Source organism: Hyperolius riggenbachi, chromosome 2 (genome assembly GCF_040937935.1).
Source record: "Hyperolius riggenbachi isolate aHypRig1 chromosome 2, aHypRig1.pri, whole genome shotgun sequence".
Classification (NCBI taxonomy): Eukaryota; Metazoa; Chordata; class Amphibia; order Anura; family Hyperoliidae; genus Hyperolius; species Hyperolius riggenbachi.
Window position 1 is genome coordinate 294,482,160 of NC_090647.1, and position 144,179 is coordinate 294,626,338.

General features: G+C 45.6%; 1 protein-coding gene across 2 annotated transcripts; it reads right to left on the bottom strand.

Moving 5' to 3' along the window:
• Positions 1-48,856: 48,856 nt before the first annotated feature.
• LOC137544353 (glutathione S-transferase 3, mitochondrial-like) lies at positions 48,857-97,264 on the bottom strand. 2 transcript variants are annotated; one of them, XM_068265423.1, is made up of 4 exons: positions 97,085-97,264; positions 58,987-59,109; positions 54,811-54,883; positions 48,857-49,066 (listed from the first exon to the last, which is right to left on the bottom strand). In XM_068265423.1, exons 1-4 carry the CDS (start codon positions 97,202-97,204, stop codon positions 48,966-48,968), a joined length of 417 nt encoding a protein of 138 aa, XP_068121524.1. In that variant the 5' UTR covers positions 97,205-97,264; the 3' UTR covers positions 48,857-48,965. The 2 variants fall into 2 exon arrangements, with proteins under 2 accessions (XP_068121524.1, XP_068121523.1); XM_068265422.1 differs by lacking the exon at positions 97,085-97,264 and adding an exon at positions 67,522-67,768.
• Positions 97,265-144,179: the final 46,915 nt, after the last annotated feature.

Consider the following 144,179-nt stretch of genomic DNA (forward strand, 5'->3'; position numbering starts at 1 on the left):
GCCTTGGTGCGGTCGCAACTTTATCATCCCTATTGCTACGCAACTGCCTCTCACTCAGTGACTAACTGTGCCACGTTTAAGATCCCTTCGATTAACAGTCTAAGAATGGCTGCAGTTTCCATTTTTGTACAGGGGGAGCATGAGAACGCAGAACATATCTTCCCAGGTAGTAAGAGATCTGTATACTAAGTTTGGTCGAAATCAGTCAAGGCAATATCGAATGATTGCGACACACACATATACACATGCACACACACACACACACACACACACACACACACACACACACACACACACACACACACACACACACACACACACACACACACACACACACACACACACACACACACACACACACACACACACACACACGCGCACAGAAAGACTCAAAAACCAGATTTTATACTTATATTTATATAAATAAGGCTGTATAGGGTTAGGTGTTTTCTGTGAAATTATTCTGTTGTAATTTTCTCAGTTTAAGAGTCCTTTGGTTAATCCAATAGGCCAAAAGTGAAACAAACCATTTGGCAGATAGGATTGTAAGCCCGCCCACCACTTCACGGTAGACTCTTTTAGGACGGGTCCTACTCTACACTACGCTGGCCTACTCTAACCGGTGCTATTCACCTTGATAACCTATTCTGTTGTTGGATGTGTGTGTGCGGTATGTGGGGCCTCATCTAATTCTGAATCTCCTGCTCTGATTGGTGCTGCTCACCAATGTACCCTGTTCTAGTGTTGGATGCATGTGTGAAATAAGGGCCCTTTTCCACTCCTGCCTGCGCTTCTGCCCGCCAACGCACTGGGGTGTGTATGCCCAAGCAGCAACTTCCACTAGCCATGTTTGCGCCGTTTACCCATCAGGAACTGAGCGTGAATGTGGCGAGAATCGCGCAACCCGACGTCTGCATGCGGGGAAAAAAGCACACACAGTAGTGAGAAATGAGCATTGCGTTTTACATATAAATTGCTGTGCTCGGCAAAATAGCTGTGATCCTCTTTTTGAAGCGCATCGCAGCCAGTGGCAAAGGAGCCTAAATCTAATCTAATCCTACAATAATCTGTGTGGTTAGCCCTATGCTGTGGTCCACTGATTATCAGTTTTTGTATGTCTTTCTAAATTATGTCAGTCTGTGTATGAGTGTGCATCCAGCAGTGCATCACTTCAGTTTGATAGATTTTCATTAGATTTCAGGGTAAAAATCTATTGAATATCCATGGGCAGTGTGAGGAAGGAATTAAACCCTTTCGGATCAGATTAGACCAGAGAGGAATCTATCTTTTTGCCACATCAAGTAGCAATCTATAAATGTATGGGCATCTTTAGTTAGTGTATGTTCATCTATGGAAACAGCTGTCAGTGTATGTCAGTCAGCAGTGTTGCTTGCACCATTTCACAGAACCATTTCACAGAACCTCTTTGCACCCTTTGTTTCCAGGTGAGTTCGCTTCTTAACCTGTTTAAAAGAAAAAGAAAAACAAAGTCAGAGCCAGATCATCAACAAATCAACTTATGTAGGTGCCTAGAGCCTGGTGGGTATCCAGGGGCCTGTCTTGCACCTTTTCTGAGCCTGAGTCCCCCCCAATTTACCCTACGGAAGAAGTTAGGTGGCTGGCAGGAGGAGCCAAATTTGGTATATTGCAACCCTTTTCCTGTTAAACCACCGCTTCTGAAGCGCCACCCCCCTGTCCACTCCAGGCGACCGGGTACTACTTGTCTGTGCTCCGTAAAACAGGTAGCCCCTCTTTCCCACATTTTACAGTCGTGCTTATGCAATCAGACGGGACAAGCAGCGAAGAGTATACTGCATGACCACTGTGATACAGGGATCTGGAAATACTGGAGCCCTTAGGCTCCAGCTCTTGCTATTTATGCATCTCTGGGTATTGTGATGTCATAGTGGGCTTGAGGGCAACACCCACATTGTCAAAGGGGGTCTTATGATTTCAGAAGCCCCGCCCATACTGCCATATTAGGTAATGTGGTTATATTGCCATATTACTGGCAGGGTTAATGCATGCTCTTTGCAGCATGCAGTTTGCTGCATGCTCTTTTGAATAAGAGCAATAAAGATTAACAGGAAATGCATTTGGTTGGCTTTGTTCTAAGCTGCACACAATTTGCTTGCAATTTGCAGGCATTAACTATTTCTGCTTGTAGCCTAATCATAATTTGAGGCCTCTGATATTAACAGTGTATTTATGGGAGCAATTGAAATATTCCCCTTGTAAAGCAAAAGGTGAAATGTATTTGGCTTTTGTAGGCTCCACCCACTTTCCTGAATATTAATGAGTCACCCAGTGATCAACTGTTCCAAGCTTAAGAACCCTGCCATTAACAGTATAAGAATATTGCAGTTTACATTTTCCAATTTGTGATTTTGGTTGTTGTTAGGTCCACCCACTCTTTGTAATGGTGACACACAGTCACTCAGTGACCATGTTTGTGAGCTTTGGAGCAGTGATGATCGTAATCAGCAAAATTACGATTTCACAAAATTTCGCATACAAAAAATATTTTTTTGACTTGTACCCACTATTTTGTTTAACATGTAGCAATTTTGGTAGCAATAGCATTTATCTAGATTTTGCTATTAACCTCTAAATTCGGCACAAAATTATGCAAAATTTCATGAAAAATTACGTGAAATTATGAAATACAACTATTACATACGAAAACAATTACGATTTTCCTTGAAATTTCGCATTACGATTGCGATTCGAAAATACGAATTTCGATGTGAAGTTTCTCATATGCGAAATTTCGGCCCATCACTACTTTGGAGTCCTTTGGCATCAATAATGTGAGAATGGAAACAGTTTATCATTCAAACAAATGTGATTGGCAGTTTATGTCTCCACCCCCTTTTCTGAATTTGAACCCTAGACACCCAATGACCAGCTGTAGCAGGATAGAGGCCTCTGCCATTAACAGGGAAAGAAGGCAGCAGTTAAAATATCCCCCTTTAAAATCAATAGGTGACTTTTGATTGGCTGTTGTAGGCTCCACCCACTTTCCTGAATATTTTTTTTCCATCAACAGTGGCGTCGCTAAGGAGCTGTGGGCCCCAGTGCAAGTCTCAATGGCCTCGGTGCGGTAGCAACTTTATCATCCCTATTGCTACGCAACTGCCTATCACTCAGTGACCAACTGTGCCATGTTTAAGATCCCTTCGATTAACAGTCTAAGAATGGCTGCAGTTTCCATTTTTGTACAGGGGGAGCATGAGAGCGCAGAATATATCTTCCAAGGTAGTAAGAGATCTGTATACTAAGTTTGGTTGAAATTAGTCAAGGCAATTTCGAATGATTGCGACACACACACACACACACACATATATATATATATATATATATATATATATATATATATATATATATATATATATATATATATATATATACACACACATGCACACACACACACACACGCACAGAAAGACTCAAAAACCAGATTTTATACTTATATTTCTATAAATAAGGCTGTATAGGGTTAGGTGTTTTCTGTGAAATTATTCTGTTGTAATTTTCTCAGTTTAAGAGTCCTTTGGTTAATCCAATAGGCCAAAAGTGAAACAAACCATTTGGCAGATAGGATTGTAAGCCCGCCCACCACTTCACGGTAGACTCTTTTAGGACGGGTCCTACTCTACACTACGCTGGCCTACTCTAACCGGTGCTATTCACCTTAATAACCTATTCTGTTGTTGGATGTGTGTGTGCGGTATGTGGGGCCTCATCTAATTCTGAATCTCCTGCTCTGATTGGTGCTGCTCACCAATGTACCCTGTTCTAGTGTTGGATGCATGTGTGAAATAAGGGCCCTTTTCCACTCCTGCCTGCGCTTCTGCCCGCCAACGCGCTGGGGTGTGTATGCCCAAGCAGCAACTTCCACTAGCCATGTTTGCGCCGTTTACCCATCAGGAACTGAGCGTGAATGTGGCGAGAATCGCGCAACCCGACGTCTGCATGCGGGGAAAAAAGCACACACAGTAGTGAGAAATGAGCATTGCGTTTTACATATAAATTGCTGTGCTCGGCAAAATAGCTGTGATCCTCTTTTTGAAGCGCATCGCAGCCAGTGGCAAAGGAGCCTAAATCTAATCTAATCCTACAATAATCTGTGTGGTTAGCCCTATGCTGTGGTCCACTGATTATCAGTTTTTGTATGTCTTTCTAAATTATGTCAGTCTGTGTATGAGTGTGTATCCAGTAGTGCATCACTTCAGTTTGATAGATTTTCATTAGATTTCAGGGTAAAAATCTATTGAATATCCATGGGCAGTGTGAGGAAGGAATTAAACCCTTTCAGATCAGATTAGACCAGAGAGGAATCTATCTTTTTGCCACATCAAGTAGCAATCTATAAATGTATGGGCATCTTTAGTTAGTGTATGTTCATCTATGGAAACAGCTGTCAGTGTATGTCAGTCAGCAGTGTTGCTTGCACCATTTCACAGAACCATTTCACAGAACCTCTTTGCACCCTTTGTTTCCAGGTGAGTTCGCTTCTTAACCTGTTTAAAAGAAAAAGAAAAACAAAGTCAGAGCCAGATCATCAACAAATCAACTTATGTAGGTGCCTAGGGCCTGGTGGGTATCCAGGGGCCTGTCTTGCACCTTTTCTGAGCCTGAGTCCCCCCCCAACTTACCCTACGGAAGAAGTTAGGTGGCTGGCAGGAGGAGCCAAATTTGGTATATTGCAACCCTTTTCCTGTTAAACCACCGCTTCTGAAGCGCCACCCCCCTGTCCACTCCAGGCGACCGGGTACTACTTGTCTGTCCTCCGTAAAACAGGTAGCCCCTCTTTCCCACATTTTACAGTCGTACTTATGCAATCAGACGGGACAAGCAGCGAAGAGTATACTGCATGACCACTGTGATACAGGGATCTGGAAATACTGGAGCCCTTAGGCTCCAGCTCTTGCTATTTATGCATCTCTGGGTATTGTGATGTCATAGTGGGCTTGAGGGCAACACCCACATTGTCAAAGGGGGTCTTATGATTTCAGAAGCCCCGCCCATACTGCCATATTAGGTAATGTGGTTATATTGCCATATTACTGGCAGGGTTAATGCATGCTCTTTGCAGCATGCAGTTTGCTGCATGCTCTTTTGAATAAGAGCAATAAAGATTAACAGGAAATGCATTTGGTTGGCTTTGTTCTAAGCTGCACACAATTTGCTTGCAATTTGCAGGCATTAACTATTTCTGCTTGTAGCCTAATAATAATTTGAGGCCTCTGATATTAACAGCGTATTTATGGGAGCAATTGAAATATTCCCCTTGTAAAGCAAAAGGTGAAATGTATTTGGCTTTTGTAGGCTCCACCCACTTTCCTGAATATTAATGAGTCACCCAGTGATCAACTGTTCCAAGCTTAAGAACCCTGCCATTAACAGTAAAAGAATATTGCAGTTTACATTTTCCAATTTGTGATTTTGGTTGTTGTTAGGTCCACCCACTCTTTGTAATGGTGACACACAGTCACTCAGTGACCATGTTTGTGAGCTTTGGAGCAGTGATGATCGTAATCAGCAAAATTACGATTTCACAAAATTTCGCATACAAAAAATATTTTTTTGACTTGTACCCACTATTTTGTTTAACATGTAGCAATTTTGGTAGCAATAGCATTTATCTAGATTTTGCTATTAACCTCTAAATTCGGCACAAAATTATGCAAAATTTCATGAAAAATTACGTGAAATTATGAAATACAACTATTACATACGAAAACAATTACGATTTTCCCTGAAATTTCGCATTACGATTGCGATTCGAAAATACGAATTTCGATGTGAAGTTTCTCATATGCGAAATTTCGGCCCATCACTACTTTGGAGCCCTTTGGCATCAATAATGTGAGAATGGAAACAGTTTATCATTCAAACAAATGTGATTGGCAGTTTGTGTCTCCCCTCCCTTTTCTGAATTTGAACCCTAGACACCCAATGACCAGCTGTAGCAGGATAGAGGCCTCTGCCATTAACAGGGAAAGAAGGCAGCAGTTAAAATATCCCCCTTTAAAATCAATAGGTGACTTTTGATTGGCTGTTGTAGGCTCCACCCACTTTCCTGAATATTTTTTTTCCATCAACAGTGGCGTCGCTAAGGAGCTGTGGGCCCAAGTGCAAGTCTCAATGGCCTCGGTGCAGTCGCAACTTTATCATCCCTATTGCTACGCAACTGCCTCTCACTCAGTGACCAACTGTGCCATGTTTAAGATCCCTTCGATTAACAGTCTAAGAATGGCTGCAGTTTCCATTTTTGTACAGGGGGAGCATGAGAACGCAGAACATATCTTCCCAGGTAGTAAGAGATCTGTATACTAAGTTTGGTTGAAATCAGTCAAGGCAATTTCGAAAGATTGCGACATATATATATATATATATATATATATATATATATATATATATATATATATATATATATATATATATATATATATATATATATATATATATATATATATACACATGCACACACACACACACATGCACAGAAAGACTCAAAAACCAGATTTTATACTTATATTTCTATAAATAAGGCTGTATAGGGTTAGGTGTTTTCTGTGAAATTATTCTGTTGTAATTTTCTCAGTTTAAGAGTCCTTTGGTTAATCCAATAGGCCAAAAGTGAAACAAACCATTTGGCAGATAGGATTGTAAGCCCGCCCACCACTTCACGGTAGACTCTTTTAGGACGGGTCCTACTCTACACTACGCTGGCCTACTCTAACCGGTGCTATTCACCTTAATAACCTATTCTGTTGTTGGATGTGTGTGTGCGGTATGTGGGGCCTCATCTAATTCTGAATCTCCTGCTCTGATTGGTGCTGCTCACCAATGTACCCTGTTCTAGTGTTGGATGCATGTGTGAAATAAGGGCCCTTTTCCACTCCTGCCTGCGCTTCTGCCCGCCAACGCGCTGGGGTGTGTATGCCCAAGCAGCAACTTCCACCAGCCATGTTTGCGCCGTTTACCCATCAGGAACTGAGCGTGAATGTGGCGAGAATCGCGCAACCCGACGTCTGCATGCGGGGAAAAAAGCACACACAGTAGTGAGAAATGAGCATTGCGTTTTACATATGAATTGCTGTGCTCTAGCGATCGGCAAAATAGCTGTGATCCTGTTTTTGAAGCGCATCGCAGCCAGTGGCAAAGGAGCCTAAATCTAATCTAATCCTACAATAATCTGTGTGGTTAGCCCTATGCTGTGGTCCACTGATTATCAGTTTTTGTATGTCTTTCTAAATTATGTCAGTCTGTGTATGAGTGTGCATCCAGCAGTGCATCACTTCAGTTTGATAGATTTTCATTAGATTTCAGGGTAAAAATCTATTGAATATCCATGGGCAGTGTGAGGAAGGATTTAAACCCTTTCGGATCAGATTAGACCAGAGAGGAATCTATCTTTTTGCCACATCAAGTAGCAATCTATAAATGTATGGGCATCTTTAGTTAGTGTATGTCCATCTATGGAAACAGCTGTCAGTGTATGTCAGTCAGCAGTGTTGCTTGCACCATTTCACAGAACCATTTCACAGAACCTCTTTGCACCCTTTGTTTCCAGGTGAGTTCGCTTCTTAACCTGTTTAAAAGAAAAAGAAAAACAAAGTCAGAGCCAGATCATCAACAAATCAACTTATGTAGGTGCCTAGGGCCTGGTGGGTATCCAGGGGCCTGTCTTGCACCTTTTCTGAGCCTGAGTCCCCCCCAACTTACCCTACGGAAGAAGTTAGGTGGCTGGCAGGAGGAGCCAAATTTGGTATATTGCAACCCTTTTCCTGTTAAACCACCGCTTCTGAAGCGCCACCCCCCTGTCCACTCCAGGCGACCGGGTACTACTTGTCTGTCCTCCGTAAAACAGGTAGCCCCTCTTTCCCACATTTTACAGTCGTGCTTATGCAATCAGACGGGACAAGCAGCGAAGAGTATACTGCATGACCACTGTGATACAGGGATCTGGAAATACTGGAGCCCTTAGGCTCCAGCTCTTGCTATTTATGCATCTCTGGGTATTGTGATGTCATAGTGGGCTTGAGGGCAAGACCCACATTGTCAAAGGGGGTCTTATGATTTCAGAAGCCCCGCCCATACTGCCATATTAGGTAATGTGGTTATATTGCCATATTACTGGCAGGGTTAATGCATGCTCTTTGCAGCATGCAGTTTGCTGCATGCTCTTTTGAATAAGAGCAATAAAGATCAACAGGCAATGCATTTGGTTGGCTTTGTTCTAAGCTGCACACAATTTGCTTGCAATTTGCAGGCATTAACCATTTCTGCTAGAATATTGCAGTTTACATTTTCCAATTTGTGATTTTGGTTGTTGTTAGGTCCACCCACTCTTTGCAGAGGCGTCGCTAGCCCTGTTTTAGGGGGGCACGTGCCCCCAATCTTTCCTGGGGTGCCACGGATCTCCGCCCGGCCGCCCCCTCTGTCAAGACTCAGCGGCTCCCTCCAGCCGCCGCGTCACTGACAGTCTCAGACCTCAGGATCAGGCGGCGAGCCGGCGACCAATCGTGCGGGTGCTAGGACCCAGCGCCCGCACTGATATGCGGAAGTGACATCACTTCCGCATATCGAGCGGGTGGTCGGGTCGCCGCTGATCCTGAGGTCTGCTGAGAGGTAGGGGGGGAGCGGCGGCGGCGGCTAGAGGGGGGCCTCCCTTTCACTCACTCACTCACTCACCAAAGGGGCTCCCTGGCACGCACTCACTCCCTAAAGGGGCTCCCTGGCACGCACTCACTCCCTAAAGGGGCTCCCTGTCACTCACTCACTGCCTAAAGGGGCTCCCTGTCACTCACTCACTCCCTAAAGGGGCTCCCTGTCACTCACTCACTCCCTAAAGGGGCTCCCTGTCACTCACTCACTCCCTAAAGGGGCTACCTGTCACTCACTCACTCCCTAAAGGGGCTCCCTGTCACTCACTCACTCCCTAAAGGGGCTCCCCTGGCACTCACTCACTCCCTAAAGGGGCTCCCTGGCACTCACTCACTCCCTAAAGGGGCTCCCTGGCACGCACTCACTCCCTAAAGGGGCTCCCTGTCACTCACTCACTCCCTAAAGGGGCTCCCTGTCACTCACTCACTCCCTAAAGGGGCTCCCTGGCACGCACTCACTCCCTAAAGGGGCTCCCTGGCACGCACTCACTCCCTAAAGGGGCTCCCTGTCACTCACTCCCTAAAGGGGCTCCCTGGCACGCACCCACTCCCTAAAGGGGCTCCCTGGCACGCACCCACTCCCTAAAGGGGCTCCCTGGCACGCACTCACTCCCTAAAGGGGCTCCCTGTCACTCACTCACTCCCTCAAGGGGCTCCCTGTCACTCACTCCCTAAAGGGGCTCCCTGTCACTCACTCACTCCCTAAAGGGGCTCCCTGTCACTCACTCCCTAAAGGGGCTCCCTGTCACTCACTCACTCCCTAAAGGGGCTCCCTGTCACTCACTCCCTAAAGGGGCTCCCTGGCACGCACTCACTCCCTAAAGGGGCTCCCTGGCACGCACTCACTCCCTAAAGGGGCTCCCTGGCACGCACTCACTTCCTAAAGGGGCTCCCTGGCACTCACTCACTTCCTAAAGGGGCTCCCTGGCACTCACTCACTCCCTAAAGGGCCTCCCTGTCACTCACTCACTCCCTAAAGGGCCTCCCTGTCACTCACTCACTCCCTAAAGGGGCTCCCTGTCACTGACTCACTGCCTAAAGGGGCTCCCTGTCACTCACTCACTGCCTAAAGGGGCTTCCTGTCACTCACTCACTGCCTAAAGGGGCTCCCTGGCACTCACTCACTGCCTAAAGGGGCTTCCTGTCACTCACTCACTGCCTAAAGGGGCTCCCTGGCACTCACTCACTACCTAAAGGTGCTCCCTGTCACTCACTATCGGGGTCCCTGTCACTCACTACCTAACTGAAGGCGCCTGTCACTCACTAGCTAACCTGGGGGTCCCTGTCACTCACTACCTAACTTGGGGGGGCTACCATATTAAGGGGGCATTCTGCCTATTTATGTGAAATGCTGTCTATTTATGTGCCTCATGACTGCTGAATGTGTCTTGTTGGGAGCCTTATGGTTTGTTGGGGGCCTCATGATTGCTGAATTTGTCTTGTTGGGGGCCTCATGATTTGTTGGGGGCCTCATGATTGCTGAATTTGTCTTGTTGGGGGCCTCATGATTGCTGAATTTGTCTTGTTGGGGGCCTCATGATTTGTTGGAGGCCTCATGATTGCTGAATTTGTCTTGTTGGGGGCCTCCTGATTTGTTGGGGGCCTCATGATTGCTGAATATGTCTTGTTGGGGGTCACATGATTGCTAACTGCGAGACTATGGGAAAAGCTGAATCCTTATCATATGAGACAATAGCATTAAACCTACTTTTTTAGCGTTTTAAAACAGAAAATAAAACTGGGAGGTTCTAAAAAATTGAATACATTTTTCAGGAGTAGGATGGATGAAATTGTTTATCTTCACAGTTTATTTTCAACTTGGATTTTCCATAATGTTCATGTATGAGTTAAAACGTTTGTACAGTATTTAGTTTAAATTGCTGTTGCCACTTTGCGATAGATACCGGTAAGTGACTTTTGGGTTGCAGTTTGGGCACTCGGCCTCCAAAAGGTTCGCCACCACTGTCCTAATCTGATGTCCTACCATTGCTAGGTTCATGTAAATTTGTCTCCACCCGTTACCACACCTATATTCTGGTCCATGGCCCACCCATTTTTTGGTGCGGCGCGATAAGCACGCCGCACAACGTGATCGTCATATTTTTGGCACGCTAGCTGCAGTGTGCTGAATTCTGCTGCCTACAGTATGTACAGTATACACTGTTCTCTAGTGCTTGCACTGTGTGCTGATTTACCTCCAGTGTGTACAGTGTAAGGTGTTACTCTGTGCCTTTACTGATTGTAAACCAGTTATATTGTATGCTGATCCCTGCTACTTTCAGTATGTACAGTATTAGCTGTAAAGCCTGGTACACACATACAATTTTGATTAGCCAATTTTAGCTCTGTTCATAAAATTCATTGTCTGTTGGCCCACTTACTGCACGGGGGTGGGAAATTGGGGGTCAGTGATTGACCAATCAAAATTGTATGTGCGTATACATCTTTGATCTATGCCTATACTGATTGTAAATGATCGAAATAAAGGACAGGGGGCTCCGTCCAATATTTCGATGGGCAGGCCCGTTATCCGTAGCTTACACCGCTGCTAAGTTCATGTACATTTGGCCCCACCCATGGCCACGCCCACTCACCGCATGGCCACGCCCATTTTTTGCCGCGGCGCGCGCCGCATATACCTCCCCTCCTAGTGCCCACAGGTGCCACTGATCTCCAAGGACCCTAGAAATGCCCCTGACTCTTTGTAATGGTGACACACAGTCACTCAGTGACCATGTTTCTGAGCTTTGGAGCAGTGATGATCGTAATCAGCAAAATTACGATTTCACAAAATTTCGCATACAAAAAATATTTTTTTGACTTGTACCCACTATTTTGTTTAACATGTAGCAATTTTGGTAACAATAGCATTTATCTAGATTTTGCTATTAACCTCTAAATTCGGCACAAAATTATGCAAAATTTCATGAAAAATTATGTGAAACTATGAAATACAACTATTACATACGAAAACAATTACGATTTTCCCTGAAATTTCGCATTACGATTGCGATCGAAAATACGAATTTCGATGTGAAGTTTCTCATATGCGAAATTTCGGCCCATCACTACTTTGGAGCCCTTTGGCATCAATAATGTGAGAATGGAAACAGTTTATCATTCAAACAAATGTGATTGGCAGTTTGTGTCTCCACCCCCTTTTCTAAATTTGAACCCTAGACACCCAATGACCAGCTGTAGCAGGATAGAGGCCTCTGCCATTAACAGGGAAAGAAGGCAGCAGTTAAAATATCCCCCTTTAAAATCAATAGGTGACTTTTGATTGGCTGTTGTAGGCTCCACCCACTTTCCTGAATATTTTTTTCCCATCAACAGTGGCGTCGCTAAGGAGCTGTGGGCCCCAGTGCAAGTCTCAATGGCCTCGGTGCGGTCGCAACTTTATCATCCCTATTGCTACGCAACTGCCTATCACTCAGTGACCAACTGTGCCACGTTTAAGATCCCTTCGATTAACTGTCTAAGAATGGCTGCAGTTTCCATTTTTGTACAGGGGGAGCATGAGAACGCAGAACATATCTTCCCAGGTAGTAAGAGAACTGTATACTAAGTTTAGTTGAAATCAGTCAAGGCAATATCGAATGATTGCGACACACACATATACACATGCACACACACACACACACGCGCGCACAGAAAGACTCAAACACCAGATTTTATACTTATATTTATATAAATAAGGCTGTATAGGGTTAGGTGTTTTCTGTGAAATTATTCTGTTGTAATTTTCTCAGTTTAAGAGTCCTTTGGTTAATCCAATAGGCCAAAAGTGAAACAAACCATTTGGCAGATAGGATTGTAAGCCCGCCCACCACTTCACGGTAGACTCTTTTAGGACGGGTCCTACTCTACACTACGCTGGCCTACTCTAACCGGTGCTATTCACCTTAATAACCTATTCTGTTGTTGGATGTGTGTGTGCGGTATGTGGGGCCTCATCTAATTCTGAATCTCCTGCTCTGATTGGTGCTGCTCACCAATGTACCCTGTTCTAGTGTTGGATGCATGTGTGAAATAAGGGCCCTTTTCCACTCCTGCCTGCGCTTCTGCCCGCCAACGCGCTGGGGTGTGTATGCCCAAGCAGCAACTTCCACTAGCCATGTTTGCGCCGTTTACCCATCTGGAACTGAGCGTGAATGTGGCGAGAATCGCGCAACCCGATGTCTGCATGCGGGGAAAAAAGCACACACAGTAGTGAGAAATGAGCATTGCGTTTTACATATAAATTGCTGTGCTCTAGCGATCGGCAAAATAGCTGTGATCCTCTTTTTGAAGCGCATCGCAGCCAGTGGCAAAGGAGCCTAAATCTAATCTAATCCTACAATAATCTGTGTGGTTAGCCCTATGCTGTGGTCCACTGATTATCAGTTTTTGTATGTCTTTCTAAATTATGTCAGTCTGTGTATGAGTGTGCATCCAGCAGTGCATCACTTCAGTTTGATAGATTTTCATTAGATTTCAGGGTAAAAATCTATTGAATATCCATGGGCAGTGTGAGGAAGGATTTAAACCCTTTCGGATCAGATTAGACCAGAGAGGAATCTATCTTTTTGCCACATCAAGTAGCAATCTATAAATGTATGGGCATCTTTAGTTAGTGTATGTCCATCTATGGAAACAGCTGTCAGTGTATGTCAGTCAGCAGTGTTGCTTGCACCATTTCACAGAACCATTTCACAGAACCTCTTTGCACCCTTTGTTTCCAGGTGAGTTCGCTTCTTAACCTGTTTAAAAGAAAAAGAAAAACAAAGTCAGAGCCAGATCATCAACAAATCAACTTATGTAGGTGCCTAGGGCCTGGTGGGTATCCAGGGGCCTGTCTTGCACCTTTTCTGAGCCTGAGTCCCCCCCAACTTACCCTACGGAAGAAGTTAGGTGGCTGGCAGGAGGAGCCAAATTTGGTATATTGCAACCCTTTTCCTGTTAAACCACCGCTTCTGAAGCGCCACCCCCCTGTCCACTCCAGGCGACCGGGTACTACTTGTCTGTCCTCCGTAAAACAGGTAGCCCCTCTTTCTCACATTTTACAGTCGTGCTTATGCAATCAGACGGGACAAGCAGCGAAGAGTATACTGCATGACCACTGTGATACAGGGATCTGGAAATACTGGAGCCCTTAGGCTCCAGCTCTTGCTATTTGTGCATCTCTGGGTACTGTGATGTCATAGTGGGCTTGAGGGCAACACCCACATTGTCAAAGGGGGTCTTATGATTTCAGAAGCCCCGCCCATACTGCCATATTAGGTAATGTGGTTATATTGCCATATTACTGGCAGGGTTAATGCATGCTCTTTGCAGCATGCAGTTTGCTGCATGCTCTTTTGAATAAGAGCAATAAAGATTAACAGGAAATGCATTTGGTTGGCTTTGTTCTAAGCTGCACACAATTTGCTTGCAATTTGCAGGGATTAACCATTTCTGCTTGTAGCCTAATAATAATTTGAGGCCTCTGATATTAACAGCGTATTTATGGGAGCAATTGAAATATTCCCCTTGTAAAGCAAAAGGTGAAATTTATTTGGCTTTTGTAGGCTCCACCCACTTTCCTGAATATTAATGAGTCACCCAGTGATCAACTGTTCCAAGTTTAAGAACCCTGCCATTAACAGTATAAGAATATTGCAGTTTACATTTTCCAATTTGTGATTTTGGTTGTTGTTAGGTCCACCCACTCTTTGTAATGGTGACACACAGTCACTCAGTGACCATGTTTGTGAGCTTTGGAGCAGTGATGATCGTAATCAGCAAAATTACGATTTCACAAAATTTCGCATACAAAAAATATTTTTTTGACTTTTACTCACTATTTTGTTTAACATGTAGCAATTTTGGTAGCAATAGCATTTATCTAGATTTTGCTATTAACCTCTAAATTCGGCACAAAATTATGCAAAATTTCATGAAAAATTATGTGAAACTATGAAATACAACTATTACATACGAAAACAATTACGATTTTCCCTGAAATTTTGCATTACGATTGCGATTCGAAAATACGAATTTCGATGTGAAGTTTCTCATATGCGAAATTTCGTCCCATCACTACTTTGGAGCCCTTTGGCAACAATAATGTGAGAATGGAAACAGTTTATCATTCAAACAAATGTGATTGGCAGTTTGTGTCTCCACCCCCTTTTCTAAATTTGAACCCTAGACACCCAATGACCAGCTGTAGCAGGAAAGAGGCCTCTGCCATTAACAGGGAAAGAAGGCAGCAGTTAAAATATCCCCCTTTAAAATCAATAGGTGACTTTTGATTGGCTGTTGTAGGCTCCACCCACTTTCCTGAATATTTTTTTCCCATCAACAGTGGCGTCGCTAAGGAGCTGTGGGCCCCAGTGCAAGTCTCAATGGCCTCGGTGCGGTCGCAACTTTATCATCCCTATTGCTACGCAACTGCCTATCACTCAGTGACCAACTGTGCCACGTTTAAGATCCCTTCGATTAACTGTCTAAGAATGGCTGCAGTTTCCATTTTTGTACAGGGGGAGCATGAGAACGCAGAACATATCTTCCCAGGTAGTAAGAGATCTGTATACTAAGTTTAGTTGAAATCAGTCAAGGCAATATCGAATGATTGCGACACACACATATACACATGCGCACACACACACACACACACACACACACACACACACACACACACACACACACACACGCGCGCACAGAAAGACTCAAAAACCAGATTTTATACTTATATTTATATAAATAAGGCTGTATAGGGTTAGGTGTTTTCTGTGAAATTATTCTGTTGTAATTTTCTCAGTTTAAGAGTCCTTTGGTTAATCCAATAGGCCAAAAGTGAAACAAACCATTTGGCAGATAGGATTGTAAGCCCGCCCACCACTTCACGGTAGACTCTTTTAGGTCGGGTCCTACTCTACACTACGCTGGCCTACTCTAACCGGTGCTATTCACCTTAATAACCTATTCTGTTGTTGGATGTGTGTGTGCGGTATGTGGGGCCTCATCTAATTCTGAATCTCCTGCTCTGATTGGTGCTGCTCACCAATGTACCCTGTTCTAGTGTTGGATGCATGTGTGAAATAAGGGCCCTTTTCCACTCCTGCCTGCGCTTCTGCCCGCCAACGCGCTGGGGTGTGTATGCCCAAGCAGCAACTTCCACTAGCCATGTTTGCGCCGTTTACCCATCAGGAACTGAGCGTGAATGTGGCGAGAATCGCGCAACCCGACGTCTGCATGCGGGGAAAAAAGCACACACAGTAGTGAGAAATGAGCATTGCGTTTTACATATGAATTGCTGTGCTCTAGCGATCGGCAAAATAGCTTTGATCCTCTTTTTGAAGCGCATCGCAGCCAGTGGCAAAGGAGCCTAAATCTAATCTAATCCTACAGTAATCTGTGTGGTTAGCCCTATGCTGTGGTCCACTGATTATCAGTTTTTGTATGTCTTTCTAAATTATGTCAGTCTGTGTATGAGTGTGCATCCAGCAGTGCATCACTTCAGTTTGATAGATTTTCATTAGATTTCAGGGTAAAAATCTATTGAATATCCATGGGCAGTGTGGGGAAGGATTTAAACCCTTTCGGATCAGATTAGACCAGGGAGGAATCTATCTTTTTGCCACATCAAGTAGCAATCTATAAATGTATGGGCATCTTTAGTTAGTGTATGTCCATCTATGGAAACAGCTGTCAGTGTATGTCAGTCAGCAGTGTTGCTTGCACCATTTCACAGAACCATTTCACAGAACCTCTTTGCACCCTTTGTTTCCAGGTGAGTTCGCTTCTTAACCTGTTTAAAAGAAAAAGAAAAACAAAGTCAGAGCCAGATCATCAACAAATCAACTTATGTAGGTGCCTAGGGCCTGGTGGGTATCCAGGGGCCTGTCTTGCACCTTTTCTGAGCCTGAGTCCCCCCCAACTTACCCTACGGAAGAAGTTAGGTGGCTGGCAGGAGGAGCCAAATTTGGTATATTGCAACCCTTTTCCTGTTAAACCACCGCTTCTGAAGCGCCACCCCCCTGTCCACTCCAGGCGACCGGGTACTACTTGTCTGTCCTCCGTAAAACAGGTAGCCCCTCTTTCTCACATTTTACAGTCGTGCTTATGCAATCAGACGGGACAAGCAGCGAAGAGTATACTGCATGACCACTGTGACACAGGGATCTGGAAATACTGGAGCCCTTAGGCTCCAGCTCTTGCTATTTATGCATCTCTGGGTATTGTGATGTCATAGTGGGCTTGAGGGCAACACCCACATTGTCAAAGGGGATCTTATGATTTCAGAAGCCCCGCCCATACTGCCATATTAGGTAATGTGGTTATATTGCCATATTACTGGCAGGGTTAATGCATGCTCTTTGCAGCATGCAGTTTGCTGCATGCTCTTTTGAATAAGAGCAATAAAGATTAACAGGAAATGCATTTGGTTGGCTTTGTTCTAAGCTGCACACAATTTGCTTGCAATTTGCAGGCATTAACCATTTCTGCTTGTAGCCTAATAATAATAATTTGAGGCCTCTGATATTAACAGCGTATTTATGGGAGCAATTGAAATATTCCCCTTGTAAAGCAAAAGGTGAAATTTATTTGGCTTTTGTAGGCTCCACCCACTTTCCTGAATATTAATGAGTCACCCAGTGATCAACTGTTCCAAGTTTAAGAACCCTGCCATTAACAGTATAAGAATATTGCAGTTTACATTTTCCAATTTGTGATTTTGGTTGTTGTTAGGTCCACCCACTCTTTGTAATGGTGACACACAGTCACTCAGTGACCATGTTTGTGAGCTTTGGAGCAGTGATGATCGTAATCAGCAAAATTACGATTTCACAAAATTTTGCATACATTTTTGCAATTACGCCTATACATAATTACGATTTGCAAACTAAATTGATTTCGTAGTCATTCATAATTTTGCATAAAGTTTGCGTCATTTTCATGAAATTTTGCGTAATTTTGTGCCGACTTTGGAGGTTAATAGCAAAGCTCCCATACATTCTACTGACACCAAAATTGCTACCTATGTTAAAGGGAATAGTGCTTACAAGGGGAAAAAAAGAATTTTCCACAAAGACTGTATAGTTTTTGAGAAAATCTTTTTTTTTTGGTTTTTGAACTTAGAAAAATGACAGTTTAAAAACCATTTTTCTTTGCATTTTTAAAATCAGTTTTCTCAAAAACTAAAAGGTCTTTTTGAAAAAATATTTTTTTGACTCGTACCCACTATTTTGTTTAACATGTAGCAATTTTGATAGCAATAGCATTTATCTAGATTTTGCTATTAACCTCTAAATTCGGCACAAAATTATGCAAAATTTCATGAAAAATTACGTGAAATTATGAAATACAACTATTACATACGAAATAAATTATGATTTTTCCTGAAATTTCACATTACAATTACGATGCAAAAATACGAATTTCGATGCGAAATTTTGCATATGCGAAATTTCGTCCCATCACTACTTTGGAGCCATTTGGCATCAATAATGTGAGAATGGAAGCAGTTTATCATTCAAACAAATGTGATTGGCTGTTTTTGTCTCTGCCCCTTTTCTGAATTTGAACCCCAGACACCCAATGACCAGCTGTAACAGGTTAGAGGCCTCTGCCATTAACAGGGTAAGAAGGCAGCAGTTAAAATATCCCCCTTTAAAATCAATAGGTGACTTTTGATTGGCTGTTATAGGCTCTGTGGTGATATATTGGGGTGCTGATAATGTTTAGGATAATAACAGAACATATTTCTGTCCTTTTTCTGTCTACTGGGTAAAACCTCAGATGTGTATTGTGCTTGGGAGTAATTGGTCACCTGGCCAGAGTAAACTGAAGGCTAATGTGAGTCTGCATGTAAATGTACATTACCTCTGCCCTCATTGTTCAGCAGGGGAAACTGTGTCTACTGCTAATTAGCTGCCAATTGAGGAAGAATAGGCTGGTCGGCATGGCTTTTGAACTCTGGAGTCAGCCATTGTCCCATTATACAAAGCGTCTTGCTTTGTATAATGGGACAATGGCTGACTCCAGAGTTCAAAAGCCATGCCGACCAGCCTATTCTTCCTCAATTGGCAGCTAATTAGCAGTAGACACAGTTTCCCCTGCTGAACAATGAGGGCAGAGGTACCAGAGTCTTGGGGAAAGGGGAAGCTGACACTGGAAGGTTTGAAATTTACATGACAGCCGGCTGGAAGGGGTTTTGAAATCTCTGCAGACTTTAAAAACTGAGACAGGAAAGCTTTGATGCTAGGAAATAATGTTGAGGAAGCCTTAATTAAGTTTTCACCTGGAGTTGAAAAGCCTCACTTCACAATCTTTTGATGTATAGACTTTTACCTGGGGAAATTGGATGTTAAGGAAGTCTTTTGTCGGGTGTGTGCGAAAATGCACTCTTACATGGAAGTTAGATCTCTGGAAATTGAATTATGTCTGAGATTTAATTAAACTAGTTCCCCTGTCCAAATGGGCTTGCAGCCTCAGGGCCAATATTCCAGCATAAAAGGCAGGGGGCAGATACCTAAAATCAGTCTACTCCTGACGGTAGCTGAAGCCGGACTCCCGGTCCATGCTAAGTGGGCTCCTGGTCGAACCAGAACTGTGTCTGTCCACAAAACCCAAGTCCAAGGTTCTTCTATCTTGATTCCTGTGTATGTTGGGTAAGGAAATAGCCTTGTGTGTATCTTGTAACTTTTACTTTGTAACTTTTTTAACTTTGTTTTTTGTACATCTTCTGTATATATTATTTTCTGCATTGTTCCAATTTATTTCTGGAATATTAAATTGTTATTTAATAAGCTTGACTTCTGCTGTACTAAACTAACACTCATAGCCTAGAAGAGACTGAAGTGTAACTAAGTTCATGCCTGATTGTATGATTGAACGACACTGCCGTATAAGATTGTAATTGCATTGTGTGTGGGGTGTTTGTCATACGTTGGCCTAAAGCGCGCAGCTGACCCAACGTACGAAAACGCCAGTGCGAGTAGCTCGACAGCAGAGTGGCTAACAGTATCGTTCGGAACGACTGTTAGTGGTTTTGCTTCACTACAGTGTAAGATTGCAATTGTGCGTGTGCGTGCGTTGCGTTCCCGTATTCGGCCTAAAGCGCAAAGCTTACCCGAATACGAAAACGCGGATTGCATGAGCACTCGACCGCAGAGTGGGCGTTTCTAGCAACAGCTAGTGGTGGCAGTGAGAAGTGTTCTGAAGGGTCACAGCCTTGTTTGTAGCTTGAATAAGGCTGTTCCCCTCTTGATCTGGTCAAACCCGCCGTCGGGATCCGTATACGCAGGCGTGCCGCGGGCCGGTTCCTGACAGACTCCACCCACTTTCCTGAATATTTTTTTCCCATCGGTCACTTGGTGACTGGGATTCGAATTCAGAAAAGGGGGTAGAGCCACAAACAGCCACAATAAGATTTGTTTGATTGATTTCAGTGGGAAAATTTAAACTGGTTCCATTGTCACATTATTGATTGAATTACCGTGTGTCAAGGTTAGAAAAAGTGACTAGACCCAACGACAACCAAATGCATACCCGAGAAAGGCAGGGTCTTCAGCTAGTATATAATACCAATAACAAAGGGAGCAGTATTTTTAGGGAACTGTTAGTCCTTCATTGTCCACCAACAAAGCATTCTGAGCACAGAGCAATAACTACCACATTAATACAGACAAACAGTACAAACCTTAGTGACCGCTGACAGTAATAACATTTATGAGAGATACAGTGACACAGCCTCAGCGGCTTCTCAAGCCACGACTTGAGAAGCCGATTGTCCGAAGTCGCTGCCAGCCATCTTACTACAAGAAACCCCACCTGATGATATGGAATATAACCCATGTCTGTCGTGAATGTACTGTAGATGTTTTATATTTCACTGTATGACAGAAATCCTCTTTATCTTATTCTTTATATACATTTCATGTTACATACTGTAGCATCTTTATTCGAGATGACAAACAAATGAAAGTACAAGTTGCTGAGGCTGCATTTCCACTTGTGCGGTGCGAATCGCCGCGGTAAAAATTCGCATGCGGATGCGAAATTCGCATGCGGGTCCATGCGAATTTTCATGCAAATTCGCACGCGAATTCGCATGGATGACGATGTATGCGAATTTAACCATGGCACTGCTGGTGTCGAATTCGCATGAAAATTCGCATGAAAATTCGCATACCCAAACCTCATGCGAATTTCCTATTAAATACATTGTATGCGATTCGCATAGCGGTATGCGGTATGCGAATTCTGATGGCTCTGCCATGCGAATTTTTTCTGCACAGAAAAACGCAAAGGAATCCTGACAAGTGGAAACAGTCCGATTCACTTGTATTGCTATGCGAATTTGCATGCGAAAAACGCATGCGAATTCGCGATAGTGGAAATGAGCCCTGAGTGATGGATATATTGGTACAGGACAGAAGCAGGAAGTGATGGGAGGATTCCGGGACCAGATGTCAGACTGTTAAAGGAACCATGCTATTACCAAATTCCAAATAAAAAGCACATGACGTACTATTCTTTGTAACTTTTCATATGCCAGAGGGACTTACTTACCGTATATACCCCCCGCGGCCGCTGCTGCTATTACCTTGTTAGACAACGGCCGCTTCCTAATCCGCGTTCCTCTTCTTTCTCAGAGTGTATCACAGCAGCGCACCCGGCGCTGCTGCTGTGACGATGCAGGGGGCAGGAAAGAGCGCGGCTCCCTATAGCGGCGATCTGTATCGCCGTTACCAAGGGAACCGCTCTTTCCTGCCCCCTGCATCGTCACAGCAGCAGCGCCGGGCGCGCTGCTGTGATACACTCTGAGAAAGAAGAGGAACGCGGATTAGGAAGCGGCCGCTGTCTAACAAGGTAATAGCAGCAGCGGCGGCCGCGGGGGGAGCACTACCCACCTATGCTGGGCACTATACTAGCTAAACTGGGTACTATACTAGCTAAACTGGGCACTATACTGGCTAAACTGGGCAATATACTAGCTAAACTGGGCACTATACTGGCTAAACTGGGCACTTTACTAGCCATACTGGGGCACTATACTAGCTAAACTGGGCACTTTACTAGCCATACTGGGGCACTATACTAGCTAAACTGGGCACTATACTAGCTAAACTGGGCACTATACTGGCTAAACTGGGCACTATACTGGCTAAACTGGGCACTATACTGGCTAAACTGGGCACTATACTAACTAAACTGGGCACTTTACTAGCCATACTGGGACACTATACTAGCTAAACTGGGCACTATACTAGCTAAACTGAGGCACTACCTACCCATACTGGGCACTATACTGGCTATACTGGGCACTTTACTAGCTATACTGGGCACTATACTAGCTATACTGGACACTACCTACCTATACTGGGCACTATACTAGCTATATTGGGACACACTGGGGGGCTGCACCAATCCAGCATTTCCTACCCCGGGGTCAATCATTTTTCCCTGTTTTTTCAGGGAAAAGTTGGGGGGTCGGCTTATATGCGGGTCGGCTTATATGCGAGTATATACGGTACCTATATATGTTAGATAATTATGTATAAGCCCTTTGACCTAACAGCTGATTGGCCAACACCTGATTTGATGGTGGCTGCTATTAGAGAGAAGAGCTAATGTTATGCATTGGTGAGGAGAGGTTAGTGCTATGCCCACTAATGATACAATCTTTATTTACCAATTTTACTACCATTACCACATTCACTACCATTTTTATGTAATATGATGGACTATCTTAAGGATCCATTCAAAGTATATTCACTCAGTCTACCCTTCTACATAGATTTGGGAAGATTGTACACTCAAGATTGTATGATTAGTGGGCAGCATTATAGGCATTGGTGAGAAGCGGTAGTTTTAGGCATTGGAAAGGAAAGGTTAGTGTTAGGCATCAGAGAGGTGAGGGTAATTTTAGGCAGAGGAAAGGTTAGTGTCTGGATGGTAGATGCCATGCAATTTTCTGTCAGATTGACAAATTAAATGATAATTTACAACATATCCGATCAGGTTTCCGATTGAAAACCTTTTGTAATCAATTTTGTGCAGTAGCTATTAGAAAATCAATCAGAACCTGATCAGACCTGTTGAAAAATTATGTTTGACCTGTCGGTCTAACAGGATATTGCATAGTGTGTACCAGGCTTCAGGCATTGGTGAGGAGAGGTTATTGTACTCCTCCTCTACTGTTGCTTTCCTAAACCTTTCTATTTGAGTAATCTCTGTCTCTTAACACTGTAGATTTCTCTCTCTACAGACACAGGCAGCTCATTGCATTTCCTCTCACAAACAACCCATAAAGTCTGCAACAAACTGGCTGACTGGCGTCTGCTGGCCAGATAGAGGCAGGACATTGCTCTAGCTGGGAGTTAGCAATTATTTGTGTTTATTGCAGTTGGCATTCAGTTTAGAGGTGGTGGGGGTGAGTTCCCTGGAGGTGAGAGGTCCAGGACTTGCCCACACTTCCCTCTGGGTATCGCATGGTGGTTTGGGGGCCCCAGCTAGTGAGAGAGACTGGGGCCCCTGGCTGTCATGCGGACCAGTGTTTGTGATTTTGGAACCCATAAAGTCTGTCAAGAAGTTCTTTACCTTTTACACCAGAGTGGTGGGCTAGTTGCTGATTGTTTGCAAGGATTGCTCTCAGGAGACAGAGAACTCTTGTGATTGGCCTGAACATGCACCAGATGAAAATTACTTTTTTTGTGCAAAAAAAAAAAAAAGAATTTAACATTGCCTTTCACGGCTTTAGGTATTCCAGATCAGAATCATGAAATCTAGCCTGGAAAATAACTAAATTATACCACTCATCACTACTTAAAGGACAACTGAAGTGAGATGGATATGGAGGCTGCCATATTTATTTCCTTTTACACAATACCATTGCTGGGAAGCCCTGCTGATTTATTTGTCTACTGTAGTGTGTGAATAGCACCAGAAACAAGCATACAGCTAATCTTGCCAGGTCTGACAATTATGTCAGAACCACCTGATCTGCATGTGCTTGTTATGGGTCTATTTATGGTTAAAGGTTTTAGAGGCAGAAGATTAACAGGATAGCCAGGCAACTGGTATTGGGAAATAAATATGTCAGCCTCCATATTCCTCTTGGTACAGCTGTCCTTTACCTTAGGTTAACCTGCTTGCAGAAAAGGGGCTTGATTCACTAAAGGTGCGTACACACACACTATTGCCAGCAACGACGGGTCCGCCGGACCCTCCCACTAGGCGGACGTTCAGCCCACAGTAGCACGTGTGTACGCGCTGTTGGTGGACTGATAAAGCTGTTTCTGAACGATCCGCTGAGCGTATCGTTCAGAAACAGCCTTATCAGTCTGCCTGACAGACTGTACACACGCACTACTGTCGCTGGAATGCCCGCCCAGCGGGAGGGTCTGACGAACCCGTTGTTCATAGTCGTAGTGCGTGTGTACACACGTTAAGACAAATAGCATGCCTTGTCAAAGTTAACATGCCTTATCAGAGTTGCATAGCGAGCGATACAAACTTGTGGCAATGACAAGAGCTCCACTCGTCCTGCCCTGAGCCCCTGCGGGTTCGTTCAGTCACACCCCTAGTCACGCCCCTGACACACTCCTAGTCATGCATATCATAAAGGTTTCATAGGAAAAATATGTTGTTTTATAATGTAAACCACACTGGCCCCTTCAATCCTGGTTAATTTTCCTTCATATTAACATTTGAAAATAAGAAATATATCAATTTAAAGGATAGGAGTCAGGGGCGTAACTAGACATCACTGGGCCCCCCTGGAAACTTTGGATGGGGCCCCCCCACGAAACTTTGGATGAGGCCCCCCATCCCCCTCGCTTTCTGCATTGGAAAACTGAGCACCAATGTGTTTTCCCCATGCAGATAAAAACACTTAGACTTAAAGAAAACGTCAGGCAATCTATGCCTATGCAACCCCTAGATCTATTTACCCGGGGCGTCCTCCAGCCCCTTGCAGCCAACAAGTCCTTCGTCGCAGCTCTGCTCCCAGTACATAAATACACACACAGCCTTATTATGTTACTACATGAGAGCACATGCTATATGGAGGAACAACAATGACATACTGAACATAAGATACAGTATATACTGTAGCTTTGGCAAAACTTTCAGAATGTCACTGATTGATACTGTTATTACAACAACTTGGACTCAGTATGAGACAAAAAGCTCTCAATGAAGCAGCAACAGTAAAGGTGGCCATACACTGGTCGATTTGCCATCAGATAGACCAACAGATAGATCCCTCTCTGATCGAATCTGATCAGAGAGGGATCGTATGGCTGCCTTTACTGCAAACAGATTGTGAATCGATTTCAGCATGAAACCGATCACAATCTGTGGAGCTGCCGCCGCCACCTATACATTACGTGCTCCGGCCAGCGCGAGTCCCCGCTCTCTCCGCGGTCTCTTCTCCACTGGGTTCCGGGTTTCGGACCAGCTGGCTGCTTCCTGTCCGGGGAAGTTTAAACAGTAGAGGGCGCTCTACCATTTAAACTTCCTGCCGGGACAGGAAGTAGCCAGCCAATCTGAAACCCGGAACCCAGGGGAGAAGAGACCGCGGAGAGAGCGGGGACTCGCGCCGGCCGGATCAGGTAATGTATTGCCGCTAGCATCGGTCGTCGGGCATACGAACGCCGCTATCGACGCTCTCCCGACCCGCCGGCGATCATGGGAAATCTTCCGAACGGACGGAACGACGGGAATCGTCGGGAACGATCGATTTCGGACAGAAAATTATCGTCGGTCAGCGTGTGCGTGACAATTTCACAGCCGATTCGATCACAGTGATCGAATCGGTTGTATATCGGCGGGAAAATCGGTAAGTGTATGGGCCCCTTAAGACATCAATCTCCACTCCACTGTGTTGTAAAAGTAATCAGAGCCATAAGGTCATTAGCCTGTGTGTGATAAGGATCTAGGAATCCTTTTGGAGTGATTGCTGAAAAGGGAAAGTCTACAACTTTTTTTCAAAATGTGACTCCTTTGTTTGTAAGGTTGTACATGAAGTCATCAGAACTTTGCAGCAATGAGAGACAGATGTTTTTTATGAACCCTAGAGAGCAGGGACAGTGTACAAATTCCAAAGTGTGTATGAGTCCTTATCTGTGTTGTGGACACATGCAGTCAATATAACAATGGTGCGAGAGTAGAATACATTTTTTCTCTCCATGCCCTTAGCTGTCAGTCTCTCAAACTTTTGAGTCTCTCAAACTTTTCATGGCGTGGGCATGTATAGCTGCCAATGGAACTGGTTATCTTATATTTATTGATGATGTGACTGCTGACAAAAGCAGCAGGATGAATTCAGAAGTGTTTTGAGCAATATTATCCGCTCATATTAAGTCAAATACTTCACAACTCATTGGACGGCACTTCACAGTGCAGATGGATGATGACTCAAAGAATACTGTAGAAGCAACCAAAGAGTTTTTGAAGGGAAAGAAGTGGAATGTTATGCAATGGCCAAGTCAATCATCTGACCTGAATCCGATGGAGCATGCATTTCACTTGCTGAAGCCAAAACTGAAGGGAAAATGCCCCAAGAACAAGCAGGAACTCAAGACAGTTGCAGTGGAGGCCTGGCAGAGCAATACCAGGGATGAAACCCAGTGTCTGGTCATGTCTATACGTTCCAGTCATCAGGCTGTAATTAAATGCAAAGGATTTGCAACCAAGTATTAAAAAGTGAAAGTTTGATTTATGATTATTTTTCCAGCCCATTTCTTTTGGTCCCTTAACAGGTGGGAGGCACATATGCAAACTGTTGTAATTCCTACACTGTTCACCTGATTTGGATGTAAATACCCTCAAATTAAAGCTGACAGTCTGCAGTTAAAGCACATTGGCCCATATGCAATTGTTTTTTTCTCCTGAGTTATCTCCTTGGAGATAATTTTATTAAACTTTTATCCTCCTGTGACATACACATTTTTGTCAAAGATACTGGTTTACCGGGAGTTCCTTTTTTTCTTCCAGTTTTCACTCATTTGAGTTTGCCTGCCTCATCTCACTAATCTATGACATATGATTATGCTATGTTTATGATAGGTTTAATTTCCGGGTGGTGCGACCTGCTTACACAATTGTGTTTTGCATTGTCCCTGCTACCTTGGGCGATTGTCTCACACCCCCTGTTCTTTTTTTGAGTAATTTATGTGGCATGTCTGGGTTTTCCCAGTTATGCATAGTTTGCATCATTATATATATTTTTTTATTTATTTGGTATTTTGGTGCTTGATGCAGAGTTTGCCTTTAAGTCGCGCTCGTTCCACTCCTATGACCGTCCGCCCCCTTCCTGTCGATGGGAGCTGTGTCACTTTGAACTACTTGGTTAGCACATCTGTGCTTCCTGTGTTGGGATTTTGGAGCGCATTTGCGCTCCGGTGACTCACCGCCCACACGCCACACCTGCGTGGCTTTGGTAGGCATGTGGTGGGCGGGCGGAGGCTTGTTGCGAGTGCGGCTAAGTTTAAATACGCCATTATGGCGCTATTGTACTGATTTCTACACTGTCTGCCTTTGCAAAGGCCGCAAGTTGCGGCAAAACATGTCAGGCTTATGGGCAGCTTCAAGTTTCCTCTAGGCACCCCTGCATGAGCCGCTCTGGACTATCATGGACAATACACATCGCCTCAACGTATCTACTATCTGAACAGGAGGGGTAACTATGGAACAGCATTTAATCGAGGCCGGCTTCTGACTGCAAGTAGAGACTTTGTATGCATGCTTTTCCACAACAAGCTTCAATGCCCTGCCACTGGGGGTTATTATAGCATTGGCTGCTAGATCTAGGATTTGGCTATCACACATATATGAGCTTATATGAACTGCTCTCCTTTGTCATTCATCGTTTGTGCCAAAATCTACTATAATCTGCTGTGCTACGGACAGGTTGGCCATCATTACCCTGCGATTGGGGGACTATACATGTCATTCATCTTAAAGTGACACAGCTGATCTTGGGCTTGTTGACCATCGCTTGCATGTACTGCTTGTTTACCTCGACATCACGTATACTACCTGGGGACTATAACATCCATCAGGACGGCATCTCAGGTTCATGAACACGGATGTACATGACTAGTCATTACTGCTTGCTGTGCTGACCCTCATATTGAATTGCTGAGACCATTGATCAATAAGCCATCCTTCCTATTGCTGATCTGCTCCATGAATATCCCCTGCTAGGATCATCCCGTTTAGTTCCAGAGTAGGACTTTTTTGTGGATGGGGACTGCAGCCCCACCACTTCATGTTGCTTGTTGCCGTTTGGTGTGTTTTTTGGAGGTTTTTGGTTGGGATTTTTGTTTTTGATTGATTACTATTTTTGTAGGTTTGTAGATGTACCATATGTTATTTTTTTTATTACATATTTATTAATAAAAGCAATTTTTTGCAATTTCTCATGCACCCAAGAGCCAATTCTCTTCTACTTGATAATACATTTTATTATTTTGTTTATAATAACTTAAGCATTTTACAACTGAATTAGTACCCAAAGTTTGATTAAAAAGTACTATCAAAATTATTTGAGTATTTTCTTGTTGAAATATCACCTAGGAGAAAACTAGGAGGAAAAGTGAATTGCATATGGGCCTTGTCGTAGTGTTGGGCGAACATCTAGATGTTCGGGTTCGGGCCGAACAGGCCGAACATGTCCGCGATGTTCGGGTGTTCGACCCGAACTCCGAACATAATGGAAGTCAATGGGGACCCGAACTTTTGTGCTTTGTAAAGCCTCCTTACATGCTACATACCCCAAATTTACAGGGTATGTGCACCTTGGGAGTGGGTACAAGAGGAAAAAAAAATTTAGCAAAAAGAGCTTATAGTTTTTGAGAAAATCGATTTTAAAGTTTCAAAGGGAAAACTGTCTTTTAAATGCGGGAAATGTCTGTTTTCTTTGCACAGGTAACATGCTTTTTGTCGGCATGCAGTCATAAATGTAATACATATAAGAGGTTCCAGGAAAAGGGACCGGTAATGCTAACCCAGCAGCAGCACACGTGATGGAACAGGAGGAGGGTGGCGCAGGAGGAGAAGGCCACGCTTTGAGACACAACAACCCAGGCCTTGCATGAGGACAAGAAGCGTGCGGATAGCATGCTTTGTACCACCATGCAGTCATAAATGTAATAAAGATAAGTGGTTCAATAAACAGGGACCACGCGGCAACGCTAACCCAGCAGCAGCACACGTGATGGAACAGGAGGAGGCGCAGGAGGAGAAGGCCACGCTTTGTGAGACACAACAACCCAGGCCTTGCATGAGGACAAAAAGCGTGCGGAGAGCATGCTTTGTACCGCCATGTAGTCATAAATGTAATAAAGATAAGAGGTTCAATAAACAGGGACCACGCGGCAACGCTAACCCAGCAGCAGCAGCAGCAGCAGCACACGTGATGGAACAGGAGGAGGCGCAGGAGGAGAAGGCCACGCTTTGTGAGACACAACAACCCAGGCCTTGCATGAGGACAAAAAGCGTGCGGATAGCATGCTTTGTACCGCCATGTAGTCATAAATGTAATAAAGATAAGAGGTTCCATAAACAGGGACCGGCAACGCTAACCCAGCAGCAGCAGCAGCAGCAGCACACGTGATGGAACAGGAGGAGGCGCAGGAGGAGAAGGCCACGCTTTGTGAGACACAACAACCCAGGCCTTGCATGAGGACAAAAAGCGTGCGGATAGCATGCTTTGTACCGCCATGTAGTCATAAATGTAATAAAGATAAGAGGTTCCATAAACAGGGACCACGCGGCAACGGTAACCCAGCAGCAGCAGCAGCAGCAGCAGCACACGTGATGGAACAGGAGGAGGCGCAGGAGGAGAAGGCCACGCTTTGTGAGACACAACAACCCAGGCCTTGCATGAGGACAAAAAGCGTGCGGATATAGCAGCAATGCTTTTTGCCGCCATGCAGTCATAAATGTAATACAGATGAGAGGTTCAATAAACAGGGACCGGAAACGCTAAACCATCCCAGATGTTCATCGGTCATGTTACTTGGTTGGGGTCCAGGAGTGTTGCGTAGTCGTTTCCAATCCAGGATTGATTCATTTTAATTTGAGTCAGACGGTCTGCATTTTCTGTGGAGAGGCGGATACGCCGATCTGTGATGATGCCTCCGGCAGCACTGAAACAGCGTTCCGACATAACGCTGGCTGCCGGGCAAGCCAGCACCTCTATTGCGTACATTGCCAGTTCGTGCCAGGTGTCTAGCTTCATGCCCGGTTTCAGGTCCAGCGGTGCCAGCCACAAATCCGTCTGTTCCTTTATTCCCCTCCAAATTTCCTCCCCTGTGTGCTGCTTATCCCCAAGGCAGATCAGCTTCAGCAACGCTTGCTGACGCATGCCAACAGCTGTGCTGCACTGCTTCCACGATCCTACTGCTGCTGGTGCTGGGTTAGCATTTCCGGATGAGGTACAGCTTTGAGATGCGTTGGAGGAGAAGGAGTCAGAGAGGTAGGTGCTGCTGTTGTTATCCAGCTGTTTGCGGCGTGGGCAACACCCGCGCCGTAGCAGGTGAGGAATCGCTGCCAGGCTCCACAAGGTTCACCCAGTGCGCGGTAAGGGAGATGTATCGACCCTGGCCGAACGCACTCGTCCAGGTGTCAGTGGTGAGGTGAACCTTGCAGGCAACGGCATTCTTCAAGCTTCGGGTTATTTAGCTGACCACGTGCTCATGCAACTCAGGCACTGCAGAGCGCGCAAAGTGGTAGCGGCTGGGAACAACGTAACGTGGGATGGCCACTGACATCATGCCCTTGAAGCTGTTTGTCTCCACCACTCGATATGGCAGCATTTCGCAGGCCAGAAGCTTGGCTATGCTGGCTGGCTGTTACTGCCACGGCCCGGGGGTCATTTGCTGGCAATTTCCTCTTGTGCTCAAACATCTCAGAGACAGACAACTCAACCGTAGCGCTGCACACCGAAGGGCTGTTGGTTGTTGTGTTTGATGAACACTGGGAGACCTCAAGAGCACTAGTCCGGAAAGTGACAGTGTCAGCATCGTCTGATGTTTGTGAATGTTGTGAACCACGCAATGGCTGGGCTACTGCTGCTGCTGAGGCGGGTCTGGTGGTGAGTCTGGTGAACCCAAGGGAGGCAGTGTTGCTGGTGGTACCCTGTCCTGCCGCGTTTGCCCACAGAGTGGGATGTTTGGATAGAATGTGGCGGCTCATGCTGGTGGTGGAGAGGTTGTTAATACTTTTCCCCCTGCTCAGGCGGGTCTTGCACACCTTGCAAATCGCCATGGTAACATCCTCAGTGCAGTCTTCAAAGAAAGCCCAGACTTTAACTGGCTGAGGACTCGGACCTCGTGCGTGATGTGCTGGTGCTGCTTAACCCACTGCTGGACGCTTGAGAGGTCATCCAAGTAATTATCTGGTCCTGTTCTTTTGGATCTGTGAGGGTTGTTGTCCTGGACAACATGGGCAGTATTGAGTGGGTTTTCTTGGGTGCTCCCCTGTGGCCTGTACGTGAACCGTCAGGGGAAACACCTCTTCCCTTGCCCCTCCCTCTTTCACCGGATTTCTTCCTCATTTCACTTATCCTTAAAGTACACGCTGACTGGCAGCAGTACAGTGGCAGTACAGAAATGCTATACAGTGGTGGGTGAGCGGTGTACCACTATTGTCAGCAGTGACACAGAGCACAATGCTATACAGTGGCGGGTGAGCGGTGTACTACTGTTCCCAGCAGACACAGAGTGGAAGTAAACACAATGCTATATAGTGTGGCTGAGCCGTGTACACAGAGTGGCATTAAACACAATGCTATATAGTCTGCTATATAGTCACCCCGAACAGGGTGATGTTCTGCAGAACCCGAACAGTGGCAAACACTGTTCGCCCAACACTACTGGGAGGGAACGCAGATTTTAGTACCTAAACACACGATACAACATGTTTTCCGGGGTCGGACTCTGAGGCACATACAGATGGTCCCGATCATCATCCTCATCATACAACTCTTCTCCTGAGTCTGACCCACCCACCACCTCTGCCACCCCAACATCCCCAGACACAGACCCCTCATCGTCCTCAACATTAACTTGGGATGCTGGCCTGAGCCAGACCTCCTCCTCCACATCAGGCCCCATCATCTCCTCAATGGCAGCCCTCATTAATCGCTCTGGCGACGGACTGATGGACACAACGTTCTCCTCCGGGGAGGGCTGCTGCTGACCACTGGCTGCTGGGGTGGATGTTATAGCTTGCGTGGGGCGTTGGCTGTTGCTGTTGTTGGGAGTGCTGCTCACAGCGGAGGTCTCTGGGGAACTCATGTTGAGCTCATATAGTGGTTGACGGTGAGTGGAGTATTACTGATCCCAGCAATATACACACTGACTGGCAGAGTACGCAATGCTATATAGTGTGGCTGAGCGGTGTACACAGAGTGGCAGTAAACACAATGCTATATAGTCTGGCTGAGCGAGCGGTGTACTACTGTTCCCAGCAGAATCAGAGTGGCAGTAAACAATGGTATATAGTCTGGCTGAGCGGTGTACACAGAGTGTCAGTAAACAATGGTATATAGTCTGGCTGAGCGAGCGGTGTACTACTGTTCCCAGCAGAATCAGAGTGGCAGTAAACAATGGTATATAGTCTGGCTGAGCGGTGTACACAGAGTGTCAGTAAACAATGGTATATAGTCTGGCTGAGCGAGCGGTGTACTACTGTTCCCAGCAGAATCAGAGTGGCAGTAAACAATGGTATATAGTCTGGCTGAGCGGTGTACACAGAGTTTCAGTAAACAATGGTATATAGTCTGGCTGAGCGGTGTACACAGAGTGTCAGTAAACAATGGTATATAGTCTGGCTGAGCGGTGTACACAGAGTGGCAGTAAACACAATGCTATATAGTCTGGCTGAGCGAGCGGTGTACTACTGTTCCCAGCAGAATCAGAGTGGCAGTAAACAATGGTATATAGTCTGGCTGAGCGGTGTACACACAATGCTATATAGTCTGCTATATAGTGTCAGTAAACAATGGTATATAGTCTGGCTGAGCGAGCGGTGTACTACTGTTCCCAGCAGAATCAGAGTGGCAGTAAACAATGGTATATAGTCTGGCTGAGCGGTGTACACAGAGTGTCAGTAAACAATGGTATATAGTCTGGCTGAGCGAGCGGTGTACTACTGTTCCCAGCAGAATCAGAGTGGCAGTAAACAATGGTATATAGTCTGGCTGAGCGGTGTACACAGAGTGTCAGTAAACAATGGTATATAGTCTGGCTGAGCGAGCGGTGTACTACTGTTCCCAGCAGAATCAGAGTGGCAGTAAACAATGGTATATAGTCTGGCTGAGCGGTGTACACAGAGTGTCAGTAAACAATGGTATATAGTCTGGCTGAGCGGTGTACACACAATGCTATATAGTCTGCTATATAGTGTCAGTAAACAATGGTATATAGTCTGGCTGAGCGAGCGGTGTACTACTGTTCCCAGCAGAATCAGAGTGGCAGTAAACAATGGTATATAGTCTGGCTGAGCGGTGTACACAGAGTTTCAGTAAACAATGGTATATAGTCTGGCTGAGCGGTGTACACAGAGTGTCAGTAAACAATGGTATATAGTCTGGCTGAGCGGTGTACACAGAGTGGCAGTAAACACAATGCTATATAGTCTGGCTGAGCGAGCGGTGTACTACTGTTCCCAGCAGAATCAGAGTGGCAGTAAACAATGGTATATAGTCTGGCTGAGCGGTGTACACAGAGTGTCAGTAAACAATGGTATATAGTCTGGCTGAGCGGTGTACACAGAGTGTCAGTAAACAATGGTATATAGTCTGGCTGAGCGGTGTACACAGAGTGGCAGTAAACACAATGCTATATACTCTGGCTGAGCGAGCGGTGTACTACTGTTCCCAGCAGACACAGAACAGTGAACAGAATGCTATATAGTGTGGCTGAGCGAGCGGTGTACCACTATTCCCAGCAGACACAGAACAGTGAACAGAATGCTATATAGTGTGGCTGAGCGGGCGGTGTACCACTATTCCCAGCAGACACAGAACAGTGAACAGAATGCTATATAGTGTGGATGAGCGAGCGGTGTACCACTATTCCCAGCAGACACAGAACAGTAAACAGAATGCTATATAGTGTGGCTGAGCGAGCGGTGTACCACTATTCCCAGCAGACACAGAACAGTGAACAGAATGCTATATAGTGTGGCTGAGCGAGCGGTGTACCACTATTCCCAGCAGACACAGAACAGTGCACAGAATGCTATATAGTGTGGCTGAGCGAGCGGTGTACCACTATTCCCAGCAGACACAGAACAGTAAACAGAATGCTATATAGTGTGGCTGAGCGAGCGGTGTACCACTATTCCCAGCAGACACAGAACAGTAAACAGAATGCTATATAGTGTGGCTGAGCGAGCGGTGTACCACTATTCCAAGCAGACACAGAACAGTGAACAGAATGCTATATAGTGTGGCTGAGCGAGCGGTGTACCACTATTCCCAGCAGACACAGAGTGGCAGTAAACAGAATGCTATATAGTGTGGCTGAGCGAGGTACACAGAGTGGCAGTAAACAGAATGCTATATAGTGTGGCTGAGCAAGCGGTGTACTACTATTCCCAGCAGACACAGAGTGGCAGTAAACAGAATGCTATATAGTGTGGCTGAGCGAGGTACACAGAGTGGCAGTAAACAGAATGCTATATAGTGTGGCTGAGCAAGCGGTGTACTACTGTTCCCAGCAGTGACACAATGACAGGGGGGACCCTGGCTAGCGTGGCTGGAGCGCGAACTACCCTGCCTGCCTACCCAAAGCTAAACCCACAGACAAATGGCGGAGATATGACGTGGTTCGGGTATTTATTTACCCGAACCACGTGACCGTTCGGCCAATCAGAGCGCGTTCGGGTCCGAACCACGTGACCCGTTCGGCCAATCACAGCGCTAGCCGAACGTTCGGGGAACGTTCGGCCATGCGCTCTTAGTTCGGCCATATGGCCGAACGGTTTGGCCGAGCACCGTCAGGTGTTCGGCCGAACTCGAACATCACCCGAACAGGGTGATGTTCTGCAGAACCCGAACAGTGGCGAACACTGTTCGCCCAACACTAGCCTTGTGTTCATTTCATTTCAAATCCATTGTGGTTGTGTATAGAGCCAAAAATGTTAGAATTGTGTCGATGTCCCAATATTTATGGACCTGACTGTATACAGTGCTGCCCATAATTATTCATACCCCTGGCAAATTTTTATTCAAAAAGCAAGTAATTTTTTGACGCGAAATGACATAGGTGTCTCCTAAAAAATAGTAAGACAATGTTCAAGGGGCATTATTGTGGAAAAAACATTTTTCAGCTTTTATTTACATTTGAGCAAAAAGTGTCCAGTCCAAAATTATTCATACCATTCTCAATAATCAATAGAAAAGCATTTATTGGCTATTACAGCAATCAAACAGACCAGCAGACCAGCTTTTTGCATGTCTCCACAGGTATTTTTTGCCGATTCATCTTTAGCAATGAGCTCCAAATCTTTCAGATTGGAGGGTCTTCTTACCATCACCCTGATCTTTGGCTCCCTCCTCAGATTCTCAATTGGATTCATGTCAGAACTCTAGCTGTTGTTGTCTGCTAACGATTTCTTCACCACTTTTAATGTGTTTTTTGGGTCATTGTCATGCTGAAATGTCCACTGGTGCCCAAGGCCAAGTTTCTCTGCCTGATGCTGTCATTGAGAATCCTCATGTATTGCTCTTTTTTTCATGGTGCTGTTTACTGTGATTAGGTTTCCTGGTCTATTGGCTGAAAAATACTCCCAAAGCATTAGGTTCCCACCACCATGTTTGACAGTGGGGAAGGTGTTCTTTGGTTTGAAGGCTTCTTTTTTTTTTTTTTTACACCAAATGAAAGAAACATCGTTGTGACCAAACAATTCAATTTTTGTTTCATCTGACCATAACACAGAAGACCAGAAGTCTTCTTCTTTGTCCAAATGAACATTTGCAAAGTCCAAGTTAGCTTTTGTGTGCCTTATCTGGAAAAGTGGTGTCTTCCTTGGTCTGCATCCGTAGAATCCAGCAGTGTGCAGTGTCCGTTGGATTGTCTGCTTTGAGACATTGCCCCCAGCAGGGCCCAGATTCACCAGGATGGCCTTGGTGGTGATCCTTGGATTATTTTTCACTTCTCTTACTATCCTCCTGGTCAGCACAGGTGTCACTTTTGGCTTCCGACCACGTCCTCTGAGATTTTCCGCAGTGCGAAACCTCTTTTTTTTTTTAATGATACTTTGCACTGTAGCCACTGGAACTTTAAAACATTTAGAAATGGCCTTGTAGCCCTTTCCTGACTTGTAAGCAGCCACAATGCACATGTCCTCATTGAGCTCCTTCGTCTTAAGGTGCGTACACACGCACTACTTCCGCCAATGATGGGTCCTTCAGACCGTTCCACTGGGCGGACGTTCAGCCGACAGTAGCGATCCGCTGAGCGGATCATTCAGAAACAGCCTTATCAGTCTGCCGACAGCGCATACACACTGCTACTGTCGGCTGAATGTCCGCCCAGCGGGAGGGTCTGAAGGACCGTTCGTTGGCGGAAGTAGTGAGTGTGTACGCACCTTTAGCCATGACTGTCCACAAACCAACTGCAGAGATCTGCTGTTTTTCACCTGTTGAGTTGATTAAAACAGCAGTTCCCAATTAATCAGGGTAATTAGAATGCTTTAGAACAACTTGGACTATTTGGAATGGTATAGAACTCTGGATTTTCCCACAGACTGTGACAGTTTGTGAAGGGTATGGATCATTTTGGAGTGGACGCTTTTTGCTCAAATGTAAAGAAAAGCTGAGAAATGTTTTTTTTCCACAATAATGCCTCTCGTACATCGTCTTATTATCTTTTGGGAGACACCTATGTCATTTCTCGTCACAAAATGACTTGCTGCTTGGACAAAAGTACATTTAAGTCAAAATTTGCAAGGGGTATGAATAATTATGGGCAGCACTGTATGTGTACAAGTCCAAAATGTAATTGAGGTGAATCACAGTAGTTTGCATTTGATTCTGGAGGTAAAATGGAGGAAATTTCACCTCAGAAGGAGATGAGGTCTAGGGAGAAGGAAAATGCCTTTTAAATCTCCAGCAAGCAAGAAAATACAGAACATTTTCACAGTATTTTTTTACTAGTTTTGGTAAATTTTAAATTACGAAATGCTGACAAATTATTTTAAAGAGAAAATAAATGAAAATGTATCACCTATGAGGAAACTGCATTTGGGGCCCAGTGTTTGCAAAAGTAGCATAGTAAGCCCAGAAAAACTTTACATCTGCGAGCCTAAGATAAGAGTCAAGCAAACAGACCAGGGTCTCCTATCCTCCCTCTAATGTAAGGAGGCAGAAGACACCACCCAATAAGCGAACAAAAATGTTTCTCAAACAGCATTCTTAATTTTAGACTTTTGGCTCACTTAAACTGGTTATTTACATGTACAACAGTGAGAAAACCAACCTTAAGCTAGGCATGTATGGTATTATCAGATTAGTGATAGATCAGGTTAAATGAGCAATATCTACCCAATACTGATACAGGGCATGAAAAGACTGCCATGGCTGCCTGTCACATGCGCAGGTATACAGGCAGATGTCAGCGGCCGGTCCCTGTACATCTCTTATTCTCCCTACTGTTTAGTGTGGTTTGCCTTCTAAAAACAGAAGATATTTGCGATAATTCAGCTTTAAGGCTGCTTTCACAGTGGGACGTTACAGGCGCACGTTAGAGCAGCCTGTAACGCACCCCAACGAAAAATCAATGGGCTGTTCACAGTGCCCACGTTGCGTTACATTGTAACGCAGCATGTCTACATAACGTACTGCATGCAGTACTTTACACGCGGCTAAGCCACGTTAGACTGTTTGCACATGCTCAGTAGGGTTTTTTTTTTTTTTCATTTTATGGGCGGAGAGGAGGCGGGGAGAGGCCGCCACATAGCCAGGCACATGGCTACTTATTATTCACTGCACTTGCAGTGTTTACATCCTGGAGCGGCCGCGGATTGGCTGGCGGGACCACATGATGCGGAGAGCTCCGCTCACGTGGTCTCCGCAGTGCCTCCGACAGAGCAGGCGCACCAAGAGCTGCTTGTAACGTGGCTCTTGGTAGCATCCTGCTCCAACACCACCAGGCGTTGCGTTAGGGGCACGTTATGTGCCCTATAACGTCCCCTAAACGCAACATCCTGGTGTGTAAGTAGCCTAAGTGAACATCTGTGATTACCCACAATGCACAGCTACTGAATATGCAAATTATCTCTTAATCCCCTGACCAGGCTTACATCCAAAAATCGATCTAAAAAAATGATACTGTTTGTGAGAGCATTTTGCAATTACAAGTGGGTCTCAGGCCTAAGAGGCACACGGGTTTTTAGTGTCCAATAAATATTATATTGAAAACCCAATCCTCATTTGAGGTAAGACTATTATTTACTGTAACTTATGGTTTATAAACCTTCATATCACAGAGGTTCCTCCTTCCATATGAAATGTGACTTGTAAAAGTGGCGTTTAGGAGAACAAGAAAACTGGGACCTGAATCTTGGATTCTCTCTTCATCCCTTAATGGAGAGATTTCATCACTTCCAATTTCTCATGACAATGATTTATGGTGTAGGAAGTGAGGATAAAGGCACCCATACAATCATAATATAGTATGAATAAACATTAGATTTGATAAAAACATAAATTTTACAAAAATTAAGACCCACATGATTATTGTCCAGTCATCTTATGGATTAAGCCTTGATTGAAAAAAAGAGGCTGGATAGCATACTGGTAAGTGTTGCTTTTGATGTAAGATATGAGCCTTTGACAAGAGTTTAAATGCTGGCTCAAGCCAGTACATAAAACAGTAAGGAGTCTTTGGACAAGGCTCCCAAATAAACATTGTGGAGCGGGCCCGAAGTGCCTGCAGCCCTGAAGCTCTTGAAATCTGCCAGGAGAAAAAGGTAATATAAATGTTCTATGTCTTGTCTTGTCTATCACCACTGAACACAATGGGATCATGCAAGGGGCCCACAGGTACGAGTGCATGAACAGGCACGTGACCCTATTACTAAATGGAACAGGAGAAAGCTGGCAGTAGCGCAATAAACATTAAATCAGATTCCCCCTGGAGCCTGAACTACTTTGAAGTGGTGCAAGGTAGCAGAACAGGAAAACAAGTAATATACACTAAGGCCTCTTTCACAGTGGGATGTTGCGTTTGATGCAACGTCAAGGTCGCATAACATGCCCCTAATGCAACGCATTGAAAGACTATGACTTGGACGTTATAGTACATTCTTTAGCCCTGCGTTTTGTGCTCCGTTGAAAACGGCGCATGCGTTACATGAAAAAAACATTACTGAGCATGTGCAACACACACAACACAGCAGATTTATTGCTAAACGCACAGCATGCAGCACTTTCTAAATATTGCTACACGTTACACACAACGCAACGTGTGCACTGTGAATGTTGCACAGATTTAATATCGCTGTGCGTTAGTCCACGTTAAAACATTTTCTAACGTGCGACTTTAACGTCGCACTGTGAAAGAGGCCTTAAACTGTTTCATTTTTATTGATAAAGTTTTATTTTTAAATGCGTGGAAAGGTTCCAAAAACTCTTTTGGAGATATATTTCCTTACATCTTTCCTAGAGACAGGCAGCCACTGGAGTAAGGGTGGGGGAAGGTTTACATTTCTGCATTAGGTAGAGGGAAAAGCAGAACGGGGGGAAAAAAAAGAGTAAGGAACTTACTAGTTCTAGCCAGTTTTCATTTCTGTCCCTCTTTTCTTGCCTTTGCACACAATTGGGCTCTATTCACAAAACTTCTCATAAATGACTTATTTATCACCCATGTGATAAAAATAACCTTTCAGCATTACAAGAAAATAATCTGTAAGCTGATTAACTTTATATCAATATTACTTTTCTTACCTTAATTATATTTTTGCTCTTTGGGAGCTTAAAAATGTAACGTAGATAAGGTGAAAACAGAGGGAAACAGGTGAAAAAGCTTTGTGAATCATGCCCAATGAGCTCATATTCAAGCTGTTGGGCGTTGAATAGACACAATGGTCGAATAATGTACTTAAATTCTGCAGGGTGAGAGCGTATGTAAACAGTGTATGGAAAAATGCTTGCAACCTCACCTGAATCAGAGATGAATGAGAACAATTTAGCATTTAGTGAAATCATCCTGCAGTATGCGGGGGGTTTGGGCTGTGTGCATTAAATTTTGTTTGCCCATCACAATTTAATCATACTGGAAAAAAAGCATGAGATGGTGACAGGTTACTGTAACAGCAGTCATACAGCTTCAGGCTTCTGCATGAACCTCCACTTAAAAGTTATTTTAAGAAATCCATGTGGTCTGGGTTCTCATTGCAGATGTTTTCATCTACAGCAAAGTCCGTTTTCCGGAATTCAGGCAACTGAAAGGCTCAACTTGGGCATGCCTGTGGGATAACGGGGTGTACAGTATGGGGGTATTTGTGGGTGTTTTGGAGGCATTTTAAATACTTACCAGGCATCCAGCGATGTCTGGCAATCTTCCTGTACCTCCCTGCGGGCAACTAGTGGCTTTCCGACGCGGTGCACAGAAGCCAGCTGCGGGTCATGTGACTTGCGTGCACAGAGGATGCCAGAAAGCTGTTAGGAGTCCACAAAGAGGTATGTGGAGACTGCCAGACATTGCTGGAGGCTCGGGGGTGAGTATTTGCTGGGGGAGGCATCAGGCGATTCCAGGAGATGCTGGATACTGGGGACTTTGCAATAGCTACATTCATGCTACATTATTTTACTAAACATGCACTAACCCACACTATTAACTGCAATAATCCAAGTGAGGTTAAGCCAACTGATAGCAGACTGTGTTCAATAAGATTTCTTCAGGATCACGGAAATGTTCCTCTAATGTTTCACAGCTCAGATTTAGTAAATCAGGCCTAAAGGTGGCCATACACTGGTCGATTTGCCATCAGATTCGACCAAGAGATAGATCCCTCTCTGATCGAATCTGATCAGAGAGGGATCGTATGGCTGCCTTTACTGCAAACAGATTGTGAACCGATTTCAGCCTGAAACCGATCACAATCTGTTGTGGTGGTGGTGCTGCTGCCGCCGCCGCTCCCCCCCGCCGCATACATTACCTGCTCCGCCGGCGCGACTCCCGGGTCTCTCTCCGCTCTTCTCCGCTCTGGTCTCCGGCCCCGGCATGCTTCACTTCTTCCTGCCCGGCAGGAAGTTTAAACAGTAGAGCGCCCTCTACTGTTTAACCACTTCCCGACCGCCGTATGTACAATTGGCGGCCGGGAAGTGCACCCCGCAAGGACCGCCGTATTGACAATTGGCGGCGGTCCTTGTAGGGGCATGGGCGGAGCGATCGCGTCATCAGTGACGCGATCCTCCGCCTCCGCCTGGCGCCGCTCACCCGCCGCAACATCCCGCCGGCCATACGGAAGCGCCGGCGGGATGTTAACCCCGCGATCGCCGCATACAAAGTGTATAATACACTTTGTAATGTTTACAAAGTGTATTATACAGGCTGCCTCCTGCCCTGGTGGTCCCAGTGTCCGAGGGACCACCAGGGCAGGCTGCAGCCACCCTAGTCTGCACCAAGCACACTGATTTCCCCCCCCCCCCCTGCCCCAGATCGCCCACAGCACCCATCAGACCCCCCCCTGCCCACCCCCCAGACCCCTGTTTGCACCCAATCACCCCCCTAATCACCCATCAATCACTCCCTGTCACTATCTGTCAACGCTATTTTTTTTTTTATCCCCCACCCTGCTCCCTGCCCCCTCCTGATCACCCCCCACCCCTCAGATTCTCCCCAGACCCCCCCCCCAGACCACCCCCCCTGTTTACTGTATGCATCTATCCCCCTGATCACCTGTCAATCACCTGTCAATCACCTGTCAATCACCTGTCAATCACCCATCAATCACCCATCAATCACCCCCTGTCACTGCCACCCATCAGCCAGCCCCTAACCTGCCCCTTGCGGGCAATCTGATCACCCCCCCACACCAATAGATCGCCCGCAGATCCGACATCAGATCACCTCCCAAATCCATTGTTTACATCTATTCTCTCCTCTAAACACACACTAATTACCCATCAATCACCCATCAATCACCCCCTATCACCACCTGTCACTTTTACCTATCAGATCAGACCCTAATCTGCCCCTTGCGGGCACCCAATCACCCGCCCACACGCTCAGATTGCCCTCTGACCCCCCCTTATCAATTCACCAGTGCATTAATTACATCTGTTCTTCCCTGTAATAACCCACTGATCACCTGTCAATCACCTGCCAATCACCTATCACCCATCAATCACCCCCTGTCACTGCCACCCATCAATCAGCCCCTAACCTGCCCCTTGCGGGCAATCTGATCACCCACCCACACCATTAGATCGCCCGCAAACCCGCCGTCAGATTACCTCCCAAATGTATTGTTTACATCTGTTATCTTCTCTAAACACCCACTAATTACCCATCAATCACCCATCAATCACCCCCTATCACCACCTGTCACTGTTACCTATCAGATCAGACCCTAATCTGCCCCTTGCGGGCACCCAATCACCCGCCCACACGCTCAGATTGCCCTCAGACCCCCCCCTTATCAATTCGCCAGTGCATTAATTACATCTGTCCTTCCCTGTAATAACCCACTGACCACCTGTCAATCACCTGCCAATCACCTATCACCCATCAATCACCCCGTCACTGCCACCCAACAATCAGCCCCTAACCTGCCCCTTGCGGGCAATCTGATCACCCACCCACACCAATAGATCGCCCGCAGATCCGACATCAGATCACCACCCAAGCGCAGCGTTTACATCTATTCTCTCCTCTAAACACCCACTAATTACCCATCAATCACCCCCTATCACCACCTGTCACTGTTACCCATCAGATCAGACCCTAATCTGCCCCTTGCGGGCACCCAATCGCCCGCCTACACGCTCAGATTGCCCTCAGACCCCCCCTTATCAATTCGCCAGTGCAATATTTACATCTGTTCTCCCCTGTAATAACCCACTGATTACCTGTCAATCACCTATCAATCACCCATCAATCACCCCCTGTCACTGCCACCCATCAATCACCCCCTGTCACTTCCACCCATCAATCACCCGCTGTCACTGCCACCCATCAATCAGCCCCTAACCTGCCCCTTGCGGGCAAACTGATCACCCACCCACACCAATAGATCGCCCGCAGATCCGACATCAGATCACCACCCAAGCGCAGTGTTTCCATCTATTCTCTACCCTAAACACCCACTAATTACCCATCAATCACCCCCTGTCACTGCTACCTATCAGATTAGACCCCTATCTGCCCCTAGGGCACTCAATCACCCGCCCACACCCTCAGAATGCCCTCAGACCCCAGCCCTGATCACCTCGCCAGTGCATTGCTTGCATCTATTCCCCCCTCTAATCACACCTTGAGACACCCATCAATCACCTCCTGTCACCCCCTAGCACACCTACCCATCAGATCAGGCCCCAATTTGCCCCGTGTGGGCTCCTGATCACTCGGCCAATCCCTCAGATCCCCCTCAGACCCCCTTCCGATCACCTCCCCAGTGCATTGATTGCATCTATTTTCCCCTCTAACCACCCCCTGAGACACCCATCAATCACCTCCTGTCACCCCCCTAGCACTCCTATCCATCAGATCAGGCCCAATACAACCTGTCATCTAAAAGGCCACCCTGCTTATGACCGGTTCCACAAAATTCGCCCCCTCATAGACCACCTGTCATCAAAATTTGCAGATGCTTATACCCCTGAACAGTCATTTTGAGACATTTGGTTTCCAGACTACTCACGGTTTTGGGCCTGTAAAATGCCAGGGCGGTATAGGAACCCCACAAGTGACCCTATTTTAGAAAAAAAGACACCCCAAGGTATTCTGTTAGGTGTATGACGAGTTCATAGAAGATTTTATTTTTGTCAAAAGTTAGCGGAAATTAATTTTTATTGGTTTTTTTTCACAAAGTGTCATTTTTCACTAACTTGTGACAAAAAATAAAATCTTCTATGAACTCGCCATACACCTAACGGAATACCTTGGGGTGTCTTCTTTCTAAAATGGGGTCACTTGTGGGGTTCCTATACTGCCCTGGCATTTTAGGGGCCCTAAACCGCGAGGAGTAGTCTAGAAAACAAATGCTTCAAAATGACCTGTGAATAGGACGTTGGGCCCCTTAGCGCACCTAGGCTGCAAAAAATTGTCACACATGTGGTACCGCTGTACTCAGGAAAAGTAGTATAATGTGTTTTGGGGTGTATTTTTACACATACCCATGCTGGATGGGAGAAATTTCTATGTAAATGGACAATTGTGTGTAAAAAAATCAAACAATTGTCATTTACAGAGATATTTCTCCCACTTAGCATGGGTATGTGTAAAAATACACCCCAAAACGCATTATACTACTTCTCCTGAGTACGGCGGTACCACATGTGTGACACTTTTTTACACCCTAAGTACGCTAAGGGGCCCAAAGTCCAATGAGTACCTTTAGGATTTCACAGGTCATTTTGCGACATTTGGTTTCAAGACTACTCCTCACGGTTTAGGGCCCCTAAAATGCCAGGGCAGTATAGGAACCCCACAAATGACCCCATTCTAGAAAGAAGACACCCAAAGGTATTCCGTACGGAGTATGGTGAGTTCATAGAAGATTTTATTTTTTGTCACAAGTTAGCGGAAAATGACACTTTGTGAAAAAAAACTATTAAAATCAATTTCCGCTAACTTGTGACAAAAAAATAAAAACTTCTATGAACTCACCATACTCCTAACGGAATACCTTGGGGTGTCTTCTTTCTAAAATGGGGTCATTAGTGGGGTTCCTATACTGCCCTGGCATTTTAGGGGCCCTAAACCGTGAGGAGTAGTCTTGAAACAAAAATGACCTGTGAAATCCTAAAGGTACTCATTGCACTTTGGGCCCCTTAGTGCAGTTAGGGTGCAAAAAAGTGCCACACATGTGGTATCGCCGTACTCGGGAGAAGTAGTATAATGTGTTTTGGGGTGTATTTTTACACATACCCATGCTGGGTGGGAGAAATACCTCTGTAAATGACAATCTTTTGATTTTTTTACACACAATTGTCCATTTACAGAGGTATTTCTCCCACCCAGCATGGGTATGTGTAAAAATACACCCCAAAACACATTGTACTACTTCTCCTGAGTACGGCGATACCACATGTGTGGCACTTTTTTGCACCCTAACTGCGCTAAAGGGCCCAAAGTCCAATGAGTACCTTTAGAATTTCACAGGTCATTTTGAGAAATTTCGTTTCAAGACTACTCCTCACGGTTTAGGGCCCCTAAAATGCCAGGGCAGTATAGGAACCCCACAAATGACCCCATTTTAGAAAGAAGACACCCCAAGGTATTCCGTTAGGAGTATGGTGAGTTCATAGAAGATTTTATTTTTTGTCAAAAGTTAGTGGAAAATGACACTTTGTGAAAAAACACAATTAAAATCAATTTCCGCTAACTTTTGACAAAAAAATAAAATCTTCTATGAACTCACTATACTCCTAACGGAATACCTTGGGGTGTCTTCTTTCTAAAATGGGGTCATTTGTGGGGTTCCTATACTGCCCTGGCATTTTAGGGGCCCTAAACCGTGAGGAGTAGTCTTGAAACGAAATTTCTCAAAATGACCTGTGAAATTCTAAAGGTACTCATTGGACTTTGGGCCCTTTAGCGCAGTTAGGGTGCAAAAAAGTGCCACACATGTGGTATCGCCGTACTCAGGAGAAGTAGTATAATGTGTTTTGTGGTGTATTTTTACACATACCCATGCTGAGTGGGAGAAAGATCTCTGTAAATGGACAATTGTGTGTAAAAAAAATTAACAAATTGTCATTTACAGAGATATTTCTCCCACCCAGCATGGGTATGTGTAAAAATACACCCCAAAACACATTATACTACTTCTCCTGAGTACGGCAATACCACATGTGTGGCACTTTTTTGCACCCTAACTGCGCTAAGGGGTCCAAAGTCCAATGAGCACCTTCAGGCTTTACAGGGGTGCTTACAATTTAGCACCCCCAAAATGTCAGGACAGTAAACACACCCCACAAATGACCCCATTTTGGAAAGTAGACACTTCAAGGTATTCAGAGAGGAGCATGGTGAGTCCGTGGCAGATTTCATTTTTTTTTGTCGCAAGTTAGAAGAAATGGAAACTTTTTTTTTTTTTTTTTTTTTTTTCACAAAGTGTCATTTTCCGCTTACTTGTGACAAAAAATAATATCTTCTATGAACTCACTATGCCTCTCAGTGAATACTTTGGGATGTCTTCTTTCCAAAATGGGGTCATTTGGGGGGTATTTATACTATCCTGGAATTCTAGCCCCTCATGAAACATGACAGAGGGTCAGAAAAGTCAGAGATGCTTGAAAATGGGAAAATTCACTTTTTGCACCATAGTTTGTAAACGCTATAACTTTTACCCAAACCAATAAATATACACTGAATGGGTTTTTTTTTATCAAAAACATGTTTGTCCACATTTTTCGCGCTGCATGTATACAGAAATTTTACTTTATTTGAAAACTGTCAGCACAGAAAGTTAAAAAAATCATTTTTTTGCCAAAATTCATGTCTTTTTTGCTGAATATAATAAAAAGTAAAAATCGCAGGAGCAATCAAATAGCACTAAAAGAAAGCTTTATTAGTGACAAGAAAAGGAGCCAAAATTCATTTAGGTGGTAGGTTGTATGAGCGAGCAATAAACCGTGAAAGCTGCAGTGGTCTGAATGGAAAAAAAGTGGCCGGTCCTTAAGGGGTAGAAAGCCCTAGGTCCTCAAGTGGTTAAACTTCCTGCCGGGCAGGAATAAGTGAAGGCATGCCGGAGACCAGAGCGGAGAAGAGCGGAGACGAGCGGGGGCAGTCGCGCCGGCGGAGCAGGTAATGTATGCGGGCTCTATTGCGTCGGTCGTCGGGCACTCGAACGCCGCTAGCGATGCGCTCTTTACCCGCGGGCGATCGACGGTAATTTTCCGCACGGCGCGATCGACGGGATCGGACGAAATGAATCGAAATTCGGCGTGTAGCGCTAACGATTGGCAGCAGATTCGATCCCAGTGATCGAATCTGCTGTCGAAACGGTGGTAAATCGGGCCAGTGTATGGCCAGCTTAAGTGTCCATGGGGTTTCCAGTCTTTCCTAAGCCCTCTTTTGCATGGGAGGTTGAAGGCAGTGAATAAGGATTAGCTAGCGAGTATGATATTCAGAAACTGAACTTGCGTGTTGGTGGATGCAGTCTGAAGCATAAGCTGTTAACTTATCTATGTCGCTGCCTTATGCTGATGCATTGCATGGTTCTCTCCATCTTCCCGACACATCAGCCTTTACAGTCAAACTTCTGGTTTTGGAAGCAGAAGTGTCAGGAAGATGGAGAGCAGCATACAGCTCACTGGCAAAAGGCAGCTTTAGACAAAACTGAATTTCGTAGTCATTGGATCATCCTTAGCAGTCTACAAGTATCTCTCGTGCAATGGCCAGGTGCTTGTTATAGAGTCACATCTGAGCATGGCTGTACTTTTTTACTGCTGGATAACACTCCCACATGACAAAAGATCAAACGTGTGATGTTACAAACGTTGCCATTTGGCTGCATGATATTATGCCCAAATTGCACTTGTGCCTGGCAGCCAGGAGGCAAAACTACCTGACCAGCAAACAATTCAACCTCCCATGTGAAAGAGGCGCACTCTATCCAAAGCTACAACAAAGATTTTAATTGAAGCTGGGCTTACAACCTGTTTCTCTACAGCTGGGAGGATAAGCTTGTCAGGAATATAGAGGAGATCCATGCCGACTGGCAATGAAACTATGCAATCCAGTGGCTAAAGCACTTAATTTACCTTTATTTCCATGGTATACTGAGCATAAAGAAATTAACCCCCTTGGCGGTATGAAAAATACCGCCTGGGGGCAGCGCAGCAGTTTTTTTTTAAAGTTTTTTTTTTTTTTAAATCATGTAGCGAGCCCAGGGCTCGCTACATGATAGCCGCTGCTCAGCGGCATCCCCCCAGCCCCGCCGATCGCCTCCGGCGATAGGCGATCAGGAAATCCCGTTCAAAGAACGGGATTTCCTGGAGGACTTTCCCCGTCGCCATGGCGACGGGGTGGGATGACGTCGCCGACGTCAGCGACGTCATTGGGAGACCCGATCCACCTCTTGGCGCTGCCTGGCACTGATTGGCCAGGCAGCGCAGGGGTCTGGGGGGGGGGGCCGCGCGCCGCACCGGATAGCGGCGATCGGGCGCGCGGCGGCGGCGATCGGGGTGCTGGCGCAGCTAGCAAAGTGCTAGCTGCGTCCAGCAAAAAAAAAATTATGAAAATCGGCCCAGCAGGGCCTGAGCGGCACCCTCCGGCGGCTTACCCAGTGTCCAGCACGGGGTTACCGCTAAGGAGGTTAAAGAGACTCTGTTACAAAAATTTCATTTGGTTTTCTTCCATTCTACAAGTTCCAAAATCTATTCTAATGTGCTCTGGCTTACTGCAGCACGTTCTACTATCACCATCTCTGTAATAAATCAACTTATCTCTCTCCTGTCAGACTTGTCGGCCTGTGTCTGGAAGGCTGCCAAGTTCTTCAGTGTTGTGGTTCTGTGATGCATCTTCCCCCTCCAGGCCCCTCTCTGCACACTGCCTGTGTGTTATTTAGATTAGTGCAGCTTCTCTCTGCTCTATTATCTTTTACAAGCTGGATAAATCCTCCTCTGAGCTGGCTGGGCTTTCACATACTGAGGAATTACATACAGACAGAGCTGTCTGCACTCTGCATGAAGAAACAGCCTGACACTTCAGTGGAAGATAGCTGCAGGGGGAAAGAAACACACAAATGATCTCTTGAGATTAAAAAGGAAGGCTGTATACAGCCTGCTTGTGTATGGATGTATTTTCTATGTGCGGACATACTGTACATCAACCTACTTCCTGTTTTGGTGGCCATTTTGTTTGTTTATAAACAAACTTTTTAAAACTGTTTTTAACCACTTTTAATGCGGCGGGGAGCAGCGAAATTGTGTCGGAGGGTAATAGGAGATGTCCCCTAACGCACTGTTATGTTTACTTTTGTGCGATTTTAACAATACAGATTCTCTTTAACAAAGATTATTGACAACTATTTTATTTATTTATTTTTTTCAAAAAACATTGATAAGGCAAATTGGAAATACATTTCTGTCAATTTTAGAAGTAAATGCAGACAATGTGTTTGTGATCAGACAACATCGAGTAGTTGTAGGGCTGCAACAAGAGACAAAATAACGACACCGAACAGACCAATGTACCCATAAGCACCTTTCAGTCTCTTTTCTGGATCTAAAATAATTAAAAAAAATAATAATAATGAATACCATGAGCAAACGTACAAGCACAAACATCTCTGCATAGCTGCGTGTAGATTTCAAGTAATGTCATTGGATTGGACACAGAATAAGAAATCCACTAAGGGCTCGTTTCCACTGTTGCGACGCGATTTCGGCCGCATTCCGACGCTTGTAAAAACGCATGCGGATGCGTTTCCACATGCGTTTTTACCCGCGATTTCGCCTGCGATTTCGCATGGCAGGGTGCCATGCGAAATTAACCATGACACTGCCAGGGCTAAATAAAATTGAAAAAGGTGCGAAATCGCACGCGAAATCGCGGGTAAAAACGCATGTAACAAACGCATGCGTTTTTACTATTAAATACATTAGCGGCGATTCGCACGGATTCCCGACGCAGGCGAAATCGTTGGCTCTTTTGTGCGTTTTTTTCACGCTGAAAAAAACGCACCTCAACAACGCTACAGTGGAAACAGGCCCATCCACTTGTATTACATGTGCGGATCTGCATGCGTTGGACGCATGCAGATTCGCGATAGTGGAAACGAGCCCTAATAGTTTATACCTTTAATATTCCTCAAACACTCTCTCTAGACAGTTGCCTTATTCACTCTGATTAGTAGAGTAGAGAGGTCAGTGAGATGCTAAGAATTCTGGCTTATACAAATTGAATTCAGGTTATACTTTGCTTAGAATTGCGCTAATTAAATGCACTTTCAGACCATTCCAAAGCTTGGTACACACTTATTATTGGACAATATTGATATATTATTATTGGACAATATTGACCAATTTTACCACCTCCATTTACCACCATGTAGTATGAGCATCAACATATAATGAATACTATGAGCAGATTGTGCAGGTAAACCCTCATACTACATGGAGGTGGTAAAACTGGTCAGTGATTGGTCAATCATAATTTAAAGCGTGTACCATGCTTTAGGCCCCTTTTCCATGGGAGGCTGCAGGAGGTGGAAGGCGGTGAATTCACTGCCTATCAGCTACTCTTCTGCACTGGCCAGGTGCTTGGTAGTGATTGGCACGGGTGTTCAAAAACAACAATCCAATCTGGACTCAACCCTTCTTAAAAAAATATCAAGCTCTTCATTTTCATTTAAAAGCGGTGATACAGCAACAAGAAAGCACAACGTTTTGGGCTACATACCCTTTGTCAAGTGCTCCATTTGACAAAGGGCATGTAACCTGAAATTTTGTGCTTTGTTGTTGCTGTATCACCGTTTTTAAATGAAAATAAAAAGCTGAAATTCTTTCAGAGGGGTTGAGCCCATCTTGGATTGAGTGTGTATGGACGTTATTGTATTGGAGGCTTGATGGACCTCCTACCTTGGTCTGTGACTCCTCCTGACATATTGGGTATAGCCTGAGGCCCATTGTTTGTGTGTTCAAAAACAAAACAAAAACAACTGAGAAACAGTAAGATATTCGAATGAGGTTTTACTGTAGGAAATTTAAAGGGGTCATTAGTCTTACTTCTATTTCAACTTAAAGGACAACTGTAGCGAGAGGGATATGGAGGCTGCCATATTTATTTCCTTTAAAAACAATACCAGTTGCCTGGCAGCCCTGCTGGTCTATTTGGCTGCAGTAGTGTCAGAGTCACACACCTGAAACAAGCATGCAGCTAATCTTGTCAGATCTGACAATGTCAGAAACACCTGATATTGTGCATGCTTGTTCAGGGTCTATGGCTAAAAGTATTAGAGGCACAGGATTAGCAGGATAGCCAGGCAACTGGTATTTTTTAAAAGGAAATAATCATGGCAGCCTCCATATCCCTCTTATTACAGTTGTCCTTTGAAAGAGTGTGAATTCATGAACTGCAACAGTGACAGTCTGATGCCTTTTTTTTAAAATAAAGCTATAAATCTAAAAATAATATACTCTTTTCTATATTACTAATGTTCTATTTATCATTCGTAGGTGTATGACTGATAAAGTAATACGTTTATTTTATATAAATAAATTGTACGTTTATTTTTACTTCAGGTTCACTTTAAATACAGAGACATGAATTATACAGGTTTCGTGGCAGTTCGTGCACAAATCATGTGTACGTAAGCCCCACAACGTTTATAATTTAGATGTGCAAGCATTTAAAGGGACTCCGAGCTGAAATTAAAATCAAAATTTGAACTCACCTGGGGCTTTCTGCAGCCCAGTGTAGGTCGGGAGGTCCCACGACATCCATCCGGCTCTTCTCCCAGGGCCTGGCCAGAAATGGCTGCCCGGCGGCTCCCGGCGACACTGGGACCGAGTGTCGGGCTCCTCTTCCTTTGTCACCATGCCGGCCGCCTCGTGTCATTCCGTGACAGTACGGCGCATGCGCGATTAAACCGTGCGTGCGCCGTACTGTCACGCCGGCCGCCGTAATGACACAAGGTGGCCGGCGTGGTGACGACTGTCGTCACCTTTCAGGCAGAGGAGCCCGACACTCGGTCCCAGTGTCGCCGGTAGCCGCCAGGCAGCCATTTCTGGCCAGGCCCTGGGAGAAGAGCCGGATGGACGTCGTGGGCCCTCCCGACCTACACTGGGCTGCAGAAAGCCCCAGGTAAGTTCAAATTTTGATTTTAATTTGAGCTCGGAGACCTTTTAAAGGAATCATTTTGGGAACCTTGATGACCATCCCTAGTTGGTATAACTAGAGAATAAAAAAGAAATCATTTCTCAGGGGTTTTTTTTTGCATGAACTAATCGTATGCACATGTAATCCTTATAATGATCCTTTGTTCAATCCCACTCGCCAAACCTAAGCAGCAGATTGATTCCTCGTTTTCCAAAGACTTTTATCCCACATGTGTACGCAGCTTTACTGTATGTGGCCAGCATTACGGCTACAGCTCTGTACAACCTCATCAGTTTGTCTAGTTCCTGCCTGCTCCATATGTAATATAGCAGCTACACCCTACCCAGTGTCTTAATAAAAATTACTGTGCCCCATCTGCAATAAAAAAACAAAAACACTTCTCACTGCTTTTTTTATGTTACAAACACACTGGGCAGGGCATGAGAAGGACTAAACACATGTTATTTTATTACACACTAAAATAAAATAACAGTATGAAGTGGTTTCTGACAGCAGGCTGGGCTTTACAAACAGACTGAGAGGTTGTGGGAAGGGTTTCATACCTTATCACACACTGAGCAGGAAGAAATTGAACATGATAATAATGAGACTGGTGAGCTAGAACTGAGCTAAGCACCAACATCTAATCCTGTTTTATAGGACAGCATGCAATCGCAAACAGTGCGATTTTGCTGCTATTGCATTTTGTGATTTTTACTGGATGCTGTGAACACAAGGTGAAAGGCAGAAGAAATTCAGCAGGCAGGATGTTTGGGATCAGGCAAAATCGCACTGCACAAGTATCAAAGAGTTCCTGCAATTTTTTATTATTTGCTAATGTTCTTGTGATTTTCAACTTGCACGCATACAAAATGCAGCAAATTGCGTGTTGTACAAAACAACCCTTAGGCACATCGCACTGGAATTCACAATTAACGTCTTCTAGTGAGGTATGCATAACAAAGCACAGTACTTTGTTGCCGGTCATTTGTAACATAAGCGTAAGCCTGTTTCCATAAGGATATTACATGTCGCATGGCCTACTTCACAGAGACAGAATGATCTACAGTATGTGCTTGCACTGATGAGGAGCAACAACTCACAAACAGCTTGTGTGCATGTTGGATTAGTATGGCTCTGTAAAGTAATAGGCCATAGAGACACTGCACAACAGCGGCTCTGGATGTATGGCTCGCTTTTAGGGGCATAAAGGGATTATTTGCATACTCAGTAGTGATGCAGCACGAGACCTCTCTTGCTCACATAAAGCTGAATGGATTGTAAATACGTTCTGGTTTAAGAAGGCAAATTTATATTAATGGAGTCATCAGCCAAACCAATTCCCCCCCGCCCCCCTCGGTGTACTTACTGGGGGCTTTCTCCAGCCCATTGCAGATGACACGTCCCACGCCACAGCTCCGCTTTCAGCCGTTTGGCCCGGGGTCTCGCCGGTGAAGAGGGCGACATCCTCTAGTGCGCATGTGCGAGCGCTGCTATCAATTAAGTCCACGTTGTCCGCAGTGTACTGCGCACGTTGTCCGCGGTGTAGAGAAGACCTCGAGGTCGCCCCTTGCACCGGCAGGGACCCCGAGCCGAATGGCTGAGAGCAGAGCTGCGGCGTGGGACGTGTCGTCTGCAATGGGCTGGAGGAAGCCCCGGTAAGTAGAGCGGGGGGGGGGGACTTGGTTTGGCCGATGACTCCTTTAAGTATAGCTTTTTTTAGTAGAGGGGCTTTTTGGTCCCTTTGCGTTACTTATAATATCCTTAACATGAAACCACAATTGTTGCACTGCCAATGCAGTGTGATGCTACAGGCCGTCAATCTCCCATTGCTCCCACCCAAGTCAAACATGTCTGATCAATAAATTGCACAAATACTATAAAAAAAAAAAAAAAATCATTTGAATCAGCCAGAAATCGATCAGAGAAGTCAATGCATGTATGGCCAGCTTGAGCCCTCTTGTGCTCTGGCATATTATCTCAGTGTTACTGGTTTCCAATTAGGCCTGGTTCACATTAGCGTTCCCTGTCCGGATCCGCCTGATCGGATCCGGACCGTATACTGTACAAACGGAAGGTACGTTCCGCATAGCAATGCAAAGTCTATGCGGACGTTCACATGTGTACGTTCCGTACAGAACGGAGCCGGATCGGATCCGGACTCCGGACACTTTTCCAACATGCGCTATTTTTTGGGTCCAGATCATCCGGCCCACGCACCCGGACCGGAGCCTGACTGCACCATCCGGAAATAAAAACCTATGGGGAACGGAAAGCACAGAACACACAGGATACAAACACCTGACGTTCTACCCCACTTCCTATAATACGCATTCTAGCAGCCATTTCGGATGGGGACACATGGGCAGCAGTGGAGCAGCAGTGACTAACGTGCTGGAGCTGTTTGGCAGTATGTCGGAGGTGGAGGTGAGGCCTAAACAGCGGAGGACGTGATTCTATAGGTGCACCAGGTGCACCTTCTGCTGACCCTGCTGACCCCGACAATTTTAATAGTAATTTCGCTGTTTTTACCACACGGATCCAGATGGCAGCCTGATACATTCCTGATGCAAACGGACCGGATCCGGATCGGAACTGTACGGTTCCGATCCGGATCAGGTCCTGATCTGATTCGGATCCGGTCCGTTTGCATGCCAAAACGCAAGTGTGAACGGGGCCTTAGACTATTAGATGAAACACTCACCATTTGTACTTTACAGTATAATACTTTCAGCCACCAGCTGACATAACTGCATCACTTGTGTGATATAGCCTTGAGATGTTTATTTTATTTTTGTCTTTGACCTGCGTTTATGAAGAACTGTACTCTAAACACATTAAATGCAATAATTTGAGAAAGATCTTGTGGAGCAATGTTAATGTGTTTGAATTCCATCTGCTTTGCGTTCTCTTTGTTCAAATGCAACCAAACCTATTCTGCTGCTTTTGTTGCCCTTTCCTGACTGTTTTGAGCTCAGTGGTTGGCTGTGAGAATGAGGCAAAACACTATTCAAATGCAAACCTGGTACTATTTAAACGTGCAAAACAAAACGCAAATTGCCATGTATACACACGTGTGTGTGTGTGTGTGTGTGTGTGTGTGTGTGTGTGTGTGTGTGTGTGTGTGTGTATGTTCGCAAGATACATACCTCCTGTGTAATATCCATGAGCATAAGAAAACCGACTGGTCACCCAGATTGCTCCCAAAACAGATGAAGAAAGCTGCGCAAAGAAAAAAAGTAATGGGTTATACTATATGTCTACATGCTTTAAAATAGGCATATTAATTTATAAGCTATTTATTCAGTGTTTAGTAGAAGCAGTAGTGTTGTACTGTGTTAGCCATCAGTAAAAGCAAGGAGTTTTGAATCAGGATGATACCATTTATTGGCTAACTTAGAGATGAGTAAACAGTGAGCTTTAAGCTTATAAAAAGCCTTCGTCGGACTGGTTCCTGATTTTTCAGATTTTTTCAACAGTCTTTTTCAGTTTTGGTCAGGAACCAGTCCAACGAAGGCTTTTTATAAGCCGAAAGCTCACTGTTTACTCATCTCTAAGTTAGCCAATAAATGGTATCATCCTGATTCAAAACGCCTTGCTTATTCAGTGTTCAGCAATTGTAAAATCTTTCCTCTTTCTGATCAGGGTTGCCAATCAAATGTCTTATTTTTCCTGGACAAGATGGTAAAAAAATCCAGACACCCAAATAATAGTACAGACTGGGGCAGTCATTAATGGGTCTCGTAAGGGACTTTCTGGGTGGAGCTAAATAGTGGAAGTGGTCCCTTTTTTCTCCCCTAGGCAATGCCTGCAGATCATGGTGCAAATAATTTTTGATCTAAAAACATACTGCTAAGCTAATTGGCCATAGACTATGACATATGACTGTGATAGGGATTAGTTTGTGAGCTCTTCTGCGGGACAGTCAGTGACATGACTATGTAAAGCCTATCTAATGGCTAAGCAATGAAGTTGTTTCTGCAAAGCAGAGAAAGAAGTCTTACCCTCCTTGCCCCTTGCAAAATACCTTTGTCCAGTCTTATGATGGGCATACACGGCACGTTTTATATTATCAATCGAGCCGCTGATGGCTCGATTGATAATATTCAACCTGTCCGATACCCCGCCGGATTGATACCGGCGGGGAGAACAATGAGAAGAAATGAGTGGCTGATTAGCCGGGGACGAGCGGGAATCGATCCGCGCGCACGAGCGGTGACGCGACGGCATCGAGCTGGTGGCTCGATACTGGCGCATAAACTGTCCGTGTATGCCCAGCATAAGTGACTATGGAATCCCCCCACAGTACAGAGCTTCCTCTGCCAAAATGCAAACCATACAATCAAAATCCAAGCGTTAAAATCCTGTGGTATCTTTTCAAGTCTTGCGGAAGACCTCTTGGCACACATCCGATATGAATGGTAGCCCGGGTAAGGAAAGATTTTTATTGGTTTACAAATATTGACAAGGGTGAAGGCCTAGCCAGAAACTCTAAGGTGCTTTTGCCAGAGTTCCCACCCAAATGAGTGTTGTGGCATTATGGATAGACGCCAGGTGGATTTCAGAACACTCCAGATGATTTGGATTGAGTCATTTGAAATTAATAACAAATATTTTCAGGTATTTTTTTAAGGGTTCAATCACACTATGGGCTTGATTCACTAAACTGTGATAACTCAAATATCACACCTTATCAAAGTTAACACACCTTATCAGAGTAGCATAGCGAGCACAACGAACCCGCAGCGGCTCAGGGCAGGACAAGTGCCATTGCCAAGTAGCAGGCATAAGTTAATTGCGCTCGCTATGCTACTCTGATAAGGCATGCTAACTTTGATAAGGTGAGATATCTTTGATAAGGTGTGATATTTGAGTTATCACGGTTTAGTGAATCAAGCCCTATGTGTGTTGCAGTGAGTTATGACGCACTGCACAGTGTACGATAAACATGGTAACATGAAAGTCCACAGACTATCATTTTAACATTCACAGTACAACAGTGTGATGCTGAGAAGTTCACTTCAATGTGTTGGGAGTGATTAAAATGCACTGTAGCGCATAGTAATGCACGCAAAGTGTGTTTCAGCACATGGATCATGCAGACAAACCCCATGAATCAGCGGTTTTCCTTTCCCTCTACGTCTCATCACAGTGGTTTAACGATGCAGTAAAACGCATAGAAACGCGCGAAGAAAAGTGCTAAAACACACTGACAAATGCTTGCATTTTTACATGCATTTTAATGCATTTCAAAACACAGTTACTAGTGTGAAAAGGCAATTTCCAGTTGTCGTTTTTTCTTGCTACAAATTATTTGTAGGAATGAGTAAAATATACTATTGTACCTCTATATTTGCATCCCTGGAAGGAGATGGACATCTAGCTACCCCATATTAAATAGAACCCGAGGTGGGTTCTAAGAATCCTAATTGCACACAGAGGTTGGGTCTGCATATAATACCCAGCCTCTGTTGCTATACTGCTCCCCCTAGGCTCCCTGTGCGCTCTGCTGTGACCCCATAAATCATACGCTGTCATTCTTGCCGCTCCCCCGCCTCCTCGATGTCGCCGCTCTCCGCCCGCGTCCCTTCCCGCTGATTGGAGGGAAGGGACGCAGGCGGGGAGCGGCGACATAGAGGAGGCGGAGGAGCGGTGAGAATGACAGTACAGACATTAAGAGCTGGGTGTGACACGCTGCGTGTCGCTTAGCATGGCGTATGGTTTATGGGGGCAAGCAGAGCGCAGGGGGGCCTGTAGGGGGAAACTGTAAGGCTGGGTATTATATGCAGACCCAGCCTCTGTGTGCAATTAGGATTCTTAGAACCCACCTTGAGTTCTATTTAAGGACAAATGAAGTGATAAGCCTCCATATCCCTTTCACTTCAGTTGTCCTTAATGCTGGGAATACACAGTACGTTTTTGCCCTCGATTGAGCCATTCAGACATGTCCGATCACCCGCCCGATCGATTCCGCGCTCGATTTTGCATAGGGAACAATTGGAAAAGATAAAAAAAATGAATAGAAGATAAGAGAATCGCGCGCAAAATCGAGCGGGGGAATCGATCGGGCGGCAGAATCGAGCCGCAAAAAGCACTGTGTATTCCCAGCATTAAAGAGACTCTGTAACAAAATTTTCACCCTTATTTCTTCTATCCTATAAGTTCCTATACCTGTTCTAATGTGTTCTGTCTTAATGCAGGCTTTCCTAGTTGCACAGTGGCTGTATTATCTCTGTTATCTAATCTAATCTTTTCCTTTGTCAGCTTTGTCAGCTCAGGCAGGAATGTGCTGCTCTGCTGTGATAGGATAGAAGTTATACACACCCTCTCCAGGCCCCCTGCAGGCTCTGTATGAGTCACAGACTGAGCTTCTCTCAGCCTATCACATGCTGGTTAGCAGCCATGTCTTTTGTTTGTAAACACTGCCTAAAACTGGCAATTACAAGCCAGGTTTGCAGCAGGGAGTGGCAGAAACAGCACAGAGGGGCCCAGGAGAACATAATGAAAAGAATGGTATGCTTTTTATTGTAAGAATTTTAGAGTACAGATTCTCTTTAAGCCTTGTACACACGCTTAACTCAAGTCAGATGAGGCAGCCGATAATGACCGCCTCAGCCAAAAATCAGGGGTGTGTTTTTTGCCTAGTACACACCATACAATTTTCTGTTAGATTTTTCTATAATTAGATTATTTTCTGTAAAGTACTGGTAGAGACTGGTCATTATCTCTGGTGCATTGTCTTCTGGTTATCTCCTGCTGAGTAGAACAATGCCTAATTGCTCGGCAGATATATGGTTAGATAGATAATTTCCAACATGTTGGAAATTATCTGTCAGGAAAATCTAACAGAAAATTGTATGGTGCATTGCATAATGCTGGGAATACACGGTTCGTTTTGTAGCTGATTAGATGGTTCGATAGATAATTTCCAACATGTCCGATCTCCCTTTCGTTTGTGTTGCCGCTTGATTTCTGATAGAAGTGAATGGAAAATATAAGAAAAAGGAGAGGAAGATAAGAATCGAGAGTGAAATTGAGCGACAAAAATGATAGAGAGCAAAAACGCACGGCAGAAACGGATCCCAGCATAAGGCAGCCCCCTACGTGCAAGTGATTTGCCAAGCGGATTTACTCCCCCAGGACTGGCCAACTGGGGGAGGGGGGGGGGCTACAATTTATTTTAAAATTTAAAAGAAAAAAGGTTCATAAAAATAGAAAACAGCATTATTATTCTTACCTAGGGTCTCCACTTTAAGAAAAATGTATTGATTCTCTGGTTAGTTCATTATTAGAGGCGCAACACATGCATAGGTAGCTTTACTTACTGGAAACGCAAGTCCTGCAATGAGTTGAAAGATCAGCCAAGCAGGATACAATTCCAGCGTGTTCTGATGTGCTCTCTGGATACAATTGAAGACATTCTCTTTATCTGAGTACATGGCGGGATACTGTAATCACAGGAAAGGAAACAACAAACTTACTACAATAAGACAAAAAAAGAAAACAAACATCAGTAAAGGTGCCCATACATCTAGCGAACCGCCGACCTGCTGCAGTGTCGGGGACTCCTTGTGGCTGCACTGCCATCCATGTACACATGGGCCAATATAGGCACTGACAGCGCACCTAGCACCAGCCATTTTTCCTGTGTTGGCCTATGTCCAACATTAGACCTATGCTGTAAAAGGCTTGGAAAGGGTTAAATTGAAACTGACTGCTCACATTTTTTTAATATGCCTCCAAGTAACCAGAAGAACTTACAAAGGAGCGGTCAGAAAAAATGATAACATTGTTCTTTCAAATCCAACTCCAGGCACAAATGTTTTTTTAAAATCTGGTGTAGGAACTATGTGGCAAAACTTCTTTTCATTTGTGTATAAAATGCCATATCATTGTTAATGTCATTTTTACCAAGCATTTCTTGCAGCAAAAACTCCCATATCTGCAGTCCCTTCAGACAGCTCTTTCTGTTGCCATTGGCAGTTAAGGCCGGTTTTACATGTTTTTTGCATTGCAATGCTCATGTAGCATCCCACACGATGTGCGTTGCCTCAAGACTACCATTACAACAAGTAGCATGCGTTAATATTGGCGCTTGTGGTAACGCGCCAATATTAGGAAGTGTGAAAGTCTCTTATTTTGCGGCCCCTTTTCGGCAAAATAGGGTAATGCAAAGCATGAATTACCTGCAAGAGTAAAATAGCCATAAGCAGCATGATAATACAGCAGAGTCCGCGGAATCCAGCACCAGCGAGGATCTCCTGATGTATGATGTGCTTGCCGGTTGCCTGGCTGAAAAAGCACAAACTCTCCCCTCTGAATACTCCAGCAATGTCTAGTCTAGTCTTCCTCCTAACGTCTTTCTGACTTCTTCCGCGCATGCAAGCTGGAGTGTCACCTGCCCCGCATCAGGTCATATGACACCCTGACTTCCATACACTGACACTGGTAGCCACTAGGAGCCCGCTAGGAGGAAGATAAAGGCTGATGGACATTGCTGGAGGCTCAGAAAGTATTTGAAACTCTCCAAAACTGCCCTCAAACAGCCCAAATTAAAGTCCCCGTTGTCATTCAGGCATGCTGGATAGTTGAGACTTCCAGCTGCTTATGGAGTTCTGGATAACAGGGATTCTGCTGTACTGAGAAAAAAAAGCATTCATCCTCACAATGCCTGCTGTTAACCCATTCATCTGGACTGCTTCAGGTCATGTTTACTGTAATTAGCTCTGACAATTCCCCCCCCCCCTTCCCCACAAAGGGAGATCTTAGTGGGGCCCTTACAACCATTGCAAGTATGGTGTATGGAGCTTGCCAGCATACTTTCCATGTAATTAGAGGTTTTGCTAGCCTGGAGTATTGCAACACAGGTCCATAATCAATTATGCAATAGGTATGCATTATTGATCAGATGCCTTTTTAACCTTTAATTACAAACCGTTAGGGCTTGTTCACATCTAGGGCATTTTGCAGTTTTTTTAAGCGCCGGCTATTTTCAAAATTGCTCTAAAGTGCTTGCGCAATGATTCCCTATGAGAGAGTTCACAGCTGAGTGGTTCGTTTCCGATCCACTCAGCAAAGTGCTGCCTGTACCATTTTTAGGGCGATTTTGCTACAATAAAAAGGTATAGGAAAAACGCAAAACGCTCACAAAATTGCTTTGTGCAGCGATTGCGTTCACGCTTTTAAGAATAAATACATTGTATTTATTATTTCAAAGAGTTCACTTCCTGACTTGCATCAGGAAGTGAAAAAATAAATCGCTCTGAAAAATCACTCACAAAATCGCAAAACGCGGCCATCTGCGATTTTGATTTTAGATGTGAATAAAGCCTAAAGGCTCGTACACACGTCTGACTGAAGGCAACGACGGGTCCATTGTCACCTCCCACTGGGCAGGTTTTCAGCAGACAGTACAGAAACAGCCTTATCAGTCCGCTGACAGACTGTACACACGCTGTACTGTCTGCTGAAAACTCGCCCAGCGGGAGGCGACGACGGACCCGTCGTTGCCTTCAGTCAGACGTGTGTATGAGCCTTAAGAGTTCTTTCACACTAAATCCATTGTGCTCCGTCGCAACATACAATATCATTGCATACCAACCCTTGCGTGAATGCTGCCGGCAACTGGTCATGTGCACTGTAGCTCTACCACCCCTTGCACACGCTCCAGCATCATTTCATAACTTGTCCGACACTTTTCTCCACATAGGGTGATGCCATGCTGGACTACATCCGACAACGGCGCCCCTAGTAACTAGAACAAATGCGCTCACCTACCCATGTTCCCATGTAGCGCTGTCACTACCAGCACTGATGACATGTGGTACATAACTTTCATGATCCAGATACATGGACTGGATTTAAAAAAAAAAAAAAAAAAAAAAATCACATCTGCTATTACCTGGCAATAGTTTATAGCCCTTACCTGAGTTATTGCAGGCCATAATTAAGAGGTGAGCTATGCACATGCACCGAAAATGTGTAACAAATCTAGGATAGCTTACATGTATTACTGAAATGTGCACTGCTTTTGTCTGATGTGACCCATGCAAGAGTGGCGAAACGTTGCCACCTAGTAGCATTTGGAAAAATAAAATCCAGGACACATTTGCTCAATTGCTTACTGAAGAGCTTTCTCACCAAAAATGGCTGTAAATTTATTGATTTGGTAGCCATAGTATTGGCAAGCACTGTACAGACACACTACCTGGCTATAACTGAGCAACCTGTCTTTTTCTAGAAGAGAGGAGGTGAACGATAAGTGACAGAATAAAGTGGGGCCCCATAGAAGAGAGTAAAATGTGAGACAAAAGCACTTGTTTGTTATTCTGGCCTCTTTTCCATGGACAGCTGAACAGCTCATTTGTCAAGCAGTTCCAGCGCTGAGCTACCGGCCACAAGTGCAGCGTTTGGTAACCAAAATGATCCAGATCAGTAATGTCCAACAATGAAAATCTAGTATGAGTTTGGTGCTCAAATTTTCCACTGATCGCCAGCTTTGCAGAACTTCAGAAATTCAGGCCTAATAAACCATCAAAAGAGGGAATGTAATGACACTGGTTTTATAAAGGGGTTCATAATAAAAGTTAAGGACCTCGACTCAAGTCTAGAACACTTCTAACAGATTCCAGTTTTCTGTTTAAAGGACCTCTGTCGCGAAAATCTTATTAAAATACGTGTAAAGATATACAAATAAGAAGTATGTTTCTTCCAGAGTAAAATGAGCCATAAATTACTTCTCTCCTATGTTGCTGTCACTTACAGTAGGTAGTAGAAATCTGACATTACCGACAGATTTTGGACTAGCCCATCTTTTCATGGGGGGGGGGGGGGGGAGGGGGTTCTCTTTATTTTTAAAAGCACTTAGGGCTGGTGCACACCAGAGCGGTTCTGAAGCGTTTTCAGGGGGGAAACTGCTTGGCTAATGAAAGTGAATGGGATGGTGCACACCAGAGCGGTTCGTTTTTTCCACATACGCAAACTCGGGGGCTGCAGCATTTTTTAGATTTCTGAGGCGTTTCTGCCTCAATGTTAATGTATAGGAAAAGCTCAAACTGCTCTGAAAAACGCTAGATCAGAGCGGTTTTCCAGGCGTTTTTGTTACATTAGCTGTTCAGTAACAGCTTCACTGTAACAATATTTGTAATCTGCTACACAAAAACACTCCAGAAAACGCTAGGTAGAATCGCTCTTAAATCTGCTTCAAAAACCTCTAGCGTTTTGCAGATCTGCTAGAGGTTTTTGGTGTGCACTGGGCCTTAGTGAATGGCAGTTGCTCCGTCCAACTGCCAAAGAAGTGTACGGTGAGCAGGGAGGCAGGCCAGCATCTTTGTATAAATCTTTTTCCGGGAATATCTTTATAAAGAATAAAGGCCATGCTGAGAATCCCCCATGAAGAGATGGACTAGCCCAAAACCTGTCGGTAATGTCAGCTTTCTACTACCTACTGGAAGTGACAGCAACATAGGAGAAAAGTAATGTGTGGCTCATTTTACTCTGGAAGAAATGTACTTCTTATTTGTATGGGTTTTACATTTTAAGATTTTTGTGACAGTTCCTCTTAAAAATTCAGTTTCACAGTGCAATCACTGTGTGTTACCAGGGGTACTCGGATACCCCTTTTCAAAATCCAAATTGATCCAGATACCCAGATCCGAATCAGATATCCGAATCTGAACTTTTTGGTATCCGAGTAAACTCGGATATCTGAACCCAATATCCGTCCGGTTTCGGATATCCGGATAGAAAACCGGAAGTAACTTATAAATGGCTTAAAATCTCTCTCTCAGGTGATTTTGGCTTCTGCTCGGATATCTGAACTAAGTATCCGCGCGGATTTTGGATTTCAGATGGGAAATCCGAGTTTGCTCAGATAGTCTATTCGGATTTTAAAAAATATCCAAATTGCTATTCAAAGTTCGGATAGTGGAAAGAGTTTGGATTATCTGGGTAGTTCGGATATCCGAAATCTTGCTGAGCACTACTGTGTGTTACTACCAGGGAACACAGAAAGCACAATACAAATTCTTTGCAACATCAAGCATACCTTTAAGTAAAAATAAACTTATAAGATAATAATTGTATGTGTAGTACTAAGGCTACTTTCACAATGACATGCTTTGTTTCATGGGACAATATAATCGCATAGCATCTGTGATGAAAGCATATTGTAATGGTAGGTTCACACTGGCACGTTAGCAGTGCAGCAGACTCAGAATAAGGCAAGGCACGCTGCGTGTTTCTGAACTATGAGCAAAAAAGTTAGATGATAATTACCTCAGTAGGGGCTCCCTTGGTCTCCCAGTCCCTACGCCCCTCCAGCACTGCACTGGGACCCTCTAAACAAACTTCAATATTAAAATTGAATATTGCTCATGGCTCTGTGTACGAGAGTGGCCATACTGCGCAGAGGTAAAGTACAGCTTGCGCCTGCACAGTAACATGGAGCCACTCATGCATGCCTTTTTATTTTCCCCATGTACAAGCATCCAGAGTCTTCCCCTACTGACTTAAAGGAAACCTGTAGGGGAAAAATGTGCCCAATTTGGGTACTTATTAACTCAATAGAGGGAAGCTTCAGGATCCTCAGAGGCTCCCCCTATCCTCCTCGCCAAGCAATTCCATAGACAAGGGCTTGTTGACGGCTTGCACATGCGCAGTAACACGGACCTAATTGGACTTGTTGGAAAAAGCTGCGTCCGATCAGGTCTACACATGTGCAAACCACCTGCGCCGTAGCACAGACCCATTCAGTCTCTGCTTTTTCTGCTGAAGCCCGAGTGGGTGTGTGCTACTGCACAGGCATAGTGCGAATGTTCTTCGGGAGTCTCAGTGCTGCAACAGCCTGATGGAGGAGGTAAATGTTATTTTGTGTTTCTTTTATCCTCTCTGGTTTACTTTAACGCCTTGCGTACCAGCAGTCTTTGGCCAGAGACTGCTTGTACCAAAAAACACAGATTACCGACGAATTGCCGCACGGACCTGCCGCTCACCCATCGCCGCAGGACCCTCGTCCTGCGTCGCTATGACGGCAGAGCTCTGTGAGACGGTCAGGAGCACCCGATCATATATGTGAGCCAATGAAATCAGCTCCTGAGACAGCCTCAGACAGCTCTGCTTTCATACCGACAGCAGGGCGAGTGAGCTGCGGCGGGGAGAGATGTGATCAGGGAGCACAACGATAGCAGCGACAGCGCGTGGCGCTGCTGAGTGAAATCTACACCCTGGCAGGAATAACAGCTCCCAAACAGGGAGTAGATTTCAATCACAGCCATCCAAAAGCAGTTAAAGAGAAACCGGTACTGAGTAAAAAAATTTAAAATAAACACATGAGGTAACTTCAAATGAACATTACATAGTTACCTCGCCATCAGTTCCTCTCAGAAGCTCACCATTTTCTTCTGACAATAATCCCTTCCAGTTCTGACAACATTTTATCAGATCTGAAATATATCAGTTGCTGTCAGTACAATATCAGTTGCTGTCAGTAAAATATCAGTTGCTGTCAGTTATAGCTGAGAGGAAAACTGATGTACCAGGTAATGTCCATGTTTCCCTATGGCTCAAGTGGGCGATGTTACAGTTTAACTGTGTGCTGACCGGAAAGCTGTTATGGGTAATGGCCATTTTCAAAATGGAGGACGGAAAATTCCCTTGATCACAGGACAAACAGGACGCGGGACAGGAGAAAGACACTGAGGAGTAGACTACATGGGAGGTAAGTATGACTTGTGTATGCTTATTTTGACTTTTAATTTTCAGTTCAGGTTTACTTTAAGTATGTATTTTTGTTTGTTTGTTTGTTTTTTAATAAAGTTACAGGTTGACTTTAAATAAGGCTTGATTTTCACTAGAGACGTGTCTCACTCTTGCACAAACTTGATACATTTTATTTACATGGTTTAAAGTCATCATTGTCCTTGTGTGGTTCCGAATATTTATTACAAGTGCCATTATTTACTGAGTTTGCGCTTCCTGGGTTTCTGGATAGACTGGTTATGCTAGCAGAAGATACAGTGCTTTTAACTTAGTAACCATGACTTGCACTTTCGGAAAAGGCTGTAATTCTGGACAAGATAAAAGTTCAGTGACCCTGAGCTTTGGTTTGGCAAGCTATAAACCTATGACTGTATGCTTCTTTTGCTGAACTATAAAGCTAATTACACGTGAGAACTGTCACCGATCAAAAAAATCACTTGACAACTGGGTTATACTGAGTTCTGTCGCATACACTATGCTGGGGGCTTTTAAATATACTGTCATGTACAGTGAAAATACTATTTTTCTTTTACGTCCCTGACTGTATTTGTTAAATCAACACATCAGTAAAGCAGGTGCACTGGTGATTAATCTGTTTGATCTAAAGGTGTGTACGCGCGCACAATTTCTGTCGCCTGTAGGGATCAGTTCCATGAGCAACAGGTGAAGGCTGAATTCTATACAGACACATTGATAGCCTGCAGACTAGCGACGCAATCTATTGCTATGGGGGAGGGGGGAACAGATAAACTTTTTAGATATGGTGAGTAATATCTACCTGATAATGATCATTTACCAATTATCCCATAATATATTACAGTAGAATGATATCAGCAGAGATCCTTCTTCCCACTTTAAGTTCAGACGTACAAATCTAGGCACTTGTCCAAAAGCAAACACACTGTATGCTGCATTTTCTGTGCCTGTATTCGTATTTTCAATAGCTGCCGCAAAACACCGGTAAAATTGCACTCGTTTTAAATCTTGAAAAATCACAATCACATCGATGCACTTTGCAATGCTAATCAAGATTCACAGGAGAAATGTTGAAAATTACTTTGATGCACATTTTCAGTACTGATCCCAATTTTCAGTGGAAATGTTGAAAATCGGCATAGCACCAATGTACGTTTGCAATGCTGATCGCACTTTTCAGTGGAAATGTTGAAAATTGTGATCGCATCGATGCACGTTTACGATGGTGACCATGATTTTAAGTGAAAATGTTGAAAATAGCGATTGCATTAATGCACGTTTGCAATACTGATCACCATTTGCAGTGGCAATGTTGAAAAATGTGAGTGCATCCATGGCGTACATTTGAATTAGCCGCTTTTTCATGCAGCGCTTTAATCGCCGTGTTCACATCCATGCATGTTTGCAATGCTGATTGCGCTTTTCAGTGGAAATGTTCAACATTGCGATCACATCAACGCACGTTTACAATGCTGACCGTGATTTTCAGAGGAAGTGTTGAAAGTCGTGATCGCATCAATGCACGTTTGCATTGCTGATCACGATTTTCAGTGGAAAAGTGCCCTTCAGATTCCTACTGATAGGTTAACAAATGTAGTAAAATGGTACATCGATCTCGACTATCTAATCATTTTCTAACTGGGGATTGATTAACCGCTGGCTAAACTTGGTTGTTATTATGGACATATGTGAGGCTACAGTCACATCTGAAGGAAAACAACAACTTGAACTCCATGAAGATGCGAGTACGAAGTTCTTCAGTTCCTGAACTGGTTGCAGCTGGCCACTGACACGCCCCAAATTCATACATTGAAAGACTCTCGCTTGCTGAATATAATACAGTACACTGCCTGCAGAAGCAAAAAGAAGGGGGCCCCAAGCTCCACATCAGCATTGTTGTGAACACTGAAGTACAATAACATTATATTGCGATGTGTATGTAAACAATATTACTGCTAAGCAATGCATACGTAGGCGTTCACAGCTGATCACTACAACCACTAATCATCATATAAATAAGCTGCACAGCGCTCTATTATAACTGCATCAGCTACAGAGATCTGTGGGCCACAGTTTGAATTATCTCGGATTTATGATGTCTACTGAAAAATCTCTAATTACAATACCTTGATTCCATACTTCTTCCTTGCTTTTCCCACATTTATTCCTAGATACATAATCATGACATAGCTGTAAATGAAGGCGAGGATCACATAGGCAAAATTCTGCGGAAGTATGTCGTCGATGCTGTCTGCAGTCATTGTAGAACCCTCGCTCTTGTCTCCAGATTCTGCAGATCAAGTAAACAGCTCTTCCCTTCTGATCGCCTCTATGCTTTGTGTAACTGCAGAATGCACTGGTGGTTATTAGCTGTGCTACAACTATTGTCAGGGAGGGAGGAGCCTTGAGGTATATAGTATCATGGTTCATCTACACAGAATATAGGTGCTGCTGCACCACTAGGGCAGAGGGCAGCTCCATCTTCCAAGTTTCCATGAAGCAGGATTATACAAATTCTATATGGATATTTATTTACCTTGAACATAGACCGATCAAATTGTGCTCGCCTCAATATAGGTGGCAAATGTGGCCAGTATTAGGCCTCTTGCACACAGCAAGTGATTCCGATTCAGATTCCACTTTTTAATCAGTTTTTACATCCGATTCCGATTCCGATTTGCAGTTTGCTCCCTGCACACTGCAAATCGGAATCTGAATCGGATGTAAAAACTGATTAAAAAGCGGAATCTGAATCGGAATCACTTGCAGTGTGCAAGAGGCCTTAGGAAGGGTAACAGTAAATTCGGGCGCCTGAGGCAAGTGGACAAATCGGGCGCCGCCATTCACTACCATAATAAATATCGTTTAATGGGCGCCCGATAGGAAAAAAGGGCGCCGGAGAAAAATAACGTTTTATAAGCGGCGCCCGGAGACTTTTACTGTTTTATAACTGCTTCTCATGATTACACATTATTTTATGATTTATAATTTTTTAAACATTATTTTTAAACGAAAAACAGTACAATCTTTTTTAAAACATTATTTTTAAACGAAAAACAGCACAATATTTTTTTCACACGTTATTAATGCTTATCACAGGGGGGTCTTAGGTTTAGGCACCACCAGGGGGGTCTTAGGTTTAGGCACCAACAGGGGGGTCTTAGGTTTAGGCACCAACAGGGGGGTCTTAGGTTTAGGCACCAACAGGGGGGGTCTTAGGTTTAGGCACCAACAGGGGGGTCTTAGGTTTAGGCACCAACAGGGGGGTCTTAGGTTTAGGCACCAACAGGGGAGTCTTAGGTTTAGGCACCATCAGGGGAGTCTTAGGTTTAGGCACCACCAGGGGGGTCTTAGGTTTAGGCACCAACACGGGGGTTAGGGGTAGGTACAGGGAGGGTTACTTACTATTTTTTTTAAACGTTATTATACGTTTCACTTTTTAAACGGAAGATTAACGTTTTCACAATTGCCAATTTCATGCACATTATTTAATGATTTATAACTTTATAAAACATTATTTTTAAACGAAATATAGTACATTATATTTTTAAACGTTATCCATGTTTATCGTTTAAAACCCCGCGCCCTTTTTTCCCAGCGCCCCTTTTTAACGTACGCATTAGGAAGACCCTCTGCATAGTTTATGAAGCCAAATGAGCCTCCAGTATTAGCTAGCCCCCCTTCCCAGCACAGATAATCAGATGCAGGGGCGGACTGACAACTCATGGGGCCCCCAGGCAATAGGAGATTATGGGGCCCCCATACCAATGTTTCCCACCTTTCACATTATATTTTTACAGACTAAGATATAATAATTTACTGGTACACAGCAGAGTTGGATACCACTCGGCACTCAGCAGATTCTTTCTAGAGGGATAAGGGGAGAGTCAGTCTGCGCTTGCAGCAATTGTGTTACACACATCCCAGCATTTCACCTATGTAAAGGCTTTTCTGAAACAGCTTGGTGGCGTGCAACCGGCAGGATGGAGGCAGAAGTGAGTTGTGTGAATTATTGGTACGCTAAGATAGACCGGGCACTGTCACTTTAAATGCTTTAATTTTGTCTTGCAGCCATATATACATTCAATGGTATTGTATGAATATCACATCATTTCTTCCTGTAACATATCTGTCACAAACCTTGAGTGATGGTGATGCTGGGGTGTTGGGGACGTGGATGACCAGGGGAAAAACCGGACGGCACAACAGCCGTTTCACGCCTGAGTCGGCGCTTGCTCACGTGTGTGTCCTGTAGGAATGACGGCGCCGCGCGGCTTCCTGAAGACAGAGAGAAAGCCGCGCCCTCTGCGCACGTCATTGGGTGTTGGGAGATGACGTCAGTGGGTTCGGGGGTGAGGGGGCGGAGATAGCCTGCGTGGTGAAGTAAACAAATCGTGCTATTGGCTGCCTTTTGCTCTTGCATCTAATACGAGGGGAAGGCATCAGGCGCACATATACGTGCCGCTAGATGTCAATCCCCAAATTGTGATACGAAAATAAAGTGCATTTGTGCATTGAACATTTAAACCATTGTTCATGTGTTTCTCCTATAGACGTGCATATTGAACTTATCAACATATTACAAAGTGCAGTTTGTGCATTATCTAAAAATTGTGTATGAACCTAGATGTTAGGCATGAGGCAGTGACAGAGCTGCTGTCCTAAATGACGTTGTTTCAATTACCTTACGCCTCCGCTGCTTGGGGTATGTAATTTTGAACCTTTGTTCCCATTACATAATTGTACCTCTGAATGACACCCCACTTATCTAAAAAGAGAACCCACATAAACCCCATTAAAAAAGACTGGGGGGTAAAGCTGTTTTCAAAGAGCTTATTGGAGTTATTACTCCAATCCTCTGGACTGCCCTTCAAAACATTTCCTCCCACCATCCATCCCCGCCTCTCCATTCACGAGTACCTAGGAGAAGAAAGGGGGGGGGGAGAGTTTTATCCCCGGGGAGGGCAAAGAGGAGGACACCGATCAGAGAGCCAAAAGAATATGTACTGACACATAATGCATTTATGTTTGATGGAAGGTGGTACCACCAGACCTCTGGAACAGCCATGGGGACCTCTGTGGCATGTACCTATGCTGGTCTGTTTCTGGGAGCCTGGGAGGAAGACTATGTGAGAACCCAAAAAAACCCATTTAGGGGCCACATAAAAACATGGGCCCGATATGTGGATGACGTGTTGGTGGTCTGGCAGGGAAGCACAGAGGAATTTGAGTCTTTTGTAGAGCTCCTCAATGACAACCGGGTGAACATGCGATTCACTTTTGAAACAAGCAGTAGGTCCATTAATTTTTTGGACCTAAAAATTAAACCTGACGGCACTAAACTTGTTTGTGAGGGCTTTAGAAAGGACACTGCAGTTAATTCGCTGTTGCACCGGAACAGCTTCCACCCAGAACATGTAAAAACCTCGCTCCCATACGGCCAGTATCTGCGTCTCAGACGAAATAACTCCAGTCGGGACACTTTTGAGACGCAATCTTGCGAACTCACTGCACGTCTGGAAGCGAGAAATTATGATAGACCCCTCCTTGAAAGAGCATGTGAAAAAGCTAGGAGTAAAGACAGAACCTCACTCCTGTCCAGAAACACAAAAAGTAAAAATGGAGCCAAAGGCCCATTTACATTTACATTTGACTATACCCCAATGTCTAAGAAACTGACAGAAATTATCAAAAGAAATTGGGCCATAGTTACAAGAGATCCCGAACTTCAGAGGGTCTTCCCGGATCCCCCCAGGGTGGCTTTCAGGAGGGCCCCCACCCTGGGAGATACTTTAACTAGAAGTGAATATCGCTCACCGGCGGTGACAAATTGGCTCACAGCCGCACGCCCAAAAGGCAACCATAGATGTGGCAATTGCAAGTATTGCCCATACATGTGGGTGGGCACAAATTACCAAATGGGAAGTACCCAATGGGAGGTACGAGCCTTCATCACGTGCCAGACAAAATTTATCTCTTACGTTATCTTCTGCCCATGTCGTTTCTTCTATATAGGAAAGACTACTCGACCCCTAAAAGAAAGGGTGAAAGAACATTTTAAATCCATTAAGTCAGGAAAGGGAAGCCCAAGACTCATTGAACACGTGAGAGAGACCCATAGCGGGAATGCTAGATGTTTAAGGTTTGCAGGGCTATTACATGTCTCCCAATCACGTCGAGGAGGGGATCGGGACAGGGAATTGATCCGACGGGAGTCCCGTCTAATCTTACGCACAGAAGCTCTGGGACCATTAGGTCTTAACCTCCTTGGCGGTATGAAAAATACCGCCAGGAGGGAGCGCAGCAGTTTTTTTTTAAAAATTTTTTTTTTTTATCATGTAGCGAGCCGAGGGCTCGCTACATGATAGCCGCTGCTGAGCGGCATCCCCCCGCCCGCTTCGATCGCCTTCGGCGATCTCCGATCAGGAAATCCCGTTCATAGAACGGGATTTCCTGGAGGGCTTCCCCCGTCGCCATGGCGACGGGGCGGGATGACGTCACCGACGTCACTGACGTCGGGACGTCATTGGGAGTCCCGGGCCACCCCTCGGCGCTGCCTGGCACTGATTGGCCAGGCAGCGCTGGGGTCTGGAGGGGGGGGGGGGGCCCGCGCCGCAGCAGATAGCGGCGATCGGGCAGGGGCCGGCGGCGATCAGAGTGCTGGCGCAGCTAGCAAAGTGCTAGCTGCGTCCAGCAAAGCAAAAATTATGAAAATCGGCCCAGCAGGGCCTGAGCGGCACCCTCCGGCGGCTTACCCCGTGTCACACACGGGGTTACCGCCAAGGAGGTTAATGACAGATTGGAACTTTCCTGTTTCTTGGATCCCTAGTCTGGGGCCCCTCCCCTTCCCCCATTTTCCTCCTCTTTTTCTCAGGTTCTCCCCTCCAATTTTCGTCTTACACATACAGAGCGGTGCCTCCTTTCCCCTTTAAGAATGTCCTCCTTTGGTAAATTGGTGTAATATACACCCATAGATCACCAATAGGTGACCTAATATAGGTCCATCTCTACGGATAAACAGGGAATGCGAAATACAGTAGGTACATATCTGCAAATTCCCGGCAAAGAATTATAAAATCTTAAAAATTTCATAGCAATGTTTAGATACAACTTTAGAGGACCTTAGATGCCTGCAATGGAGATGTGGGGACCCTGAGATAGGTACATCCCCCAGAGCATGATATGCATTCAGCAGAAATAACCAATAGGAGGACTTTGCCCCCCTCTCTATGTGTCGTTTCTTTCTCCTTACTCCTTTCTTTTCTCTTTTTTCCTCCTTCCCCTTGGGATATACGCAACCCACAATCTCCTCGCTTTGTGGCCTCAACCCAAATGGCGAATCTTTGGTTTTCTGGGTCTCAGACACTTTCTCTTTTGGACTTGTTTGGGCCCCTTCTTTTGGCTCTCTGATCGGTGTCCTCCTCTTTGCCCTCCCCGGGGATAAAACTCTCCCCCCCCCCCCCCTTTCTTCTCCTAGGTACTCGTGAATGGAGAGGCGGGGATGGATGGTGGGAGGAAATGTTTTGAAGGGCAGTCCAGAGGATTGGAGTAATAACTCCAATAAGCTCTTTGAAAACAGCTTTACCCCCCAGTCTTTTTTAATGGGGTTTATGTGGGTTCTCTTTTTAGATAAGTGGGGTGTCATTCAGAGGTACAATTATGTAATGGGAACAAAGGTTCAAAATTACATACCCCAAGCAGCGGAGGCGTAAGGTAATTGAAACAACGTCATTTAGGACAGCAGCTCTGTCACTGCCTCATGCCTAACATCTAGGTTTATACACAATTTTTAGATAATGCACAAACTGCACTTTGTAATATGTTGATAAGTTCAATATGCACGTCTATAGGAGAAACACATGAACAATGGTTTAAATGTTCAATGCACAAATGCACTTTATTTTCGTATCACAATTTGGGGATTGACATCTAGCGGCACGTATATGTGCGCCTGATGCCTTCCCCTCGTATTAGATGCAAGAGCAAAAGGCAGCCAATAGCACGATTTGTTTACTTCACCACGCAGGCTATCTCCGCCCCCTCACCCCCGAACCCACTGACGTCATCTCCCAACACCCAATGACGTGCGCAGAGGGCGCGGCTTTCTCTCTGTCTTCAGGAAGCCGCGCGGCGCCGTCATTCCTACAGGACACACACGTGAGCAAGCGCCGACTCAGGCGTGAAACGGCTGTTGTGCCGTCCGGTTTTTCCCCTGGTCATCCACGTCCCCAACACCCCAGCATCACCATCACTCAAGGTTTGTGACAGATATGTTACAGGAAGAAATGATGTGATATTCATACAATACCATTGAATGTATATATGGCTGCAAGACAAAATTAAAGCATTTAAAGTGACAGTGCCCGGTCTATCTTAGCGTACCAATAAAAATTTACTGACAACAGTAAATATGTTATATTGTGATATTTTATACTGATTAAAAACCCCTGCGCCGCGCATAGAACCCCAGACTAGTGGCACACAGATCAGCGGTCCCTCCGGTGGCTGTACAGTGGTAAGTCTCCGCCCGCTGTCAGCCGCTGCGCGACACTTTACAGATTCTGGAGGGGAGAGCCAGGAAGGGGGGCCCCAAGGTGAGGGAAGGGGGGGGAACTTCCCCCCTTCTCCGCCGCTATGCAAATCGCCCTCCTTCACTGGCTGTCTCCCCTCCTGCTCAGGGTTCTCTGGCGGGCGGCGGGCCCCCCCCTGACCACGGGCCCTCGGTCCGTGCCCGAGTGCCCTAATAGTCAGTCCGCCCCTGAAGATGTTTCCTCAGTATTAGGTAGCCCCTGCCCTCTCCTCAGTAAAGTCATATTTGTCCCCAGTATTAGGTAGCCCCGGTCCCCCTCCCCAGTATAGCTAGATGTGCCCCAGTATTAGGCAGACTCCCCCCAGTATAGCCAGATGTCCCCCCTTGCATTAGGCAGTCCACCAGTATAGCCAGATGCATGGCCGGATTTGTACTCTTTACCGCCCAAGGCCACTGTTACTATCCGCCCCCCTTCAGTATAGGTAGCGAGATTACCCCTACCCCCTTCCCTCCAGTATAGGTAGGCAGATGACCCCTCCCTCCTTCCCCCTAGTATAGGTAGCCTGATGACCCCCCCCCCCCCCCCCACACACACACACACAGTATAGATAGCCAGATGACCTCCTTTCCCTCCAGTATAGGTAGCCAGGTGACTCCCTTAATTCCTCCTCCCCCCCCCCCCCTTTCAGTATAGGTAGCCAGCTCGCCTTCACACCACAGCAGCTATCAGTGTCACTTCTCCGCTTGTCTCCAGTGCAGAAGCTTCCGCTTCCCTTCCGTCTCCAATGCTGCCCAAGTCCATATCTGCCAGCCACAATGCAGACATGCACAGAGAGCAAGGTGGCTGCTGCACAGGCATCTAGCAGCAGAGTACCACAGTCAGGCGCTCGCCTGATCTCCCTGCATTGCAGCATTTGCAAGCTTGCAAATGCTGCACCAGTTTAGCCTGTTGCTTTGGTGCCCTTGCTCCTGTGGTGCCCTAGGCCATTGCATGGCCAGATGGCCTCCTTGTATTAGGTATCCCCCCAATTTAGCCAGATGTGCCCCCAATATTAGGCAGCCCCCTCCCCAGTAATAGTCAGATGTGCACCTGTATTATGTAGCCCACTCTCCCCAGTATAGCCAGATGTGCCCCTTGAATTAGGTAGTCCCCTCCACAGTATAGCCAGATGTGCCCCCTGAATTATTAAGGGTTAGGTAGCAACTTGCATGTGTGGCACTGCCACTCCCCCTCCCCCAGGATTCACTGTGCACCTATGAGTGCACCCCCCTCTGCTCAGTAACATACAGTTAACTGTTTCCAGGCTCCAGCAGCATGCAATGAACAGGATCAGGGGCAAACGCAGGATTTTTAAGGGGGGGGTTCCTGAAAGGTCCAGAAGCACGTATGTCCCGAGTGCTTCCGAATACAGGTGGCTCCATACTGCCCATGCACAAAAGTGCGCTGGCGTGTTACGGAGCTGCCTATCTTTGGAAGTACTCAAGGACACAAGTGTTTCTGAGGGCTTCTGGTAGCAGCAAATGTGAACGGGGTACAGTGCTGGAACAACTCCCCGAGAGAGGAACGGGAGATAGACTTAGTTTGGACAATTCAGTGGAATATGCTACATAGTTTCACATAGCGCAAGCGATACCCATATGATGCAGGGATATATGCATCTGCGGAAGATGGCGGCGCTATATAAATACTAAATAATAATAATTTGCCTCACCAGGATTGCACTTTTATTTAGCTTTCCTGTATGACAAGAAGACACAGCCAGCTCTAGGGGAAGAGGGAAACAAAGGTGAATGAGGGAGGGCTGGTGCACTCCAAGAGTGCTTCTGAGCGTTTTTCAAATCAACAGTGATTTGAAAAGCGCTTGGCTAATGTTACCCTATGTGGATGTTCCCACAGCAGCGTTGTGATTTTTTCAAAATCGCAGGTATACTGCATGTAGCATGTTTTTGAGCAATTCATTCAAAAATCGCTATGAAAATCACTTCACAAAATCACACTCACAAATTGCTAGCGATTGCTATTGTCATTTTGGCGTTGCACTAGCCCAGAGAGAGGAGTGGAGAAATTGAGAATAGCCTGAGATGGAGCAGAGAACTTATCTGTATTGCAGTCCCACATCAGACAGGCTACTTCCCTGTAATCGGACTCCTGTCCCTGTCAGTCTCTCACACAAGTCAGAAAGAAGCCCTCCTGGAGTCTAGGGACTGTCAAAAACTTTTCAGCTTGTTAAACACCTTACCCACACATGCAGTCATTATAACAATGGGGAGAGACCAGACAGATGTTTGCCCACAGACCCTGAGTCCAGGCAAGCTCTGCATCATGCTGTGCATATTTACCAGCTTGCCTGCACTCTAATTTCATCATGTCTGACACTTCTGTGCTGTGGAGAGTCCAGGACTCCATAATCAACATTCTCTCACTGCAGGCTGCATCTTCTTGTGAGGGTTGTGAGGGAAGCTCGGCTGCCTCTCTCATTCTATTAGCTGGAGGGAGGCACCAGAAGTAAGAAGGGAGGGAGAATGAGGCTGTTTATATTATGCGGGCTTCCCTGGCTGAATACACAGCTCAGTGCAGGGGGGTGGTTCCAGACACCCGGAATAGCCCCCTGAGTTCGCCAGTGCGGATAGGAGCTGGAGGGTCTGAAAAAAACTGTCAGCCTGAGTCTATGTAGGCATTAACCTTCCTGGCGGTAAGCCCGAGCTGAGCTCGGGCTATGTCGCCGGAAGGCACCGCTCAGGCCCCGCTGGGCCGATTTGCATAATTTTTTTTTGCTGCACGCAGCTAGCACTTTGCTGCCCCCTGGCGATTTTTTAGCAAACCGCCAGGAGGGTTAAAGGGAACCTTAACTGAGAGGGATATGGATGTTTCCTTTTAAACAATACCAGTTGGCTGGCAGCCCAACTGATCTCTTTGGATGAAGTAGTGGCTGAAACACACACCTGAAACAAGCATGCAGCTAATCCAGTCTGACTTCAGTCAGAGCACCTGACCTTCAAGCTTATTGAGGGGCTGTGGCTAAAAGCATTAGGGTGCGTTTCCACTAACGCGAATTCGCATGCGTTCCCCGCATGCAAATTCGCATAACCAATAAAAGTGAATGAGCCTGTGTCCACTTGTCAGGAAAACGGAGCATTTTCTTGTGCAGGAAAAATCTGCTCAGCAGAGCCATCCGAATTCTGACACCGCACACACGCATGCGATTCGCATACAATGTATTTAATAGGGAATTCGCATGGTGTTTTTTAATGCGAATTTTCATGCGAATTCGCATACGATTTCGCATGGAATCAATGAAAAAGCACACAGGCACTGCCATGGTTAAATTCGCACACAGCGTCATCCATGCGAAATCGTATGCGAATTCGCAGTAAAATTCGCATACAACCGCATGCGATTTCGCTCCTGCATGCGAATTCGTCCGCGGGGAATTTGCGGCAATTCCGCAACGCACTAGTGGAAACGTACCCTTAGAGACACAGGATAAGCAGGAGAGTCAGGCAACTGGTATTATTTTAAAAGGAAAAATCCATATCCTTCTCAGTTTAGGTTCCCTTTAAGTAAACCATGGGTCTTATCTATTTGCCATACATACCTTACAATCCTTGCAAGATCCCTTGCGATTAATGTATTACTGTATATAATATAATGTAATAATGACACATATATTTGCAAAAAAATCTCTACCTCCTTCTGATTGTATGTTCTAACATTCTCAGTCAACAGGAACAGAGTCAGAAGAAGGCTTAAAGTGAACCTTAAGTCAGGCAAAAAAAATGAGTTTTAGGCTAATTTCACACCAGGACGTTGCGTTAGAGGGGGCATTAAGGTCGCATAACGTCCCCCTAACGGAACGCCTGGTGGTGCTGGATCTGGACGTCAGAGTGAGCCGCGTTGTGCAGCTCACTCTGGCGTCAGTGATGCCGTGATGCGCACTCTTGTGCGCATGCGGCATCATGTGGTCCCGCCGGCCAATCGCCGCACAGAGCGGCCGCTCCAGGAAGTAAACACTGCACGTCACAACGTGCAGTGCATATTAATTAGCCATGTGCCTGGCCGCTCTCCGCTCCTCCACAAGATTACTGAGCATGTGCAAGCAGTCTAAAGTACTGCATGCAGTACGTTGTCTTGTGACGCAGCGTTACAATGTAACGCAACGTGGGCACTGTGAACAGCCCCATTGATTTTTCATTAACGTGCGCCTGTAACGTCCCACTGTGAAACCAGCCTTACTCACCTGGGGCTTCTACCAGCCCCCTACAGCAGTCATGTGCCCTCGCAGCCACTCACTAATCCTCTGGTCCCCAGCTGCCAGCTAGTTTCGTTTTTGCCGACAGGCCCATCAGGACTGGCCATGCGTAGCTTTTTCCAATTCCCGACTGCAATTAGCACTATTGCGGGCCGCAATGCGTACAAAAATACGTGTTGCCGCATATCTATGCGTGCGTAATGCGGCAACGCGTATTTTCGTACGTGTACACATGCACTACGGCCGCCAATGACGTGTCCGTCAGACCCGCCCGATGGACGGACTTTTAGCCGACAGTAGCGCGTGTACTTAGCGGATCATTCAGAAACAGCCTTAAGAGTCCGCCGTCAGAGCGTACACACGTACTACTGTCGGCTGAACGTCCGCCCAGCGGGAGGGTCTGACGGACCCGTCGTTGTCGCATGTAGTGCGTGTGTATGCACCTTCACACGCTGAAAGCTTACTGTTTTTTTAACAGTTTTTTTTTTAAATAGCTAATAAACTAGAGCTTTATTTTACAGGCAGGAAGTTTTGAAACAGGATTATAATCCTGATTTAAAACTTCCTGTCTGTAAAGTGCAAACTCTAGCCTCCAGCAATGCTTAGCTACTAAAATAAGGAATTACACACACACAATGCCTCTCTCCCTCCTGCCCCCCCCCCCCCCTCCCTTGCTTCTAGAGTCATGAGACACAGGCTGGAATTATTTGCCTGTGATCTATCCACACAGTAGCAGCTTGCTAGCAAGTAAAGATTAAGGCTGCTTTCACAGTAAGACGTTACAGGCGCACGTTAGTGTAGCCTGTAACGCAGCCCACCGCACAGCAATAAAAAATCAATGGGCTGTTCACAGTGCCCACGTTGCATTACATTGTAACGCAGCACGTTCAAACAAAGTGCTGCATGCTGTGCGTTATACGCGGCTGAGCCGCGTTAGACTGTTTGCACATGCTCAGTAATGTTGTTCGCGGCCAGCCACATGGCTAATTAATATTCACTGCACTCAATGACGTGCAGTGTTTACTTCCTGGAGCGGCCCCTCTGTGCGGCGATTGGCCAGCGGGACCACGTGATGTGGATCACGTGGTCTCTGCATCCCATAGCATAAAAAAGGCGCACCAAGAGCTGCATAACGCGGCTCTTGGTAGCGTCCTCCTACAATACCACCAGGCGTTGTGTTAGGGGCACGTTATGCGACCTATAAAGTCCCCTAAAACGGAATGTCCTGGTGGGAAAGAGGCCTAAAGCATGTCAGCCAAGTACATCTGTAGGTAACCTTTCTTCAATAATAGCACCATAATTTGTACAATCTGTGATGTTAACATTTGGTTCCATTGCTGAACTAGTTAGCCTTAATTTTATCACTTTAGTTAGGCAAAAAAAATATCTAAAGCTCACCATACAAACATCGATTTTGATCACCCAACTGTGTCCCTTCAGCCAGCCATAGTGCCCCTTTTGTGCCCCCCGCCCCACAAAAAAAAATGTGAAGCTGGAGCAGCCACTGGCCCCGATATTACTCAATTGTCATGCAGTTCTTTCGGTAAATTACCAAACTATAACCACATGTGAATTTGAAAAAAAAAAATAAGTCTAAAATACCACATGAGGTAAATTTCCAAACTGTAACGATTGCGGAATAATCTCCGTGATCAGCACACAAGGCGTGCGCTGACACGGCGGAAATCCTCCACAAGCGTATGAAGGGGGGAACCCAGCTTTGGTGCAAGCACCAGTAGAGGGAGATTCTCACCGGCAGGTGGAGCTGTGGAGCGCAGAGGAGCAAGGTCTCCGCGCTGCCACAGAAGCCAGATGAGAAGTGTCCGATTTGCAACCGGGTAGTGCAAGATAGCCCTTAAAGGGGTTCTTCCGCGAATGATGAAAAAAATAAAAAGTGGTTTATGCATAAACTATTAAATATCCTTCTAAAATAGTGCAAAAAGTTTTTCAAAAAAATGAATGCTTTCCTCAATACAACATGTAATATAAACAGTGACGAATGACGGATTGGGAGGCTAATCCATTTGATAGGGGTGTTTTTTTTAACTTGCATTTCACAAACAGAAGTCCTGCCTACCTAGTTTTCAGTTGTGTAATCCATTGCTGTTAGGAGATCAGCCGTTATCCCTGTAACTGAAACTCCTATGTATATGCTTCTTGTATTCACTCACAGAGAAAGGAGCCCCCTCCTTCTCCTCCCTGCAGGAAGGGCTAAGCGCAGATGCCGGCAACTATTGAGTTCGTCATGTGTTTACATAGTTGCCCAGCAACCAGACCCGGCCTCTGTGCAGAATAGTTTGTATCTTCTCCCAGCGAGTCAGTCCCCTTATCTTATCTCTGCCAGGAGAACTAAGAGTTCAATAAGGGGACACACAGCTGATAGCAGACGACTCTCTGGGAGAAGATACAAACTATTCTGCACAGATGCTGGGTCTGGTTGCTGGGCAACTATGTAAACACATGACGAAGTCACTCAATAGTTGCCGGCATCTGCGCTTAGCCGTTCCGGGTACAGGAACAGGAACACAGATCAGAAGGATCCACAGCCGCTACCGCTAGAGGCTAGTGCGATCCAAACACGACAGACAGATGAGGTAGCCGGCAGCAACCGCTGCTCCAGCTTACACTCCAAGAACATAGATCAGAAGGATACAAAAAAACGCTTATGCATCATGTGAGCGATAAACGCAAGTTTCTTTGCAAAACAAGCAAAATGAAATTTATTTGGTTTAAATCCACTTTTTTTTCTCTTCTCCCTGGCTCTTTGATAGCTTCTAATTACAGGACCTCTCACCTAAGTGTTAAAAGCTGTGTCTTAGAAGGACATAGTCCCCTGCTGTGTGACGATGCCATCAATCTAGTTTTTGCCTGGCAGAATCTAATAAAACTTAGCAAAGAGAGACAAGCAGGCTCCAGCTTTCACACCTCCACACAGAGCTAGCAAATGCACAGATCTTATCAGGGTCTCTCTGGAAGCAGCTGACCTACTGTGACCCAGGAATCCCCAATATCCATATTTCCTTCACATTTTCTTCATAATTCATGGCATAGAAAGTTCCTAGGCCACTGAAGAGTGCCCAAGTTCTGAGGTTCAACTTGGTGCCGGTGCTGAGAGAGTTTGGACAAGGTAGATGCTTCCAATCCCAGGCTACAAAGGGGAGAAGTAAGAAAACTGTGTTATGAGTCATATCTGGTCCTCGTGTTTAGTACCACGTGATTCCTAAAATTACACTGATTATGAATATTGATTCGGGTTCTTGATGTGACCTACGGGCACGGAGAGAGTGGGCAAAAAAAAAGAATTGGGCCAAAATCTCTCACTCCAATGACACAAAGGTCCAGCGTCCTTCGCCTTTAATCTGACGTCGAATTAACATCGATCGACCAGCCCGCAAGGACACGGGCCAAAACCTCCATCTTGGATTATTTCTCACAAAGGCTTAAGGCCGCATGGCAATGGCCATTCTGGACTTTGATTGCCGCATGGACTACCAATAACGGTATTTGAACTATACAATAAGACATTCTGTTTCTCTTTCATCTCTACTCTCTTTCTATCAAACCGATCTGTTCTGCCGGACAGGTATATCTATCTGTGGGCTAAATTAGGCTGTGTGTATGTAGTTTTAGAATAAAAACTTACGATTTTATCGTTCAGTCTTGTGCCTGTTCTGGTCATCTGATTGCTGCTACAACGAATCTGCCCTCTGAAAAGTCAGAGTCATACTACGCATTGTTTTATTATTTGCTTATAAATTGTTGATTTGCTAGCTAGGTTGTAAATAACCGTTTCTTCCTTCTAGGATTAGCTAGTACCCGATTTCCTGTGCGAAATCAATAACTTTAGTTTCTCAATTGGACATACAATCGAGATTGCATCATATATGGACCCAGTAACCTTTCTTTGAATGTCACATTGCTCACAGTCTTTAAGCCTTCGGAAGTGACTATTCCCAGAAGGGTGACTGGAGCATGTCAAACGTGATTGGGCTGGCTACCGTATTATGATAGCGTTGGGAGTCTCTCTCCTCCCTGAGCACGAGAGTGGTGGCAGTGTAATTACCCAATTTCCAGCGCAAAATCGATATTTTTAGTTCACCGATTGTACATACAATTGGGATTGTACATGTATGGGCACCTCCAACCAATCTTAACCGTTTACTACGCACACAGTGAATTTGCCTCCAGCAGTCTCTAGTGCATGAGACCTGCATGGCAACAGTGGCCTAGTAATACGGGATTGGTGAGTGATTGTCCCATTACATATTGTCGGCAGCTGCGCGATCAATCCTTATTGTCAGTCTACCCACCGTACTTCCTGCGTATGCTAACGGGAGCAGATTAGACGGGATTCGCATGCTCTGTCACATTAACCTTCTTCCTCTGACGATCCAGCAACCGGTCTTTGTTGCCCGTCTGCTCACCGTACTTCCTGCGTACGCTAATGGGAGCAGATTAGACGGGATCGCGGGGCTGGATTGTCACAGTGGACATATATATAATACAGCACAGCTACCTTGCCACGGCTCTAAGGAGCCTAAGCATGGGCGTCCGCACATAGGGGCAAAATGGGGCAGCTGCCCCCCTCCCCGGCAGTCAGCCGTTTCTTCTGTCTATCATGTAATAGGCAGCATGCCAGCATCCAGCGTCAGGCCTCCGATCAGCCGGCGACCAGTGAGTAGTGGGCATTAGGACCTCGCGGACGCCGCAATGATATACGGAAGCGACATCACTTCCGCATATGCAGCGTGGTGTCCCTGGGGGTAGCATGCCCTTGCTCTCACTTGTCGCTGGCTGATCGGAGGTCTGATGCTGGCTGCTGGCACGCTGCTCAGGGTTGGACTGGGACACTGAGGGCCCACCAAGAAAGTTTCAGCCTGGGCCCCCCTCCGATCCCCTCTCCTCCTCCCTCCCCCCCCCCCTCCCCATTTTGAGCTCAAGTACACATGTACTCTAGAAATTTTGCATGATTATGGTAGGGAATAGATTGTGAACACTTCTGAGTACAGTCTACAATAGGGATATGTCCACATGCGGCGCACGCGCAGCGCGCCGCAGCAAAAATAAATGGGTGTCACCGCGCACTGGAACATGGGCGTGGTCATGACGGGTCATGGGCAGACTTGAAAAAACAACAAAACACAAATAAGTAGTGGTGTTATTCACAGAGATTAGGTCCGACCAGATACATTTTAGATAAAATAATCAAGTAGTTACATGCCTCATGATAATTCATCAAGTAGTCAAATGGCAGCAGATTTCCAGACAAAATGCAATCAGATTGGCAGCATATATCCCCACAAAATGCAATCAGATCGGCGGCAGATATCCCTACAAAATGCAATCAGATTGGCGGCAGATATCCCCACAAAATGCAAATCAGTTTGGCGGCAGATATCCCCACAAAATGCAATCAAATTGGTGGCAGATTTCCCCACAAAATGCAATCAGATCGGCAGCAGATTTCCCCACAAAATGCATTCAGATTGGTGGCAGATTTCCCCACAAAATGCAATCAGATTGGCGGCAGATTTCCCCACAAAATGCATTCAGATTGGCGGCAGATTTCTCCACAAAATGCAATCAGATTGGCGGCAGATTTTCCCACAAAATGCAATCAGATTAGCGACAGATTTCCCCACAAAATGCATTCAGATTAGCGACAGATTTCCCCACAAAATGCAATCAGATTGGCAGCAGATTTCCCCAAAAAAGGCAATCAGATTGGAGACAGATTTCCCCACAATATGCATTCAGATTGACGGCAGATTTCTCCACAAAATGCAATCAGATTCCCCCACAAAATGCAATCAGAGTGGCGGCAGATTTCCCCACAAAATGCAATCAGATTGGCGGCAGATTTCCCCACAAAATGCAATCAGATTGGCGGCAGATATCCCCACAAAATGCAATCAGATCGGCGGCAGATATCCCTACAAAATGCAATCAGATTGGCGGCAGATATCCCCACAAAATGCAATCAGTTTGGCGGCAGATATCCCCACAAAATGCAATCAAATTGGTGGCAGATTTCCCCACAAAATGCAATCAGATCGGCAGCAGATTTCCCCACAAAATGCATTCAGATTGGTGGCAGATTTCCCCACAAAATGCAATCAGATTGGCGGCAGATTTCCCCACAAAATGCATTCAGATTGGCGGCAGATTTCTCCACAAAATGCAATCAGATTGGCGGCAGATTTTCCTACAAAATGCAATCAGATTAGCGACAGATTTCCCCACAAAATGCATTCAGATTGGCGACAGATTTCCCCACAAAATGCAATCAGATTGGCAGCAGATTTCCCCAAAAAAGGCAATCAGATTGGAGACAGATTTCCCCACAATATGCATTCAGATTGACGGCAGATTTCTCCACAAAATGCAATCAGATTCCCCCACAAAATGCAATCAGAGTGGCGGCAGATTTCCCCACAAAATGCAATCAGATTGGCGGCAGATTTCCCCACAAAATGCAATCAGATTGGCGGCAGATATCCCCACAAAATGCAATCAGATTGGCAGCAGATTTCCCCACAAAATACAATCAGATTGGCGGCAGCCAACAGATTTCCCAGTTTAGGTAGGCAGGTATATAGGTGTCCCCAGTATAGATATACCCAGGTCTACAGGTGTCCCCAGTTTAGGTAGGCAGGTCCCCAGTTAGTGGGGGCCCCCCATGCTGGAAGGGGGGGCAGTGGGCACGGAGCGAAGCCTCCCCCCCTCCCTCACCTAGGGCCCCCCCTTCTACGCTCTCCCCCCAGTTAGGTAGGCAGGTCTATAGATGCCCCCATGCTGGAAGGGGGGGCAGTGGGCACAGAGCGGTGGGGAAGGGGGAAGCCTCCCCCCCTCACCTAGGGCACCCCCTTCCGTGCTCCCCCCTCCAAAATTGCAACCAGCAGCAGCAGGAATAACTTACCGAGAGAAGAAGTCTGCGTGCCGCTGCTGGTCTGGTCTCCTGCACTGCACTGCACTGTCCAATCATGCTCTCACAGGAAGTACTGCGAGAGCGTGATTGGACAGTGTCAGTGCAGAAGACCAGACCAGTGGCACGCAGAGCTATCACTCTCGGTAAGCCATTCCGCTGGCTGGCTGCAATTCTGGATGGGGAAGGAGCTCAGAAGGGGGGCCCTAGGTGAGAGAGGGGGGAGGCTTCCCCCCGCTGCTCTGTGTCCACTTTCCCCCCTTCCTGCGCTGTGCCCCTCTCCTTATCAGCACTGGGGCCCCCAGGAGGCGGGGTGGCCAGGGCCCCCCGATCTAAAAATCGGTGGTTCGGTGGCTCAGTCCGAGCCTGACGCTGCCTATTACACGATAGGCAGAAGGGATGGACGGACGGCAGTGAGTGGGGTCCCTGTCACTACATAAAACTGGGGGGCACCTGTCACTAACCATGGGGGCCCTGTCACTATCTAAAACTGGAGGCACCTGTCACTAAGCATGGGGGGTCCCTGTCACCACCTAAAACTGGGAGGCACCTGTCACTAAACCTGGGGGTCCCTGTCACTACCTAAAACTGGGGGGCACCTGTCACTAAACATGGGGGGGTCCCTGTCACTAAACATGGGAGGTCCCTGTCACTACCTAAACTGGAGGGTAGCAAGAGGCAGCACCCCTCTTCAAATGTCCTCCTCCTCTCACTCCCCTTCTCCCCCTCCCTAGATGCGCTGTGCCGTTCACTCACCTGCTCTCAGCATTATAGTGATGGGACCTGCATCCGTCCATCCAGCATCCTGTATCCATGGCTACAGCCTCATGTGTGCTGTTACATGATGCCGGATCAAATGAGGTGCCACACACACACCTACTGGGGGGGGGGGGGGGGGAGTTGGCTGGGGGAAATAGTACTTACAATGTGTTTCTTCAGGTGGCAAAAAGTTTAGAACCGACCCTGTCTAAGGCCCTGTCTACGTAATATACTGTGTATATAGTTGTACTCTTTACGTGTGTGGAGTAGCTACACACTGCCCCATTTTCTGATACACAGGGGAAGTGGGGGATCAGCCAGGGGCGTTTCTAGCCTTTTTGTCACTCCAGACAAGAAGCTCTGTGTCACCCCCCCTCCCCCCCAAAAAAACACACCCACACACTAGAGAATATAATCCATGTGCCATATAGGGTGGATGCATAATACAGGGCGTCTCTGGGATACAAACAACCCGCCGACCTTGTCGTATTTTGTTGCACACCACCTTCCTGCACTACACCAGCTTAGTAGGAAAATGCAGAGTATAGCGCAGCAGAAGTTGTGCTCTCACCTCTCCGCTGGAGTCCAGTGCTGTGCTTCCGCCTGTCCACTCACCACTTGCCCTAGTGCCCAGCATCTCTTACCGCATGTAGTGTGATTACACGCTACATGAGGATAGTGAGGTACAAGCACTAGAGGGAGCAGAAAACAGACAGGTTTATCGCACAGGCACAGAACTAAACTCCAGGGGGCAGGTTAGCACACAGCTTTTGCTACGCTATACTCTGTCTTTACACACTAGACTGCGGGAGCGCAGGAGGGGGACGGGAACAGATAGTGGGACAAGTGGACAGAGGGAGGCACAAAAGGGAGACATAAGGAGGCACAAAGGGGGGCAGAAGGAGGCACAGTGGGGCAGAGGGAGGGACAAAGGGATGCACACAGAGACAGATCATCTACAAGGCAACTTAAGCAGGTGCGTAGGGCATGGACAGAGTCTAGGGGCCCAGTTTATGCTAGTCCCCAACAAATCTTGATGAAAATGCTAGGTGGCCATCAAGGGTGGCTCCAAAGTTGTTGCTTGCCAAGGTCACCGTTTCATCTTAATCCATCTCTGGATGCACGGGGAGGGGGCATTGTTGGTGGCACAGGGGAACTAAAGGTGGCACAAGGAGACAATGGGAGGCACAAAGGGAGACAGAAGGAGGGACAGAGGGACACACAGGGGGGTGGAGGTGGCACAGGGGGACTGAAGGTGGCACAAGAGGACAGTAGGAGGCATATAGGGGGACAGAAAGAGGCTCAAACACCCGTGGGGGGCGTGGTTTAGTTCAGGAGGTATGGCTTCAATCATAGGGGCAGGCTTAGTTCTGGGGTGGGGCTTAATTAGAGGCATGGCACCCCCAGGACCAATGGCACTCCAGGCAGTGGCCTGGAATGTCTATGCCTAAAAACACCCCTGGGATCAGCAAAGACCCTATACATGTGTAGACCATTTTTACTGTTGGATGACACCTTCAACATGTTCTATCCATTCAAGGATTTTATAGCTAATTAAGTATACCTTATTGTGTCCCCCCAATGAAATGACGCTCCTTATTTGTTGCCCTGATAATAGGGGCTAGCAGAAAGGAAGTGAGAGTAAATCCCCCAGTGAGGACACATACATAAGCCTTCCAAACACTATATATTGCCAGATTCCTCACTTTTTTAGCAATAATACCTGAGACTGGAGTTATACTTTTTCCGTCCCTTGGCCAATAGTTTTGTTGCTCCTCATAGCATTCTTCTCATTACATACTGTCCTCATATATTTACTACCTCAAAAATAAAAGCTGGGGCCTGAAAAACTGCACATTTTTTATTTTATGCATTTAACCACTTAACAACCTTGAGGACCGTAGTGTTAAACCCCCCTAAAGACCAGGCCATTTTTCTTGAAAATGGCCACTGCAGCTTTAAGGCCTCGCTGCGGGGACACACACAACTCAGCACACAAGTGATTCCCCCCCCCCCTTTTCTTCCCACCAACAGAGCTTTCTGTTGGTGGGGTCTGATCGCTCCCCCAGTGTTTGTTTTTTACAAATATTTTTAACCAGCCCCACCCTCCCCCCACCAGCTGATCACCTCTGATCCCCTAGAGGGGACAGCCGTGTCACACAGCTGTCCCCAGTACAGCGCTGCTGTATATCGCCGCGCTGTACAAGGTAATTAGACATCGGTTTCGCCGTCTAACAGTCTATAAGCGGCAATTGCCACGATCTCCTGCTAGCCCCATAGAAGTCTGTTCACGCCAATCGCCGTGGAGCGGTCCTGGAGTTGCCACTGCGTTCACGACAATTGGCGTGGAGCGGTCCGCTAGTAGAGTGGTTTTAGATGTGAAAGGACCCTAACTGAACTGCATGCTGGCAATTGTTTGGAAACAGAACTTTGCTTGTGGAAACTATTGGCAGGTGCTGCTTCCATTTTGAATATATTGACTGAACTTTATTATACAGGTTGCTGGAATCTACCTGTGCACTGGCGAACTCAGGGGGCTATTCCGGGTGTCTGGAACCACCCCCCTGCACTGAGCTGTGTATTCAGCCAGGGAAGCCCGCATAATATAAACAGCCTCATTCTCCCTCCCTTCTTACTTCTGGTGCCTCCCTCCAGCTAATAGAATGAGAGAGGCAGCCGAGCTTCCCTCACAACCCTCACAAGAAGATGCAGCCTGCAGTGAGAGAATGTTGATTATGGAGTCCTGGACTCTCCACAGCACAGAAGTGTCAGACATGATGAAATTAGAGTGCAGGCAAGCTGGTAAATATGCACAGCATGATGCAGAGCTTGCCTAGACTCAGGGTCTGTGGGCAAACATCTGTCTGGTCTCTCCCCATTGTTATAATGACTGCATGTGTGGGTAAGGTGTTTAACAAGCTGAAAAGTTTTTGACAGTCCCTAGACTCCAGGAGGGCTTCTTTCTGACTTGTGTGAGAGACTGACAGGGACAGGAGTCCGATTACAGGGAAGTAGCCTGTCTGATGGGGGACTGCAATACAGATAAGTTCTCTGCTCCATCTCAGGCTATTCTCAATTTCTCCACTCCTCTCTCTGGGCTAGTGCAACGCCAAAATGACAATAGCAATCGCTAGCAATTTGTGAGTGTGATTTTGTGAAGTGATTTTCATAGCGATTTTTGAATGAATTGCTCAAAAACATGCTACATGCAGTATACCTGCGATTTTGAAAAAATCACAACGCTGCTGTGGGAACATCCACATAGGGTAACATTAGCCAAGCGCTTTTCAAATCACTGTTGATTTGAAAAACGCTCAGAAGCACTCTTGGAGTGCACCAGCCCTCCCTCATTCACCTTTGTTTCCCTCTTCCCCTAGAGCTGGCTGTGTCTTCTTGTCATACAGGAAAGCTAAATAAAAGTGCAATCCTGGTGAGGCAAATTATTATTATTTAGTATTTATATAGCGCCGCCATCTTCCGCAGATGCATATATCCCTGCATCATATGGGTATCGCTTGTGCTATGTGAAACTATGTAGCATATTCCACTGAATTGTCCAAACTAAGTCTATCTCCCGTTCCTCTCTCGGGGAGTTGTTTCAGCACTGTACCCCGTTCACATTTGCTGCTACCAGAAGCCCTCAGAAACACTTGTGTCCTTGAGTACTTCCAAAGATAGGCAGCTCCGTAACACGCCAGCGCACTTTTGTGCATGGGCAGTATGGAGCCACCTGTATTCGGAAGCACTCGGGACATACGTGCTTCTGGACCTTTCAGGAACCCCCCCCTTAAAAATCCTGCGTTTGCCCCTGCTGTGGGGACTAGCTAGCTGCCGTAGAAAACAAATTGCGCTGATTTCTAATATAATTCTCATTTGTTACTATATCAGAAATTTACTATATCAGAATTGGTCATACATTGTATATTTATACAGATGTTGTACACACAGGCGAGAATAGTCGCTCATCAAGCATGGGAAACAATCCCTCTGGCAAATATGCGCTTTCCACTATGTGCTATGGAAACACATGTGCGATTCTGCCTAGTGTGTTCCTACCCGAAGATTCACTTTTCTGTGCTTCAGTTCTGATACAATTTCATGGCATGCTAAACCTTTGCTGTGTCCCATTAGGTCAGAGGTGCCCACACTTTTTCGGCTCACAAGCTACTATAAAATTTGCAGAGTCCAGGAGATCTACCAACATTTAGGTAGCAGGTATACGTGTCTTTAGTATAGGTAGATAGGTATAGGGGCCTTCAGTATAGTTAGCCAGGTATAGTGTAGTTAGGTGTAGGGGCCTTTAGTATAGTTAGCCAGGTATGGTGTAGTTAGGTGTAGGTCCCCTCAGGATAGTTAGCCACGTATAGTGTAGTTAGGTGCAGGTCCCTTCAGGATAGTTAGCCAGGTATAGTGTAGTTAGGTGCAGGGACCTTCAGTATAGTTAGCCAGGTATAGTGTTGTTAGGTGCAGGGACCTTCAGTATAGTTAGCCAGGTATAGTGTAGTTAGGTGCAGGGACCTTCAGTATAGTTAGCCAGGTATAGTGTAGTTAGGTGTGGGTGCCTTCAGTATAGTTAGCCAGGTATAGTGTAGTTAGGTTTAGGTCCCTTCAGGATAGTTAGCCAGGTATAGTGTAGTTAGGTGCAGGGACCTTCAGTATAGTTAGCCAGGTATAGTGTAGTTAGGTGCAGGGACCTTCAGTATAGTTAGTAAGGTATAGTGTAGTTAGGTACAGGGACCTTCAGTATAGTTAGCCAGATATAGTGTAGTTAGGTGCAGGGACCTTCAGTATAGTTAGCCAAGTATAGTGTAGTTAGGTGCAGGGACCTTCAGTATAGTTATCCAGGTATGGAGTAGTTAGGTGTGGTGCCTTCAGTATAGTTAGCCAGGTATAGTGTATGTAGGCGTAGGGGCCACTCGCCTCCCTCCAGTTCCAGCGGCGGTGTCTGGGGCTCCTCCTGGTCTCCCCTCCATCAGCCGCGCTGCGAGTGCCTCCGGAGTCCGGCGAGTGAAGGGGGCGGCGGGCAGCGTGCATTGACGCATTGTGCCCAGGCCCAGCGCGGCCGCATCCTCTTCTTCCGCTGTACCGCCCCTCTCCTCTCCGCCTCTTGTTCTGATTGGCCAGTGGCTGGCAGCAGATTCTGACAGCTGCCAGCCGCACAATGTTACACGATGCGGCCGAACGGCCGCGATCTACCAAATAGGCGTTCGCGATCTACTGGTAGATCGCGATTGACCTATTGGGCAGGCACCCCTGTATTAGGTGTTCACATGGATGTTCTGCTGCCACGGCTTAAATCAGTGCTTGTTTCTGGTCCAGGGGGAGAAGACTTGTGTATACAGTCCAAAGAAGTAAAGGTTCCACAATTGTCTGCTTTTACCACCTATTCAATTTTATTGGCTACTTATGTATTATCCCATCTGGAAAGTTTGGCAGCTTTTTGTTGAAGTTCTGTTTGCTCCCCCAGAAAGACCTGGCCATTTTTTGGAAAACTGAAAGTCCCGTCTTTCTGTTCCACCGGGTCCCGTTTACGTATGATGCTCAGTTCCCAAGTTATGGGGTTTTGAAGGAGGGGTATCCCATGAACTTGGCTGCTGAAAGTGCAATTACAGAAGTACAGGACGAACCCGACATGATGATAAGCAGCACACCCGGTAGGTCTTCTTCTTCCTTCGCAGCATAAATCTGTGTCTTCAAAACTTATGTGAAGTGCCCTGGGTCTCTCATTACAGATGAAGGAGCAGCGCAGCTATGCACCCTCATCTCCTCTCTGTCTTACTGGCATGGGCAGGAGACTCAATTCCACTGGGCTCTCTGCAGCAAAGTGCAGGGGACACCCGTCCCCCAAACCCTCTCTAACTTGGGAATGGGTATTGCATCTGGTCCCAGTGCAAAGGATGGGAATTTCAGTGTAACGATTGGTGTTAGCACACAGAGAGAATCTGATTATTGATGATCTGCAGAATCATCAATAATACAGATGTATACTTGATTATGGATGATCTGCAGAATCACCAATAATACAAGTATGACTAACCTCTGGACACCTAAAGTAAAAGTGATAATGAACTGTAGACTATCTCCTGAGAAGCGATGGCCCGTGTGGTGATGGTCCTATATGGTTCTAACGAGGAGCCTTTGGACTCTGGCTGTCAGGCTGTTACGATGTTATGCTGTTATGAGTATATAAAAAGCGATATAAAGTGAGAAAATCATGTGGGTATTTGAAGGTTGATCAATGGGGGGATATAAAGTATCTGTGATATTTGTAAAAGAATGAGTATGTAAGAAGGCGTGCATGAGTAACTGGGATAGATGTGGTTGAATTCCATAAAAACCTTTCCCCTTTGCTAAAATATGCAGTATTTAGCCCCTTCATACATTTAGCATGACTGTGAAAACATCGGTTGAACTGACTAGGGAAAACATACAGCGCATTGACCTGTTGTAGCTGCACTATGTGATGGGGAACTGACTGACCAATTGCCGAAGAGCAGAGGCGGAGATACGCAAATGGACAGGAGAGGATGGCTTTTAAAAGTAACGTGACGGCGCTGCCCATGTGACCGTCTGAGGAAGCCTGTGGGGCGGGCGATACTAGTTACGGGGACGAGCTGGAGTGACGTCACACGCTGCACGTGTTATGGCGCATAGATCTAAAGATACGTGACCTGCTGCTGGCGCTGTATGGGGTTGAGAGGAGGCGGAGGCGAGCAATAGCCGGAGGGGGCCCGAAGAGTCACAAGGAACGACTGACAAATCTGAGGAGGTGGTGAGAGCCCGCAGGGCACTACAGCACACTATATGCATATAAGAGAAGTGGTAAACACTGCGATGATTGGGCTGAGCCCTCTAAGTGTCACTGGCTTGACTAACGCTTGAATGCTGGCCTTGAACAAGTTGTTATAACCGCTAACTGGGTTCCCCTGCCGCATGGACTAACAATATTGCATGCTAACCCACACTCCCCCTGAATCCATATATGACGCTATACGGCAAGACAGCGCAGCAGTTGACAATTGCATTCAATTATATGTGAAGAGTGTATCTGGAAGTTTTTTTGGACTCTTTACTATAAACTTATGCGCATTGCTGGATACGACCTAGATCCAAGGCCATAATTTACACATCATAGAGAGACATTTTAACTGGAAACTCCCGGGAGTATAGCTCTGTGATTGAATGGTGCTGGATGTTTGTGCAGTGTGATTGACACGGCCGGCTGTGTATGCTAGGCTGGTATATACTCCTTGGCTCGTTTTTATGGGGGTTTATGGGGGGATTTTGTAAGCAGACATTAATACATTTTGAAGTGTTTATTGAGACTTAGTGAGACAATTTGTTGTCGAGAAGCGAGAGATATGAGCAGCTCGGCCAAGAACCACCTGAGGGGCAGGTGGCCCTGGGCAGTGCAGACACTATCTCCTTGATAGTGAAGACCTGGCAATCAGGGATAATAATATTTAGATGGTAGACTGTACTGCAGCCAGGGGACTCCAGAGGAAGAGGCCACTGACTGCTAACAGGCCGGACTCTCAGAGGAGTGGGAGTCCTGGTTGCAACTGACACCTGATGTAATGGTGTCACTGCTAGTACAGATAGACTGAGCACTCGGGGAGAGTGACAGCCTGGGAGGTCGTGCAGGCCAAGTCAGCAACACACGAGCAGATGAGGTACAGAGACAGAAGACTGATTCGGTAACCGGGTACAGGCAGGGTCTGGCAACAGGTAGGCAGATATGCAGAGGTACCGAATCAGAGATCAAGAGAAAGGTCGACAGAGCAAATAGTCATAACATATAAATGTAACAAAGTCGTAGCCTGGGGTGTGAGGTCCGTGGTCTCGACACCCGGGAACTAGTCTAGAGTATAACACAGTAATGACTCAGTATCCCTATGCTTGGGTGTGAGGTCCTTGGTCACAACACCCTGGAACTGGTCTAAAGTATAACACAGCAATGACACAGTATCCCTAAGCTTGGGTGTGAGGTCCTTTGTCACAACACCCTGGAACTGGTCTAACATATAACACAAGCGTAATCTGGCTAAGTGTGAATTCCCAGGTCCTCCTGGTTCTAACACACTGTGGGATCTGACTGGTCTGAGTGCTCACACGTAAGTATTCGCAACGGCAGACAACCAGCAACTGACAGGCAAGATGTATATATAGTGCAGCGCTCCTCAGCGCCGCCCAGTGCCACTCAGCCAAACACCCACTGCGCTGGGATCAGCTGATCATCCTGATCAGCTGATCCCTCTCTTACTGGCATAAAGGTCCTGCCTCCTAGCGCGCGCGCGCACGTAGCTCTCCATCTGTGTGCACTACTAGGCTCAGACAAACCAGACGCATGCTGCTGTGCAGAAACCGCTGGTCTAAACGCGGAGACAGCCGCCCCGCTGCCAGACCGCACGGCGGTGTCTCCGCAATCCATTACATTCAGCTTTCCAAATCTGGCTAGGGGATCAAACATAACTTTAACAAAAAGCTGTCAAACTTTCCAGACGGGATAATACGTAAGTACCTTTTAATGTTGCTTCACAATGATATCACCTTATAAAAGTATGCAACATAATGTGGTCGATGATAACAGCCTATCACAGCCAGCTGTGGTTCACTCACAACCTCTCGCACTACAGATACACACTGCAGTGCTGTCCAATGTACTCCTGGGAGTTTTTAACAGCAATGTGCATATCCAAGCTCTAATGTCTGTCCTCCGTGCTGTGCAGTGAGTATAAACCGTGATCTCTGCAGTCACAGTGTCGGGTTAAAGGTTGTGAGTGAGCCACAGCCGGCTATGATAGGTTTTTATGCGATGTTATCATCAACCACATTATGTTGCCTACTTTTAATAGGGTAGATGGGAAGATCACTGCGAAGCAACAATAAAATTGAATAAGTGGTAAAAGCAGACAACTGTGGAAACTTTACTTTTTTGGATATGCGTAGTCACCACAGTGTGGCTCCCCTGTGAAGGGTAAAACACCATACCATTACCAGAGCATTTGGCACTACTGGTGAAATCCTGTATATGGTTTCTTCTTCACAAATAACTTCAAGGCTGGGTTCACACTGTACCAATACACAATGGCGCTTTTACAGCGGATCTGCTTAGAATATACACTATTCTTCGCATACACAGTGCTGGGGCTTTTAAACATACTGTAATGTACAGTGAATATGCTATTTTCTTTTACAATGCTGATTGTATATTTTAAAAGGGGCTCTATGCCAAAAAAAATTTAAAATTTTAAATATGTCCAAACATAGACAAATAAAAAGTATGTTTTTTTCCAGAGTAAAATGAGCCATAAATTACTTTTCTCCTATGTTGCTGTCACTTACAGTAGGTAGTAGAAATCTGACAGAAGCCACAGGTTTTGGATTAGTCCATCTCTTCATATGGGATTCTCAGCAAGGCTTTTATTCTTTATAAAGATATTCCCTAAAAAGGATTTAAACCATGATGCTGGCTAGCTTGCCTGCTTGCTACACTGTTTTTTGGCAGTTGGACAGAGCAACTGCCATTCACTAAATGCTTTTGTAAATAAATAAATCCCTGAGAATCCCCTGATGAAGAGATGGATTAGTCCAAAACCTGTTGCTTCTGTCAGATTTGTACTACTTACTGCAAGTGACAGCAACAAAGAAGAAAAGTAATTTATGGCTCATTTCACTCTGGAAAAACGTACTTCTTATTTGTTTATGTTTGCACAAGTGTTACATTTTAAAATGTTTCACCATTGTGCCCCTTTAAATCAACACAGTAAAGCTTCTTTACACATTTGTGTCAGTAAAGCAAGTGCAATATGGTTAATTTGTTTGATCTAAAGGTGTGTACATGCACACAATTTCTGTTGCCTGTAGGGATCAGTCCCTTGAGTGACAGGTGAGGGCTGAGTTCTGTACAGACACAACGATAGCATGCAGACTGGCAGCGCAATGAGTTGCTGGGGGGGGGGGGTGATTAATATCTGCCTGATAATGACCATTTACCAATTTTCCCACATTCCCTGATTAAATATTACAGTAGATCGTTATCAGGAGAGGTCCTCTTCCCACATTACATTCAGACGTAGAAGTCTAGGCACTAGTGTAGTTTAGGAGACCCTGCAGGAAAGCTAATGCCTAGTACACACCATACAATTTTCTGTAAGATTTTTCTGTAAAGTACTGGTAAGGTGCGTACACACACACTACTATAGAGAACGACGGGTCCGTCAGACCCTCCCGCTGGGCGGACGTTCTCCCGACTGTAGTGCGTGTGTACAGTCTGTCTGCAGACTGATAGGACTGTTTCTAAACGATCCACTCAACGGAACGTTCAGAAACAGCCTTATCAGTCTATCTGACAGACTGTACACACACACTACTGTTGGGAGAACGCCCACCCAGCGGGAGGGTCTGACGGACCCGTTGTTCTCTATAGTAGTGCGTGTGTACGCACCAGTAGAGACTGGTCATTATCTCTGGTGCATTGTCTTCTGGTAATCTCCTGCTGGGTAAAACAATGCTTAATTTCTAGGCAGATAGATGGTTAGATAGATAATTTCCAACATGTTGGAAATTATCTATCTGGCAGGTGAATCTTGCTGGGCATACACGAGTCGACCCGGTGGCTCGATTAGCCGCTGGATCAACTCCCGCAGCGTCCCCACGCGTCACCGCAGGCGGCCGGATCGATTCCCGCTCATCCCCGCGGGCGCTCCTTATCTTCCGCTCGATTCCCCGCTATTGTCCACCCGCAGGGATCGAGCGGGGTATCGATCCGGCAGGTCTTTGGACCTGTCGGAAATTATCAATCAAGCCATCAGTAGGTCGATTGATAAGGGCGCATCGGCCCGTGTATGCCCAGCATTACAGAAATTCTTACAGAAAATTGTATGGTGTGTACTAGGCATTATAGAAAACACTTCTCTATCTCCAATCACAGCACTCTCAACAGCACAAAGCGTTGCCTTCAACCAACTGTTGGGGCCCCTTTTATCCGGCTGCACGCCAATGCAATTATTGGAGCACTCGCGTCTTGCTAAGTGCAAGGACACCACAATTTATATGTTGATCATGGTGCCCTTTTTCCACTGATCACTACAGCCACGTAAATTATCAGTATGTAAATAAGCTGCAAAGCTCGCTATTATAACTGCACCAGCTACAGAGATCTGTGATCCACAGTGTTTGAATTATCTTGGAGTTAGGATGTCAACAGAAAAATCTCTCATTACCTTGAGTCCATACTTCTTTCTTGCTTTTCCCACATTTATAGCGAGATACATATTCATGACAAAGCTGTAAATTAAGGTGAGGACCACATAGGCAAAATTCTGTGGTATGTCTGCAGTCATTGTAGAACCCTCACTCTGGTCTCCAAATTCTGCTGATCTCCTCTTGGTTTTGTGGATCTGCTGGTTATTAGTTGTGCTACCACTATTATCAGGGAGGGAGGAGCATTGAGGAATGTAATGTCATGGTTCATCTGCAGAATATAGGTGCTGCTACACCACTAGGGCACAGGGCAGCTCTATCACTGTTCTCATTTAAGTCCGCAGTCCAACAAAGTTGTTATTTATTACTATACTATGTGCTAACAGAATACGGTAAGTAACATTACAAATTGCCATAAACAAATATTACTAAGAAGTTCTAAAACTAGACCGAGAGCTCAAACGTCTCTTTATATTACAGCATTCACAATACAGTAGTTCTAAAGTTTCTATGATGCAGAATTATGCAAATTCTAATTGGATATTTATGTAGCTTGAAAATAGACCAATTGAATTGTGCTCGTCTCAGTATAGGTGGCAAATGCCCCCAGTATTAGGAAGATCCCGTGCCCAGTTTATAAAGCCAAAACTTCCTTGTATTAGGTAGCCCTCAGTACAGCTACATGCCCCCCCCCCCCCCTTGTATTAGGTAGGTAGATGTGCCCCCAGTATTAGGCCGCCATCTCCCCAGTAATAACCAGATGTGCCCCCTGTATTAGGCTGCCGCCCTCTTCAGTATAGCCAGATGTACCCCTGTATTAGGCAGCCTGCATCCCCAGTATAGTCTGATATTAGGCAGCTCCCCAGTAATATCTACATGCGCCCCCTATTAGGTAGCCCCCCCCCCCTCCCCAGTATAGCCAGATGTGCCCCCTGAATTAGGTAGTCCCTCTCCCCAGTATAGCCAAGGTATATCTGCCATCAGCATCTCCCACACTATCCAATACTTGAGCTTTAAAATTTCTGTGCAAAGCAATCGCAGTACCTTTAGTCCTCTGTGGACCAGGAGTGCTCATAAACCAGTGTGGGTCATACGAAGAGTTGCCCAAACGCAGCACCTGACCCTCCCTAAAGTGTGTCTCCTGCAGTAGGAGATTCTGTGCTTTCTCCTTATGGAGACCATACAATATCTGAGAGTTTCTGCAGCACATTAAACCCAATGACATTTAAGGAAACAACTTCTAAGTGTCCACCATCACTCATTCAGAAATGTAGGACTAAACACACAGGTAATACAGCTCATGAGTTGGACTGGACAAGGAAGGAGAAAAAAAGCACAGTGCAGGAACATCATAGTAAGGTAGAGAAAAAGAATGAACAGAATGTAAAAGGAAAAAAGACCAGTTTACATTAACCAAAAAGCGATGAAAACACCTTTGATTTTGCTGCTTCCCTAACTGGGATCAATGACCATAGCAAAGTCAATTAAGGACGACGATCACAAAGCAAATCATTCCGTCTATTTGGGAGTACTGACAAGCCAAATGGCAAGAACACGTGGACATCCATGACCTCTACCAAATTACCAATGCACCTTATAGGAAACAAAAAACATTTTTTTATGCTACAAAGGACAATATATTAAACCTAAACTACAGAAATCCCTAGAACAGTGTTTGCCCCCTATCTCCTGTATGCAACAGCTGAACAAAAACATCACTTGAAAACAGCAAATATTGAAAAGCATGTAATACTTACATGCAGAACCATTCAGAACCATTACAAAATCACACATTTTCAAATCATCTTCCCGAATTCTGTAGACTTTAAGCTGCGGGGGGCAGGGGGGGGGGGACTGGAGCAAATGCAGAAATCCGACGTACAAGGTACTCCTTCTGTTCTTCTCATAATTGGTGGGTTAGTCCTAGGGGACATGATCTGGCGATTACCAGGCGGCAAAGTAGGGGTGATGGCCCATCATCCCTTGTGAGGTGCCCTGGTGAAGACCCATGCTCGCTTACACTCCATGCCCTAGGGCTGCCTGAATTTAGCTCCAGTAACGGGATAAAAAAAAATCCTGACAATAGGTCAGTGTGGAGCTGAATCCTAGCCCCATCAAAGTTCAGCTCTTTCTTAGCACCCCCATTATACAGTACCCTCTATTAAAGTAAAATGGTGCACTTTGCATATGACATCCTGGGGACGGGGCGGGTCTGGAGACTTTGGAACAAAAGCTCTATGAGCTTTATCTAGTTCTGTCCGGAAATTGTCCTGCTTACGCAGCAGCATTAAAAAAATCTCTTGCAAAGTTGGCTTTAAATCCTCCGGGCCTGTTGCCTCAGGGATCCCACGTAACCTAATATTATTACACCTATTTCTGTTTTCAATGTCATCCATCTTCATCCAGTGATTGTCAAGACGAGTCTGGCCTTGCTCCAATTCTTATACTCTCTCCCTCACCTCTACTAGATCCTTCCTCACTTCTGCAAGAGCCTTCTTATAAGCATTTTCAATCCTTGAAGCGAAGGCATCAAAGTCTGCTTTGGTGGGGATGGAGCGCAGAATGGAGTGCAAATCGAAGTGCAAGACGCTAAGTCTTGCTCTTCTTCGGAGGAGTCTGTAGCTTGGCTGCAGGATGTTGTTTGTGGGATGGCTGTGTCTGGAAAACTTGCGGCCTAGAAGGAGACATGGTGCTGGTGCTTCCGTTGCTGTTATACAACATTGCTTCGAGGTACCCCTGAAAGTAGGCATCTATGTCTCTGCCTTCAACCTAAGGCCCCGTTTACACTTAATCAGTTGGTATGTGTTAGTGTGCGTTAGTATGCGTTAGAACACGTTAGTGCGCGTTGGTACATGTTTTTTCCATAGCAGTGCATTGTGAAGAAGATCTCAGTTAAAATGCGTTAAGTGTGAGCTGTGCCATAGGAAAACATGGGCATTACTTTGAAAATCAGTTTTACATAGTTACATAGTTACTTGGGTTGAAAAAAGACATACGTCCATCGAGTTCAACCAGAGAACAAAGTACAACACCAGCCTGCTCCCTCATATATCCCTGTTGATCCAGAGGAAGGCGAAAAACCCTTACAAGGCATGGTCCAATTAGCCCCAAAGGTGAAAATTTCCTTCCCGACTCCAGATGGCAATCAGATAAAATCCATGGATCAACATCATTCGGCATTCCTGGTAATTGTAGCCATGGATGTCTTTCAACGCAAGGAAAGCATCTAAGCCCCCTTTAAATGCAGGTATAGAATTTGCCATAACTACTTCCTGTGGCAATGCATTCCACATCTTAATCACTCTTACTGTAAAGAACCCTTTCCTAAATAAATGGCTAAAACGTTTTTTCTCCATGCGCAGATCATGTCCTCTAGTCCTTTGAGAAGGCCTAGGGACAAAAAGCTCACCTGCCAAGCTTTTATATTGCCCTCTGACATATTTATACATGTTAATTAGATCCCCTCTAAGGCATCTTTTCTCTAGACTAAATAAACCCAGTTTATCTGACCTTTCTTGGTAATTGAGACCTTCCATCCCACGTATCAATTTTTGTTGCTCGTCTCTGCACCTGCTCTAAAACTGCAATATCTTTCCTGTAATGTGGTGCCCAGAACTGAATTCCATATTCCAGATGTGGTCTTACTAGAGAGTTAAACAGGGGCAATATCATGCTAGCATCTCAAGTTTTTATTTCCCTTTTAATGCATCCCAAAATTTTGTTAGCTTTAGCTGCAGCGGCTTGGCATTAAATACGATTATTTAACTTGTTGTCGATGAGTACTCCTAAGTCCTTTTCCAAGTTTGATGTCCCCAACTGTATCCCATTTATTTTGTATGGTGCTAGACCATTGGTACGACCAAAATGCATGACTTTACATTTTTCAACATTGAATTTCATCTGCCATTTATGTGCCCATATAGCCATCCTATCCAGATCCTGTTGCAGTATGTCCCTATCTTCCTGTGAGTTGATGATGCTGCACAATTTTGTATCATCTGCAAAAATAGCAACATTGCTCACTACTGCATCTACTAGGTCATTAATAAATAAGTTGAAGAGCACTGGACCAAGTACAGGCCCCTGTGGGACCCCACTGCTTACAGTCACCCATTTTGAGTATGATCCATTGACTACAACTCTTTGTTTTCTGACCATTAGCCAGTTCCCTATCCATGCACACAGACTCTTCCCCAGTCCTTGCATCCTCAACTTTTGCACCAGACTTTTGTGTGGAACAGTGTCGAAGGCCTTTGCAAAGTCCAAGTATATCACATCTACAGCGTTCCCAATATCCACATTAGCGTTCACTACCTCATAAAAGCTGGGCATGTTAGTCAAACAGGACCTGTCTTTAGTAAACCCATGTTGATGCTGAGAGCAACTGATTAAGTTATAACTGAGAGCAACTGATTAAGTGTAAAAGGGGCCTTAGCGTGTGCCCCCTTCTTATTAGAGCTGTTGTGACTCATTTTGCTGCGGTTTAGCCTCTCCAGAGTCACTCAATCCCAGTGAAAATCACAGGTGTCATGGAGCTCTCAGCAAACGCATCCTGCTAATGCCATAGCCAAGCCACACCCCTTATATACTTCTCTTAATAACTATTGTGCACAACTTTCTATCCACACTTTTGAAAGATGGTTACAAATTATCAGGCTAAATTTTATAGATACTTTGTTAAAAAAAAGTATAGATACTTTTATGCATCTGACTCGTAAACCTGAACGTTAATCAAGTATTTTTTCTTTCTATCAACTTTACAGTGACACTTGTTATTACCAGGCACCCCCTAGGAGGGGATACTAATTTGCAATGCAGTGTGATATATTTGTTTAACTACTTAAAAGGAACCTAAACTGAGAAGTATATGGATTTTTCCTTTAAAAATAATACCAGTTGCCTGACTCTCCTGCTGATCCTGTGTCTCTAATACTTTTAGCCACAGCCCCCTGAACAAGCATGCAGATCAGGTGCTCTGACTGAAGTCAGACTGGATTAGCTGCATGCTTGTTTCACGTGTGTGATTCAGCCACTACTGCAACAAAAGAGATCATCAGGAGGGCCAAGCAACTGGTATTGTTTAAAATGAAACAAACATATCCCTCTTAGTTAAGGTTCCCTTTAATAAGAACTTTTGAAAATAAATTTACATGCAAGGTTTTGTTGACCATCTCTAGAGGCCATTTAAAACTATCTACTTTCAGGTCCTTGAGATCCTTGTAATTCTGCTTAGTCAGCACAGGGTCACACGTGGTGCACTCTTGGCCAGGAAAGTTGAAGGGCAGTTAGCAATATAACCATGTACTCAGTAAAATACTGCACACTATGTATGTATAATGAATATAAATAAATAAACATAAATGAATTAACATTATTTTTCCAATCTCCATAAAGAAATCTGCCCCTTGGCCACAAACTCTTTTCTTTCTCCAACCACCTGTTCCTTCCTTATTAATTTCTCAGTTTTTTCTACTATAACCACCATTACCAGTTAATGCCAAGAAGGGTATTTTTATGAGCTACTTTTATGAGCTACTGGCATTTTGTTACAGTACTATGTACTAAAAATGTTTCACAACTTACGCTGTTGTGATAAGATGGGACAACAGCAGCTATAAAGGAATTAAATGTTGTACTTTGCTGCCTATAACAATCGATTCAGCACATGTGAGGACACTGGACTGTGATTTTATATCTCTTAATGAAGGGGAAATTCTTAAGTGATTACCGTATTTTTCGGACTATAAGACGCACTTTTTCTCCCCCAAAAGTAGGGGGGGAAAGCCCCTGTGTCTTTTAGTCCGAATGTGGCCAAGCAGGTGTCCCCCAAAGGCAGGTGCACGACAATACGGAAGCCCTCACCTATCCAGTCGAGGGCTCCGAGTCCTGCATCCTGCTTCTGTGCGTCCAGCATGATGGGCTGCCTCTCACCCGCTTGCTCTATTCGGGGAGGGGGGTGCCCACGTGATTCCTGCAGCAATCCCGGGCACCGATCTTCCTGATGAGCTGCCTCTCACACGCTCGCTCTATTCGGGGGGCGCCCGCGTGGTTCCTGCAGTGATCTTGTTCCACCGCTGTCACTCCTGAGCCGCGCACCGATCTTCCTGATGGGCTGCCTCTCACACGCTTGCTCTATTCGGGGGGCGCCCGCGTGGTTCCTGCAGTGATCTTGTTCCACCGCTGTCACTCCTCCTCAGCTGCGCACCGATCTTCCTGATGGGCTGCCTCTCACACACTCGCTCTATTCAGGGGGGGGGGGGGAGGGGGTGCCCGCGTGGTTCCTGCAGTGATCTTGTTCCACCGCTGTCACTCCTCCTCAGCCGCGCACCGATCTTCCTGATGGGCTCCCTCTCACCTGCTCGCTCTATTCGGTGAAGCGCCCACGTGGTTCCTGCAGTGCTCTTATATCACCGGTTGTGGGGTCAGTGTAGGTTAGTTTAGGTTGTGGGACAGTGTAGCTTAGTGTAGGTTGTGGGGTCAGCGTAGGTTAGTGTAGGTTGTGGGGACAGTGTAGCTTAGTGTAGATTGTGGGGACATTGCAGCTTCAGTGTAAGTTATGGGGACATTGCAGCTTTAGTGTAGGTTGTGGGGACAGTGCAGCTTTAGTGTAGGTTGTGGGGACAGTGCAGCTTTAGTGTAGGTTGTGGGGATAGTGCAGCTTTAGTGTAGGTTGTGGGGACAGTGCAGCTTTAGTGTAGGTTGTGGGGACAGTGCAGCTTAGTGTAGGCAGCAGGGGTTAGTGTAGTGTAGCTAGTGGGGCAGCTGGGGTTAGTTTAGCTGGGCAGTGTTGTTTAGACAGAGACAGCTTGGGGAATAAAGGGCCATGAGACGCCTGCACTTAAGACGTGCCAGGTTTAATTTTTTTTCTCTTGGTTTTTCTTCTGAAACTAGGTGCGTCTTATAGTCCGGAGCGTCTTATAGTCCGAAAAATACGGTAGTATCTTTTTTTTAACTTTGTATGGACTTAGCTTTTATCCTTATTTGAACTGCAGAGGCTTCTGTTTTCTATTTACTGCTTAAATTGTTGTCTGGGGAGTAAAACCTCCAAGTTTTTTTGTTTTCGTCTTCTGTCCTAATTGAAGAGATGTCCCTCACTTTCTGTCACTGGAACCTGTATGGAGTTTGTGATTTTAATATTATTACTGCTAGTTCTGTGGTTAGGAAATTAAGGACATCAATAAAATCTGTTTAGGGATCCTAACACTTCCTAACTCTACAAAATATATTTTATTTTATTTTATTTGTTACTGTCTCTACTCTTAGAGAGGTTTCCCCATTTCCTGTCTGTACAGAAAGTGAAAGAAAATCTCACATATTGGTGGAGGGCTGTTTCACTTCACTGCTGGGAATTGTGAGCTCTGATTATATTATATTGCTGTTGTTTGTAAATTTGTGTTTTGCTGCTTTGATATCTGGTGACTTGTGCATTGCAGTTCATCAGATATCTAGCAGCAAGTGTTAGTTTTAAAAGTTTTTAAAAGTAAATTTTTTTCTCTAGTGTGCTTTCAGCAGGCAGGTAATTAGCTAGGGGGAGGGATTAGCTGTAACACAGGTGATAATTAAACAGGAAGTGTAAGCCAAAACCCTAATCTTGGTGGAGGGCTGTTTCATTTCACTGCTGGGAATTGTGAGCTCTGATTATATTATATTGCTGTTGTTTGTAAATTTGTGTTTTGCTGCTTTGATATCTGTTGACTTGTGCATTGCAGTTCATCAGATATCTAGCAGCAAGTGTTAGTTTTAAAAGTTTTTAAAAGTACATTTTTTTTTCTCTAGTGTGCTTTCAGCAGGAAGGTAATTAGCTAGGGGGAGGGATTAGCTGTAACAGGAGGTATTTGGTCAGCTTCAGGACTCAGTACTGAGCTTGCTCAGTCTGTGGCTTGCTCACTAAGTGGCTTCGACACAAGTGGCATAGGCGTTAAAAACAGGCGTTACAACACAAGCACAAACAGAGAGGTGAAAGGAAGCAGGTAAGGACTAAAAAAAATAAATAAATAAATAAATTCAAACAATATTGCGGTTTTTTGCAGTGGTTAGAATGTGCTAACACGTTGTGGTGTAGTCTTTAAGTTTTGAGGACTCCACCCCAGCTTCACTCACTCCCCTTCCTCCCCTCCCCCTCCTCCACCCCAACTTCACTCACTCCTCCTCCTCCACCCCAACTTTACTCGCTCCCCTTCCTCCCCTCCCCCTCCTCCACCCCAACTTCACTCACTCCCCCTCCTCCACCCCTCCCCCTCTTCCACCCCAGCTGCACTCACTCCCGAACTCCACTCACTCTCCCATTTCAACTTTTACCGCCACAGTTTACTTTAAATAAAATTTCCCCACACAAGTCATCATGTTGGACAATGCAGTACAGTGTACATCCTGCAGCATGTATGCATGCCTTGATCAGCGGATGGAGGGTGTTTACTGTTGCCCTGGGTGTGTGCGTGTTGCTCAGTTAGAGGCGGAAGTCGCAGAGCTAAATAAGCATCTCGCAACACTGAGACGCATACACAACATGGAGATGAGCTTGGATCTCACGATCCAGACACTGGATGGAACCGGTGAAGATGTGGTGGGTGGAGTAAAGCTGGAGCAAGAAGCAGAGGTAGCCGCTAGATGGGTCACAGTTAGAAGGGGTAGGGAAAAAAGTGGCAGGGAGGCTAGTCCCGAGTTGTCCCTCACTAATAAGTATGCTTGTTTGCGTAATATTGGGAAGGATGATTCTGGAGTAGCAATGCTGCAGCAGGATGTGCTGCTTAGCAACCAAGGGGCAGACTGCTGTAACGAGAAAGGGAATAGGAGTGCAGCTTGTCACGGAATAGCCGTGAGAAACGCAGGTGAATCTAGAGAATTCACAGTCGCTTTCCTGATCCCTCCCTGTCGGATCTGAGCAGTCGTGCAAGCGATCCGAAAATGACATTTTTGTGTTGTTTTAAATCCAGAGATCTGTTCCCCTGTGAGCCAAAGCAGTCCCCTCACCCCTCCTGAATGCCTCACCACTCAGGAATGTCGCACGTGGCTGGATTCCCTGCAGGGCCTAGCTCATTCCCCATACAGCAGATGTCCCCATGAAAAGGACCAGGAAGCTGGCTCCACAGGGGGGGCCATAGAAAGCCAGCCGATCCGGCACCGAGCACGGGCCATAAGAAAAGCATGGGTGGTATGATTTCCTGTCGGCATACGAAAACCGTATGTCGCACAGCTATAAAATTCATATCATCTTGTTCGGTAAAATCTGGCCATCGTGCTGATATGAAATTCATTGGGATAGACCGTCCGGTTATCGAGATATGAATCTTCTCAGGAGCCTGACCCGCTGGCTTAGCCGTGTCTGATGTCATATTAATCTGTATTTTCCAACAAGTATGAAGCTGTTACCCCCCTATATATAACGTGTATGGTTCAGGAGTTACAGCATTTCATAAGTTTAGCCCTAAAATCTCTCAGGGGGAATGAACTGTCATTTGTTGGTAACTCAATGGGGGCCGGCATTGCCACACCCCCAAACCAGCTTCATCAAAAGCACATGGCCAGCAGGCGGGCATCAGTCCTCCAGATTCCATCTTCCTGAGAGCATGATGCCAGCAAGAGGACACATGGTTGGCGGCCATCTTGTCTGAAATTGAAACCAAAGACATCCTCCATTTTGTTTGGATTTTAAATCTTGCTGAACTTTGAATTTATCTCTGGAACAAAGAACTTTGCAGAACTTTAAACCGTTTTGCTTGGACTTTATGATTCTTCCCACAAAAGGACATATTTCCACAAACCCTAAGTATTTTCTCCCTTTTTATTTCATACTGGCTATTACTGTTTTAATAATTGTTGATTTTAATAATTGTCTGTATATATTAATTATTTATATTGCGTGAATAAAAGACTTTATCAAAGTCATCCACTGTCCGCTACCCTGCTTATCAGCCGCACAACTGAACCAGACCTCAGAAGAGACACTACTGTTTGTTTGTTGTTGGCTAGACAGAATACAGCGTGTTTTAACCGTTTTTATTCGCAGGATCAGTCAGGCAGTCGGGTCCACGGGCCCCTACCCGTGGTGGTGGCAGTTATACCCTGGAATCGTGTGTAAGTTGTAATCACCCATATCTCACAGGCTCCCTTCAGGTTTGTCTGCGGCTAATTCCCAACGGTTCCTGCGCATTGACTGCGACCAGAGTTCGCACGATCCGTGCGCTGGCACCGTTTAGAAGGCCACTTGCAGTCTGACCACGAGGGCTCCTGTGACAGTGTTAGGCAGCGGTTGGGACCTGTGTTGTGCTGAAAAGTATCTAAGATAGCGCTAGCGCTATCCAGAAATGAACTAATTCGTTGGTGTAGCTGGAAGGCAATATATTTTTTATATATACAGAGAGACTGTGTAGCCAGTACCCCTCCCCAAAAGTTTTATTTTATTTGGCATGGAAATGTCCGGGAACTACCAGAACATGTGCCTAGTAGACCTGGAAAATCTTTGCGAAGCGAGGGGCATTGACATCCTCCGCAAGAACAAACGGGACCTGATAGCAGACTTGTCCAGATGGGATGCCCAGCAACTGCGGGAGCCGGGAGTGTCCGCTGAAGTGGATACTAGCCCATCTGACAATCGAGGGGAAACAGAGACTGAGAATCCTGACCGTACAGAGGTTGTGCATCCTGAGGGCCCTGCACTAACGGCTACGCAGGAGGCTGTCAGTGTAGGCCCCAATCCCAGAGTTTCTGGAAGTACTCGCCCGGAAACGGCCAGTACTGGACTGTCCATTTGTACTGACCCGGTGATGCAGCAGGCATTATGAAAGCAGATGGAGACTGACCTGGAAAAGTACATGCAGTACATGGAAGCACGAGAGGAACGGGAGCGCCAATCTGCAGAACGCAAGGCTGCTGCTGCAGAACGCCACGCGGAGAGGGATGCCGCTGAGCGAGAACGGGAGCGCCAACGACAGCATGAGCTAAACATGGCAAAAGTGCAACATGGCAGCCAGGGTTCACTGCCCAGCCTCCCTGCTGAAGGAGCTGCTGCACCCGTAAGTGCAAAATTTAAATTTGCTAATATTGAGAAAGACACAGACATTGACTTGTTTTTGTGATCTTTTGAAAAAGCGTGCCGTCAGTACCGTCTGTCCCAAGACCAGTGGGCCAGACATCTGACACCTTTGCTGCGCTACAAAGGGCTTGATGCTTTCGCAGAGTTGCCTGCGGAGAAAGATAATGATTATGCTGCTATAAAAGACGCTATCATTACCAAATACCAGCTGATGCCAGAAGCCTACCGCAAAAAGTTCAGGGCCTGGCAGAAAAAGTCTTCTAATTCGTACCGAGATGTGGTCAGCAGCTTGCTCACCACACTCCGCCAGTGGACTCTAGGCCTCACCAAAGGGTCTTATGGTGTCCTGGAGGACTTGATAGTCCTAGAACAATTTCTGAACATTTGCCCTGCTGATGTACGACAGTTTGTGCTTGAGCGCAAGCCTGCGTCAGCAACTGTCGCTGCAGACCTCGCTGAGACCTTTGCAACTACCCGGGTGTCTGATACATGCAGAACTGCACAATCCAGCTGGAGAGGAGGTCAGCCCAATACTCTGGCAGACTCTCCTGCCCCTGTGAGCCGTCAGACACAGAGGCCACCCAGCGCAGCTGCTGCCCCCGGCCTGCAGCCCCTGGAGAGGTCACCTGTCACTACTGCCGCCAGCCCGGACACATGAAATTCGACTGTCCGGAGCGGAGACAGACACCACCAGCACCTGCAGCACCTGTATCTCACCCACAGCAGATGCAACCCGCTAGCGAACCACAGCCTGGATCATCAGATTTTGTTCTGTTTGCCCGCGGAAAGGAAATCCGCGACCGAACCGACCAGCAGCAACTTGTTAGAGTGAACGGCCAAGTTGTCACCGGATTCCGAGACACCGGAGCTGACATCACGTTAGTTCACTCACACCTTGTGCCAAAGGGGAGCATCAGCTCCAGCCGATCCCTTGCCCTTACTGGAGTAGAGGGCACCCTTTTTCACATAGCCCACGCGAGAGTGAAGATGGATTGGGGGGTGGGAATCCAAGAAAGGGTTGTTGGGGTTATGAAGGATCTCCCAGTCCCTGTGTTGCTGGGGACTGATTTGGGCAAGCTTGTGTCCTACTACGAACCTGCCACGACCGCCTTGTCGCTCACGGAAGGAGACGGACTCTCCACCCACCTCCAGGTACTTTATACACTTGGGGGAACACCAGGGGGAGGTGGGTTGAATGTGCCCAGTTCAAGGGTACCAGGTTCAATAGTGCCTGCTTCAAAGGCACCTGAGTTTGATGTACAGACTGTCTGCTGTGATGATGATGTAACTGTACCTGAGTTTACCGTACAACCTGTCTGTAATGAAAAAATGCCTATACCTGTCAATGTCATTAATGCATGCAACGATGATTTGAGTACTGCCCGTCTGTGCCATTCTGAAGGTGTACCTGTGCTAGCAGTACCGTGCAGCTGTACTGCTCAGAACCCGAGCCTAGAACAGGTGGAGGGGGTTCCGGCCTCCTCCCCCTCCCCTGACCGCAGGGATGAGACCTTTCAGCCGCTGGCCTCGTGTGACATGAGCCAGTTGGATGAAACTGACAGCGCTGTACTCACAGCAGCACTACAAAGGGACCCAAGCCTGGAGGTGCTCAGGCAGCAAGCCGCTGAGCCCCTCGCAGACGGGGCCGCTTTCAAGGTGTACTGGGAAGGTGGGAGACTGTACAGCGAGTCTGTACAGCCCCCTACAGGTAGATCACATGCGAATACCAAATGGCTTGTGGTCCCGAGTGCGTTCAGGGGACATGTGCTGAAATCCGCACATGGTAATCCTCTGACAGGGCATTTAGGTGTCCGCAAGACACTTGCCGGTATTGGGAAACAGTTTTATTGGCCCCGGATGAACAGGGATGTAGCGAACTACTGCAAAGCATGTGCCGTCTGTCAGGAGCTGGGAAGGTCCAGGGATTTCCGCGGGGTTCCCTTAGGTCCACAGCCACTTAGCAGGGGAACCCTGCGTGGGCTGGCTGTTGACTTAACCAACCCACTGCCCATTGTCAGCAGTACCGGCAGACACCACGTCCGACTGCAGTGGCGCAAACGCCCTGTCCAGGACGGTCCATGTCGAGTCAAACCTGAGGGTAGCAGACCGCGACCGGTCCAGGGGAATCGAGCCGCAGGCTCCAATGGGTTTTCCCGCCATACCGGCAACCCGAGACCTGTCAGCCAGGTTGGCCGACACGCAGCGGGCAGCCGACACCGGAACGCTGATGGGCTGTCCCGGTGTCAGGGGGGACTAGACCCAACAGCGCCAATGGCTGCTACGGCGGATGTCTTGCTGACAACCCCCTACACAGCGTCAGGAAAGGAAGGTGTCACGGAATAGCCGTGAGAAACGCAGGTGAATCTAGAGAATTCACAGTCGCTTTCCTGATCGCTCCCTGTCGGATCTGAGCAGTCGTGCAAGCGATCCGAAAATGACATTTTTGTGTTGTTTTAAATCCAGAGATCTGTTCCCCTGTGAGCCAAAGCAGTCCCCTCACCCCTCCTGAATGCCTCACCACTCAGGAATGTCGCACGTGGCTGGATTCCCTGCAGGGCCTAGCTCATTCCCCCTACAGCAGATGTCCCCATGAAAAGGACCAGGAAGCTGGCTCCACAGGGGGGGGCCATAGAAAGCCAGCCGATCCGGCACCGAGCACGGGCCATAAGAAAAGCATGGGTGGTATGATTTCCTGTCGGCATACGAAAACCGTATGTCGCACAGCTATAAAATTCATATCGTCTTGTTCGGTAAAATCTGGCCATCGTGCTGATATGAAATTCATTGGGATAGACCGTCCGGTTATCGAGATATGAATCTTCTCAGGAGCCTGACCCGCTGGCTTAGCCGTGTCTGATGTCATATTAATCTGTATTTTCCAACAAGTATGAAGCTGTTACCCCCCTATATATAACGTGTATGGTTCAGGAGTTACAGCATTTCATAAGTTTAGCCCTAAAATCTCTCAGAGGGAATGAACTGTCATTTGTTGGTAACTCAGAGGGGGCCGGCATTGCCACACCCCCAAACCAGCTTCATCAAAAGCACATGGCCAGCAGGCGGGCATCAGTCCTCCAGATTCCATCTTCCTGAGAGCATGCTGCCAGCCAGAGGACACATGGTTGGCGGCCATCTTGTCTGAAATTGAAACAAAAGACATCCTCTATTTTGTTTGGATTTTAAATCTTGCTGAACTTTGAATTTATCTCTGGAACAAAGAACTTTGCAGAACTTTAAACTGTTTTGCTTGGACTTTATGATTCTTCCCACAAAAGGACATATTTCCACAAACCCTAAGTATTTTCTCCCTTTTTATTTCACACTGGCTATTACTGTTTTAATAATTGTTGATTTTAATAATTGTCTGTATATATTAATTATTTATATTGCGTGAATAAAAGACTTTATCAAAGTCATTCACTGTCCGCTACCCTGCTTATCAGCCGCACAACTGAACCAGACCTCAGAAGAGACGCTACTGTTTGTTTGTTGTTGGCTAGACAGAATACAGCGTGTTTTAACCGTTTTTATTCGCAGGATCAGTCAGGCAGTCGGGTACACGGGCCCCTACGTGGTGGCAGTTATACCCTGGAATCGTGTGTAAGTTGTAATCACCCATATCTCACAGGCTCCCTTCTGGTTTGTCTGCGGCTAATTCCCAACGGTTACTGCGCATTGACTGCGACCAGAGTTCGCACGAGCCGTGCGCTGGCACCGTTTAGAAGGCCACTTGCAGTCTGACTACGAGGGCTCCTGTGACACAGCTAAGGCTAGACAGGTACTGGTGGTAGGGGATTCAATTATTAGGTGCACAGATAGGGTAATCTGTCGAAGAAACCGTGAATGCCGTATAGTCTGTTGCCTCCCGGGTGCTCGGGTTCGGCATGTAGCAGAAAGAATTGACAGATTATTGGGTGGGGCTGGGGAAGACCCAGCTGTCATGGTACACGTTGGCCACCAATGACAAAGTTAGTGGGAGATGGAAGGTCCTCAAAAATGATTTTCAGGTACTTGGAGATAAACTTAAAGCAAGGACCTCCAAGGTGGAGTTTTCTGAAATACTGCCAGTGCCACTTGCTACATCTGAGAGACAGAGGGAGCTTAGGGAGTTAAATAAGTGGCTGGGAAATTGGTGTAGGAAGGAAGGGTTTGGGTTCCTGGAGAACTGGGCAGACTTTGCAGTCGGCTACAGGTTCTACAGCAGGGATGGGCTGCACCTTAATGGGGAGGGTGCAGCTGCATTGGGGGAGAAGATGGCTAAACGGTTGGAGGAGATTTTAAACTAGGATCTGGGGGGAGGCGAGAGGATAAAGTCTCAATATGTAGACAAGAGAAGGTAAAAAGACAGTGGGAGCCTAACATTATGGGGGGTGGAGAGGGGGGTGGGGACAGAATAAAGATTAAGGAGGTTGGTAAAACTTCAAGTAGCCCATTTCATGTAAACAAAATTGGTAAATGTGGTGGTAAAAATATAAAGTGCATGGTAACCAATGCTCAGAGCCTTGCAAATAAAATAGACGAACTAGAGTTCATTCTGAATGACAAAGGCTATGACATTGTGGGAATAACCGAGACATGGATGGATGAAAGCCATGCCTGGATAGCTAATTTAAAAGGATACAATGTGTTTAGGAGGGATAGAACAGGGAAAAAAGGTGGAGGGGTTTGTCTCTTTGTTAAGAATTCTTTTACAGCTGTCCTCAACGATGAGATGGAAGAAGATTGCGAAGATGTGGAGTCCGTTTGGGTAAATATTCATGGTGGAAATAAAAGTTGCCAATTGCTTATTGGGGTATGCTACAGACCACCTCATATTAATGAAGCTGCAGAACTGCGATTACTACAGCAGATTGAAAAAGCTACAAGTAAAATTGAGGTCATAGTTATGGGCGACTTCAACTTTCCAGACATTGACTGGGGTATTGAGGCTACCCATTCTGGAAAAAGCAGCAGATTTCTGGCAGCACTACAGGACAATTACTTGACTCAAATGGTAACGGAACCAACTAGGGGGAATGCGTTACTGGATCTGATCATTTCTAATAGACCAGATAATGTATCAAATGTGCAGGTTCAAGAACATTTGGGAAATAGTGATCACAACATGATAACGTTTGATCTGGTGACTGATAGGCCACGGGGCAGCGGGACCACTAAAACTATGAATTTTAGAAAAGCAAAGTTCAATCAACTTAGGCAGGCACTACGTTCGGTGAACTGGGATAATGTACTACAAGGGGAGGACACTGAAGGGAAATGACAAGCTTTTAAACTTATTCTCAATCAATATTGTAGTATGTATATCCCATATGGAAACAAAATGTCTAGGAATAAAAAAAGGCCTCTATGGATGAATAGAAAGGTTAGGGATAAAATTAAAAGGAAAAGGAATGCCTATAAGGTCCTAAAAAAGGAGGGGACCGAGGCTGCACTAAGCAATTATAAGGAGTGCAATAAAAATTGTAAAAAAGAAATTAGGCTGGCAAAGATCGAAGCTGAAAATTAAATCGCTAGGGATATCAAATCTAACCCAAAAAAGTTTTACAAGTACATCAACTCTAAAAAAAAAGAAAGGTTGACTGTATAGGACTCCTAAAGGATGAGGGTGGGAACTCAATGGTGGATGACCAAGGTAAGGCAGAGTTATTAAATGCTTTCTTTGCTTCTGTCTTCACAAAGGAAACAGCACTGTTGCAAATTACAGTGGCAGAAGAGTCTCAATCTTCTAATGTAATATTAAATACTTAATGCAGGAAGAAGTGAAGGCAAGACTAAATAAATTAAAAATAGACAAGGCACCTGGCCCGGGTGGCATGCATTCTCGGGTCCTAAGGGAATTAAGTTCAGTTATAGCTAAACCCCTTTATCTTATCTTTTGTGACTCTCTTGCAACTGGCAGAGTCCCAGTGGATTGGCGTACAGCCCACGTTTTCCCATTATTTAAGAAGGGCAAAAAATCAGATCCAGGAAATTATAGACCTGTAAGCTTAACATCAGTTGTATGCAAACTATTTGAGGGGTTACTAAGAGATACTATACATGACTTCATAGTAGAAAATAATCTTATTTCTCAGCATCAACATGGGTTTACTAAAGACAGGTCCTGTTTGACTAACATGCTCAGCTTTTATGAGGTAGTGAATGCTAATATGGATATTGGGAATGCTGTAGATGTGATATACTTGGACTTTGCAAAGGCCTTCGACACTGTTCCCCACAAAAGTCTGGTGCAAAAGTTGAGGATGCAAGGACTGGGGAAGAGTCTGTGTGCATGGATAGGGAACTGGCTAATGAACAGAAAACAAAGAGTTTTGGTCAATGGATCGTACTCAAAATGGGAGACTGTTAGCAGTGGGGTCCCACAGGGGTCTGTACTGGGTCCAGTGCTCTTCAATTTATTTATTAATGACCTAGTAGATGCAGTAGTGAGCATTGTTGCTATTATTGCAGATGATACAAAATTGTGCAGAATCATCAACTCTCAGGAAGATAGTGTCATATTGCAACAGGATCTGGATAGGATGGCTATATAGGCACATACATGGCAGATGAAATTCAATGTTGAAAAATGTAAAGTCATGCATTTTGGTCGCTTAAGTACGCCCCTGAATCCTGAAGTGGATTCCATGGAAACGTTCCATGTCAGTTCACGGAGGGTGTCTCCGAGAACACCCTGCGAGCCGGCGATCGCGGCTCGCAGGGTAAATGTAAACACACGGGGAAGATCTTCCCCGGTGTTTACATATATACGGCGCTGCTACGCAGCAGCACCGTAGAGGAGATCGGCGATCCCCGGCCTCTGATTGGCCGGGGATCGCAGGCATCTGATAGGCTAAAGCCTATCCCATCAGGCGCAGGACGGAAATCCGTCCTGCGCCGCTCACAGGGGGGAGGGAGAGGGAGGGAAGGAGGCCAGGAAGCGCTGCGGAGGGGGGCTTTGAAGAGCCCCCCCGCAAGCGCAAGCAGCCAGCGGCGATCAGACCCCCCCAGCAGGACATCCCCCTAGTGGGGAAAAAAGGGGAGAAGTCTGATCGGCCTGGCTGCTATCTGATCGGTGCTGCGGGCTGGAGAGCCCACGCAGCACCGATCAGCAAAAAAACCACGTGGTACAGAAGTGGTTAAGATGTGGAATGCATTGCCACAGGAAGTCGTTATGGCAAACTCTATACCTGCATTTACAGGGGGCTTAGATGCTTTCCTTGCGTTGAAAGACATCCATGGCTACAATTACTAGGTTATGGAAAGGTGGAGGGGAAAGACTGCGCATCCCTAAACACATGTTGCAATTGAATGGTTAATCGCACAGGCATACACCGCCTCTGCCAAACTGACAAATGCATGCCCTGCATCCAAGACAAGTGCTAACATTTATTAAACTAGGAGGTACTTTAGCTTCCAATATGGTTTGCATGCAAAGTATATTATACTAGACACTTGCGCCACGGTGAGGCAAACCTCCGGGCAAGTGACCTAACCTAAATTTAAAACCTCTGGAGCAGCTATGCAGAAAAATGTGTAACTTACATTTGGTAGAACAGCAAGGAGAACGCCAGCGCATACCACTAAGGCTGCATCCGAAATGACCACCAGCTCAGTGTGTAGCACCTATATAGACTTCCTGCACACTTCGCATTCAATTCAGATGCAAATCATATGCAAATCTGCTACTACTTATCATGCAAACAGGAAACTCAGGAGGAGGGGCTGGGAGCAGCTAACCTGACAGTTACATAGTTACAAAGTTAAGGAAAGGTGGAGGGGAAAGGCTGCGCATCCCTAAACACATGTTGCAATTGAATGGTTAATCGCACAGGCATACACCGCCTCTGCCAGACTGAAAAATGCATGCCCTGCATTCAAGACAAGTGCTAACATTTATTAAACTAGGAGGTACTTTAGCTTCCAATATGGTTTGTATGCACAGTATATTATACTAGACACTTGCGCCACGGTGAGGCAGACCTCCGGGCAAGTGACCTAACCTAAATTTAAAACCTCGGGAGCAGCTATGCAGAAAAATGTGTAACTTACATTTGGTAGAACAGCAAGGAGAACGCCAGCGCATACCACTAAGGCTGCATCCGAAATGACCACCAGCTCAGTGTGTAGCACCTATATAGACTTCCTGCACACTTCGTATGATTTGCATCTGAATTGAATGCCCGGAGGTCTGCCTCACCGTGGCGCAAGTGTCTAGTATAATATACTTTGCATGCAAACCATATTGGAAGCTAAAGTACCTCCTAGTTTAATAAATGTTAGCACTTGTCTTGGATGCAGGGCATGCATTTTTCAGTCTGGCAGAGGCGGTGTATGCCTGTGCGATTAACCATTCAATTGCAACATGTGTTTAGGGATGCGCAGCCTTTCCCCTCCACCTTTCCTTAACTTTGTAACTATGTAACTGTCAGGTTAGCTGCTCCCAGCCCCTCCTCCTGAGTTTCCTGTTTGCATGATAAGTAGTAGCAGATTTGCATATGGTTTGCATCTGAATTGAATGCGAAGTGTGCAGGAAGTCTATATAGGTGCTATACAACACTGAGCTGGTGGTCATTTCAGATGCAGCCTTAGTGGTATGCGCTGGCGTTCTCCTTGCAATTACTAGGTTATGCCTAATGATGTTGATCCAGGGATTTTATCTGATTGCCATCTGGAGTCGGGAAGGAATTTTTCACTCTTGGGGCTAATTGGACCATGCCTTGTAAGGGTTTTTTCGCCTTCCCCTGGATCAACAGGGATATGTGAGGGAGCAGGCTGGTGTTGTACTTTGTACTGGTTGAACTCGATGGACGTATGTTCAACCAAAATAACTATGTAACTATGAGGACACAGGGCAGCATTAAAATTCCAAAAGAGTTCCTGACCACTTACCATACTATTTAAAACTTAAATAATATGTGTTCAAGGAATTGTGCTTTAAGTTTGGAAGACTTCTTCTTCTCCTCATCCTACTCTACATAGAACAATACATACAGTTTGGCTAACCCGAACATGGTAGATCCATCACTGCCTGCAGGTTAAGCATCATATATATCAAGTATCTGATCAGGGATTCTGTTGAGTTGACCATATACTGATAACTTTAAAAAGAGCCCAAGGTGAACCTCGGGTCAAAAATCAAATACTTACCTAAGGAGAGGTAAGCCTTTGGACCCTCCTGCACATGGTGACCAGGCTCCTTTTCATGCCTGAGCGTGCCTGTGCAGTATCACAAAGCCATCACAAAGCCTCCAGCTTACTGTGCAGTAGTGCCCACGCTTGCGCAGGCGCAGTACAACCGTGCTTATGCTTGAAGAGGAGTGCATTCGCAAGCTTGGAATCTGGATGGAATGTCAGATTCCTTTTGGGGTTCCACACTCTGCAATGGTGGAACGGAAGATGGAGTGGAAGTATTTGACTTTAGACCCAAGGTTTGCCTCGGGTACACTTTGAATGGAATATGTTGGTTGAGGATCTAGCTAAACCATCTACAGTATTGAACTTGTATTTGGTTTGGTTAACCTTTAAACTATTTAGTTAAGGATAAGCTCATAAAACACTTGCTTATGAAGACAGTACTTTGTGTGACCACAGAGATGTAACTGCTGGGTACCTGACACCCAGGGCTGTGAGAGGCCCCAGCTTCTTATCTTTCCTTCCTGACAATCAGGGCTCCCTCATCTTCTACAGCAGGGTATTTAGTGGATACACTTATTATGGAGGGGAAGGAGGAGGGGTCATGGTAGTGCACTATTATGGAGGTTGTCATGGTGGCCACTCCTTTTTATATAACCTCTGGCAAATTGGTCTTGTAGCTAGGTGGATCACATGGGAGGAGAGGAAGAAGGAGTGAGGAGGGCAGCAAATATTTGTGTTTGTGTGTGTAAGCTGTGGGGGGTGGGCATACAATGTGTAGTTATGCCTTAGTGTGGCCAGCATTACAGAGGATGCTTCCAGGCTTATATGAAGTATTGGGATACTTTACATAAAGCCTGCACACTTGCAAACCATGGCGTCAGTTCATCAAGCATTACTGCATTTGGTAATGCTGAAAACAGCTGACTTTATGGAGCATTTAGTAAAATGTCAATTCATTAAAGAGACTCTGTAACAAAATTTTCAGCCTTATTTCTTCTATCCTATAAGTTCCTATACCTGTTCTAATGTGGTCTGGATTACTGCAGCCTTTTCTAGTTGCACTGTCTCTGTAATATATCTAATCTTCTTTTCTTTGTCAAGCTTTATCGACCCAGGGAGGAATGGGCTGCCTCTGTTGTAATGAATACAAGTTATCCTCCAGGCTCTGTGTGCTTTGTTTACTCCTCACAGACAGCATCTCTGCTCTCAGTTTCAGCTTGTCTGTGATGCAGTTTGTGAGGCTGAGGGGGGATGGGAGCTGCCTGTCATATGCTGAAAAACTGTGAGAATCCCACACTGGGATGCAGATAATTCACTATGCAATAAAACCTTGTAGTATACTGTAACATGATATATAGTAGTGTATGTGTGTGTGTATATATATATGTGTATATATATATATATATATATATACACACACACACACACATCACTTCCTGGTTAGCGGCTATGTTCTTTGTGTGTAAGCACTGCATAAAACTGGCGATTAACAGCCAGGATCGCGGCGGAAATGACAAAGCGGGTGTAATGAATAGCGACATGTCAGCTGCGGTGGATGGCATTACCACCGCAGCTACTTCTGGTTCTCTGCCTGCCAGTCTCCCCGCACCTCGGGCGTCTAGCACGCCGAGGACGGGGGTCTCTGCTGGTCACAGGGGTACATTAGCTAGTACCCACCAGCTCCTCTGGTGAGGTAGTGTTAAACCTATCAGTACTTACTGTATGCACCAATCACTACACACAGTGCAATAAAGTGTGACTAGTTCACGATATTCCTCAGTGTTGCTATATTTGCATTATTGGTGATTCTGCAGATCACCTTATAATCAGAAGTAGTATCTCATTTGTTTGGTGATACTGCAGATCACCAAAGAATCAGATCTTGTACTTGCTAAACCAATCGTGACAGCGGGATCCAGGAGATAACAGTGACTCAATTGGTATGTTTTTTTTATTGTACAAATCGGACAGTACAGATTCTCTTTATGGCTGTTAACGCATGGCAAGCTGAAATTACCAAGCAGTGAGGTAAATTACCGACTTGTGCAGTAAACACCTTAAACACATGTCAGTAAATGTTAATTCATGAAGATTAGAGCATGCAGTAAAGGCTTGGAACATGTTCTCTAATTACTGGCAGCTCTTATCTTGCAAAAACCAGCTTTGAATGCCTTCTGTGTGGATACACCCATGATTGACCGGAGCAGAGAGTGAATAGGAACAGCCTCTGTCTCCTGCAAGTCCCTGTGATTGGATCTGAAGCCTTCTCTGGAGGGTCCAGATTTTCTACCCCCCAGGCAGAGAGACTGGAACAAAAGATGTTTCCCCTGCCACCCTTTGGTCGTTTAACCCCTTAGGTTCCTGTTTGAAGATGCAGAGTAGCTAGTGGGGAAATCACCTAAGGATGGCATGTGTAATGTCTCCTGAAAGTTCTTCTAAGCTGTGGCAATAAAATAAAATGTTAAGGAAGACTAATAGACAGATTCAGAGGAAGCAGAGGCAGTATAACAAACATGTACATTCTAAAGGAATGTCGGGATGCCTCTTACTATTGTATTGCCCTTGCTGCACAGAACAGCTGTAACCTCACATAGACAGCTCCACAGTTAACGAACAGTTTTTTTGTGAATTGAAGCATAGTATTTCAGTAAATTACCGAACTTCTACTGCACCTGTGAAAATAGCACCTGTGGCTGTGACGAATTAACAAAAAGAAAATTCTAAAATACCAAATGCGGTATTTTCCCGACTTTTTTATCGTACAACCTTTTATGAAACGACCCCTATGAGGCTAGTTTGTTGCACCCTGTAGTGAAGTATACTGTATATACTTGATTATAAGCCTAGTTTTGGGGCCAAAAAAGTGGCCCAAAAGTGGCCACTTATACTTATAAAAAAAGTTATATTCGAGTCACTAGTTTTTGAGTAACCCCACAGTGCCCCCACTTTATGCACAGTGGTGCATTATCTTAAATAAATCACACACTTAACAATTCCATGGGAGGTCCCAGCTAACCCCATCTCGAGTTGTAGCCTTGGAAGGCATACAGGGACAGTGTCTACTGAGTGGTGAGAATCCTTGCTTTCCTGTATCAAGTTTTAGTACAGGACTATGTGGCTCTGCATTCCTTGCTTTATCTTTATGCCAGCTTAAAAACTTTGCCACAGGAGTTCTTTGCATGTCCATCTCCATTGTAGGCCTATGCTCTGGCGTATTATTGCAATCTGCTGAATTTATATTGCTTTTCTATTATATGGTTGTGGCTTGCTTTTGCCACCTCTGGCTTATACTCGGGTCAAACATTTTTTTTAATTTTTTTTTAAGGTAAAAGTTTGGTGGTCGGCTTCTACTTGGGTCGGCTTATACTAGAGTATATACGGTAACTACAAATTACTAGCATCTAAATACTCTTGCATGCACATGTTGCTGCAACCGTGGGATTTAAAAAAAAAAAAAAGTCTAAGTGCAGGAGAGTAACTACAAATTACGTCCTCAGAAAATTCTTGATGAGGCCCTATGTTCAGCCTCCGCTGGAGTGAGGCAGATTGGAGAGTTGCGCCATGAAATAGGTGGAGTAAAGCGGCTCCCAAATATAAATGGCAAAAATACTTTAATGAAATAAACACACCTAGTTTGAAAAATCCAGTCTATCCACATCTATTTTTCAAAAGATTGATCTGCTTTTGTTCTTCTTTTATCTGTCTTCAGCTTTGCTTGGAGACTACAGCTCCATTTTCCCTGGCATCTCCATGGCATCATACATATGGGCAGTTCACCGCCTCCCACTGCCAGATAGGACAACCCTGAATATAAAATGAGCTCCACCCTCCCAGCAGTAATCCTTTTTTCGTCCTCGCCGCCAGAAGGACTCTGTATGTTTGATACCTGAATGCTTTTATGCATACGTTTTTTACATAATATCTTTGTTTTTGTCTTACCTCCGCTCTTTGCGGGTCCAGCCAGTCATTGCCTCTCTCTGGCTGTAGTCCTGCTGCCCAGGTTCCTAAATGGGCCTATGGGAGCAGTGATTCACGGCTGTTGGTCTCCAGCGTGATGTGTGTGTCACCTAAACGGTGATTGCGCCATGTCTCTCCGTCTGCTCGCCGGTGCCTGGGCGGCTGGCTTCAGGCGTTTGCACAGTTCTGCGCATGTGCGCATGGCTGTTAGAGCCGGTGGCCATCTTGTGGATGGTACTATCATTACAAGTCTATGGCCATATTTGTTTATCCGGCAGACGGGGAGGACGATTTAAGCTGCACAGGATGTCGGACACCCATGATAGAGTGTGACCTGGAGCATATTATTAGCCCAGAAAGGTGGGTTATTAAATTCTTTTCTACTGTGCTCCTTCTCAGGGTTGATAGCTAAAAGCTATCTTAATGCAATATGGCCTAACAAGAGCCCAATTTTTCTGTCTGCAGCTGCTGTTTACCCACAATGGGTAGAGGTTCCAATAGGTAAAGAGTTTATTCACTTACTAATAAATATATATGTATATTTATTTTTCCTTTGTCACAGGAGCCATAGAAGTGAAGAGAGGTCTGGATACAGGCGATCTTCTAGTGCTTCGGATAATGATGACGAAAGCACAAGATCAACCTATGCGTCATCCAATGAGAATCTGACCTCGAATATGAGTACCAGAAAAAGAATGTATTCAAGAAGATTCCCTTCTAGTTTATTTTATTTATTTATTTATTGTATTTATAAAGCGCCAACATATTACGCAGCGCTGCACAATAGATAAAAGGGTTAGCATACAAGGTAGGACATACAGGAAACTCACAACAAAACAAGATCATGCAAATGATTTGATAATACAGTGTCATAGGTCAAAATAGAGACTATTCTAGTCCACAAGAGGGGTGATTGTCAGTAAGATTGCATAATCAAGCTGGAAACACTAAGGGAGAGGGCCCTGCCAGAGGCTTACAATCTAAAAGGTGGGGGTGGAGACAATAGGTGTATCTGTTGAGAGGGTGTCTAACAGAACATATTATGGTGCTGGTGTAGGGGGGTATGCGAGCATGAAAGGGTGAGTCTTGAGAGCTTGTGTGAAGGTATTAAAGGTGGGGGCGAGTCTGGTGGCTGGAGGGAGCGAGTTCCAGAGAGCAGCTTATTGCTGGTGGACCTGGCATTCCAGAGGCCACAGGAAACAGGGAGTGAATGCCTAAGGGTAGGATGGATAGGAATATGGTTATGCCGAGGGGGTGTGTGGGTAGAGTGTGGGGGGGAGGGAAGGGAGGTGCATGGGGGTTGAGGGCCAAAAGGGAGTCTAAAGACAGAAGGGGAGAGGAGGCGGGGAAAAAGAAGGGGGACAAGGTGTAGAAGGAGGTGGAGGTAGAGCATGTGGTGATGGGGGGTAGCAAGATGGGGAGGGAGATAGCTGGGAAATGGTGGAGGGGTCAGGGAGTTAAAAGGAGGGAAGGGGTACATTTTGCACTGAAGGGATAAGGTAGGATGGGCCGTGGAGAGTGGAAGCATAGACAGGGGGACAGCAGTTAGACCAAGATGAGATAAATGTCACCAATGATGTGGCTGAAGGGGTTCAGCAAAGTTGCATCAATAATCAATCTGGTAAGGAGCAGTCCACAGGAGATCAGCAGTGAAGTTGGCAGATCATCAATGATGGCAAAAAAATCCAGCTGTGTGTGAATGGTAGATGGGGTGTCTGGTTGGTAATGACGTAACTTGTCTGGAGGTCGGCGATGGATCAGTTGGTGGGGAGTTCAGCAGTGGAGCAGATAGCGAAGATCAGCAGTGGTGTGGTTGGTGAGGCACGGTGAAACCATCAGTAGTTTGGTAAGCGGGTGTGCAGTGCTTAAATTTAGCTGGCTGTATGTTTAGCTGGTGTATGTTAAATATGGTATTGAAGGTACTTCTATGCAGGGTGTAGAAAATCAGTAGATGAACAACAGCCCAGAGTTTTGTGCTAGTTCACTTCTGTTCCCTTCTGGCTCAATTCTGGTATAATTCGGTTTGTCTAAAGTACCCTTAAAATTAATACCCTTTAAATTTATACCCTTAAATGTATACACTGCTGACCAAGGTCATGCTGACTATATGATCTGCTAATATATCCCTGACTAGATAGATGCTAACAAGCAGACTGATTGCAGCTGTGAATATACTAGACACTAGACTCTAGCCACACAGTCTAAAGATATGAAAATTGTGACTAATGAATTGAAATAGGCAAATGGTAACACAGGAAGAAGCCCCAATTATTAACACTTATAAGTAAGCAGATTGATGCAGAATTTACAATTTAAGCATGCAGACAGGAAAATTAATCAGTTGCATACAATAAAAGCAGATTGATGCAGAATTTAGAATTTAAGCATACAGCCAGGAAAATTAATCAGTTGCATACCATAAAAGCAGATTGATGCAGAATTTAGAATTTAAGCATACAGCCAGGAAAATTAATCAGTTGCATACCATAAAAGCAGATTGATGCAGAATTTAGAATTTAAGCATACAGCCAGGAAAATTAATCAGTTGCATACCATAAAAGCAGATTGATGCAGAATTTAGAATTTAAGCATACAGCCAGGAAAATTAATCAGTTGCATACCATAAAAGCAGATTGATGCAGAATTTAGAATTTAAGCATACAGCCAGGAAAATTAATCAGTTGCATACCATAAAAGCAGATTGATGCAGAATTTAGAATTTAAGCATACAGCCAGGAAAATTAATCAGTTGCATACCATAAAAGCAGATTGATGCAGAATTTAGAATTTAAGCATACAGCCAGGAAAATTAATCAGTTGCATACCATAAAAGCAGATTGATGCAGAATTTAGAATTTAAGCATACAGCCAGGAAAATTAATCAGTTGCATACCATAAAAGCAGATTGATGCAGAATTTAGAATTTAAGCATACAGCCAGGAAAATTAATCAGTTGCATACCATAAAAGCAGATTGATGCAGAATTTAGAATTTAAGCATACAGCCAGGAAAATTAATCAGTTGCATACCATAAAAGCAGATTGATGCAGAATTTAGAATTTCTCATGAGAGTGATCGCACAAGAGGATCGCCTCACCGCAAGTGCACGAGAAAGTCAGACAAGCCATCTGAAGATCAGTGTTGGCTGTGTGGAAGGGATCGTTTACCTGAAAAACTAGTATGCAGTGCTTGTTTTGGGCAGATAGCCGGAGACAGCTCTGATCTGAATTCAATGATAAGGAAAACAGTGAAAGACGCTATGCAGCAGATGACCAAAAAGACACGTTCAGGAGGGTATTCCTCTCACAAGACATTCCGTAAGGTTTCGAATAACCAGTCTGAAGAGGATTCGGAATCTTCGGAGGACTGGGAAATCAGTCATAGATTTTTCATCAATTCCATCCTTTGTGACACAGATTAAGCAATCGATTGGCTGGGAAGATGCTGAACTACAGGACAAAACGAAAAGGAAATTTTACTTTAAGCAGTTGGACAAGACTCAAGTTTTGTTCCCACTCATGGATGAAGTAAAAGAAATAATTCAAGGAGAGTGGACGAACACGGTTAAAAAACCTGCTACAAGAAACAGATTAAGAAAGATGTACCTGCTTTCAGAGGCAGATGCGGCATTAACAGACTCAGTTCCAATTATAGATGCCTCGGTGGCTCGTTTGGCAAGAAATACTACACTTCCACTTGAGGATGCAGTATTATTTAGAGATACTTTGGATAGACAGTTAGACCAAGATTTGAAAAGATCGTATATGTCAGCAGGAGATGCCACAAGACCAGCAGTAGCCTTAACATCAGTCTCAAAGGCTATGAAGGCATGGATCAATGAAGTTGGTGAAGCTGTTGAGAGGGGTGCAGATAAAGAAACTATCTTCTCATGGCTGAGTGACTTGAAGTTCGCTTCTGATTTCGTTGGAGAAGCTGCGCTAGACGTGGTCAAAAATTCCAGCAGGTCTATGATATACTGCATCATGGCAAAGCGAGCCTTGTGGCTCAAATCTTGGGCAGCGGATCCATCATCAAAATCATCTTGGACCAGGATCCCATATGACGGTAAAAATCTTTTTGGACCAAAAATGGCCATCTCCAGGGTGACTGGAGGAAGATCTGGTCTCTTACCGCAAGACAGGAAATTTAGGAAGCAAAGATGGGGTCAAAGGAAACAGCAATTCTCTCAAAGATTTAGAGATGCAAGATCCTATAAGCCTAACAGACAGCCTAATACTAGCTGGAGGGCTTCTCAGCCGACTTTCTTTAACCATTTATTGACAATGTAACGCATTAAAACGTCATGTATGCTGCTATTAATGGCAACAGGACGTTTTAATAAGTTACATTGTAACTCTGCTGCTGTGTGCGAGCGGGCGCGCTCCCGCTGCGCGCGCACGTCGGGTCCCGCGGCTTGGTGATTGGACCAGGGAATCACATGGTCCCTGGGCCAATCAAGTGCTAGTAACAAGGCAGATCATTGTTACAAGCCAGTAACAATGATCTGTCCTATAGTGTCAGTAAACAAAGTTGCTTTCTCCCTCCCAGCTCATCTGTCACCTCAGACTGCTGTCAATCAGCATTCAGAGGTGACAGGAGCTGTGAGGGAGAAAGACTGTGATTGTGGTAGGATTTTTATATTTTTAAATAAAATTTTATCCCCATACTTTTTTATTAACCCCTTATCCTCCCCCTCCTTTGCCATTTACTGGTTTTCTGTTTTATTTTAGTACTTTTTAGTACTTAGTACTTTTCTGTACTTTTTCACCCCTCTTTTACCCTTACTCTGATATTTCTATCTATACTTTCTATCTATATTCTTTCTTTTCATCTTCATATAAAAAAAAATAAAAAAAAAAATCTTTCTGTTATTGATCAATCGCTTGGTTGATCGATCGATCTGCCTGTCTGTCTGTCTATCCCATCCATCCATCCATCTATCTATCTATCCCCTTTGCTTACTATGGCGAGGAGACTGTATTCTGTTGAGGAGGCAGCCGTCTACCTTCAGCAGAGCAGCAGCAGTGGGGACGATTCAGGGAGCGAATGGCACCCAACGAGCAGCAGCTCTGAGTCAGATTCTGACAGTTCAGAGAGCATTGGGCAGCCGTCTCGCCGCTTTAGGAGGGATGATGAGTCCACTGTTCAGGGCCCTTCAGAATCCACCGCAGGGGGGCTCGGTGGGTAGCACAGCTGCAGCTAGCAGCACAGGCCAGAGGGGAACCACTGTCCAGGGCCCTTCAGATGCCACCGCAGGGGGCTCAGTGGGTAGCACTGCTGCAGCTAGCAGCAGAGGCCGAAGGGGAGCCAGGCAAAGGCAGGTACGCCCACCGGTACCTGAGGACATAATTCGGGGCACCTGGTCACCCGCTAACCTTGTAGCACCCAACATCCCGCCTTTTACAGGGGCAAGCGAAATATTAGTGCCCACTGACAACTTCGGGCCTGCTGACTTCTTCCAGCTCTTTGTGGGTGATGATTTGCTGCAGCACATTGTGGAGCAAACCAATTTGTTTGCGCAGCAGTATATTGCCCAGAAGCCCACCTGCTATTTGGCTGAGAAATGGGAGCCCACCACCATACCTGAGCTAAAGGTGTTTCTGGCCCTAACACTACACATGGGCATACTCCAACAGCCAGAAATAAGACTGTACTGGTCTAAGGACTTTATGCACGCAACACCCCTGTTTCCAGCTTCCATGAGCAGGCAGCGCTATGAGGCTCTTATGAAGTGCCTGCACTTTGCCGACAATTCGGACAATGTCCCCAAAGGTGATCCTGGCCATGACAAGCTTTTTAAGCTGAGGCCCATACTCACCCACCTCAGTACAAAATTTAGCGAGGTGTACACCCCAGAGAGAGAGGTTGCAGTGGATGAATCCCTCCTACCTTTCCATGGCAGATTAGGGATAAAACAATATATTCCAAGTAAGGCTGCCAAGTATGGGATAAAATTTTATAAACTTTGTGAGAGCAGCACTGGCTACACCTATTCTTTTTTTCTGTATGAGGGCAAAGATAGCCATTTGCAACCAGCTGGGTGCCCACCATACATGCCAACCAGTGGGAAAATTGTGGTGGAACTAGCCAACCCACTCCTCCACCAAGGCTATCATTTGTACGTGGATAACTTCTACACCAGCATTCCCCTTTTCAAATTTTTATATTCTGCAGAGACTGGTGCCTGTGGGACAGTGAGGCCAAACCGCAAAGGCCTCCCACCACAGGTGGTTAATAAAAAATTATCCAAAGGGGAAATACACAGTCTCAGAAGTGGTGAGCTCCTGGCTATAAAATTCAGGGACAAGAGAGACGTCATGGTCCTGACTTCAATTCACACTGAAGAAGTGGTTCCTGTCACAACCTCCAGAGAGCGGATCGAGAAGCCAGGGGCATTGGTCGACTACACAAAAAATATGGGTGCGGTGGATCTTGCGGACCAAATGCTCTCCTACTACTTTTAAAAAAAAAAAAAAAAAAGAGGGCCTGGTACAAAAAAGTTTTTTTCTACCTCCTGCAGATGGCCATGCACAACGCATTTGTGCTTTATAAAAAGAAATGCCACGGTGACAGCTACCTCCCGTTTATGTGACAAGCTTTGAGATCGCTGATCAATGAAAGCGTCAACCTTATGGAGGAATTCAATCCAATGCAACTGGATAGTGCAGTTCGCCTAAGGGGAAAACATTTTCCTGCCCTGATCCCCCCGAACCCAATTAAGGCGAAGCCACAGAAGCGATGCCGGGTGTGCACCAAGCACAAGAGGCAGAAAGACAGCAGATACCACTGCCCAAAGTGCCCCTCACAGCCGGGACTCTGCGTTGTCGACTGCTTTGAGGCATACCATACCCTCAGCAGCTATTAGACTTTATTTTTTATTTTATTTTTTTTTCTTCATTACCCTAAATTTTCACTGGACTTTTTCCTCTCTACTTTTATTTGCCACTTACTGTCCCTCAAAGGAACTCACAATTACCACTAGTTAACATTACCACCTTTTTGGGGGTGTGGGAGGAAACCCAGAAGCTTAGAGGAAACCCAAGACTCCTACAACCTGCAAATAGTTTTTTCCCATTTGGACTTGCTGCTGCAAGGCGAGAGTGTTCGCCACAGGACTTTACTCTGCAGACCACCCCCCATCTTCTGACCACTGGCTTTCCTTGGCGTATGACCTCTGGCCTTTCTCCATCCTGCTAGACCTGCAATGGTGAGTTCCAATGTATCTGTCATTCATGTTATGGATAGTGATTTAGGCCTCACTTAAATTATTCTATTTGCAACTGAGTAGGCCTGAGTCTCTAATTTTCAGAATGATAACATTTGTGTCTTTTATTGAATGGTCTTACACTCCTGGGGCTTTGAGAAGAAAGAATTACATTGTTGCATTTGGTAAAAAAAGGGCCTTAAAAAATACATTGGCGCTGCTCATGATTAACAGTGTATTATGTGGCCAAAACATTATCTGATGATGTGTATAGGGTATCATTTTAACCGTGACAAGCAAGAGAAGAGAATTTGGGGTGTTTGAGAGATTATGCATATGTCATTTGAATTGTTTTTTCATGCCAAAGTAAAGAAAACTGTAAAAAAAAAAAAAAAACATTTTCAAAGTTACGGTGCAATTTCATCAAAACCGCAAAAGTGCAAATGTTACAAAATATGTATATTTGGGTAGGTCTGGTTCTCTAGTTTTCAGAATGGTATAATTTATGACCTATATCCAATGTTCTGAGACACCAGGGGTTTTGCTAGGAAAGTATGACTGTATTGTTTCTGGTGCAAAAAATGGCCTTAAAAAATACATTGGCGCTGCTCATGATTAACAGTGTATTATGTGGCCAAAACATTATCTGATGATGTGTATAGGGCAGGGGTAGGGAACCTTTTTGGCCGAGAGAGCCATAAACACGACATATTTTAAAATGAAATTCTGTGAGAGCCATACAATATGTTTAAAACTAAATACATTGGCAGACGATTTCCCCACAAGTGCAATCTCATTGGCAGACGATTTCCCCACAAGTGCAATCTCATTGGCAGACGATTTCCCCACAAATGCAATCTCATTGGCAGACAATTTCCCCACAAGTGCAATCTCATTGGCAGACGATTTCCCCACAAGTGCAATCTCATTGGCAGACGATTTCCCCACAAGTGCAATCTCATTGACAGACAATTTCCCCGCAAATGCAATCTCATTGGCAAACTATTTCCCCACAAATGCAATTTCATTGGCAGATGCAATCTCATTGGCAGACGATTTCCCCACAAATGCAATCTCATTGGCAGACAATTTCCCCACAAGTGCAATCTCATTGGCAGACGATTTCCCCACAAGTACAATCTCATTAGCAGACAATTTCCCCACAAGTGCAATCTCATTGGCAGACGATTTCCCCACAAATGCAATCTCATTGGCAGACGCTTTCCCCACAAATGCAATCTCAATTGGCAGACTATTTCCCCACAAATGCAATCTCATTGGCAGACAATTTCCCTACAAATGCAATCTCATTGGCAGACGATTTCCCCACAAATGCAATCTCATTGGCAGACAATTTCCCCACAAGTGCAATCTCATTGGCAGACGATTTCCCCACAAGTGCAATCTCATTGACAGACAATTTCCCCGCAAATGCAATCTCATTGGCAAACTATTTCCCCACAAATGCAATTTCATTGGCAGATGCAATCTCATTGGCAGACGATTTCCCCACAAATGCAATCTCATTGGCAGACAATTTCCCCACAAGTGCAATCTCATTGGCAGACGATTTCCCCACAAGTACAATCTCATTAGCAGACAATTTCCCCACAAGTGCAATCTCATTGGCAGACGATTTCCCCACAAGTACAATCTCATTAGCAGACAATTTCCCCACAAGTGCAATCTCATTGGCAGACGATTTCCCCACAAATGCAATCTCATTGGCAGACGCTTTCCCCACAAATGCAATCTCAATTGGCAGACTATTTCCCCACAAATGCAATCTCATTGGCAGACAATTTCCCTACAAATGCAATCTCATTGGCAGACGATTTCCCCACAAATGCAATCTCATTGGCAGACAATTTCCCCACAAGTGCAATCTCATTGGCAGACGATTTCCCCACAAGTGCAATCTCATTGACAGACAATTTCCCCGCAAATGCAATCTCATTGGCAAACTATTTCCCCACAAATGCAATTTCATTGGCAGATGCAATCTCATTGGCAGACGATTTCCCCACAAATGCAATCTCATTGGCAGACAATTTCCCCACAAGTGCAATCTCATTGGCAGACGATTTCCCCACAAATGCAATCTCATTGGCAGACGCTTTCCCCACAAATGCAATCTCAATTGGCAGACTATTTCCCCACAAATGCAATCTCATTGGCAGACAATTTCCCTACAAATGCAATCTCATTGGCAGACGATTTTCCCACAAATGCAATCTCATTGGCAGACAATTTCCCCACAAGTGCAATCTCATTGGCAGACGATTTCCCCACAAGTGCAATCTCATTGACAGACAATTTCCCCGCAAATGCAATCTCATTGGCAAACTATTTCCCCACAAATGCAATTTCATTGGCAGATGCAATCTCATTGGCAGACGATTTCCCCACAAATGCAATCTCATTGGCAGACAATTTCCCCACAAGTGCAATCTCATTGGCAGACGATTTCCCCACAAGTACAATCTCATTAGCAGACAATTTCCCCACAAGTGCAATCTCATTGGCAGACGCTTTCCCCACAAATGCAATCTCAATTGGCAGACTATTTCCCCACAAATGCAATCTCATTGGCAGACAATTTCCCTACAAATGCAATCTCATTGGCAGACGATTTCCCCACAAATGCCTATCCTATCTCATTGGCAGACGATTTCCCCACAAATGAATTTACCAGACTGGAGTGACCTCCTGGACCTGTCCTGGAGTGACTGCGGCGGCTCCTGCGGCGGCGGCGGCGGCTGCTGCTGGCTTGTGCGCTCCGGAGCAGTACCTATGGGTGCGGCTGCCTCCGGGTCGCACGTCGTGGGGTCGGCTCCTCCCCCCGCCAAGCTGCCTCAGTTCCCGCCGGCTGCGCCGATGTGTCACACGTAACGTGTGACATCACACAGGCAGCGCCAGCATCAGCGCAATTACAAAGACCCGGCATGGAGGAGGGGGGCGGGGCGGCGGCGCAGATTACCGGCATGGAGGAGGGGGGCGGGGCGGCGGCGCAGATTACAGCGGGGCAGATTACTAAACACAGGCTCTCTGGCCGCTCTGTCACCCGTCTTTTAGCGAGCCAGAGAGCCATACGCAGGCATGAAAAGAGCCATATATGGCTCGCGAGCCATAGGTTCCCGACCCCTGGTATAGGGTATCATTTTAACCGTGACAAGCAAGAGAAGAGAATTTGGGGTGTTTGAGAGATTATGCATATGTCATTTGAATTGTTTTTTCATGCCAAAGTAAAGAAAACTGTAAAAAAAAAACATTTTTTAAGTTACGGTGCAATTTCATCAAAACCGCAAAAGTGCAAATGTTACAAAATATGTATATTTGGGTAGGTCTGGTTCTCTAGTTTTCAGAATGGTATAATATATGACCTATATCCAATGTTCTGAGACACCAGGGGTTTTGCTAGGAAAGTATGACTGTATTGTTTCTGGTGCAAAAAATGGCCTTGAAAAATACATTGGCGCTGCTCATGATTAACAGTGTATTATGTGGCCAAAACATTATCTGATGATGTGTATAGGGTATCATTTTAACCGTGACAAGCAAGAGAAGATAATTTGGGGTGTTTGAGAGATTATGCATATGTCATTTGATTTTGATTTTTTGGCAAACTGAATGAGAAGCAATAAAACTGTTATTTCCATATACTCTGTACCAAAATAAAACACTTGTAAAAAACACCAAAAGTGACAGAATTGAAAACCGAATGCATAAATAGTTACCTTAGGGACTCAGCTTTTAAAATATGTATGCTATGAGGGTGAACTACTGTTATATTTGCAAATAAGGGCTTGAATTCATTGGTAGTATGCAATGAGAAAACAAAAAACACAACATAGGAAAAATACACCTTTATTTCCAAATAATATATTGTCACCATACTTTGCACTAGGGACATAATTTATATATTGTGATAACCAGGACAAATAGGCAGATAAAATGTGTGTGTTTTATGCACATTAGCAGTGTTTATTTTAAAACTATAGGGGATGAAAATGGAGAAATCTTGTATTTTTTCATTTTTTTCCTTGTTTTTCCCTTTAAAATGCATAAAAAGAAAAGGTATTACTGAAAATAAATATCGGCTCCAAAAAGCCTATTTAGTGGCAATAAAAACAAGGTATTGATCAATTTGCTGTGATACGTAGTGAAAAAGTTATTGGTGAATTAAAGGGAGGAGCGCTGAAAGGTGAAAATTGCTCTGGTCCGTTAGGGTAAAAACCCTTGGGGGTGAACTGGTTAAAGCAGCAAGAACAAAGTCCACAGCTCCTTCTCCATCAGCAGGAAAGTCCTTTTGATATGAGGCCCGCCCAAATGGATCTCGTAGGAGCAAGACTTGCCCGATACGCGTCTGTTTGGGTGAAGAACATTTTAGATCCTTGGGTAAGAAGAGTGGTTTCAGTAGGACACAAGTGGTCTTTTTCGAAAAAATCTAACTTTGCCACGCATTGTGGAGACTTCTATTCCAAGAAATATTCAGAAAAGGAAAATCTTACTAGAGTATGTGGACTCTTTAATAGTTCAGGGAGCAGCCGTTCCAGTACCAGAGAAAGAAAGATTCCCCGGATATTACTCTCCTGTTTTCCTAGTAAGGAAGAAAACGGGCGATTGGAGGCTGGTACTGGATCTAAAGTCTCTGAACCGATTTATCAGAATACCAAGATTCAAGATGGAGTCGCTGCAGACGGTCATAAGGGCGACAAGGACTGGAGACTGGATGTGCTCCCTCGACCTGAAGGATGCATATTTCCACATTCCAATAGATCCTTCGTTTCAAAAATACTTAAGGTTATTGGTGGGAGGCATCCATCTCCAGTTCTCTTGTCTGCCCTTCGGGCTGTCTACCTCGCCCAGGACATTCACCAAAGTTCTGTTGGCCTTAGTGGCTCTACTCAGGAAAAAAGGCATAAGACTGTTACATTATCTAGACGATGTGCTTATTCTGGCAAGTTCAAAAGAAGACCTAATCACTGGAACGATTGTGGAATCGTCTCCGTGGTCAGCGCACCAGACGTGCGCTGACGCGGCGGATTTCCTCCACAAGCGTATTATTGCGGACACCCAGGCTAGGTGCTATGCACCCGCAGAGGGCAATTCCTACCGGCAGATGGCGCTGTGGAGTGCAGGCGAACACAGCCGCTGCACAGCCACAGATGCCAAATGGGAATTGTACAGATCCGGGACAAGGTACAATCAGGCAGGGCTGGATAGCCCACAGGGAACAGAGCAAAGGGACAGAACCAATGTGTGCCCACCAAATTAGTCGCCACCCAGTGACGGCGAACACACAACGGCGGAAACGAAGTAGGAAACGCAATCGCAAGAATGGCGATTGCCAATAGCGACACAAGACTGAGCAGGACAGAGCACAAGCGTAGCAAAGGCACAGCAAATCATACAAAGAGAAAGATAAAGAAAATAACAAACGCTAGCTGAACGCGTACCCCGCACTCATTCGCAACAGTGCACGCGTTCGTGCGCGGTCCCCACGTGATAAGCACAACAGGGACAAGCACGCCTAACTAACCAACAACGACAAACAAACGTAAAACAGAGGACGCGAGCGCTTGCTCAACGGTTACCTCACCGAGCCTCCAGCAAGCGCCCGTAGCAGACAAGACAGACACACGAAAACAGGGACAAGCAAGAGACAGGATCCACAGCACTAGCGAAAAGTGGCTAGCGCGATCCAATGAGACAGAACAGAAGGATCCACAGCGCTAGCGAAAAGTGGCTAGCGCGATCCAATGAGACAGAACAGAAGGATCCACAGCGCTAGCGAAAAGTGGCTAGCGCGATCCCAGGAGACAGAACAGAAGGATCCACAGCGCTAGCGAAAAGTGGCTAGTGCGATCCAGAGAAGATAATAACAGAACAGAAGGGTCTACCAGTAGCACCCCACAGACAGACAGAACAGGCAATACAAATAATACAATCCTAACTAAACTAGGGAATCTGCCTAGCGCAGTCCCACGAATTACTCTAAACTAATCTTCAACGAGAAGTAGCATGGCTGACACTCACAAGGAGTGTAAACTACAAACCCTGAATGAATGACCAGCAAAGGACTGTGGGTAATCCCAACCTTTATACTGCCAGTCATCACAGGAGGCAGGTAGGGGATTTGCATAACGAATGTATGCAAATTCCTCAGCAGCAAGCTGCAGAACTGACAAAATGTCTCTCTTAAAGAGACCTGCAGAATGCAGACGTGAACAGTGATCAAAACGCTGCCTGTCTGCACAGGCAGCTGAGCAGATTCTCACAGTACCCCCCCTTCTAGGGTCGAATTCCAGACGACCCTCAAAACTGATATCTCCAAACCACTCTAACAGAAGACTCATGAAGGTCGGGGCAGCCCAACAAGGTCCAATTCCAGAGTCAGTCCACCCGAAACCGACCTCATCGGAAACAGAAGCCACCGAAACATGCCCATCAGTACTACCAGTCTCAGTATAACACCCATCAGGACTGTGAACGCCAGAGAAGAAGCCATCGACACCCTCCAGACAATACCCACCACCTTCCAAGGAGCGTCCGAAAATACCAAATCTGCCACAAAACCTGTTCGAAGTGTCTCTTTCAAAACAAAAGCCGCTGTTGATCGTATTCAGGGTACCAAGCAAAACTTCTCTCGGAATCTCCCAGAACGCCTTGAAGCTTCGCAGAGATTCCAAGAAGCCAAAACGCTCACCAGGCTCACATGGAGAGCTACCAAGCACCCCCATGGAACCTATGACAGTTCCAGATTCAGAATTAGCAGGACACCCATCAAGATCAGGACTTTCAGGGACCACTTCTGGGCATGCAAGCAGGCAGGCTAAATCAGAACATGTCTCCACCGAGGAAGCATCTGAGTACGCTGGTAACCGAGGTACACTTGGGCTTTCTGGGTCACGGAGCACACTGGGGTACACCAGCACAGGAGAAACCTCAGGACATGTTGGGGAACTGTCAACCTCAGAGTCCAGCACGACAAGACCAAAACCAGTACCGGGCAGAGAATCATCATGAGTGGAGGTCACAGGCACTGGACTTTCAAAAGAAGACTCGGATAAAAATTCAGAAATTTCTGTGACAATAATATCATCATTGACTACATATGAGTGAAGCTCCATCAGAGCTGAAAAGGTAGCCAGCAAGGCAGCAATGCCTACGGAAGAGGGTAACACCTCAGAAGGACTTGGGGGGCAGGAGACATCTCCTACAAGTTCTGCACCCTTTGGTAGGAACTCGGAGACCTCCAGAACATCAAACAAGACCTCAGGAACATCATTTTTCAAGTTTTCTAGGAAGGATTCTGAACTATCCATGTTACAGGGCAAAACTGGAACTTTATCTTGTGGACAGGGCAGATGTCCCAAGGAAGGTTCCACCATAAACTGAGATTGAATTTCATAATCATGAGGGGAATGTACAGGCATATTCACTGGACCACACACTGACTCCCTAACTTTAATCTCACTGCACCCAGAATTCTGCGTAGCAGTCAAACTAGCTTGCAATTCCAAAACTGCAGAAAAACAGGTGAAAATAGCAGCAATACCTAGACGAGCCTCTAGGGACACTGCAGGAGATATTGTACAAGGCAATATTGACTCATCCAGAGTACAGGGTGGAGAGTCAGAACTTTCTTCAAAACAAGAAAGGGGTTCCCAAAAGTCAGTGTGATTGGACGTCATATTGTTATTCATGGTACAGGGCAGGCTCAGAGAAACCTTCTCTGGACCCAGCAAAAATGCTTCAGAGTCAGATTCGTAAAACCAAAGTGCTGTCTCACTCTTAGACTCGGCTAACGATGTCGAATCCGAGGAGACAGAACGCAAAATTTGTGAATCCAAGATTGCTTTAGGTTGCGAAACTGATGCTTCCATAGCGCAAACCTCCGCGATCTGCGTAGCAGACTGCAAGGCATCTAGGACAGAAACACTGGAGCAACTGTCATTAGGCAACAGGCCTTCACAGGTGTGAACAGAATAAGGCATAGATTCATTTGCAAAAGAAGTGGCGACAACAACAGAAGAAACTTTATTAGACACATCAATAATTTTCGTAAAGTTGCATAACTTAGGAATTTTCCCCATAGTAGGTTCATAAATGGACGATCTCAGAGAACCTGAGGGAAAATATCTGTCTTTCTTAGACAAAGGCCCACACAGACCTTTTGCAGCCATACGTGCGGTGGCGACATCAGACCGCACTGGTTCAACTTCCACACAAGCAACTGCTCTGAACGACTTGCACTCAGGCTTCAAACAATCAGTAGCTTTGGGAAAGGAAATACATTCAGAACTCACTTTCTTTAAATCCAGAGGATTGGAACAATCGTCCGTTGACAATGTGTTTTTATAAGAATTAGCAGATTGAAGCGCATGTAGTTCATCCAAAATCATTCTCCACACGTCAAACAGCGGAGTCACAAAGTCAGAGATACATTCACCAGTCTTGATTAAAGTGCACGCAGACTCAATGCACGCATACAAAACTGCTTCATTTTTAGAAAGGTAATTGTAAGGCTTGGTGGTGTATTCTCCACAGTCAGCATGCAACGCATGAGCTGACGTGGAGGAGGTACACACACTAGCACAAGGAAACAGGCTATCCCTAGTATAGTGGAGGGGAGGACTGACTCCAAAAGGAGATTGTGGCGCACAGAGCCGGTGCAGATCCGACAGCCACAATCAATACTTTTGCGATAACGTCTCAGCGCAAGGTAGCGCTGAGCGCATAAACCAGAACTGAGGAGATCAGGACAGGTAGACAGAATGAACGCTTGCTAGCTAGCCGCTACTTAGTGACAGCAAGCGTCCACAACAAGACAGACTGGAATGAGGCAGCCAATGCGTTTGCAGCGATGGCGTGCCTCACAAAAACAGGACAGGATAGTCAGGAAATAGCAGGATCAAGATAGATGAACGTAACACAGACAAAAATACAATAAGTATGTTTTCCTAGCGTATTACAATTACAGCTATCAATCAAACTATTTGTAACATCTGACTAGCATATGTATATATCGGCAATGAACCGATATATGACATAAGCAGGAACACTGACTTAGACTGGAGCAATACAGGGAACAGGACTCAGAAGGATTCGCTATCTCTTCGCAGAGATGAACGCAATCCACAAATGGTAACAGAACAGGATTCAGAAGGATTCGTTATCTCTTCGCAGAGATGAACGCAATCCACAAACAGTAACAGAACAGGATTCAGAAGGATTCGTTATCTCTTCGCAGAGATGAACGCAATCCACAAACAGAACCAGGAGCAGGGTAACTAACTCAGCACGGGTGATCACGATACGCGCAACCTACCAAAACGTGCTGGAAAGCTGACTAACTGCACACAGGATATAAACAGTTCGTATACGTATACATCAGCGACACTGATGTATCCACGTAACACGAATACAAGGAAAATAATATAGTAAAGAGCTGAGCAGCGCTACTTAAAAACAGATATATGCTTACCTGCAAAAGTGTGCAAGCCCCACTAATGGGATAAAGTACACACTGAGCACACACATGACCTGTCTACCGCTTGGAGGATGTTGGTTTCCTCTAACAGCTTGCATGCAACTTGTTAGGTACTCGTCCCTCCCACTGTCGTAGAAGTCTTTCCTCCATGGGAGGGGACCTAACACTAACTAAATTATACCTATGCATATGCATAGCCTGGGCGCGCTACCAAGTAAAATTGAAAATTGCGTAAAAAAAGTGGGATCAGCGCATCACCAGGCCGCCACCGATTGGCCTCAACTCAGAGATGCGCTGAGCCCCCCCAGAGACTGCAAACGCACCTTGAACCAAACAGAAGCTCTGCATATACACCAAAAGCAAAACTGTTAAGTGGGAGCAGCTGGCCGGAAATAAATTAAAACATAGTAAAGAGCTGAGCAGCGCTACTTAAAAACAGATATATGCTTACCTGCAAAAGTGTGCAAGCCCCACTAATGGGATAAAGTACACACTGAGCACACACATGACCTGTCTACCGCTTGGAGGATGTTGGTTTCCTCTAACAGCTTGCATGCAACTTGTTAGGTACTCGTCCCTCCCACTGTCGTAGAAGTCTTTCCTCCATGGGAGGGGACCTAACACTAACTAAATTATACCTATGCATATGCATAGCCTGGGCGCGCTACCAAGTAAAATTGAAAATTGCGTAAAAAAAGTGGGATCAGCGCATCACCAGGCCGCCACCGATTGGCCTCAACTCAGAGATGCGCTGAGCCCCCCCAGAGACTGCAAACGCACCTTGAACCAAACAGAAGCTCTGCATATACACCAAAAGCAAAACTGTTAAGTGGGAGCAGCTGGCCGGAAATAAATTAAAACATAGTAAAGAGCTGAGCAGCGCTACTTAAAAACAGATATATGCTTACCTGCAAAAGTGTGCAAGCCCCACTAATGGGATAAAGTACACACTGAGCACACACATGACCTGTCTACCGCTTGGAGGATGTTGGTTTCCTCTAACAGCTTGCATGCAACTTGTTAGGTACTCGTCCCTCCCACTGTCGTAGAAGTCTTTCCTCCATGGGAGGGGACCTAACACTAACTAAATTATACCTATGCATATGCATAGCCTGGGCGCGCTACCAAGTAAAATTGAAAATTGCGTAAAAAAAGTGGGATCAGCGCATCACCAGGCCGCCACCGATTGGCCTCAACTCAGAGATGCGCTGAGCCCCCCCAGAGACTGCAAACGCACCTTGAACCAAACAGAAGCTCTGCATATACACCAAAAGCAAAACTGTTAAGTGGGAGCAGCTGGCCGGAAATAAATTAAAACATAGTAAAGAGCTGAGCAGCGCTACTTAAAAACAGATATATGCTTACCTGCAAAAGTGTGCAAGCCCCACTAATGGGATAAAGTACACACTGAGCACACACATGACCTGTCTACCGCTTGGAGGATGTTGGTTTCCTCTAACAGCTTGCATGCAACTTGTTAGGTACTCGTCCCTCCCACTGTCGTAGAAGTCTTTCCTCCATGGGAGGGGACCTAACACTAACTAAATTATACCTATGCATATGCATAGCCTGGGCGCGCTACCAAGTAAAATTGAAAATTGCGTAAAAAAAGTGGGATCAGCGCATCACCAGGCCGCCACCGATTGGCCTCAACTCAGAGATGCGCTGAGCCCCCCCAGAGACTGCAAACGCACCTTGAACCAAACAGAAGCTCTGCATATACACCAAAAGCAAAACTGTTAAGTGGGAGCAGCTGGCCGGAAATAAATTAAAACATAGTAAAGAGCTGAGCAGCGCTACTTAAAAACAGATATATGCTTACCTGCAAAAGTGTGCAAGCCCCACTAATGGGATAAAGTACACACTGAGCACACACATGACCTGTCTACCGCTTGGAGGATGTTGGTTTCCTCTAACAGCTTGCATGCAACTTGTTAGGTACTCGTCCCTCCCACTGTCGTAGAAGTCTTTCCTCCATGGGAGGGGACCTAACACTAACTAAATTATACCTATGCATATGCATAGCCTGGGCGCGCTACCAAGTAAAATTGAAAATTGCGTAAAAAAAGTGGGATCAGCGCATCACCAGGCCGCCACCGATTGGCCTCAACTCAGAGATGCGCTGAGCCCCCCCAGAGACTGCAAACGCACCTTGAACCAAACAGAAGCTCTGCATATACACCAAAAGCAAAACTGTTAAGTGGGAGCAGCTGGCCGGAAATAAATTAAAACATAGTAAAGAGCTGAGCAGCGCTACTTAAAAACAGATATATGCTTACCTGCAAAAGTGTGCAAGCCCCACTAATGGGATAAAGTACACACTGAGCACACACATGACCTGTCTACCGCTTGGAGGATGTTGGTTTCCTCTAACAGCTTGCATGCAACTTGTTAGGTACTCGTCCCTCCCACTGTCGTAGAAGTCTTTCCTCCATGGGAGGGGACCTAACACTAACTAAATTATACCTATGCATATGCATAGCCTGGGCGCGCTACCAAGTAAAATTGAAAATTGCGTAAAAAAAGTGGGATCAGCGCATCACCAGGCCGCCACCGATTGGCCTCAACTCAGAGATGCGCTGAGCCCCCCCAGAGACTGCAAACGCACCTTGAACCAAACAGAAGCTCTGCATATACACCAAAAGCAAAACTGTTAAGTGGGAGCAGCTGGCCGGAAATAAATTAAAACATAGTAAAGAGCTGAGCAGCGCTACTTAAAAACAGATATATGCTTACCTGCAAAAGTGTGCAAGCCCCACTAATGGGATAAAGTACACACTGAGCACACACATGACCTGTCTACCGCTTGGAGGATGTTGGTTTCCTCTAACAGCTTGCATGCAACTTGTTAGGTACTCGTCCCTCCCACTGTCGTAGAAGTCTTTCCTCCATGGGAGGGGACCTAACACTAACTAAATTATACCTATGCATATGCATAGCCTGGGCGCGCTACCAAGTAAAATTGAAAATTGCGTAAAAAAAGTGGGATCAGCGCATCACCAGGCCGCCACCGATTGGCCTCAACTCAGAGATGCGCTGAGCCCCCCCAGAGACTGCAAACGCACCTTGAACCAAACAGAAGCTCTGCATATACACCAAAAGCAAAACTGTTAAGTGGGAGCAGCTGGCCGGAAATAAATTAAAACATAGTAAAGAGCTGAGCAGCGCTACTTAAAAACAGATATATGCTTACCTGCAAAAGTGTGCAAGCCCCACTAATGGGATAAAGTACACACTGAGCACACACATGACCTGTCTACCGCTTGGAGGATGTTGGTTTCCTCTAACAGCTTGCATGCAACTTGTTAGGTACTCGTCCCTCCCACTGTCGTAGAAGTCTTTCCTCCATGGGAGGGGACCTAACACTAACTAAATTATACCTATGCATATGCATAGCCTGGGCGCGCTACCAAGTAAAATTGAAAATTGCGTAAAAAAAGTGGGATCAGCGCATCACCAGGCCGCCACCGATTGGCCTCAACTCAGAGATGCGCTGAGCCCCCCCAGAGACTGCAAACGCACCTTGAACCAAACAGAAGCTCTGCATATACACCAAAAGCAAAACTGTTAAGTGGGAGCAGCTGGCCGGAAATAAATTAAAACATAGTAAAGAGCTGAGCAGCGCTACTTAAAAACAGATATATGCTTACCTGCAAAAGTGTGCAAGCCCCACTAATGGGATAAAGTACACACTGAGCACACACATGACCTGTCTACCGCTTGGAGGATGTTGGTTTCCTCTAACAGCTTGCATGCAACTTGTTAGGTACTCGTCCCTCCCACTGTCGTAGAAGTCTTTCCTCCATGGGAGGGGACCTAACACTAACTAAATTATACCTATGCATATGCATAGCCTGGGCGCGCTACCAAGTAAAATTGAAAATTGCGTAAAAAAAGTGGGATCAGCGCATCACCAGGCCGCCACCGATTGGCCTCAACTCAGAGATGCGCTGAGCCCCCCCAGAGACTGCAAACGCACCTTGAACCAAACAGAAGCTCTGCATATACACCAAAAGCAAAACTGTTAAGTGGGAGCAGCTGGCCGGAAATAAATTAAAACATAGTAAAGAGCTGAGCAGCGCTACTTAAAAACAGATATATGCTTACCTGCAAAAGTGTGCAAGCCCCACTAATGGGATAAAGTACACACTGAGCACACACATGACCTGTCTACCGCTTGGAGGATGTTGGTTTCCTCTAACAGCTTGCATGCAACTTGTTAGGTACTCGTCCCTCCCACTGTCGTAGAAGTCTTTCCTCCATGGGAGGGGACCTAACACTAACTAAATTATACCTATGCATATGCATAGCCTGGGCGCGCTACCAAGTAAAATTGAAAATTGCGTAAAAAAAAGTGGGATCAGCGCATCACCAGGCCGCCACCGATTGGCCTCAACTCAGAGATGCGCTGAGCCCCCCCAGAGACTGCAAACGCACCTTGAACCAAACAGAAGCTCTGCATATACACCAAAAGCAAAACTGTTAAGTGGGAGCAGCTGGCCGGAAATAAATTAAAACATAGTAAAGAGCTGAGCAGCGCTACTTAAAAACAGATATATGCTTACCTGCAAAAGTGTGCAAGCCCCACTAATGGGATAAAGTACACACTGAGCACACACATGACCTGTCTACCGCTTGGAGGATGTTGGTTTCCTCTAACAGCTTGCATGCAACTTGTTAGGTACTCGTCCCTCCCACTGTCGTAGAAGTCTTTCCTCCATGGGAGGGGACCTAACACTAACTAAATTATACCTATGCATATGCATAGCCTGGGCGCGCTACCAAGTAAAATTGAAAATTGCGTAAAAAAAGTGGGATCAGCGCATCACCAGGCCGCCACCGATTGGCCTCAACTCAGAGATGCGCTGAGCCCCCCCAGAGACTGCAAACGCACCTTGAACCAAACAGAAGCTCTGCATATACACCAAAAGCAAAACTGTTAAGTGGGAGCAGCTGGCCGGAAATAAATTAAAACATAGTAAAGAGCTGAGCAGCGCTACTTAAAAACAGATATATGCTTACCTGCAAAAGTGTGCAAGCCCCACTAATGGGATAAAGTACACACTGAGCACACACATGACCTGTCTACCGCTTGGAGGATGTTGGTTTCCTCTAACAGCTTGCATGCAACTTGTTAGGTACTCGTCCCTCCCACTGTCGTAGAAGTCTTTCCTCCATGGGAGGGGACCTAACACTAACTAAATTATACCTATGCATATGCATAGCCTGGGCGCGCTACCAAGTAAAATTGAAAATTGCGTAAAAAAAGTGGGATCAGCGCATCACCAGGCCGCCACCGATTGGCCTCAACTCAGAGATGCGCTGAGCCCCCCCAGAGACTGCAAACGCACCTTGAACCAAACAGAAGCTCTGCATATACACCAAAAGCAAAACTGTTAAGTGGGAGCAGCTGGCCGGAAATAAATTAAAACATAGTAAAGAGCTGAGCAGCGCTACTTAAAAACAGATATATGCTTACCTGCAAAAGTGTGCAAGCCCCACTAATGGGATAAAGTACACACTGAGCACACACATGACCTGTCTACCGCTTGGAGGATGTTGGTTTCCTCTAACAGCTTGCATGCAACTTGTTAGGTACTCGTCCCTCCCACTGTCGTAGAAGTCTTTCCTCCATGGGAGGGGACCTAACACTAACTAAATTATACCTATGCATATGCATAGCCTGGGCGCGCTACCAAGTAAAATTGAAAATTGCGTAAAAAAAGTGGGATCAGCGCATCACCAGGCCGCCACCGATTGGCCTCAACTCAGAGATGCGCTGAGCCCCCCCAGAGACTGCAAACGCACCTTGAACCAAACAGAAGCTCTGCATATACACCAAAAGCAAAACTGTTAAGTGGGAGCAGCTGGCCGGAAATAAATTAAAACATAGTAAAGAGCTGAGCAGCGCTACTTAAAAACAGATATATGCTTACCTGCAAAAGTGTGCAAGCCCCACTAATGGGATAAAGTACACACTGAGCACACACATGACCTGTCTACCGCTTGGAGGATGTTGGTTTCCTCTAACAGCTTGCATGCAACTTGTTAGGTACTCGTCCCTCCCACTGTCGTAGAAGTCTTTCCTCCATGGGAGGGGACCTAACACTAACTAAATTATACCTATGCATATGCATAGCCTGGGCGCGCTACCAAGTAAAATTGAAAATTGCGTAAAAAAAAGTGGGATCAGCGCATCACCAGGCCGCCACCGATTGGCCTCAACTCAGAGATGCGCTGAGCCCCCCCAGAGACTGCAAACGCACCTTGAACCAAACAGAAGCTCTGCATATACACCAAAAGCAAAAC

Excerpts from the sequence above, each read along its gene's own strand:
- LOC137544353 (XM_068265422.1), bottom strand. The coding sequence starts at position 67,656 with ATGACTGCAGACAGCATCGACGACATACTTCCGCAGAATTTTGCCTAT. Across the intron at positions 54,884-58,986 it reads TTGCAGGACTTGCGTTTCCA|CTTTCTTCATCTGTTTTGGG; the intron begins GTAAGTAAAGCT and ends TTCTTTGCGCAG. Across the intron at positions 49,067-54,810 it reads TCATGGATATTACACAGGAG|ATCCAGAAAAGAGACTGAAA; the intron begins GTATGTATCTTG and ends TAATTATTTTAG.